The following is a 144,179-nucleotide window of genomic DNA, read 5'->3' as shown; positions in this document are numbered from 1 at the left end:
GAACCAGGCTTACAACTGACTCTCTATTAAGAAATTAATTTTAAGGTATAGTTATTAATTTAGAAAATTACCAAGATTTTAAAGTTATTGTTTTATTAAAATAAAAATAATTTATTTTTATTTTAAAATACAATATTAGAAAATACAGACATTATGTGTGGTAATTTATTAGAAAATGTCACCAGTGAACCCTGCCTACATGAGTTCAAGGCCTGTGTAGTCTTCTCTCGTTGAATCTGGGTTGACTTTATGATTTGTTTGGTCTACTAGAATGTGATGACAATGGTTGTGTACGATTTACGTCTAGGCTTTAAGAAGCCTTGCAGCATTGTCTTGCTGCCCTGAAACGCCAAATAAGGAAGGATGATTCGCTTATTTGAATGAGAAGTCTTATGGAAAGAGAGGTCCTTCTTCAGAAAGACCACAAGGAGAAAAATTTGGTCTGGCCTCAGCCATTCCAGCTGTACCAGTATAGGCCCATGACATATAGATGAAACCATACTGGATCCTTCAGCCTCCATCAAGCTTTAAGCAGAGAGCAGATGCATGCATGAACCCAGTTAACACCGTACGGAACAGACATGGCTTCCCAACTGTGTCCAGTCCCTGCTGCAGAATTGTTAGCAGTTAAACAGTTGTATTGTTTTCAGCACTGAATTAGGGGGTGGTTTGTTATGCAGCAATAATTAACTGCTATATGTATAAGGAAATTATGTGCTATCCCACCACTTTGACATAGTTTAACATTCATATTATGGAGTAATTCATATTGTATTGAGAGTTTGTTCATTGTAGCTTGAATATTTTCTTATGCAATTAATTCTCAAAATATTTAGATTTATAAGAAAAAAGGTAAATAAAAAAGTAAAATCAATAATCTGAACAAAAACACCATAAACTAGACTTTAAAAAGTGAGCAATACAGTGAATTCTGTCCAGAAATATTTCTGTCCAAAAATATTCAGCCAAGTAATTGGGGAAGTTATTGAAGAAAATACAAGATACAAGAAACATTGTACATAGGGCAACGATGTCTCATTCCCCTTCAAAGTAGGCACCTTGGGACCTCACACAATTTTCGCAGTCACCATCAGCTGCCTGTCATATTTTTCTGAATCTTACTGATGGTCTGAAATCTCTTTTCTGATTTCAAAGGTGATTTTAGTTCTGGGGAAAGACAGAAGTTGCAAGGCATGAAATCTGGCCTGTAGGGGGTGTTGCTGAGTCACCTGGGTGATTTGCTGTTTCTCCAAAAAACTCTACACGAGATGTGATGCTTCCGGGGGTGTGTTGTGATGCTGCTGTCAGTCACCAGTTGCCCATAGCCACAGCCTTTCAAATTACCCTGCTAGTTTCCACGGAGGAATGTTCAAGCTTAACACAAAATTTGACACAGATTTGTTGCTTTACTCACTCAGTCATTTTGAATGTAATGGCCATACAGTACACATGCTCATTCAACGGCATCTACCACCCCCACTGACTAGTACAGTGAAGTCATCATTGTTCATGCATGTACATTCAAGTCTCATTATATTAACAATGATTGGACTTTTTCCAGACAGACCTCATATATGTTCTCAATAATAATGATGGCATAAATATATGTGGGATGTAGGCTAGGCTGTATATTAGTTATATGCTCCTATAGGACAAATCTCTCCAAAAGTTAGTAACTTACAATAATAACAAACATTTGTCTCTTAAAGTTTTTCCCAGACAAGAAGTCAATAGTGGCTTGGTTTCAGGGTTCTGGCTCTGGCTCTGTCATAAGATTGTGGTCACTATGTCAACTAGCATGCAGGCAACTGAAGCATTTATTAGGGGTGGCCTATTCACTTCCCAGGTAACTTACTCAAGAGGCTGACGTGTGTTCTAATCATCAGTAGGAGGCCTCAGTCCTTTCCTGCCTGGCCATCTCCCCTGGACTAGTTGAGTGCTCTCAGGACACAATGGCTGGCTTCCCCAATGAGTGATTGAAGAACCTATGGTGGAAGCTGCAATACTCATCTGCAATATCATGTGAGTCCCTGAGGTCAGCCTTGCTCAGTGATGTAAATATGGAACAATAGGAATGACCATTAGGAATATGGTGACAATTATGGAACGTGACAGAATATTGAACCAAAACTGTCAGAGAATGAAAATAGTTTTATTGAAATACAATCTTAGGCCTTGAGACATAAGGGTTGTATGGCCATGGAAAACAAGGTCTGCATGTTCTTTTTGGAAGAAATATATGAATTTATTACTAAAAATAATAAATGGTGAACAATAAGTTGGTAATAAATGAAAAAATCAAATTAAGTTGAATTTCAGTATGGTAGTGAAATACTACATTAAGAGAAATTCTTCCTCCTTGATTTAAAAAAATTCTTTGTTGAAGATTAATTCATGCAGAAACTTGAGTCTGAAAAGCATTTTGAAACCATTTTTAAAAGCCTTAACACTGAGTTAATGCACACTATATTAATCTATGGAAAGTGGAATTAAGGTATTTTCTGATAGATGATATGTGTTTATAATGTAGATAGTCAATCTGAAAAATGCAGAGTTTTTTGAAGTAACTGTTTTCTTTACAAAACCAATCCTGGTATATTAAAACTAAAAAATACTTTGGCAATCAATGAGGCAGTCTTCCATCCAAAACACTAATTTTTTCTGCAGTTTTCTGATAAATTGTCTATCTTTTATTTGGAGATCTCTGTTCTTGGGAAGTTCTAGTTTTTAATTATTTTATGGTGAGTCAAAATGTAACATTTTGCAATCTTCCTATTTCTGCCTTTAGCAAATAATCTACTTCTATGTGACAGTCCTCAAATATTTACTTCATCTTGCCTTCTCTGTGTCATATATCAAGATCCAGGCTACTCACAGGTAACATTCATTGACACTGTGCTATTGTAAACACAGTCTCAAAATATGACTAGGAAACATACTTTTATCTGCTAGAATTTGAATAGTTTATTATAATATAAACTGTATGAAGGCAGGGACTATATATTTTTATGTATTATTATATCCTTACAAGCTAGCAAATTGCCTAGCACGCAATAAATATTTGCTAAATGAATGAATGAATATAACTCAATTCAGCATGAGTGTCTTTTTGCTAGATCCTGGAATTATTTTTTTCTTAAAATCTCAAGGTTACAGTACTAGTGGGAAATAATATTTTGTGTTTTTAAAATTTTATTCTATTTTAAAATATTTTGTGAACAAATAAGGGAACGAACCCTATGCTATTGGACAATGTCTGTCTTTCATTGGACCATCATTAGCCTAATGTCCTAAAGATACTTTTTATAATCATAAAAAGGAAAACTATATTATGTCCAGTGAGAAAGGAAAGTAGAGAAAAATCAATTCTCTGAACTAAGCCCATATGACAAGGATAGCCTCTTTATTTTTATTCTTACAAAAGTCAAACACAGAATTTTGTAATCCCTTTTTAAAACAAACAAACAAACAAACAAACAAAAACAAAAACCAGATACTTGTTTCCTCCATCTGGGAATCATTTGATTAATGTCTGGTTCAGGATAAGACTCCTTACTGTATTGTCTACACATTTTCTGCAACTTACTAAAGACGTTTGTTGTCAGTATAGATTTAGCCTCATTTTTTTAAAGATTGTATTGACTGAAGGAATGAATGTCAAGGTAAGAGATTTACTTTACATCAATGCTATTTATTGTGATTAGCTAGAGCTGATGTTAGCTTTCATGTCAACATTAAGTGGAATCTGCTTACTTCCTGTAGTCATTCAACAATTAATGTTAAAGCTGCCAAAACACTTGCATTAGAAAGCCCTAGCTCAAGGACTTCTGCCAAGATGGAGGCATAGGTGGAAACACTGTACCTTCTCCCACAACCAATTCTATAAACAACAATGTTTTAACAACAAAAAATGCAGCCAAACCACAGAAAATTGAACAAAACAGGAGTCCAACAACAAGGAACCATTCAGCCAGACCAGTAAGAGGGGCAGAGCCAGCAACAGAGCCGGTTGGGCAAAAAAGATCCTCCGACCCAGGCGTGCAGGCAGCCAAGGGCAGATCCCAGGTGTGGGGTAGCGATGGGTGGACCCAGTGAAGGCGCAAGGCGGCTGGCTGACTGCGGTCACACATTTGCGTGCAGATAAACCAGCGAAGGAGCAAGCAGTGAGACAGACCGGGCAGGCCCCAGTGGCAGGAAGGAGCAGAGGGGACCACTATTGCACCCTCTCTGACCCTGCCCCCACATACAGCGTTACAAACCAGCGACCTGTGTGGCCCCACCCTGGTGAACACCTAAGGCTCCGCTCCTCATGTGTACCAAGCGCGAACAGATCAAAACATGGCTCCAAAAGAACTCAGAGCCCCAGAGCCCATAAATCTAAGCGAACAAGAAATTGCCATATCAGAGGCACAGTTCAAAACACCAGTGATCAGGATGCTCACAGAACTGGTTGATTTTAGCCACAAATTAGAGGAACATATGAAGGCTAAACTAATTGAAACGAAGAGAAATGTACAGGAAAGCAATAGTGATGGAAAGGAAACTGGGACTCAAATCAAGGGAGAAGACCAGAAGGAAGAAAAAATTACCAAACAGAAAAATATGAAGAAACAAGAATTTAAATGAGGAGAGGCTAAGGAACCTCCAGGACATCTTTAAATGCTCCAACATCCGAATTATAGGAGTACCAGAAGGGGAAGAGAAACAGCCACGAGTGGAAAACTTATTTGAACAAATAATAAAAGAGAACTTCCCCAATCTGGCAAAGGAAATAGACTTCCAGGAAATCCAGGAAGCTCAGAGAGTCCCAAAGAAGTTGGACCCAAGGAGGAACACACCAAGGCACATCATAATTACATTACCCAAGATTAAAATGAAGGAGAGAATCCTAGAAGCAGCAAGACAAAAGGAGAGTGTTACCTACAAAGGAGTTCCCATCAGACTGTCAGTGGATTTCTCAAAAGAGACCTTACAGGCAAGAAGGGGCTGGAAAGAAGTATTTCAAGTCATGAAATCCAAAGACCTACAACCAAGATTGCTCTATCCAGCAAAACTTTCCTTTAGAATGGAAGGACAGATAAAGTGCTTCTCAGATAAGATCAAATTCAAGGAGTTCATCATCACCAAGCCCTTATTATATGAAATGTTAAAGGGACTTATTTAAGAAAAAGAAGATAAAAAATATGAACAGTGGAAGGACAGCAACTCACAGTTATTAACAACCATACCTAAAACAAAAGCAAACTAAGAGGACAACTAGATCAGGAGTGAACCATAGAAATGAAGATCACATGGAGGGTTAGCAATAGAGGAGTGGGAGAAGGAGAATGGGGGAGAAGGTACAGATTATAAGTAGCATAGACGGTAGATAGAAAATAGATGGGGGGAGGGTAAGAATAGTAAAGGAAATATAGAATCTAAAGAACTTGAGACATGTGGTCATAAACTAAAGGGGGGAATTGTGGGGAAGGGGTGTGCAGGGTGGAGGGGAATGAAGGGGGGAAATAGAACAACTGTAATGGCATAATCAATAAAATACATTAAAAAAAGAGAAAGCCCTAGCTCAATTATTCAATTGCAACCCAACTAATCAAGGCACAGTCGGTACATTGCAGCAAAGGGAGGAGCCCCTAGAACTTGGAAATAAGGCCACTCTCTAAATGTAAAGCCAGTAAAACTTAAGTTACATGAGATTAGCCATCTGTAGAAACTGTTCATGTGTGCATGACATTGTCCATGATTTAGATAAAATATCATTCCAAACTCGATTTGCATTTCTTTCTTACAAAGCTACTTTCTAATTATGTCAGTCTTCTAGATATTTTGATTTGGAAAATTTCCTTCTCTGAATAATAGACCTGTGTCCATGAAAATACATAGTATTTCATATTGTTAATGAATGTATTGCTTCATTCATGAGTTAGCTTCTGGTGAGGTCAGCTGGCCAAAATCAGCACTCAGGAACCCATTCAACTCTGGGAGCACTGATAACAATAAACAATGACCTTGCAGGATGTGAAGATACAGATATTACATGATTAGCTCCTTTTAAATCTGTGTGGATAGCTAATACATCTCCTTTCACTTTATCCCTAATATCTCACCTAACTTTATTCTAGACATTCTAAAGCCCAGGTGGCAAACACGAGGCCCACGGGCCAAATCCGGCCCTCCACCTTATTTTATCTGTCCCGGCACCTTGTTTCTGCCTGGCAGCAGCACTGAGCTCTTGCTTAACTGTTAAGAAGTAGTTACATTTATACAGTCCTAAAATTAGATTTGGCCCTTTGAAGGCAACTGCAAGGCTGATATGACCCCCGGTAAAAATGAGTTTGATGCTCCTGTTAAAGCATTACACTGTAGTTGTCAATAGAGGGAGTAGATTTTGCCATCACTGTTATTTGATAAAATTGTAATTGAATATACCATTTTGGCAGTAGCAAAGTACTAGTTGGTTTAGCTCATTAAAGTTTTCTGAGATGTGAGCTGAATCTGACAACTAGCAAGGGGTGGCTTGTCAGATGTGTATTTGCCTAGTATTTTAGTATCATCAGCTCAAAAATAATTATGTAATACAGTAGTTTATCATAATATCCATAAAGAAAGTATTTCAGAATTGTAAAAAAATTATCTAGTTCAGAATTTGAATAGGAGATTCACTATACTATATGTAAGTGAAACATCTGCATTGTAATTGAATTAGGATTCAGATTTTGAATTGAAAAATTCTGGTGTTTTAATTAATTAACTAATTAATTAAAAGATTTTATTTATTTTAGAGAGAGGGAAAGGGAGGGAGAAAAAGAGAGAGAGAAACATCAATGAGTGGATGCCTCTCATACACCCTGCACTGGGGACCTTGACTGGCAACCCAGGCATGTGCCCTGACTGGGAATCGAATTGGCGACTCTTTGGTTCACAGGCTGGCACTCAACCCACTGAGCCACGCGAGCCAGGACAAATTCTGGTGTTTTAAGTAAGGAATCTTTGCTGTTTCAGGAGAGTTCCTGAAACTACTGTCCTCTATTTACATAATCACAAAAACTAAGAATATAAGCACTTATTCAGATAAAATAATAGGCAGAAAAATGGCATCCCCAAACGTAGATTGACTTCCAAAGGTTAATCCTCAAATATTTGAACATTATATTAATGGCAAAAGGATGTGATTAAATTAAGGGTCTTGAGTTTACCCTAAATTATCCAGTGGGCCTGACTGCAATCACGTAAGAGAGAGGTAGAAGGAGATTGGAAACAGACAGAAGTGGATATACACTCACTGAGGACAAGGCAATGAGAAGGCAGACCAGAGAGATGCCAACCACCCTGAAAGCTGAGAGAGGTAAGGAATGGATTCTTTTCAGAGCCCCCAGTGACAGTGTGGTCCTCCAACACCTCGAATTTGGACTTCCGGCCTCTGGATCTTTGAGAGAATAAATTTATGTTATTTGAAACCACCAACTTTGTGGAAATTTGCTGCAACAGCCACAGGAAACTAATACAGTAAGCATAGGTTTACAGAAGTTCTGTTTTTCTCCCCAACTTAGAAACCAGTTCTGGGGTACAGGTGGGGATGGTGCAGCTATACTTTGACGAAGTGCACTGCAGTCTTATGAGTCTGTATGATAGGTTTCCACATTAAAATGTTCTCCATTTATAATTATTAAGAGTCATATACTCTTGGAGTAAAATGTTTTTGGCTAGACTGTTAAGGTGTCGGATGATAAAACTTAAGGTTATAGATGAATTTACTTCAAATAATTTACTTCAGTACAATTTGTGTTTGTCATGATTTTTGGATATACAAATAAAAACACAAAAATAATGTATGACTCCAATTTTTCTTTCCTCTCTGACTTTCCAGGTCCAACAGTACACATCATAAAACCAAAGAAAGGAACTCATCTCAGATTATCTGCTAGAGTTTTATACTTATTGGTACTTCACATAGAGAGTCCTTTTTTTCTCTCTCCCTTCATTCCCCAAATAACTATTAAGTTGCTGTCATGGATGCAAAATGCTGAGGATGCGGCAGTGGATGAGGCAGGTATGGTCTCTGCCTCTAGAGTAAACCCTGGCCCATGAGTGCCTCTGCACGAATTGGTGGGAGGCACCTCCTCTCAGCAGTCACAACCTCCAGATGAATTCAAGTTGGTTCTAGAGCCAGCATATAGAAAGTAGGCGCCAAGCACTGCAGGCTCTGGTGGGGGGTGAAGGGGCAGCAGTGGCAGAATGTCATCTACCAGAGTATTTAGCTCAGTTGGCAAGTGAGCAATTTCCACCTTGGTGTGCATACGAGCACATGGGAGTGTTGTGAGGAGTGAGGACTTTGCTCTCCCTAGTTATGTTGATCAACGTGACTATTCCTTATCTGATTTGGCCCATGTCAAGAACCCTTTCTGCCAGCCAGAAGTCTTGGAAAGAGAAGGAGAATGAACCCCTGGAGCAGTCTATCGATTGATGGAAAGGTTAATCCTATCACATTAAATTCAAGGAGAGCTCTGCTGAAATGAACAGGAGCACGAATGAGTGACAGTTGTGGGTGCTGCCACATTTTTCATGGGCTTCAATGTTTTTATTCTGATCTTGGAAAAGCGTTATGTATATGGCCCCATCCCGTACACCTCTGAAGAGCAGTGGGTGGCCAGACAGATCAGGAGGATGCTCGATGTGAAGGTCAGCCCAATTCAGACTTTCTCAGCCAGGTGGGACTACAAGAATTAGTAGAAGAAATAAGAAACTGCCTGCTCTGGCTGGTGTAGCGCAGTGGATTGAGCACAGGTGGGGCTGGGGAACCGCGGATTGCAGTTCGATTCCTAGTCAGGGCACATGCCTGGGTTGCAGGCCAGTGCCCAGCGAGGGACACACGAGAGGCAACCATACATTGATATTTCTCTCCCTCTCTCTTTCCCTTCCCCTTTAAAGATAAATAAATAAAATCTTAAAAAAAAGAACCTGCCATTCATATACTTGAACCTCACCTTTTTCTGTCATTTTATCATAGTTCAGCATATTTACTGGAAACTGTTATGTTGTAATCTCAATGCTAATAAAGGATCAGTTTACTTGGGGAAAAAGGGATAGATTTTAGCACCACTTGCTCCCTTGGCTGGCTACTTCTGTGCACAATCTTCACAGGTTTAGGCAGAAGCCCTGCTTTGTCTCAAGATTATGTAGCAATGGCAGATGGTTTTCTTAGTACGTCCATCATTCCTCTCCACTTTGAAAAAGGGTCAAAACACTGTTTCTGGATTACCGAACAGAGCAGGTTCCATTTCCAAAGAAAGTTGCATACAACCGAGAAGGGAGAAGCTAAGGTGAATGTTGATATTTTCCACTACTGCATGCCTCCTCCCATAGAACCTTGTGAATTTATTTTAACAGGTTTTCATGAACCTTATTCTTTCCCACAGGTCAGGGAAATTGTTCTCTTATGTTTTTTTCCAGGTGGTGAAATGCTAGCAAATAACCCTTGTATACACTGGGTAAGAAACCAACTGCTGAAATGCTTAAAAATATTTTGTGGGCTCTTGGCTTGCTAAAATTTGTGGAGAGGTGCTAATTGGAAAAATAATATAGCAAATGAAAAACTATCACGAGATCACATGTAGCCAGAGTTACATCATAGATGTGTTTGGTGGAAACACCTCTTTTTTGGGACTACTTGGAATTATTACATGACAAGGGTAGAAAATGTGAATTCTCAGTATGCTTTATCTTCTTTTATCAGCAGCAAAGATACAGTATGTGGATAAATTGTTCCCATCTCTTTCCAAAATGAAGATTTATTTGTATTGTTTCGAAAAAGAAATTATCCCATTGGAAACTTGAAAAGATGGGAATTTAGGGTGTGTGTGTGTGCATGATAGTTAGACATATTTTGCTTTTAAGAAAAATAATGGGAGAATAAACTTTCACTATGTTTCCCTATCACGGCACAGGGAATTAGGGACAGAAAAACTGAGAAATTATTTTTTTAAGTCAGGAAAGGAAGCCTGAATCAGTAGTCTAGCTTGCCAGATGGAGTCTGATATAGAAGAAAGATTTGCATTTTAGGGGTTGAGGTTGAGTGGGAGTGGGGGAAAGGCAACCAACAAGAGGCTGCAAGTAGTTACAAGGGAGCCAACAAAGAAAGGCAGGGCCAAGATCTGGAAGACTCATTGCATTCTAAAATAAGTATCTCCACTGCTTAGTTAAATTGAGAAAATGGTTTATATTAAAATTGCCTATATGTGGGAAAGCTCACGCTAAACTTTCTATTGAGATAACTGAACCACTCATTCAGTTATAATTATGTTGGTCAAAATAGATACCATTCTTTATATGAGTTACAACTATTCAGACAGATTGTTATTACGATTTGTGACAACTGAGTGTGAATAAAATTGCACTTGAAGAGAAGGTGAGCTGTATTTTTCACTTTTTAAATCTATAATGAATAGAAAAATCCCTGTAAAGAGTCATTTTTCTTTAAGTTCCATAACTGTGTTGAATGTGAAAGGCAGAATTTATCTTCTTATATTTTGTCCTCGCAGTTTAGATAAGAAAGGCCGTGAGGTTAAACGTGTCTAGTTTATATAACTATGCTAGCTCCAGTTGTGGGCTTGGAACTTGGCTCCAGAACTTCAGTGGGCTCTACTCCAAGAAAAACTGGCTTTTTGCATTTTCAGATCCAGGACAACAAGTCTGCAAAACAGACCTAATCTCCTGAGTAGAACTGACAGCAAATAGACCTGAAAAGATACTGATTGAACCAAATACAGATATAGCTGACCAATGGGGTCTTCATTTCAGAGCACAGGTGTGTGTGGCAGCGGTGGCCACAGTAGCACATATCATAACCTCCACCTTCACTACCTCCACAAGCAGTGGCATCTCTCTTCGTTCACTTCTCATGAAGGCCTGATTCATACTGAGTCTTCTGTTGGTCAGCTGACGTTCCTTATTTCTGACTACTGAGTCAAAGTCTCCTTGCTCCCAGCTCACCTCATGGCTACCCTTGTAAGCACAATACAAAGATGTGGTAATTCACAAAAGAGAAAGTGGTATGGCCCAGGAAAAGCACTTGGCTGCACCAGATAACTCTTTTCTCTGACAAATTGCTGAAATATGCCAAGCTATAGGAAACAATGCCCAGACACAAGCCTAGGAAGGGTTCAGTATCTACTAGAAAGCAGCATAACATAGTGATTAAAAGTTCTAAGCCTAGCTTTCTTGGATTTGTCGTCCATCTCCTACAGAACTACATAGGATTTGGGACAAGTTAGCCAACTTTCTTCTGTGCCACAGTTTCTACATTATTAAAATGGTGATAATAACCATACCTATATTATAGGATTATTGCCAGAATTAAGAGAGTTAATATAAGTGAAGTGCTTGGCTCACTCTTCTTTGTTTCTCTTTGTTTGTTTGATTTTTTTTTAGATTTTCTTTTATTTATTTTTAGAGAGGGTACAGGTGGGGGAGAAACATCAATGTGTGGTTGCCTCTCATGACCCAGCCTGCAATCCAGGAATGTGCCTTAGAATGGGAATCCAACCGCAACCCTTTGGCTTGTAGGCCAGTACTCAATCCACTGAGCCACACCAGCCAAGGCTCACTATCTAATAACGTTAATAAATGTTAATTATTTGTACCTTCAGTTCTAATTCTTTTAAAATACAGTGAGTAATGCCAGCAAGAGACTACTTAAAGGGTATAAGAATGATACGTTAAATTATTTTTTTGAGCATTTGCTAACACCTTACATTTCTTATTAGAGGTCACTCAAAGATTCAGAGTGGAACAAAATTAAGATGGGATTTGTCATAAGACCAGAGTCATAAACTGGAAAAAGGCCAGCATTAGGGATAATTGGCTTTAATGAAGGGTAAGGGCTGTAGCATTCTCTATGGTTCTCCTGGTTAGAAGGCAGTTTTGTCTCAGAATGTAGCTCAAAACTGTTTTCAAGAGAAGACTAAGTTGGTTAGCCCAGCTTTGGTGATAAATCTAACTGCAGTGACACCAAACCAGATTAGTTAGTGCAAATGACATCATGGTGGCAGTGTTAAAAGATCTGAAGAGTTGTCACTTGGAAGAAATATTGGACTTATTTATTTTCATAAAAGGGCACCAAGATGAATGACTGGAGGTTTCACAAAACCAGTTGGGCTCCATATGAGGTAAAAGTCTTCAATCACAAGTGTTTTAAAATAGAAAAGGCTGCCGTATCAGGTTCTAATACTAAAAATGCTCTAGCAGAAGCTCGCCCACAGCCGATCAGAAATGTACCTGTACGTCCATCTGTAGTGGGGATAAGAACCTTACTGTTGTGAGGATTAGATGCAAAAAGATGCTTATGGTAGTCAGCAGAGTGCCTGGCACTCTGTAAATGTTTGATGAATGGTAATTGTTGATACTACGAAGACAACTACTGTCTCCACCACTGTCATTATTATGATTAATGGAGGTTTTAAATTTAGCTAAGAGACTAGACTATATGATCTCTCTAGTTTCTATGAAAATAGGTTGTTAGCTTATGTTTTTTATGGTCTCCTTTACGCAGAAAGTTTAAAAGACTTAGAAATGAGAGACATCGTACATGAGGATGTAGTGTTGCTCTTTATATGTTTATTATGCTAGCTCCTTTGACTATTCTATTATTTATTATTCTCTACTTTATTTAGAATGGTTTAACCTGTATATAGTTCAGCTGTATTCTTTGTTAGTATAGTAATTATAGACTTCTGTTTATAAAGATGAAAAAGTGATGGGATAAAGAAATGAAAAAGTTTCAAGTTTAAATACCAAGCTCTTTTATTTCTCAGCTGGTAAACAGGTTAGATGAGAATTATTTTAGGGGAAAAAAAGACACCGTGTTTATTTTCTCCCGAAGGATTCAGTATGTTCTATATTCAGACTTTGAAAGTTTTAATACTTTTTTTGTGTGTGACTAAATCTTTTCTTGCAAAAAGAAATTGAGTTAGGAATAAAATTGAGTTAGGAATAAAATAAAAATCAGCATATTCCTCCAAGGCAAAAGAAAAGAACTTGCAGAAGCAAGATAGGAACAAACAAACCTGAATGTGGGACATGTCTACATGAAGGAAAAAAATGAAAGCTATGATTTCTCCTATTGTTGTAAGTATATGCTCTTGGTCTAAGGTATTTTATACTACTGGAGACACATTTATTGTAATCACTCTGTGCATTTGTTGACAGTGAGGTAAGGCAAATTAAAATTTCAGCTTTGTTAACATCTATGAGAACATAGGTACAATAAAAAGGAGTTACAGAAATTACATTAAAAAGAATGCAGAATCATAAATGCTTTTTACTCTGTAATCCCTGATCACTTAGCAGATGATAAATGGAAGCCCTGTTGGAGTTTGGCTTCATTTTTATTTTTTCCTCTATGTGTGCAGTTTACTTAGACTCCCATATCCTTCAAGGATTTTTTTCCCCTCGCCTGTAGGCCTGCAGAGGCAATCAAGGCTGAACAATAGGTGCCTTCTTATTTCAAGTGGGCAATTTGCATTTCTGAGGAGCTCCTGACTGGATTAAACACATTTCACAGTGGCTTCTGCAGCTCACGGGAATGTTCTTTCTAGAAATTTACCTCATCTTTAGCAGGGTAGGATGTCGCTCAGCTTTCATGCTTTTGAAATACAAGACACCTGAATTTGCACAAAGTAATTGTTTTTATTTTCTCTTAGATTGTTATACATCAAGAACTATTAAGTCCATATAGTTTGCTAATTTTCATAAAGTTTGTTTGAATGTTTTACAAAATGCAGTGGGAAGCTGCAATAGAGCAGGAAACTGGAATTTTGAAAACCTGTCCTTGATGAGCTCTGTGATTTTAGGTAAACTACTTTACCATTCTGAGACTCAGTTTCCTCTTTTGTAATATGAGGGATTCCACCCTCTAGTCCTCTGACAGATGAGTAAAAAGTATCTGAATAATCCGCCTTTCCTTCCTGCAAGGAGGAAAGATTGTGTATGCACCAAGTGGCAGACACTGTAGATACAAACTGAGTAACATATGGCCTTTGCCCTCAAAAGACTCATTGTTTACAGGGAGAGGCTGACATCTCATAAATGTGTTATGTGTAATCATTGTAAACAAAGTAGTTCAGGAGCAGGCATGAGAGTGGTGGTTGTATTTTGGTGGAATCTTACAGAATGGAAAGGAACTCAGTAATGAACAAGATTGTATTAGGGAGGGAAGAGGTAGGAGCATGGGGGGATTCAACATTTAAGGTTTATGTAGAGGAAGCAGAGCTTATGATGGAGATTCAGGGAGGTCAGAGAGGTAAAGGGGAAAGAAAGCAAGAGAGACCAGAGTCCTGGCAGTTGAGGAAGAAGGCTTCAAATGGGGTGCACATCAGTCGAGTCAGATGTCACTTAGGGCCGATTTAGGCTTATGTCTGTTGAAATAGGTAAGAGTTAATTTCTCATGAAGGTGGGTGAAGCAGTGGGACAGAAGGCACATTGCAGGAGGTTTAACAGTAAATGTGGAAATGGAAAGTATAGATTGTTACTTTCAGAAACTTATCTAGTGCAAATTGTTATTTTCAGAAGCTCGTCTAGTGTAGATTTTTATTTTCAGAAGCTTGTCTACTTGTTTGGGAAGAGAAGGAAAGATAAAGGAAAAGATATAGAAATGTAGAATCAATAGATATTTTCTTTTTCAAGGAGGAGAGACATGAATGTGTTTATATATTGAGGGAATAGTAGAGAAGGACATTTTAATGATGTAAATTCTTCCAATCCATAAATATAGTATAGTCTTCTATTTATTTGTATCTTCCTCAGTTTCTTTCTTCAGTGTTGTATAGTTTTCCAAGTGTAAGTCTTTTACCTCCTTGCTTAAATTTATTCCTAGATACTTTATTTTTCTTGCTATCATAGTAAATGAGATTTCTTTCCTAGTTTCTTTTTTCTGATAGTTTATTGTTGGTGCACAGAAATGCCATTGATTTCAGCCCTGGCTCTTGTGGCTCACTGGATTAAGCACTGGACTGTGAACCAAAGGGTCACTAGTTCAATTCCCAGTCAGGGCACATGCCTGGGTTGTGGGCCAGGTCCCCAGGAGGGGGTATTCCAGAGGAAATCACACATTGATGTTTCTCTTCCTCTCTTTCTCTTTCTCTTCCCCTCTCTAAAAATAAATGTCTTTTAAAAAGTATATGATTTATTTTAAGATTTTAAAATATTGACTTTGTAGCAGGCTATTTTGCAAAATTCACTGACTAGGTTGAGTAGTTTTTTGGTGGAGACTACAGTGTTTTCTATGTACACTATCATGTCATCTATGAATAATGTCAGTTTTACTTCCTCCTTTCCAGTCTGGATGCCTTTTATTTTCCTTGTCTGATCACTGTGGCTAGAACTTCCAATACTATGTTGAATGAGAGTAGTAAAAAGGGGACACCTTTGTCCTGTTCCTGATCTTAAGGGGAAAGCTTTTATTTTGCCCAGTGAGTATGATATTGGCTGTAGGCCTCCAATATATGGCCTTTATTATGTTGAGGAATGCTCCCTCTATTCACACTTTGCTGAGTGTTTTTATCATAAATGGGTCCTGGATTTTATCAAATGCTTTTTAAGCATCTATTGATATAAACATGTGATTTTTGCCCATTTTGTGTGGTGTAACATTTATTGATTTGTGAATATTGTACAATCCTTGCATCCCTGGGATGAATCCCACTTGATCATGGTGTCTGATCTTTTTAACGTATTGCTGTATCCAGATTGCTAATATTTTGTTGAGGAATTTAGCATCCATGTGCATCAGAGATATTAGCCTACAGTTTTCTTTTTTTGTTGTGTCTTTCCCTGGTTTTGGAATTAGGATAATACTGGCCTCATAAAGTGTTTGGGAGTCTTCCCTCTTTTTGAATTTTTTGGAATATTTTGAGAAGGATAGAAGTTAGTTCTTGAATGTTCAGTAAAATTTTCCTGTGAAGCCATCCAGTCCAGGGTTTTTCTATGCCTGGAGTTATTTGAGTACTGCTTCAATTTCACTAGTTGTCATTGTTCTATTCAGGCCTTCTGCTTCTTCTTGATTCAATTTTGGAAGATGGCATGTTTCTAGAAATTTATCCCTTTTGTCCAGGTTGTTCAATTTCTTGGCATATAGTTGTTCATAGTAATTTTTTTTTACAATTCTTTGCATTTCTGTGGTATCAGTTGTAATTTTTCCTCTTTCATTTCTGACTTTATTTATTTGGGTTCTTTTTTTCTCGATGAGTTTTGTTAAGAGTTTATTCATTTTGTTTATCTTTTCAAGGAATCAGATTCTGCACTCATTGATCCTTTGAGATTTAAAAAAATTCTCTGTCATTTAATTCTGCTCTGATCTTGATTATTTCCATCCTTCTACTATCTTACATCATTAAAATGTTCATGCTGCCCAAAGCAATCTATAGATTCAGTGCAATTCTTATTAAAATACCAGTAGCATATTTCACAGATCTAGAACAAATATTTCAAAAATTTACATGGAACCAAAAAAGACCCCCAAAACCCTCAGCAATCTTGAGAAAAAATAACAAAGTGTGAGGGACCTCAATACCTGATATCAAATTATAACTACAAGGCCACTGTAATCAAAACAGTCTGGTACTGGCATGAGAACAGATGCATAGATCAATGGAACAGAACAGAGAGCCCAGAAATAAACCCATGTTGCTCTGGTCAATATTTGACAAAGGGGCCATGAGCACACAATGGAGTAACAATAGCCTCTTCAATAAATTGTGTTAGTAGAACTGGACTGGTACATGCAAAAAAAAGAAAAGAAAGAAAAAAGAAAAGGAAAGAAAGAAAGAGAAAGAAAGAAACTAGACCACTAACTTATACCTTACACCAGAATAAAGTAAAAATGGATAAAAGACTTAAATATAAATTATGATACCATAAAAGTCCTAGAGGAAAACATAGGCAGCAAAATTTCAGATATGCCATGTAGCAATATTTTTGCCAATGTATCTACTGGGGCAAGGGAAATCAGGGAAAAAATAAACAAATGGGAGTAGCATCTAATTAAAATGGGATGTGAGGTGGGGAAAAATAAATAAAAAGCTTTTGTACAGCTAAAGAAACCATTATCAAAATGAAAATGTAATTGACCATATGGGAGAACTATTGCCAATGATACCTTGGACAAGGGTTTAATCTCCAAAATATATAAAGACTCATATGACAACACCAGGAAGACAATTCAATTGAAAAAATGGGCAAAGGACCTGAACAGATGCTTCTCCAAGGACATACAGAGGGCCAAGAAACATATGAAAGGATGCTCAGCATCACTAGCTATGAGAGAGATGCAAATTAAAATCACAAGGAGATACCACAGCACACTGGTCAGAGTGACCATTATGAATAAATCAACAAAGAAAAACAAGTGCTGGTGAAGATGTGGAGAAAACAAGTGCTGGTGAAGATGTGCCACTGTTAGTGGCAATGTAGACTGGTGCAGCCATTTTGGAAAATTGTATGGAATTTCCTCAAAAAATTAAAAATGGAAATGCCTTTTGAGCCAGCAATTCCACTGCTGGAAATATACTCTAAGAATCCCAAAACACCAATTCAAAAGAACTTATGCACCCATATGTTCATAGCAGTACTATTTACAGTAGCCAAGATTTGGAAACAGACTAAGTGCCCATCAGTGGATCAAAATGGATCAAAGAGTGTGGTACATTTACACAATGGAATACTATGCAACGGAAAGAAAAAAGGAACTCCTACCCTTCGCAACAGAATGGATAGAACTGGAGAGTATTTTGCTAAGTGAAATAAGCCAGGAGGTAAAAGACAAATACCATATGATCTCATCTATAAAAGGAATCTAATGAACAAAATAGACTAATGAGAAAAATACAACCAGAGGCATGGAAACAAGGAACAGACAGACAACAGACAGAGGGGACAGAAGAGGGGGATGATGGTGGAAAGAAAAGGAAAGGGCCAGTTAAAGACATGTATGAGTGACCTGTTCCTTTGACACTCCTTCGACATGGACAGTAGTGTGGGGACTGACTGTGGGAGCAGAGGTGGGGGGGTGGAGGAGGGCAAACGGGGAAACACTGGGACAACTGTAATAGCATAACAATATAAAAATTAAGAAAAAATATTATTACACATGCCAAAAAGGAAAAAAGTAAAAAAAAAAAAGTAAAGGAACAGATAGTACATGCACTTCAAGAAAGAGATACAAGTCAAGTTACTATCCTGCTTAAAATTCTCCGGTCTCCGGATTGACACAGAAAGTCCTTTGAATTCTCACTGTTCTTTACTTCTCTAGCCTTATCTCTAATCATTCTCCACATGCCCTTGAACTAAGCAGTACAAACTGACCTAAAGACATTTCATTGAACATAATCGCATATGCTGCCCAAATTCCTTTGCTCCTCCTCCCCCTCCTCATCTTCCTTCTTCTCCCTCCTTATCCCCTTTTTCTCCTTCCTCCTTTCTACTTCTTTTCAGGCAAGGCTACATTTTAACTTATCCTGAAAGCCTTGTTGAGATGGTCTCTTTCTCTAGAAAACATTTCCTGACATCCCTCTCCTCACCCTCACCTTAGCCAGGATTAGTCATTTCAATTTGAACTCCTTTGACGTTATTTGTAGACTTTTATGTTATTAATCACCTTCTATTAAAATTTCCTATTTATTTGTCTTTACTCCTGCAAGCGGCATTAGTTCCTTGAAGACAGAGAATATTATGTGATAGGTAAGTGCTCAATAAATGTTTATTAAACAGGGCAAAAAATGCCACATGTGAGTATAATTGTATTTAAATGAACTTTTGCTTTCCTTCAAAGATTATTGATTGAACATCTCTCTGTTCTCCAGTTCTCCCCTAAAATAACGACAACCTTCTTGATTATTGGGAAGAGCTGCTGAGGTGGCAGAGAGTACTCTTATTGTCACTGGTTCCTAGGCTAAGGCAGACATCATTAATTAATGCTGCACTGGATCCCACAACCTGGACAATACCTTTTTACATGTTAGCTATTATTAATGGATTAGAGTTTACACCTGTGACAAGAACTATTTGCTATTTTTTTACACCACACAGAATCTTGTTTTTCTATTTTAAATCTTTCCTAGAAATGCAATACAAAACCTCCCAAAACAGTGTTTCCTGGGTTTTCTAGAAATCCACCTGACCACCTTTATGGGTGTATGATCTTCAGGCAATGAAACTTAGATGGTTTTGACTTTTCTTTAGTAATTTATAAAAATAATTATACTCCTATATATAAAGAAAGAAATAAGCCCCCTTACTGTTTAGAGGAGGGGGCTGGGAATCACTAATTTTTTAGAAGAATCATAGCAGGGGGTAAAGATGATATTGCACCTCCATAGGAAGATTACATTATACTTACAAAGGAAAATATATATAAAAAAGTGAGGAATTCGTTGTGATCATTACCTTTTTCTTACTCTCTTGTTCTCCATTCCTCACTCCACACTGTTTAATACAGTTTAACCAAAACGTATTGAGTGCTTGTGCCAAGTACTTATTGTACTAGGAACAGGAGATACAAAAATGGGTGAGATAAACGGCTCTCAAGGAATTTACAGTAAAGGGATGTGTGGGATGATAGTGGAAAACATGCTAATTTAACTCGGTCTGAATTGTCCCATTTATCCTCATGTGTTGCTAGAATTCATGACATTATTGCTAACCCTTTAATGTTAGTGATCAAAGTCACTTAGAATTTTTCTTCTTCATCTTGATTTGTATTTGTATATAGGACATTTCACTTAATTCATGGAAACTATATGTGGGTAAGAAGAGCTTGTACATATAATGTGCTCTTATGGATAAAAATATTATAAGCAGGATATATACTTATTTTCTGGGTCAAAGTCAGAATTCAGAATTCAATACAATGTGAGATTATATCAATTTAGAAAGTATTACTAAGTCTTTTTAAAAACCATCAAGACTTTGTTGAGTCTGTAGAATTGCTTTGTTATAAGAGGCAAAAGACAAACTTTATTTAGAAAATTAAACACAAAAAAGACATCTCCCCACCCTGTTTACTCTTGACTCAAATTGCAGTACAAGCATTAAAGAAAGCCTTGCTAAACTCATTGTGCTTTCCAGTGAACATTAAAATTAACACCCACATGAATATTATAAAAATAAGGAACAGAATGTTCATAATAAACTTCAGGAAGATCCTGATGATGATAAGGCCAGTTTTGTTTTTTAATGTAATGCTGTTACAACTTACTTGCAACATTATTCCCTGCATGGAGGGCCCTCTAATTATTTCATCATGCAGCAGGAAATCCTGGTAGGCCATATATAAACAGCCTGAGGCAGGAACCTCTTCACTGATAGAGTAGGACATCTGACATCTGTGCAGCCTGCTGCTCGCCTGCCATAATTAACCAGGAAGCTCAGGCATTAACTAATGCAAAGGCAACTGGGAGCTTAGGATAATGTCGAGTAGCAAAGGTCTTTCCTAATCCAATAAATTCCTAGGAAGATGAAAAAGTGACAGCAAATAGGTGATGATTTTCTCAGGAACTAAACCTTTGTGGTCTTTTTTCCTGTTTTCTAAGAAGTAGCAAGCCATCGTTCTTACCTCTGCTTCCTCTCTACTTCTCATGTATGCATAATTTCCCTCGACTTTCAATGAGACTTGAGTGCACTTAGAGGTTGCAGGATTTAGCTCTTGGTATTGTTTATGCTTATTGCTGGAGTTGGGGTGGGAATCCATTTCTGGGCTTCACAAACTAAATGAAGTCCAGAATGGAACTATAGAATGTGTTCGGGGACTGAGTCAGCACCTGCTTGATAGGCTAGTTGTTTCTACCGGAGAGTTATTGTTTATTATTCTGTTTGGAGGCAAAGGCTAAGGACAGTGAGTGATTCAAAATGCCAGGAGTTTCACTGTATTATCTGCTAAGGATATATAATTTTCATGTTTTATTTCAGTGTTTTTATTAAACAAATATTTACTGAGTACTTACTATGTGTTACACACTATGCTCGACCCAGGGCTGAATAAGATCATCTCTGTTCAGGGCTGAAGAAGACCATCTTTGTCTATGAACTTGGTCTCTTGAAGGAGATGACCACATAAAAAATAACATAAAATTGTGGTATCTTATAATATAGACTGAGACTTGATAAGGAGGAAGCAACTAACCTAGGAGGAGAGTCAGGCATGATAACCAGCATGGATAGCATAGACATTTGTTCCTCATCTGAGTGCTGAATAAGTCTTTGAGGTTCACAAAAAGAGGAAGAGTATTTTAGAGTGAGCGACATACAAAGACACTGAGATGTTGAAGAGCCAGGGATGCTTGAAGGGAGTTCAGGGAGGATTAATATTGTGGGCAGAACACAATAAAAGAAGACAAACTAGAAATGTGGTCCTTGGATTTTAGGGGCCATGCTAAGGAATTATTGTATAGGCTGTGACTAGCTTGATTTTCTCTTAAAATTAATGAAAAATTATTGCTGAAACTGTGCTTTTGGAAGGTTGTTCTGTCAGAAGTGTGTTGGATAGATTGGAGAGAAAAAAGATCTGAGTCAGGAAGACAGCGAGAAAGATGCTTCAGGAAATACCATCCACATGCATTTGTTGATTCCTTCAACAAATAAATGCCTAAGAAGGTAAAAAAATATACCTTTCCATTTTGAGTTCTTGGTATTTTAAATGACACTGGTGTGGCTTCAGAATTAATTTCTTTATCCTCTCTATTTACTCCCCTACACCATATTCTTTTCTCCATTCCTGAGCCATCTGAAACCTGAAAGCACACCCCTTTGAGGTTAAAGCTCTTGACCAACATTCTAATGATCTCAACACTATTTGCGTTCACCTCTTTGAAGTCCATGACTTGCTAGTAGTGATATAGCAGATATTTGTTTGAAATAATCTCTAGTGGGGACATCCAGTGAAGAGAGGGGCATAGAGAGACACACTTTGTCTCCTTGAGCAACCACAAAAAGAATTACAACTCTCAAAACAAATAACACCCCGAACTGTCAGAAAATTGAACTGTGTGGAAGTCTGACAGCCAAGGGTTTAAGGAAGCCACATTCATCCAGATTAGTAGGAAGGGCAGAGAAATGGAGCTGGAGGGGTGGAGTGGCAAGGAAACATGATACGGCTTGGAGAAGCTGCAGTGGTCACAGAATGGGCCCAAATTCACATGCGCTGGATAAAAGTCAGGAGAGATGTCTTGGGAGTGAGAGATCCCAGCCCCGGGCCAGATGGCACAGCCCTGGGTTGCAGCACTAGGAAGGTAAATCCCCATAACTTCTGGCTGTAAAAACCAGTGGTGGTTAGGGTGGCAGAAGACACTCCCAAATTTTCAGGAAACTCCACTTAAAGGGCCCATATGGTCTTAAAATGTATACAAACGAACCCACTCTGGAATTTCACATCAGGGGAATAGCTGGAAGGGCTCCAGTCACATATGGGAAGTGGGTGAAGTGACTGGAAACAGGGTGAGGGGCAAACCGCCAGAAGTCAGGCAACAGCAGTGTCCTTTCTCTGATCCCTCTGTTCACACAGAGCCAGAGAGCAAAGAATCCAGTTGACCCTTCCTGGTGATTATCTAAGGCTCCGCCCCACACAATTTACAGGTACCTTTTCTACAACAGGCCACACTACTAAGACAGGGAGTCAAAGCAGCTCTACCTAGTACACAGAAATAAACGCAGAGAGGCTGCCAGGCAAAGAAATATGTCCCAAATGAAAGAACAGAACAAAACCCAGAAAAAGAACTAAACAAATGGAGATAGCCAACTTATTAGGTGCGGAGTTCAAAACACTGGTGATTAGATTCCAACCTTGGGCGACGGAATAGGAGGGAGCAGATTCCACTTCCCCCTACACGTGGGAGGAAAAACCTGGCGGATCTATGGAGGAACAGAGCAAACAGCCAACAGTACCCCAGCGTGTATGAAAATAAGAGACACTGAAACTGTAGCGGACACTGAAAATCCAGACGGTAAGGAGAGGGCTTCAGGACAATAAGGTCCCAGGGACCAGTGTGAGGACCAGGGCAGCTGTATCTCCAGATACAGCCTGGTGCCTTGTCTACCACAGACTCCTTGGGAGCGATGGGCCTGCCACAGAGTCTTTGGGAGAGACCCGGGTCAACTGCTCCCTCCCTCCCTGGCCAAACAAGGTTTAAGCAGCACCAGGAGAAACCTGGTTGCTTGAGGTCGCAGAGAGGGGAATAAGGACAAAGTGGCAAACACACGGGGGCTGTGATCACCCACTGAGTCTGTGGTCGCGGGCTTGGGAGAGCTGAAAGTCGCACAGTGAATTGCACTGACCCTGATAGTCACCGGTCTGGCTGGAGAATTGGGCTGTACTGATTGGCAGGCTTGAATAGGAGGAATTCCTCCTCAAACAGTAAAACTGTTTGGCCCACTCCCGTCCCATGGGGGGCAGTGATCCCAAGGTTGCTCGGGAGGTTGCTCGTGGAAGACCCTGTGCAGAAGGCCGTAGGGAAGACCCCGCATACCTCCATAGCACTGGGAAGGGACCGAGGTAGCCTGGCTGAATATGGACCCGTACCCCAGCCCACAGTGGTAACCCAGGGAAAGAGCCTTTGAGGAAGACCTGGACCCCACACCAAAGGAGCCAGGGAGAGGTACTAGACTAGCTCTAGAGACAGTGCACGCAAGACTGGCTGAGTACACATAGGCAAGGGAGAAAAGCCACACCAATCACCCCTCAGCCTGCTGCAGCCAGTGAGACCAGAAAAACCAGTTTGGCCCGTTTGAAGCCAACAACAGGGTTTTTTTGTTTTGTTTTGTTTTTAGTAATCTTATTTTTCTTTAGTTTTTATTATTGTTTTATCTTTCAATACCTTTTTCCTCTCTTTCCTTTTTTCTTGTTTTATTCCTTCTTCCTTTCTTCACAACGTTACCTCTTTTTCCTCCCTTCTCCTGCTTTTTTTCTTTAAAAAAGTGAGACAAAAATATCTGGAACTGTGAAAGGACCATAGTTGGACCCAAACAGGGGGCATCCCAATGCTTGAGACAGTGAGACAAATTTCACTTTGCTATTGCAGAGAAACTGCAAGTTACTGCATATTTGTATTATTATTTTTACATCTTTTATTTTAATAGTATTTTTGTATTCCTCTTCTTTCTGTATAGACTTCTTTGCTTGGCTGGTTATATTGTATCATTTGACAGGTTTCCCCTGTTCTCTCTTCCACAGGGTATTGCTAATTTACTGTCTTTCACGTCACTTGTGTTCCTTTAGCACACTACTCAAAGTCCTATACCCCCTATTCATGTTTTTCGAATCACATAGATTCTGTCATGATTGTTGCTCTTATATTATTATAAATACTAGCTGTTCCATACAACTGTAAATACTTCACAACACCCCTCCCGGATCTTAGCCCACTTCACAGTTTCCTGAACTCTATTACTATAGTGGGTAACTCTATTCTCTCACACACTACACCTATTTACTATCCTTTACTCTCACCTTAGCTCAGAATCTGACTTCCCATAACCTCACTACTTTCTAGATCCAACTCACAATCCTTCCCTCCCTAATAAGAGTCCTATCTTTTTAGCATCCATTTTTAAAAGTGGCTAGTTGGGTTGAAGATCATGGTTAACACTACACATAGCCAAAGGATCTCCTATCTCTTCTCTACTGGCTGCTACTGTAAATATCATAGAATACTCTCTTGCTGTCTTAAACCATTTTGCCTTTACCTCCAACTGATCACACAAAAAGAGTAGGTAGAAGCAGAGAACACCAGGATACCCACTGAAAGATGAAACCCAACAATGAAGAAACCACGGACAGATTAACAGCAGAAGGTGAAGGAGGGAATGGAAACCACGCAGACCTCAATCCAGAACCTATCTGGAAATACAACTAAATAGTGGAGAAACTACCCAGTACAAACAACCGAACAAGAGCAAAAGAGAATCCTCAAAACCTTGTACATACAGAAAAACTACCTTCAACACAACCTGCTCTCACCAGCACAACACAATATAAGGGGTGGTGGACAGAGTGACCCTCAGTTAACCAGCTGGTGAGAAGGACCCACTAAGGAAACACCTCAAAACAATAAAAACCCAAAGACAAACACAGAGCCAACTTAAAGAACAGCCCAAGACCAGTGAGCTCAGGAGATCAAGGAGACTACACCACTGAATCTCACAGGTATGCTACCACAAAAGTTCACACCATAAACCCAGGGAGCCAGAACAGATCAATTTAAGAAGCTGAAGCTAACCAGAAGAGTCTCACAAACAATGAGAAGACAAAGAAACAATCCCCAAACAAAAGGAAAGGAGGAAGCTTCAGAAAGAATGCTAGATGAAATAGAGGCGAGTCAGCTATCAGATACTGAATTCAAAGCACTGTTTATCAAGAAGTTCAATGAGCTCACAATGAGCTACCAAAAACTACAGGGAAATTACAATGAACTCACTGAAAACTATATCAGTGTGAAAAAAGAAATAGAAACTATCAACAAGGGACAAAAGGCAATGAAGAATACAATTTCTGAATTGAAGAACACAGTGGAAGGAATCAAAAGCAGGATCAATGAAGCAGAAAATCAGATTAGTGAGTTGGAGGACAAAGTAGAAAAAAACACCCAGAAAGAGCAAGAAAAGGACAAGAGGCTCAGAAATAATGAAGAGGGATTGAGAGAAATGCAAGACAATATGAAACGTAATAATATCCATATAATAGGTATACCAGAAGGAGAAGAAGAGCAAGGGATAGAAAACTTATTTGAAAAAGTAATGATGGAAAACTTTCCTAATTTGATGAGAGAAAACGTCACACAAATCCAGGAAACACAGAAAATCCCAATCAAGAGGAACCCAAATTGGCCCACTTCAAGATACACTGCCCTTAAAATTTCAAAATTCCAAGACAAAGAGAGAATCTTAAAGGCAGCAAGGGAGAAAAAGAAAGTAACATACAAGGGAGCCCCAATAAGTTTAGCTGCTGACTTCTCAATGGAAAAGCTCTAAGCAAGAATAGAATGGCGAGAAATATTCCAAGTATTAAGAACTAGAGGCCTGCAACCAAGGCTCGCAATCAAGATAGAAGGCCAAATAAAGAGCTTCCAAGACAAAAGAAGTCTAAAAGGATACACCTCCACCAAACCAGCTCTGCAAGTGATGCTAAAAGGACTGCTTTAAGCAAAGGAAGGAAAAGAGAGAGACAGAGAGGAACACAGGTACAAAAATGGCAATGAATAAGTAACTTTCAATAATAACCTTAAATGTAAATGGATTAAATGCTCCAATCAAAAAACATAGAATAGCTGAATGTATAAGAAAGCATGACCCACACATATGCTGCCTACAAGAGACCCACCTCAGGACAAAAGACCGACACAGACTAAAACTGAAGGCCTGGAAAAAAATTTTCCAAGCAAACAGACCAGGAAAAAAAAAAGCTAGGGTAGCAATACTCATATCAGACAAAATAGACTTAAAAAAAGGGACCCAGAAGGTCACTTCATAATACTCAAGGGAAGAATCCACCAAGAAGACATAAACATTGTAAATAAATATGCACCCAACATAGAAGCACCCAAATATATAAAGAAAATCTGAGAGGACTACAAGAAAGATATTGACAGCAACACAATTATACTAGGGGATTTTAACACCCCACTGTCAAAAATGAACAGATCTTCCAAACAAAATATCAACAAAGATATTGTGGCATTGAACAAAGCCCTAGATGAAATGGACTTGATTATATATATATATATACACACACACACACACACATACACACACACACACACACACACACATATAGCCATATATAGCCCTTCATTCCAAAGAAGCAAATACATATTGTTTTCAAATGCACATGGAACACTTTCACCATATGGTAAGACACAAAACAATCCTCAAGAAATTCAAGAAAATTGAAATCATACCAGGCATTTTCTCTGACCACAAGAAACTGAAACTAGAAACCAGCCCCAAGGGAAAAACCCAAAACACTCAAAATCATGGAGATTGAATAGCATGCAATCAAACAATAAATGGGTCAAGAATGAAATTAGGGAAGAAATCAAAGTTTCTGGAAACAAATAAAAATAAACTCATAACAACCCAAAACTTATAGGATACTGCAAAGGCAGTCCTGAGAGGGAAGTTCATAGCAATACAGATCTACCCAAAAAAGATAGAAACATTTGAAACAAACAACCTAACCCTATACCTACAAGAATTTGAGGAACAACAACAAAGACAGCCCAGAGCAAGTAGATGGAAGGAAATAACCAAGATCAGAACAGAATTAAATGACATAGAGACAAAAAGCACAATTCTAAGGATAGTTGAATCCAGGAGCTGGTTTTTTTTAAAAAGATAAACAAAATTGACAAGCCTTTAAGCAGTCTCATCAAGAAAAGAAGAGAGAGGACCCAAATAAACACAATTAGAAATGAAAGAGGTGAGATCAAAACTGACACCACAGAAATACAAAGGATTGTAAGAAATTACTATGAAGAACTGTATGCCAAGAAATTTGAAAACCTAGATGAAATGGACAAATTTCTAGAAAAGTATAATCTTCCAAAATTCAGTGAAGAAGCAGAAAGCCTGAACAGACCAATAACAGCAGATGAAATTGAAGCAGTAATCAAAAAACTCCCAACACATAAAAGCCCTGGACCAGATGGTTTCACAGGAGAATTCTACAAAGCATTTAAGGAAGAGCTACTCTATTCTTCACAGACTATTTCAAAAAATCCAACATGATGGAAGACTCCCAAACTCTTTTTATGAAGCCGGCATCATCCTAATTCCAAAACCAGATAAAGACACAACAAAGAAAGAAAACTTCAGGCCAATATCGCTGATGAACATAGATGCTAAAATCCTCAACAAAATATTGGCAAACCACATCCAACAAAACATTAAAGAGATCATACACCATGACCAAGTGGGATTCATCCCAGGGATGCAAGGATGGTTTAATATTCACAAATCAGTAAATGTAATACATCACATAAACAAAAGCAATGACAAAAATCACATGATCATATCAATAGACTCAGAAAAAGCTTTTGATAAGGTACAGCATCCGTTTATGATAAAAACACTCAGCAAAGTGGGAATAGAGAGAGCATTCCTCAATATAATACAGGCCCTATTTGAGAGACCTACAGCCAACATCACACTCAATGGGAAAAAACTAAAATCTTTTTCACTAAGATCAGGAACAAGACAAGGTTGTCCACTTTCGCCACTTCTATTCAATATAGAATTGGAAGTTTTAGCCAAAGCGATCAGACAAGAAAAGGAAATAAAAGGCATCCAAATCGGAAAGGAGGAAACAAAACTGTCACTGTTTGCAGATGACACAATACTGTACATGGAAAATCCTATAGATTCTACCAAAAAACTGCTCAACCTAATAAATGAATTTGGCAAAACAGCAGGATATGAAGTCAACATCCAGAAATCAAAGGCATTTTTGTATACTGGCAATGAATCAGCAGAAGCAGAAATCAAGAAAAAAATCCCATTCTATATAACAAAAAGAAAAATAAAATACCTAGGAATAAACCTAACCAAGGAGGTAAAAGACCTGTATGCAGAAAACTATACAGCACTGAAAAAAGAAATCAAGGAAGACACAAACAAATGGAAACATATGCCGTGTTCATGGATTGGAAGAATTAACATCATCAAAGTGCCCATACTACCAAAAGCAATTTACAGATTCAGTGCAATAGCTATTAAAGTACCAATGGCATACTTCACAGATATAAAACAAACACTTAAAAATTTATATGGAACCATAAGTGACACCTAATAGCTGCAGCAATTTTGAGAAAGAAGAGCAAAGTAGGAGGGATCCAAATACCTGATACCAAACTGTATTACAAGGCCACTGTAACCAAGACAGCCTGGTACTGGCATAAGAACAGAAACATAGACCAGTGTAACAGAATAGAAAGCCCAGAAATAAACCCAAGTCTCTATGGTCAATTAATACTCAAGAAAGAGGGCAGCAACATAAAATGGAGTAAAAATAGCCTCTTCAACAAGTGGTGCTGAAAGAACTGGACAGCTACATGCAAAAAAATGAAACTTGAGCATGAACTTACACCATACGCAAAAAAAAAAATTCAAAGTGGATAGAAGATTTAAATATAAGCTGTGATACCATTAAAGTCCTAGGGGAGAACATAGGCAGAAAAATCTCAGATATTTCATGCAGCAACATTTTTACTGATACGTCCCCTAGAAAAAGGAACGAAAAGAAAAGAATACACAAATGGGATCTTGTTGGGAACTGCTCTGCCTGTTTTCAGGAGTTGTAACTACCCCTCATGGCTAAGGATGAGTGAGCAACCTTCAGAATGTGAGCCACAAGGAAACAAAGCTTGTCTCTGGTAGCAAACGCAGCCTCTGCTTCCTCACCTGCCCCCAAAGCATGGTTGGTTAGTCCATGACGGGTAAGACTCCTCAGAGAGAGGGGCTACCTAAGCCAGACACCATCACTTGAGAGGCCATCATGGAAGGACTTGGGGGGCTGCAACAAAGAGGGAGTGATGGACACTTGCCCCCTGGCTATTCTGACATAGCCTGAGTCCCCATGTCCTCTGGGAGAAGCACTTCCAGGCTCTAATCCACTTAAGGCTGAAAACCTGTGATGGGGAGAGATGCAGCTCCTTGCCTCAGCTAGAGTGGTATCCAGGGTAATCAGGCATAAGAAAGAATTCCTAAAATTCCTGTGAAACCTTCTTTGCTAAGACTGCTTTCATTCATATGTTAAGGGTCTGAACAGGAAATAAGTGTTTAACCCAAAGTTTCTGCAACCCCCTTTTTTTGACAGACACTAACTCAGACTAATCCCTCAGGTTTCTTTGAATGTTATCTACTGTTTGGTCCTTGCTGCCCTGTGGTGGCTTGTGTATTACAACTGAATAAAAGCCCCTGGAGAAAGGGGCTCTTGGCCTTTTTCCTCTGAGAAATTGGCTACCTCTCTTTCCCAAGCAGATCATGTCTTGGTAGTGTTACTTTCATTCATTGGGGTGGGGAGACTTTCGGGCAAAGTCCCTCCCACAGGATCTTATCAAAATAAAAAGCTTCTGCATGGTAAAAGAAAACAGTGTTAAAATAAAAGAGAACCAACTGTATGGGAAAACATATTTGCCAATGATACCTCAGACAAGGGTTTAATCTCCAAAATATACAAAGAACTTACATGACTCCACTCTAAGAAGACAAGCAACCCAATGAAAAAGTGGGCAATGGACTTGACCAGACATTTCTCCAAGGAGGACATACAGAAGATCCAGAGACACATGAAAATATGCTCAATATCGCTAACTATCAGAGAGATGCAAATTAAAACCACAATGAGATACCACTTGACACCAGTCAGAATGGTCATTATAAACAAAGCAACAAACAAAAAGTGTTGGAGAGGTTGTGGAGAAAAGGGGACCCTAGTTCCCTGTTGGTGGGATTGCAGACTGCTACAGCCACTATGGAAAACAGTATGGAATTTTCTCATAAAATTAAAAATGGATCTGCCTTTTGACCCAGCAATTCCACTGCTAGGATTATATCCTAAGAACCCTCAAACACCAATCCAAAAGAACCTATACACCCCAATGTTCATAGCAGCACAATTTACAATAGCCAAGTGCTGGAAGCAAGATAGGTGCCCATCAGTAAATGAATGGATCCAAAAACTATGGTACATTTACAGAATAGAATTCTATGCAGCAGAAAGAAAGAAGGAGCTGCTACCCTTTGTGACAGCATGGATGGAACTGGAAAGCATTATGCTGAGTAAAATAAGCCAGGTGTTTAAAGACAAATACCATATAATTTCACCTTTAACAGGAACCTAAACAATAAAACAAACAAGCAAGTAAAATATAACCAAAGAGACTGAAATAGGGAACAAGCTGACAGGGACCAGAAGGGAGAGGGGAGGAAATTTCAGGGGAAAAGGAGAAGGGTTTACAGGAACAAGTATAAAGGACACATGGACAAAAACTAAAGGGGGTGGAAATAGGAGGGAGGTGGGGAGCACTGGCGGTGGTGGGCTCGGATGGGAGTAAAACACAGAAAACTGTACTTGAACAGCAACTAAAAAACACTGGTGATTAGGATGCTCAAAGAACTCACTGAGTATGGCAACAATGTAAATGAAGAAATGAAGGTTATGCTAGGTGAAATAAAGAAAAATGTACAGAAAACCAACAATGAAGGGAAGGAAGCTGGGATTCAAATAAATGATTTGCAACATAAGGAAGAAATAAACATTCAACCAGAAGAGAAAGAAGAAACAAGAATTGAAAAACAGGAGGATAGTATAAGAAAACTCTCGGACATCTCCAAATTTGCCAACATCCAAATCATAGGGATGCCAGAAGGAGAAGAGGAAGAGCAAGAAATTGAAAACTTAATTGCAAAAATATTGAAAGAAAACTTCCCTAATTTGGTGAAGGAAATAGACATACAAGTCCAGAAAGCACAGAGAGTAGCAAACAAGTTGAACACAAAGAGGACTACACTAGGACACATCATAATGAAAATGCCAAAGGTTAAAGATCAAGAGAGAACCTTAAAAGCAACAAGAGAAAAGTATAGAGTTACCTACAAAGGAGTTCCCATAAGACTCTCAGGTCATTTCTCAAAAGAAACTTTGCAGGCAAGATGGGACTTGCAAGAAGTAATTCAAAGTGATGAAAAGCAAGGACCTACAGCCTAGGTTACTCTATCCAGCAAAGCTCTCATTTAGAATGGAAGGGCAGATATAGTGCTTCCCAGACAAGGTAATGCTAAAGGAGTTCATCATCACCAAGCCATTATTACATGAAATGTTAAAGGGACTTATTTAAGAAAAAAAAGATTAAAACTATTAATGTTAAAAAGTCAACAAATTCACAACTATCAATAAGTAAATCTAAAAAAAAAAACCACAAATAAAAACAAACAACCAAACAAAAAACAAACTAAGTAAACAATCAGAACAGAAACAGAATCATAAATGTGGAGTTCATTTGGAGGGTTTTCAGCTGGGAGAGGGAAGGGGGAGATTGGTGGAAAAGGTATAGGGATTAATAAGTATAATTTTTAAGTATAAAATACATAGGGGATGTTAAGAATAGTATAGGAAATGGAGAAGCCAAAGAACTTACATGCATGACCCGTAGACATGAACTAAGGGAGGAATTGCTGGAGGAATGGAAGGTACTATGCAGAGGGGGCAAAGGGAGAAAAATTGGGACAACTGTAATAGCATAATCAATAACATATACTTGTAAAAGAGAAATAATCACTAGTTGGTTTATAAGAGACAAAGAAACCTAACAAGCAATGACTGGGAAATACATATGGTCAATTAGGATTTGACCTTTTCAAAAAGTAGGCTCCAGAAATCTGATAAGCAGAAGTCTGTGGGATTCAGAACAAACATACTGTATTAATTATTATTATTCACTTTATATTGCCACGATTGTACACAATGCTACATAAATGGTTGACAGTACTGGTGAAAGAATAATATCCCAGCCCTTGAGTGCTTATAATTTATGTAAACACATCATTTTATTTTGTTTTTCTAAGCCATATCTGTGACTTGTGATTCTGTTTCTTTTGCTCACAGTCATATTTCATCTCTGATTTTTGTATAAATGAAAAAACTGAGTTGTTTTGGAAATAGCACATGTTATTCCAAAATAATGTTTCTCCTCTGTAATACCAGGATTGTCACATTGGGGATTCTGACTAGAGATCTGCTCTCTGGTTGGGGTCCTCCTGTGCATGTGAAGGGAGAAAAGGGGAATATATTTAAGGCTCTCTGGAGATGAACAGGGCTGGAAGAGTGTCATATTATTAAGAACTTTTCTCAGTGGGGTATTAAAATTCTTTGCCTCTAGAAGTGTTTCTGCTACAAAAAAACACAGAGGAAGCCATGTAGAGAAGATTGGTAGCAACATTCATTATTACCTTAAATTCCTTGCAAGTTCTGAACTATTAATTCATCAGTTCATCAATCTCCCCAGTATACATTCATGCTATATTACTGCTTTATTTTGCCTTCCCATGAAAGTCTTTAATTGGCCTATTTTAGAAGCAGATGGATTGACTTATATAGCCTCTCAGGCTTTTGTTAAATATCAGTAAGCACCACACAGACTGTCAAATTTCATACCTGTCTGAATGGGGCATGAGAGACACTTCTATTTTATTGCAACTACAGGTGTCGTTTTATTATCTTTTACTTTAGTATGTCAAAACATTTGAAATACACAATTGGATGTTGACACCACCTATATTAGTCTCTAAAAAGCTTTTTATTAAAATCAGAAACAAAATGTGTGACCAAATTTGGTACTTCTGACTTGAAGATCCTGTAAAATATGATTGATAATCATATCTATTTTCCGATAGGAAATATCTTCCATTTTTAAGTAATAAATATGAAACTCAAAAAAAGAAGTTTATTTTAATTCTGTAATATGAATTGGGTCCTTAGTTGTGAGTCATTATACTAGGCACTATTGATACCATGGCAAATAAAACAAATAGATTCTCTGAATTGACAGTTGTACATAACATAAACTGTCAATCATAGTACATTAAAGAACCATTTTGATAGAAGTACAGAATAAACCATGGGAGCTCTTTTAAGACTCCAACCTCATACCTGATTTTCAGGGAGAACTGCCCAGAGGAAATGATGTGATCTAAAGTACTGAACTAAATAATGAGTGGGAGTTAGATACAAGTGAGGGTTGGGGGTTGGAGAGGATTCCAGGTAGAGGAAAGAAAAACATTTAGAGGCAAGTGAAATCTTGGGACAAGTGGAACTGAGAGTAGTTTAGCGTGGCTTGAGTTTAGATTGCAAAGATATGGAAGAGGGGGAGGGAGAACTAAACAAAAATCAAATTACTCAGCATCATGTAAGCCAAGCTAATACGTTGGGACAGTATACTAAAACAGGAGGTGTAGGGGGAGTCATGGATGGGCTTCTGAGAATTGCTTGTGAAAATGTGTGCATGACCAGATTCTCAAAAGTTTCCAACAAACAATTCTCCTTTTTAAGAACAAAAATCGCTCTCTTGATATTTATCCTCCAGCAACATTAACTATTTGTGAAATGTTACCAGCGAAGCCTTGGCAATTTCAGTCATTCCTTCACCCATTCACATATTCAACAGATATTAACTGAAAATTTCATAACAAAGGGATACAGAAGGGAATAAGAGAAGACAGGCTTCTAAAAGGTAAGGACAGAAAATAAATGAGCACAAAAAATGTGAGAGGGATTTCATAAAACCTATAAAGAAACCCAAAACGAGGACTCTTGTTAAAGATTCTGCTGAGAAAGTCTCAGGAGCTATCACTTAAGTTGGTGAGAAACTGAAACAGCTAGTGCAAAGGCCCTGAGACAGAATTGACTTGATGTTGCTGAATAAAAAGAGGCCAGTGTGGCTGCAGTACATGTAGCTGGTGGGACAGTAATACAAAGTAGGATGTGACATTGGAAAAATGGGGCAGGAATCAGGTCATGAAGGTCATGGTCAGAAATTTGAATTTTATTCTCAGTGCTATGGAAAATTATTGAAAGAACTCTACACTAGCATTGTATGATCTGATTTATGTTAAGGAGAATATACTGTAAGGAAGGGAAGAGTAGAAATAGGGGGACTAGTTAGAAATCTATTGTAGTAGTTCATTTAAGAGAGGATTTTGTCTCGAGCTGGAGTGATCGTTTTGGAAATGGAGATTATTAGTACATACGTTTGAGATGTTTATTGGGGCAATATGCAACTGCCTATGTGGTAGGCATGGTAAAGTGCTAACTGCCCTGGGTAACATTCTCTAAATATAAATACTGCTGAAAGGAAAATACTAAAGATATGCCAACAAAATTTCTTTCGGGATCTCTCTAACAGACAAAACCAAATAGGGTATTTGAGTTCAAACCTTAATTCTGTCATTTGTGACTGTAGGCCAACCACTAACTTACCTTCTCTGGGTGAGTTTTCCTATCCAAAACATGAGACGAACAACATGTGAAAGCACCCAACACTCCTGGTATAAAGTAAATGTGCTTAGTTTAAAAAAGAGCAATTATTAATTTCAGCAATTACTAAATGATCTTTGAGAATAGGTAGCTGAATGGCAAAATAAGAAGAGAATCTAGAGGTAAAAATATTTTTTACCAAAAGCTGATTTGCCACTTTCTTATCATGGTTGCTCCACCTTGAAAATTTGCTTTTAGGAACAAATTAAGCATGGTCTTAACTATTCCTTTTGTTTCCGGATTCAGAACTGCACTGGGGGGTGGGCAGGGATGGGAGTAAAAGACAGAAAACTGTACTTGAACAATAATTAAATAAAAAAATTTATATACAAAAAAAAATCTGCATTCATACAAGCTAGGCAGTCTGGAGATTTCCTGTGTTGTGTGAGCAATGTAGTCTGGCTTTTAAACATTCATTCTGCATATATTACGTGCATTGATATTCAAATGTTTTCCTGAACTTCCCAGCAAGGGCATAATGTTTATGACCTCCACAGTCACCTTAACCGGCCCAGGCCCTCCCTGAGGCTGTGCCCAAGGGTCACTGAGGATGAGTCAGACATTGGTGGCTGTGCATTTACAAATCTCCTCTTTCCTTTCTCTTTTCTATTTGCTGGGAAAGCCTTGCTGTTAAACGTAATTCTGGGAAACTGGCTTGGAGTGGAGGTGTAGAACAGAGTCTCAAAAAGCTTTAATTAGAAACCTACTTTGTGAAAACTAAGGATTAGCATGGTAGATGTATTTCTTTTAAAAAATATTTGAAGTGTTTTAGCTTGCTTATCTTAACTAGCTAGGTCAATTCGAGTTGAGTAAAACTGTGGCTTAGTTAATGTGGTTTATAGAAACTGAGTTTGTCATATGCCATCCAAACTGCTATAAAACTAAAGGCAAACCACATGTCTTTGTATTCCCTTGATTTTGAAACAAGGCATTTGAATTGCATGGGGGATGACCTGAGTGGGTAGTGTGGGGGATGGCACTTGATGGCAAGCATAAACTTCCCCAGTTGGAGAGTCTGGTAGTCTCAGGCTAACCCCAGAATACTGTGAATGGTCTTGAAGCTATATGGCCAAAGCTGATTTGGAAAGAACCTGCTAGAAATAAGCTAATATTTCAAAAATCTTGTAAGAAAACAAATGCATTTAGGTTGTGCCTGTGAATATGATATAGTATTTGGATAAACTGGGCAATGCCCCTATAAGGGAAAAATTTTTGAATTTTAATTTTGATTATTCCCCAGACTGATGTTCACGTAATCCTCCTTCATCCATGTTGATATATTCTGTATATTAAAAATGCCCTTGAATTTAGATGCCTGAACTTTCTTTTTTTAGCTTTTTAAAAAATTAATTAATTTTATTTTATTATGCCATTACAGTTGTTTTATTCCCCCCTTCATTCCCCTCCACCCTGTACACCCCCTCCATCATCCCCCCTTTAGTTTATGACCACGTGTCTCAAGTTCTTTAGATTCTATATTGCCCTTACTATTCTTACCCTCCCCCTATCTGTTTTCTATCTACGGTCTATGCTACTTATTTTCTGTACCTTCTCCCCCCTTCTCCTCCTCCCACTCCTCTGTTGCTAATCCTCATTTCTGTGATCCTCATTATGTGATCTTCATTTCTATGGTTCACTCCTGATCTAGTTGTCCTCTTAGTTTGCTTTTGTTTTAGGTGTGGTTGTTGATAACTGTGAGTTTGCTGTCCTTTCACTGTTCATCTTTTTATCTTCTTTTTCTTAGGTAAGTCCCTTTAACATTTCATATAATAAGGGCTTGGTGATGATGAACTCCTTGAACTTGATCTTATCTGAGAAGCACTTTATCTGCCCTTCCATTCTAAATGAAAGCTTTGCTGGATAGAGCAATCTTGGTTGTAGGTCTTTGGTTTTCATGACTTGGAATACTTCTTTCCAGCCCCTTCTTGCCTGTAAGGTCTCTTTTGAGAAATCAGCTGACAGTCTGATGGGAACTCCTTTGTAGGTGACTGTCCCCTTATCTCTTGCTGCTTCTAGGATTCTCTCCTTCATTTTCATCTTGGCTAATGTAATGATGATGTGCCTTGGTGTGTTCCTTCTTGGGTCCAACTTCTTTGGGACTCTCTGAGCTTCCTGGACTTACTGGAAGTCTAGTTCCTTTGCCAGATTGGGGAAGTTCTTCTTTATTATTAGTTCAAATAAGGTTTTCTTTTGTGGCTGTTCCTCTTCCCCTTCTGGTACCCCTATAATTCTAATGTTAAAACGTTTAAAGATGTCCTGGAGGTTCCTAAGCCTCTCCTCATTTTTTTGAATTCTTGTTTCTTCATTCTTTTCTGTTTGGTTATTTTTTCTTCTTTCTGGTCCATTCCCTTGATTTGAGTCCCAGTTTCCTTTCCATCACTATTGCTTTCCTGTGCATTTCCCTTCATTTCAATTAGTTTAGCCTTCATATGTTCTTCTAATTTGTGGCTAAAATCAACCAGTTCTGTGAGCATCCTGATCACTAGTGTTTTGAACTGTGCCTCTGATAGATTGGCAATTCTTGTTCGCTTAGATTTATGGGCTCTGGGGCTCTGAGTTCTTTTGGAGCCATGTTTTGATCTGTTCATGTCTGTTACGTATGAGGAGCGGAGCCTTAGTTGTTACCAGGGCAGGGACACCCAGCTCACTGGTTTGTGATGCTGTATGTGGGGGCAGGGTCAGAGAGGGAGCAATAGTGGTCCCCTCTGCTCCTTCCTGCCACTGGGGCCTGCATGGTCTGTCTCACTGCTTGCTCCTTCGCTGGTTTATCTGCGTGCAGATGTGTGACCTTGGTCAGCCATCCGCCTTGCGCCTTCACTGGGTCCACCTGTCGCTAACCCACACCTGGGATTCGCCCCCGGCTGCCTGGGTCAGGGGATCCTCCTTGCCCAACCCACTCCACTGCTGGCTCTGCCCCTCTTACCGGTCCAGTGGAGTGGCTCGTTCCTGTCGGACTCCGTACTTTTCAATCTTCTGTGGTTTGGTTGTGTTTATTGTTGTTAAAACTTTATTATTTTTAGATTTGATTGTGCGAGAAGGTAAAGTGTCTCCACCTACGCCTCCATCTTGGCTGAAGTCCTCTAGATGACTGAACTTTCTACACTGCTAGAGTGTTTCTTTGTGTAGCAGACAGGAAATCTTTTAATAAAGGAAAATATTGCAGTAAATGAAGTTTGCCTTAAAAAAAGATGTCTGTCCAAGTCTTTTGCCTTTTCATTCTTTTACCCTAAAGTGTGATAAAGGATAATGTTTAAAAAATTAAGATAGTGACTCTTATTCAGATACAAATCAATTTGTTAAAGATTTCATTTAACCCATTCACTGAGGCAACTGGCACATGTGAAAGAAAATCTGTAAAACTGCTGGATTTATAGATTAGGAATATTAAAAAAAACATGCAAATGAAGGCAAAACTGGTTTTACCAGAGTTGGAGAAGAAAGTCCATTAAATCACTATCTGATGGGATCTAATTTGCATCTTTATTAGTTACTTACATTTTACAGAGTAGTGAAATAGCTCAGAAACAATGAAAGACTAAAATCAGGTAACTGCATAGTTTTCTGTTGAAGATCAAAATTTCTGCCACATATTTTCTTTCATTTTTGCCCATGATTTTTTTATAGCATAGAGAAAGTAAGTATCAAGTAGGCAAGTATGGTCTCAAGCACCATCTCTGATCAATTGACAGTGTCTGCTGCCTGCAGCATCTGTCAGGGAATTTTTAGGTTCAGCAGGAGGGAGTACCACACAGATTAGCAACGTCTGTCAAGGGCGATGGGGTGGTATCTGTGGTATGTACCTGCCACTCTGTTATAGAATGATGTCATCCATAAACTACCCCAAAATATTATAGACTCATTATGTTACTCTTCCCAGAGCATTTACATTTAAAAAGTAGAAGACACTATGGAAGAAAATATTTAATTCCTTTTTTTCTTTTGTGTATATGAAATTGCATACTTTGGAAAGTTTCCAAAGTATTTGCAAAATTCAAGCATTACAAAATTAAGCAGAGTAACACGTTGTCTCCCACTTTTACCTACTGGTTCCTCTATTTCTTTTAACAAAAAAACTTCTGGTTGCTAGTTTTGGATGTACCCTTCACGAAACACACATACAATGATGGATCGTAAAGTCCATTGTGTGTTAGTGGACACACAATGCTTTATTCTTTCCAGTTTTTGTATAGATTTTAATTTTCCTCCATGTCTGTTTAACAAGTGTTTCCATGCTGATTTAATTTGTAAGTAATTAAAATAATCCCTTTGTTGTTTTTAAGGTTTTCAACTATTGAGCAGAGTCCTTGTGTATGAGACCATGAAAGAAATTTTTGTGTGCCTTTATTTCTCCTTAAAATGTATTGTTTTGAATTACAAAATGTTGTAAGCATACAGAAGTTCAGAAGATAACTGATATCCATGTACCCATCACGGATTACAGATTGAGAAATTTTAGCAGGTTCCCTTTAAAAATAAATAAATGTTATTGAAATAGCTAAAGTGCACCTCTCCAAGCACTTTTCCTTCTTACATCAAAGGAAACTATATTATTATTCTGAGGTTAGAATTTATCATTTCTACAGCTATATTTTTACTACATGTGTATATATTCAGAATATATATGTATATGTGCATATGTTATACATATGTATGCATGCTATTGGTGTGTGTTCAGAATTTTACGTGATCATACTCCTCTATGTATACTTTTGAAACTGTATGCATTAATATTATTTTTGAAATTTATCCATAATAATGCAGTTAATTTATTGTAATTGCTATATAGTACTAAAAGTTAAACTGAAGAATATTTAAAAATTTAAGAGTTTATTTGAGCAAAAACTAATTTGAATCAATTAGCACTAAACCAGAGTAGTTTAGGAGCACTCTGCAACAGAAGGTAAGGGCCAGACTTTTATAGAGAATAGGTAGGAGCAAAGCAAGAAATCTGCTTAAGTGGTTGCCTTATTCAAGAAAGCCTAGTTGGTTGTTTTTGATTGGTTGTTCTTAGATTTTGTTTCTTTTTTTTAGGAATTACTATTTTTAACGTTTTTCATGTACAGTTGTCTCCATTTTCCCCCATCCCCTCCTGCCCCAACCCCCTTCGGCTTTGTCCATGGGTCCTTTTTTAAAAAAAATTTATTTAGTTATTTTTCAAGTACAGTTTTTTGTCTATTTCTCCCATCCCAGCACCCCCCCCCGTGCTCCCCACCTCCCTCCCATTTCCACCCCCTTTACATGTTTCTTAACAACCCTTCCCTTTCTTTCCCTTTTTATCCCCCTCCCATCTCCTTTCTGGTTACCATCTATGTTTTCTTGCTTGTTTGTTTTGTGATCAGATTCAACTTATAGGTGAGATCATATGGTATTTGTCTTTCACCGCCTGGCTTAGTTCAGTTAGCATAATGCTCTCTAGTTTCATCCATGCTTTTGCAAAGGGTAGGAGCTCCTTCTTTCTTTCTGCTGTGTAGTATTCCATTGTGTAAATGTATTATAGTTTTTTTTTTATCCAATCACTTACAGATGGGCATTTAGGTTGCTTCCAACACTTGACTATTATAAATTATGTTGCTATGAACTTTGGGGTACATACATTCTTTTGAATTGGTGTTTCAGAGTTCTTAGGGTATAATCCTAGCAGAGGAATTGCCAGGTCAAAAGGCAGTTCCATTTTTAGTTTTCTGAGGAAATTCCATACTGTTTTCCACAGTGGCTACCCCAACCTGCATTCCTACCAACAGTGTAGTAGAGTTTGCTTTTCCCCACAACCTCACCACACTTGTTGTTTGTTGTTTTGGCCATTCTGACTGTTGTGAAGTAAAACAAATGCTTCAGAAATTTATATGGAACCATAAGCAACCCAAATATCTGCAGCAGTTTTGAGAAAGAAGAACAGAGTAAGAGGGATCACAATATCTGATATTAAACTATATTGCAAGGCCACAATAATCAAAACAGTCTGGTACTGGCATAAGAACAGACACATAGATCAATGGAACAGGATAGACAGCCCAGAAATAAACCCAAGTCTCTATGGTCAATTAATATTCAACAAAAGGAACAGAAGATTTTGTTTCTTAACCTTGAGGAATTTCAGGCTTAGGTTTTGGTTTGCTTTTGTAGGCTGCTAGGGCATTATAGCCAACCTCAGTCTAATGGCCTCCTCGCTTAATTAATTTAACAATATATTCCATTGTATAAATGTGTGAATGTTTCAATTCCTTTTACCAGTATGAGGATCATCTTTTAAATTTGTTTATTTAGTTTTTTTTACTTAGAACTTTAATGTTGATCTATCTTTTCTTCTGTGATTTGTACTCTTTTTGGGTGGACCTAAGAAATTTTTTTTTCTAATCGTAGTGGCTTTGTAATGTGTCAGTTTTGCTAGGCTGAACTACATTTCCCAGAATCTCCTGCATATTCCTACCTATGTAAGCCAAAAGATGATTGTGTGAAAACTGGAGGGCTGAAATTAAGAAGAATGACTTTCATAGCTCATACACTTTTATTGGGCATCTGATAGATACTTCATAGGCAGGTAGCAGCAGTCAGGCTGTCATTACTCTACCTTCTCCTGGATCCTCTTTTAGTTTCTCTAACAAGAACTGACAGAGACTTTAGCCTGTACTTGTTGGTTCCAGGTTATACTTATGGGTTCCAGGTTGTTCTTACTCTTCCCCATTTCACATTTATCTTGCTCTCCGGATTTTCTTCTGTGGAGACTTAAAGCTCTGGCATCACATGGGAAGATGACAGGCTTACAGAAGAAACTGGTTACCCAGCTTGCATGTCACCTAAGGCCCAATTTCCATAATAAATCTTTGAGTGTGTATGCATGTGTCTCCTAATGCAGTCTTCTGTGATTGAAACCCTGACTGGTAGTTTTTTAATATCTTACAGAAAGTTGTGCCTTATGCAAATCCCTGACTCTGAATCATGAGGAATAATAGGGTGTATATATACCTATCTTCTACAGATACTTCAAATACCAATAGATTATTTCATATTTGATGACTGGGTTAGAAAATTACAACCAAATGTGGCAATATTTAAAGCCCAAGGACCTTTAAAGCCCAAGGACACCCACCAAATGTCAATCCTCTTCTTCTCTGTGAACAGCATAAGCTTAAAAAATTGTTCCATTTTTGTGGCTTTATCTCCTAGATCAATTATTTTTTTAGTTTTATATCAAGCAGTATCGAATCAGGAGATCAAAACCATATGGTAATTTTAATCAAGTTTAATATAAAGAATTTATAACTCTAATAAGCAACTGGATTAATGACTAGAATTGGTTTAAGAAACTTCTAAAGAATACTGGAATAGCAGGCATAGAAAGCAGCTGCAGTCTCTAAGGCTGAAGTAGAGCATCCAAGGAAGAGCTCCTCTACCACTCTGGGCTGAGATTCAGATCTTGTTGGAGAAGTTACAGTTCAGTAAATGGTGGAAGAGTTTGCTGAGGTGTTCTGCCAACAGGACTCACTGAGAATGTGCTTTCCAGGTGTGGAGAAAGCCATCTGTGGAGAGGTGGGACATCTTAGAACCTACTTTAAAGCTTCCCAAGGGCCATCCCAGGAAGGGCTGCAGAGGGAGGAGCCATGCTTCAGAAACTATTGCAAAGCCATCCAAGGAGGTCCTTTGGGCTATCCATTCACTGATGGTGCCAGATGCTGTTGGCTCCTGGTACTGCTGAGCCTCATGTCCTTCAGCAGCTGAGTACTGCAGAGATCACCTTAGAGAGCACTGAAGGAAGTCATTCACAGTTTTCGTCACACATTACTAGTCCCTGGGTACTATAGTAGATGTTCACACTGCAGGAGTCTTCCAAGAGGAGCACACTGGAACGAGGTACAGAAACCCCTTTCTCCTCCAGTGCCTTCTGCCTACAAAGTTTAACATGGTGCCAGCTGGCAAAGGAGACATACAGGTTGTAGAACAGTCAGTGAAGTGTAAACTTGGAGCTGAGAAGCAATAAATTGCTACCTGTAGCACTAAGCATATATATATTCTATTAATACTTTATCAAGGAAGCAACCTAAATTAGGAATTTTGTGGGTATCTTGTTTTACATCTATACCCTGATTACAGTATGTATTTTCATTTTTTGTATCATTTTTTAGAATAACTCAGAGGTATAGAAATTAAGCTTCTATATGACTATTGGCAAGAGATGGCTAACAGTCAATGTGAGTAATGGCACACATGGGTATTTTGAAAAATATTGGTTGGATAAATGGTTAAGTGAATGGATAACTATGAGAATATTATCATTTAACAAGATTTCAAAAGACTCAAGGCAACTACTGACATTTTAATATGTGTTCAAAATTAATTTTAAGTAACAAGATGAATGAGTATGGTTGGTCTCTATTGCGTGGCAGTTTCTATTTTTTTCTCTTTGCAAGTGACATCATTCTTTGTATAGAAAATAAAAAAGACCCTACCAAAACACTGTTAGGAGCAAACAAATATGGTAAAGTTGCAGGATACAAAACCAACAAACAAAAATCCATTATATCTCTATATCCTAACAATGAAATTTCAGAAAAAGAAATAGAAAAAAATCCCTTTTACAAATGTAACAAAAATAATAAAATATCTAGGTATAAACTTAACAAAGGTTGTAAAGGACCTATACACTGAAACTACAATGCATGATTAAAAGAGATTGAAAAAAACACAGTGAGATGGAAAGATATTCTGTGTTCATCATAGATTGGAAGAATCATCATAGTTAAAATTTCCATATTCCCCAAAGCAATATATAGAACCAAGATAATCTCCATCAAAATCCTGATGGCAATTTATAAAGAAAGAGAACAAAAAAATATTCAAATTTGTATGGAACCACAAAAGACCCTCCCCCTCAAAAACCACACCAATACTAAGGAAAAAAAGAATGAAGTTAGACCCATCATACTCTCTGATTTCAAACTACATTACTGAATGACAATTATCAAAATAGGATAGTATTGGCAGAAAAACAGACACACAGACCAATGGAACAGAATTGAAAACCAAGAAATAAACCCATATGGGTAAATAATTTCTTTCAAAGGAGCCAAAATATACAACAGAGAAAGAAAGCCTGTTCGATAAATGGTGCTGGAAAAATTGGAAAGCCAGAAGCAAAAGCATGAAACCTAGGAACACCTTTTAAATGTTGGTGTTCAATAGGATCTGTGTCATCCATCTGTCTCACTCATGGTTCAATTATCACATATGTTTTAATGATTGCTAAGTCTGTATCTCTAGCTAAGCTTTCTCTCCTGAATTTCACATAAATATATACAAATATCCACTAAACTTCTCTACTCAGAAGTCCTAAAGATACCTCAAATCAGCATATTAAAACTAAACTCCAATCCTGCCTCAACTTCTACCTATTACCCTTTCTGTATTTTCCATCTCAATGAATATCATCATTCATTTGTCCAAATGAGAAACCTGGGTATCAATCTTGAAACTATTATCTATCTTTCATGCCCTAAGTCCAGCTAAACAAGATCATTTTGGCTCCACCTTTTTTTTTTTACTTCCTAATCCCTTCACCATTTTCACCCATGCTCCCAACCCTCTTCCCATCTGGTTACTGTCAAAACATTCTATGTGTCTATGTGTCTGTTTCTTTTCTGCTTGCTCATTTATTTTTTATTTAATTTTTGATAAATATGGATTTATTGCCATTTTATTGTTTATATTTTGATCTTTTCTTCTTCTTAAAGAAGAACCTTTTTAACATTTCATATAATACTGGTTTAGTGGGGATGAACTCCTTTAGTTCTTTGCTGTCTAGGAAGCTCTTTATCTACCCTTCTACTCTAAATATTAGTTTTGCTGGGTAGAGCAATCTTAGTTGTAGATATTTGTTTTTGATCACTTTGAAATTTTTACCAATCCTTTCTGCCCTGCAAAGTTTCTGTTGAGAAATCAGATGATAGTCTTATAGAAGCTACCTTGTACTCAAGCAATTACTTTTGTTTTGGTGCTTTAGATTCTCTCTTTGTCTTTGTCTCTTTTGCATTTTGGTTATGATGTGTCTTGGTGGGGTCTAACTTGGATTCATCTTGTTGGGACTCTCTTTATTTCCTGGGACTTGTTTATGTATTTTTTTTTGACTAGGTTGGGAAAGTTTTCTATCATTATTTTTTCAAATAGGTTTCCAATTATTTTGCTCTCTCTTTTCTCTTTCTGGCATCCTCATATGTGAATGTCGGTGCAATTGAAGTTGTCCCAGAGGCTCTTAACACTGTCATCAGTTTTTGAATTCTTTTTTCGTCTTGCTGTTCTGATAGGGTTGCTTTTGCTTCCTTATATTCCAAATCACTGATTTGATTCTCAGTTTCATCTACTCTACTGTTGATTTCCTATAAAGTATTTTTTATTTCAGTGAGTGTATTATTTATTTGTTTTTTTATGGTTTTCACATCCATTTTCATGCTGTTGAAGTTCTCACTAAATTCATCTGCTCTTTCCCTAAGTTCATTGAACACCCTTAAAACCAATATTTTGAACTCTGTATATAGTAGACTGCTTGTCTTCATTTTGTTTCGTTCTGGAGTTTTGTTCTGTTGTTTCATTTAGAACATGATTTTTTGTCTCCTCATTTTGGCACCTCCCTGTGCTTGTTCCTATGTATTATATAGAATTGCTACATCTGCTGGGCTTGGTAGAGTGACCTTATGTACTGTAGGAGAGCATTCTGCATGGTGTGGGCCCAGCCCCCAGTGGCAAACATTTACTGCAAAGTAGCTTCCTAAAATCTATGCTAAACCTTCCTAGCGTCACAGGTAGGCACAGGTAACCAGGCTCTTGGTGATTGGGACAAAGAATTGAACTGAACACCCAGATCTGATAGCAGAGAACGTGGGAGTAGGCCAACTCCAAGCAGAGATTGACCTCATGGGCTGGAGGGACTCTATTCTTACAGGGTGGATCCTTCCTGGCTAGTTTTGGCAGGCTTTTACTGTGCACGTACAAGTGGTTGTGTAACTTTAAACCTACTGCACCTGTGGTCTCCCGTGGTTTTCCCAGATTGGCCTCCAGGGAAGGGGGTCCCACAATGTTACCTAGTTGACCCCCCTTCTTCTGGGGTCCCCCTGTACTAGGTTCGCCTTTCCCTTTGCCAGAGAATTATAGCTCTCCATGTTAGAGGTTGGTGAAAAGGAAAGGAATTATTTATTCAAGTTATACAGACTTAAGTCTAATGACCTAAGGTCCTCATCAAAATCCTAAAGTCCCTGGAAACACACACAAACACACACAGTCCTACTTTCCCCCTTTGCCCAGTCCAAGGCACTGTATCTCAGGAAAAGAAATAGAAAGACACGTGGTGATTCTTTGCTAAAGCTGAGTGTGGTTCTCTGCTAAAGCCACATGGTGGTTCTCTCTCACATGGTTGTGGGAGTCTCCATTCTGGCCAAAAGCCCATAATTCTCTCCACAGTGGCTGCTAGTCTGTGTTTAAATCCTGGAGCCAGTCTTCCTCTGCAGCCCCATTTCTGACTCCTCCCACAATTGGCTACACTTGCCGGGACTCCCATATCCTTCCAGATTTACTGGGCTGCCTTAGTAAGTCTGGGCATGTGTGGTCCCCCGGCGTGGAGCCAATCATCTCCAAGCTCTCACTCAGGCACAGTGGTGGGGGGTGGATCTGGGGAGTTGCCTCCCAGTTTCATCTTGGGTGGAAGTCACTTTCATCCTCCCTGGCTCAAAGCATGGCCACAGCTATTTAACATATCTATGAAACCAGTTAAAGGTTATAGATATGTAAAATGACCATGCTAGAGGTTATCTGTGAAATCTATGCAAAAAACTCAATGGCCCTGCTCCAGGTATCCCACTCCTCAGCTCAGATTTGTGGGGGTGAGGACAGCCCCTATTGTTTTAAAACAATTTTTATTGTTGTTCAAGTACAGTTTTCTGCCTTTTCTCCCTCTCCCTCCCCCAAACCACAGCCCTCCCCACTGCCCTCTGCAGCCCATATTTTTAACACTTCCTGGACACCTTGAGTTCTGGACCCCATCACAAATCCTTTTGATGGTCCCTGGCTGCACCCTCCTACACTAGGACTAGTGTAACTGGTTCAATCACTTTTGCTCTTTTCATTTGCAAATATTCCTCTTCTGTGAGGTGATTAGTGGCATTGGCTCCTTTGTTTTCTGTAAAAGGTAATCACCTAAAGCAAACCTGTGCATAGTAAATGAGGACCATCCTGTAATGTGCCCAGAAGCCCAATAAAAGCTGGTCATGGCAAGGGCCGTGGCTTTTGCTCCCCTTGAGAGAAAAGCCTTGCTGTCCCTTTTCCTCCACCAGAATCAGTAGTCCATGTGAATGTCTCATTTCATCGATAATGACTCAGACACTGCAGGCCAGTGTCCTAATCAGCTGGTACCCACGAACAGGGACCCTGAGGCCACAAGCCATTGCCATTGTGTTGACACACCCACTTGGTTGGAATACATGCTCATTAGCCCAGGTAAGGGCCGGTGACCCCAGTGATGTTTGGTAATTTCATAGGGTATGTTGGATTTCAGAGGATAAGGGTTTTTTTCCTACGTCACCCTCTCTTGGAACAACTTTGCAACTTACCTTCTTTAGTAAGCAGGAGACTTGCTCCATCTCCCAAGCTTTTGCCAGAAGGCAACCCCAAACTAGGTCTGCGCCTAGGAGAAAGAGCAAAGATTTTCCCTCTAGTTGGCTTTAAAAACATCGACTAGTTACAGGACAGTTTACAGGCATCTCAGCAAATTCTTTTAAGCTGCCTCTTTCAACCCCCTCAGTTTTGCCTTTTCCCTCCATCCGCCTACATAAAGATTTCAAGGTGCAAGTAGAGAAAAGGCAAAATTGGGACTGATTTTGTAATCACTGTGCTTGTGGTGGGAGGGATTTCAGAAAAGGTTCTTTTATTTGTTAAAAAATTTATCTGAAGATTTCTATGAATCCTCAACCATGGGCAAGGGGCTCTCTAAAGAACAAGAGCAATGTTTTAGGTTCAGCAGCATTTGGGAGCTGCTGAATGTCTCCTAGATAAGGGATCTTTACATTTTGGAAGTATGGAACAGAAGGGACCGAAGTGCACTAGCTGGGCCCTTCTCTTGGTTCCCACCAGGGGCCCCGAGTCTAATGGCCCGCGGGGTGGGCTGGGCAGAGGTGCAGGTGTGCATGAGAGTTCGTAGTACCGGCGTGGATGCTCACAGTGAGTCAAGTTGGGGCTGGGTCTTTCTGCCCAGTTCAGGCAGCAGTGCGGAGGGCAGATTGGTTTCCCTCACCTTCCTTTTCCCCAGTGCAGTGTGTGCTGAGGGTGACCTTCCTCGCACCAGGACAGGCCAGCGCAGTTGCAAACAGCAGGGTGCGGTGGCACCTGCCTGTAGTCCCAGCTACTCAGGAGGCTGAGGCAGGAGGATCATTTGAGCTCAGGAATTCTGGGCTGCACTGCGCTATGCAGATCCGACGTCCGCACTAAGTTTGGCATCAACATGGTGACTTCCCAAGAGCGGGGAGCCACCAGGTTGCCGAAGGAGGGGTGAAGCAGCCCAGGTCACAAACGAAGCAGGTCAAAACTCCAATTAAAAAAGTAAATGTATTTGCCAGTAGAGAAAAAACTGTTTCTGAAAGTTGTGAATGTGTTAATAAATTCGTTGATATAAAGCATGCTATAAGTGGGATGGGTGTGTGACATGTTGAAGAAATATTAAGAATCCTCCTTGTTTATGCCAGAGCCATGACCTTTATGGTAAAACTGAAATATAGGTGTCCTGTCTCCCGGGGAGAACTAGCCCTTCTCCACGGAAGACTAAGTACCGCTTTTTAACTCAGTACCTGTAAACACTGATTGTTTTCTTGGGGAAGAACTGGCGATTCTCCCAAAACGAATGGTTAGTCAGTCTGATACAGAGTGCAGCCAGTGGGAGGGGGGGCAAAAAAAGATTTGGAATGGTGTCCAGAATTCAAAGTGTATAGGAATATTGGAGAGACATATAAGATGTCCTCACCACCCCACCCCCAGGGGAAAGAGACAAATGGACCAGAACCATTGAAAGCTGTTTTGCATAGCAATAGTTTTGCAGCTAACCTCTAGAATAATTATTTAACATATCTATAACCTTTACCTGGTTTCATAGATATGTTAAATAGCTGTGGCCAAGTTTGGAGCCAGGGACAAGGGAGTGGCTTCTACCCGGGATGGAACTAGGGGCTGAGTCCCTGAGTGAGAGCACCTGCATGAGAGCTTGGAAAAGATGGGCTCCAGGACATGAGGGGATAACTGCCCAGGTGAAAGGGAAAAGCACGCAGCTTTGCCAGAATGGAGATCCCTGCAGCCAGGTGAAGAAGAAAGCTGTTGAGATCTGGGAAATTGAGAACATAGCCTGACCACAGCAAAACAGGCTGATTGTAATCTGTTTAGTTTTGAATTTTGAAACCCCACCCTGTTCCCTAGAGAGGTCTCTGTCAGCAAATAGCTAACTGCCATGTCTGCTTCTGTTCAACGCTAACGCTTGCTTGCTCGTCTCTATATAAGGACTTAGCTGTAAGCACTCGGCGTGTCTTTCATCTGCAGCCCTTTTGGGCACCGTGTCTCCGGACACCCCAAGAGTTTGCCCCTGCTCAGATTAAGCTTGGCCAATAAAATAAGATCAAAACCCTGAAAGGTCTTAGAAAATTATTCTCAAATCCGGTGGATATAACAAAAGCCACATGCTTTTGGTAGAGCATGAACCCCTGCAGCTTTGGTAGAAGAGGCCCACACGGCTTTGGGGTGCCCCCTCTGGCCGCGTGGCCTGGAAAGCAGGAGAGACTTTGACTGGAACTGGGTACAAAGAACTCTTGCCAGTGGACAATGAGAGGGTACCACAGTACTTTGGATTAACTAGAGAAAGATCCTGCCTGCATGGTGACACAGCTGATGGTGCCAGTGGCCTGCAACACAGACCTGTGCTCTTTTCCTGATTTATGGTACCCGGAGTTGGGACAGTGGGAGAAGGGAGCGTGTGTGGGTGTAGGTGTATACCCTAAAGGACTTTGCTATTTTAGTGGAGGCGTTAGGCCTGAATAGCATTAAATAAACATTTTGTTTCCTTTTCACAAATCTCTGGCATTGAGAGATGCCTTTCCAATTGGTGGCGGACAGAAGAGCCCAGTAGATTTTAGTATTTTGTTTTGGGGAGGGGCCCCTGTTGTATAGCAGTTTCTGGCATCCCTAGGTGGCCCAAATATTGTATTTCCCCTCCCTTGGACCTCTTGTTTGGTAACATGAACCTGGGAGCTACCAGGTCCTGAGAACAACAGGGCCATTAACTTGCTGCTTAAACTCATTGCACCTTGCAGAAAGAGCAGGGGGCCTGTCTTTCCAAGCCCTTAGCAAAGCACCCCCATTTACAGGAGTTAATACTGAAGGACTAAGTTCTCAAATAATTTGGCAAACAGATGTCGCTCATTACTCTCCCCTTAGAAAATTCAAATACATTCATATTTCTATTGATACTTACTCTGGTGCCCTACATGCATCTGCTTTAACAGGAGGATCTGCTAGAAATACACAAGCCCATTGGCTTGAGGCCTTTAGTCATTTAGGACAGTCTCAGCAAATTAAAACTGATACTGGTCCAGGATATCTTGCCCATTCTACTCAAACATTCCTTCAGCATTGGAATATTCAGCATCAAACAGGAATACCTTATGATCCAACCAGTCAGACAATTGTAGAATGGGCTCATCATACTTTTATAAATATTCTTAAAAAACATAAAAAGGGGGAGTCATGAGTCCTTCCCCCCAAAATTTGATCATGCTAGCCCTGTTTACCTATAATTTTCTAAATTGTGATGAATCACTTTGTACTTCAATTAAGGAACATTTTCAGAAGAAAAAGCCAAAGTCATCTTATCCTCAAGTTTTATAGAGATTGCTTTGAGATAGCTCTTGGCAAAGCCCTGTAAACCTCTTAACCCAGGGGATAAAGGTATGCTTGTGTTTCCATCCATACAGGTACACTTTCCATCTGGCTACCAGCCAAAAGAGTTAAGCCTTATCACGAGCGGGACAGATACCAAGCTCTTCTACCTGGAGCCGAGAACCCATTGACTGACAGACCAGAGGGCCCAGCTGACCCTGGACAACCAGAAGGAAAATGGACACTCACACCATCACTCATGGGCCTGGGTCCACCAATGGGGAAGGATGGGGCCTGCCCCCCAGTGACAGAGGCCGAGGCTCAAGAGCCTCCTGCAGAGGGCAACAACCCCTCGGTGCCCCATAACGTTCAATGGTGAACCCTCAAAACTGTTTCAATGGACTGAATTTACAAATTTGGGTCCTAGTAGCCCTTGAATTCCCCTTTGTTTTAACCCTTATTTGTGCTTTATGATACATATAGAGGTTGTTTTCTTGAGAGCATATTTGGGAACAGCAAATAGTAGGTTTCACAGGCTTAAAAGCTACAATTGCATTTACAATAAAAAAGGGGGAGATTAGATGTTGGGAACTGCCCTGCCTGGTTTCGGAAGCTGTAACCCCCTGTGGCTAAGGCTGAGTAAGAGCCCAAGGAACCTGTTTCATCTGGGTCTGTTCTGCCATGAGGGCCTGAGCCACTGAGGAGGCAAAGCTTATCTCTGCCCACTTTACTTGACCCTGCCTGGCCCCCAATGCTTGGCCGGTTAGCCTATGATGGGTAAGATCCCTCAAGGGAGGGGCGACTTAAGACAGTCATGATCACATGGAGACCCTCAGGGAAAGACTTGGGGGGTTATAGCAAAAGGGGTGATGGACCCTCACCCCTCGACTTTAATATAGCCAGAGTCCTCCTTCTGTCTGAGAGAAGTCTCCTAATCTCTTGGCTGCCTTACTTTCCCTGCTCCACCTAAGCCTGACACCATGCCAGAGGTGGGTGTGGCCCTGTGCTGGAAAGTGCAGGTTCCCTGGGGCAATCAGGCCTAAGAAAGAAAGCATAAAATCCTATGAAACCTGCTTTGCTAATACACTCAATTTAAATGATAAGGGTCCAAGCCTGAAATGAGTTTGTTTCCCCAAAATTTTGCGGCACTTTAGCTATTTGACACTAACTCAAAATAGTCCCTCAGAGTTCTTTAAATGTTATCTATTTGATCATTACTGCCCGATAGTGATTGATGGGCTTAATCTGAGAGTGGGTTTTTGGAACCACTGGTTGCTTACAGATTATAATGATGCTCTGTGTACTGTGATATACTTGCGAATTATTTTCCCAGCGTTGTGTGAGAGACCAGCAAGTAACAAGCTTTGTGGGATCTATAGTGGTCCTAACTAAAAACAAGGGGGGATATATAGGAGACCATTCTGTGTGGGTGGGCTCAGCCCCCAGTGGCAAACATTTACTGCAAAGTAACTACCTAAAATCCATGCTAAACCTTCCTAGGACCAGTGTAACTGGTTCAACCACTTTTGCCTTTTCATTTGCAAATATCCTTCTTCTGTGATGTGACTACCATCATCCTCTCCTTTGTTTTCTGTAAAAGGTAACCACCTAAAGCAACCTATGCATAGTAAATGAGGACCACCATGTAACATGCTGAGAAACCCAATAAAGACTGGTCATGGCAAGGGCTGCGGCTTTTGCTTCCCTTGAGAGCAAAGCCATACTGTCCCCTTTCTTCCACTGGACTTGGTAGTCCATGTGAATGTCTCATTTTACCCATAATGATGTGGACACTGCAGGCTGATGTCCGCATCAATGTACTAGATGTCTTGTAGAGTCCAGTAGCACAGTCTCACCATTCACCAAGCTGGGTACTTCAGGTGGATGCCCCCACCCGCACCTTGTGTGGGCTGTGTACACCCTTTTGTTGTAGTTCAGCCTTGATCCCTATTGGCATGTTAATGGAAGAGATTTACCTCCCAGGTCTGTTGGGAACCTTACACCTGGCTTCTAGCTAAAAACATTGCATTGATTACAGGAACCTGTGCGCTCCACAAGCCAATCGGCTACAGGTACATGAGGTGTCCACGAGTACCAGTTGCACCCAAGTAATCAATAAGCGGGCCCTTCTTTGTCTCGAGCTAGCCAATAGCAAGCAACCTAATCTCCCTGGCCCCCTATATATATACCCAGTTCGGAAAAATAAAGTTTGCAGCTTGATCAGAATCTTTTGTCTTGCTGCCATTCTTCGCGCCTCTTGTCCCCCCAACTCATTTGTTCTAGGTAGGTGGTCGAGCCCCAGTTGATTGTTCTGCGGGCCGGAGCACAGGTCTATTGGCTGCAAGGACTGACTGCAACTTTCATGAGAGATCAGCTGCGTAGGCACTCACCCCACAGAGTTGGACTTTCTTCAGTGAGGCCCTGGTACCCACTTAGTCTACTCCTTTAGTGGGTTGCTTGTGGAGGTGGTTGGAAGCTGCTTCAATGTGGTCTGAAGTTGTCCACCGGGTGTACTGGTTCTGGGGCCTCTTGGGAGATGCAGGCCAATGTCAGCAATCCCCTGTGTTCTGCTTGGGGCCACCCAGCATAAGCTACAAAGTGATCTCCAGATGGCTGCTACTTGTGCTGGACTTAGAGGTGCCCAGGAGAGGCCAGGATGTGAACCAACACTGGCTGCTGCTAGTGCTGGGCCTGGGGCCACTTAGTGAGAGATACAGGACATGCCGAGGCCAAATGCTGCTTGTCAGAGATTTTAGGCAAGTCTAAGGCACGAGCCAGGCCATTTGTATGGAAAAGCCACTGGAAATCCTTGGGTGGGCCTGCAGTGGGTGGGTTGGGGTCTCAGGGAATCTCCAGGGCAGGGGGAACAGTGTGAGATAGGTTGGTAGAGTCTCAGATATGTTGCCTGTCCTGTGGCTCTGTGTGGGAAGGGCTTGGAACAGTAGTCTCTGCTGGCACATTTGCCTGGTAGAAATCTGCTCTACCCCTTAGCTGTCACCCTGATACCAGACAATCCAATTCCTCCCTGTATGTCCCTGGTGCCTTCTGAGCTGCTGCTCCAGTGCTAGAGCTCAGGGCAAGCGAGTCTAAGTTGGTACAGGCCCTTTAAGAGGAAAGCTTGGGCCTCCAGAAGCCTTCAGTCTCCAGAAGCATTCAGCCACAGTCCCTGCTGGTTTTTTCAGCCAGAAGTTATGGGGGTTTCTCTTCCTGGCACTAGAATCCTAGGCTGGCAGTGGGGCCTGAGGTGGGGCTGGGACCCCTTGCTCCTCAGGTGACACCTCACAGCTGAGATATCTTTCTGGATTTTTCTGCCACAGGTGGATGTGGGACCAGGCTGTTCCAAGTCCCTACCTTTCCTACAGTCTCAATGTGGATTCTTCTTTATATCCTTAGTTGTAGGACTTCTGTTCACCTAGATTTCAGGTGGTTGTGAAGAAGGTTTTTCCGTACTTTAGTTGTAATTTTCATATGGCTATAAAGGAGGCAAGTACCACATTTACCGACGCCATTATCTTGACTGAAGGCATGACCATTCTTTAAAAAGACAGAAAAGTTATAGGTGAGCTAAATGAACTAAATGAGCTAAACAAAAGGGGGAAATCTACATGGATCCTAGATACAGATTTCAAGGCAGTTTCATCTTTATAAATTCCTCTGGTAGTATTTCCTCTGGTAAAATGGTAGTATTTTCCTAGTGTTATCTTTTTACTATATTTTATTGTTTATATTGTTACAGTTGTCCCAGATTTTCCCCCTTTGTTTCCCTCCACCAGTCCCCACACTCAGGCAATCCTTGCATTTTTGTCCATTTCCATGAGCCCTGCATATATGTTCTTTGGCCACTCTATTCTCTATGCTGTACCCCCATGGCTATTCTGCAACAAATTGTACTTCTTAATCTCTTCACCTTTTCACCCATCTCCCCAACCCCCCACATCTGGCAATCATCAAAATATTCAATGTCTATGATTCTGTTTCTGTTCTGCTTATTTGGTTATTTTGTTTTTTAGATTCAGTTGTTGATAGATATGTATTTTTTTGCCACTTTATTATTCATAATTTTGATCTTCTTCTTAAAGAACACCCTTTAACATTTCAGACAATACTGGTTTGGTGAGGATGAACTCATTTAGCTTTTTCTTTATGGGAAATTCTTTATCTGTCCTTTGATTCTAAATGATAGATAGCTTTGTGGGTAGAGTAATCTTGGTTGTAGGTTCTTGGTTTTTATCCCTTTGACCATTTTTTGCCAGTTCCTTTCAGCCTGCAAAGTTTCTTTTGAGGAATCAGCTGACAGTCTTATGGGGTATCCCTTGTAGGTAACTGCTTTATTTCTTGGTACTTTTAAGAATCTCTCTTTGTATTTAACCATTGGCATTTTAATTATGGTGTGTCCTGCAGTGGGCCTCTTTTCATTCATCTTGTTTGGGATTCTCTGTGCTTCCTGGACTTGCATGTCTATTTTCTTCACTAAGTTAGGGCATTTTTTATTATTATTTTTTCTAACAGTTTTCCAATTTCTTGCTCTTTCTCTTCTTCTTCTGACACCCCTATGATTTGAATGTTGGTTTGCTTGAAGTTATCCCAGAGGCTCCTTAAACTACTCTTCATTTATTGGATTCTTTCTATTCTGATTGGTTGTTTTTGCTTTCTTGTGTTCTGAATTACTAATTTCATTTTCAGCTTCATCCACTCTACTGTGATTTCCTATAATTTGTTCTTTATGTCAAAGTATATCCTTTATTTTTGACTGAACATTTTTTATGCTATTGAGGTACTCACTAAGTCCCTTGAGAATCCTTTTAACCAATTGGAACTCTGCATTTAGTAGCTCAATTGCCTACATTTTCTTCAGTTCTTTTTCTGGAGTTTTGTTCTGTTCTTTCATTTGGGTTTTGTTTCTTTGTCTCCTCATTTTGGCAGCCTCCTCGTGTTTGTTTTTGTATTAGGTAAAGCTACTACATCTCCCAGGCTTGATAGAGTGACTTAATGTTGTAGGTGTCCTGTTGGGTCCAGTGGCACAGTCTCCCCTATTATCCAAGTTGGGTATTAAAGGTGTGCCCACTGTGGGCTGTGTGCACCCTCCTCTTGAGCTGAGACTTGATTACTGTTGGCACATCCAAGATCAGCTACCACCTGTGTTCTGTCCAGGGTTACACAGCATTAGCTACAAAGTGACCTGTAGATGGTTGCGACTTGTGCTGAGGTTGGCAGTGACCACGAGAGTTTTGATGGTAGTGGTGAGCTTTCTCTTGGAATAATGCACATAGCATATATATGTAAAATTGTATGCAATTGCAAGGGGTTCATGGAATCTAGAGTAAGAATTCTTGGGAAATATATCTTAAATAAAATAATAGGGGCTCATTTAGTGAACAGTTATATTGGCCCGAGCTCTACTAGACAATTTCATATATAGGCAGTTCCATGTTGTTTAAGATGCAACAACAATCTTGCAAAATGGGTAGTATTACTTACATTTTGCAATAGAGGTAGATGAGGGTGAGAGACATTTTGTAATTTGCTTAAAGTAACACAATAGTACCTTTGGGATTGCAACTCAGGTACCTTTCCCTTAAGAATCATTATTACCATTTTATATAAATGAACACATTTTGCATATAACGCTTAGTAAATATTTGCACAGTGAATACATGAAAGGCTGCCAGGTGGGAGATATTTTTTATTGCTCTGCAAGGAATGCTTGGGTAACTTATGTGGAGTGATGCTTAATATCTAAAATTTAATTAATTAATTCACCCTACATTACTAGTCCTTTTCATTTTTCTTATGGTTTGTCTCTTCAAAAGAACTTATCATCACATGTGATCTCCCATAACTTTCATCCTTACTCTATGAGGCAGATAAGGCAATATAATTACTATCATTTTAGAAACTAGGGCACTCAAACAAAGGGATTAAGTGATTTGCCCATGGGCAGACAGTAAATTGTGAACAGAGCTCCGGGTCTCCTCTAGTCATTTAGTCCAACTGAGTTCCTTCATCCATGGTATTCTTAAAACATCTCATTATAAAATGAGACATAGGACAATAAAAGGTGCATGGTATATTTAAGAGTGTAAAAGACTATATAGCCCACTTTGGCCGGCCAGGTAAAGGCAAACATGTATTTGGGAAGTCTAAATGAAAGAATTATTGATAATATGGATTCAGATCCTAATGTAAAGGAGTTCAGAGAAGTATAAGTAAACATTCTGATTCTTGCAAGTGAAAAATATGACTTTCAAAGCTTTGTGGGAAATTCTTCACACTAGGGCTCAGTGGTAACAAAGTGTTCCATAGAAGCATCCATACTATCTTTTCCTCTCTGCTCTACTACAGTTCCTTCCAGGATTAGCAAATATTCCTTTCTTTTCTTCCCTTTATTTATAAAAGCAATGTACAGGGTTTAACAGGATACCTTAGTCCCATTGTTCACATTAATCACTCTCGTTCATGTAGAATTAAAAAATTTACAGAGTTCTTTCACATACATTGTCTTTTATTTTATTCCTTCCATTCTTTTCTTTTTTTCTCAACTTTATTAATTAAGTAGCCCCAAACAAGCCATAGGGTCTGTTGCTTTCCAGATCTGGGTGAGTGGTGTTATAAGCACATATTTTTTTAAAAGTTGTGTTATAAATAATAGTCCATTTCATTCTTTGGCTTGTCACATGGCTATGTTTTTCTTTGAGAAAGGTATCTCATTACAGCTCTCCACTTTACCCCTACTTCTTTTTTTCTTTTTTTTTAACATTTTTTGTTGATTATGCCATTACATTTGTTCTATTCCCCCCCCCTGTTCCCCTCCACCCTGCACACCCTTCCCCCACAATTCCCCCCCTTTAGTTCATGAACACGTGTCTCAAGTTCTTTAGATTCTATATTTCCCCTACTATTCTTACCCTCCCCCTATCTATTTTCTATCTACTGTCTATGCTACTTATTTTTTGTAGCTTCTCCCCCCTTCTCCTTCTCCCACTCCCCTGTTGCTAATCCTCCATGTGCTCTTCATTTCTATGGTTCTGCTCCTGATCTAGCTGTCCTCTTAGTTTGCTTCTGTTTTAGGTGTGGTTGTTGATAACTGTGAGTTTGCTGTCCCTTCCACTGTTCATATTTTTTATCTTCTTTTTATTAGGTAAGTCCCTTTAACATTTCATATAATAATGGCATGGTGATGATGAACTCCTTGAATTTGGTCTTATCTGAGAAGCACTTTATCTGTCCTTTCATTCTAAATGAAAGTTTTGCTGGATAGAGCAATCTTGGTTGTAGGTCTTTGGTTTTCATGACTTGGAATACTTCTTTCCAGCCCCTTCTTGCCTGTAAGGTCTCTTTTGAGAAATTAGCTGATCGTCTGATGGGAACTCCATTGTAGGTGACAGTCCCCTTATCTCTTGCTGCTTCTAGGATTCTCTCCTTCATTTTCATCTTGGCTAATGTAATGATGATGTGCCTTGGCATATTCCTTCTTGGGTCCAACTTCTTTGGGACTCTCTGAGCTTCCTGGACTTACTGGAAGTCTATTTCCTTTGCCAGATTGGGGAAGTTCTTCTTTATTATTTGTTGAAATAAGTTTTCCACTTGTGGCTGTTCCTCTTCCCCTTATGGTACCCCTATAATTCCAATGTTGGAATGTTTAAAGATGTCCTGGAGGTTCCTAAGCCTCTCCTCATTTTTTTGAATTCTTGTTTCTTCATTCTTTTTTGTTTGGTCATTTTTTCCTTCCTTCTGGTCTACTCCCTTGATTTGAGTCCCAGTCTCCTTTCCATTACTATTGGTTTCCTGTGCATTACCATTCATTTCAATTAGTTTAGCTTTCATATGTTTCTCTAATTTGTGACTAAAATCAACCAGTTCTGTGAGGATCCTGATCACCAGTGTTTAGAATTGTGCATCTGAAAGTTTGGCTATTTCTTCATAACTTAGGTTTATCGGTTCTGGGGCTCTGAGTTGTTCTTGAGCCATTTTTGGTCTGTTCATGCTCATTAAGTATGAGGAGCGGAGCCTTAGTTGTTTACCAGGGCAGGGTCACCCAGGTTGCTGGTTTGTGATGCTGTATGTAGGGGCGGGGTCAGAGAGGGAGCAATGACGGCGGTCCTCTCCACTCACCCAGTCCGTCCCACCACTTGCCCCCCGCTTGTTTATCTGAGCAGAAATGTGGGAGCCCGCTGCCCTGCGCCGTGAGGTCTCAAAGCTCGCCTCTTCACTGGTTTATCTGCACGCAATGGCTCGACCGACTGCAGATAACCAGCCGCGCCTCTTCCCTGTGTTTGCCCATAGCTAGCCCACACCTGGGATCTGCGCCTTCTCCCCAGTCTTTTTGGCCAACCCACTCCGCTGCTGGCTTCGCCCCTCTTATGGGTTTAGCTGAGCATTTTGTCATTTTTGGACTCCGTATTGTCGATTTTCTGTGTGGTTCGGTTGCGTTTATTGTTGTTAAAACTTTGTTGTTTTTAGATTTGGTTGTGCGTGGATGCAAGGTGTTTCCACCTACGCCTCCATCTTGGCAGAAGTCTTACCCCTACTTCTATTATTCTCTCTCTCTTTTTAAAACTTTAATCTTTATTGTATTTTTTATATTACCCTTTAATCCCCTTTATATCCTCCTGCTCCCAGCAATCACCACACTGTTTTCCATGTCTTTGATTTTCAAACCACCCTGTTTGGTAGGCAGAACAGACCTCATTTATCCTTATTCAGGAATGAAGAAATTGAGGTCCAGAGAGACTGAAAAAATTCTCTTAGCCACACAGCTCATGTGGCAGATTCAGCGTTTAAAGCCAGGGGTGTCAAACTCATTTTCACTGGGAGCCACATCAACCTCGCAGTTGTCTTCAAGGGCTGAAAGAATTTTAGCATCGTATAAATGTAAGTACTCCTTAACTGTTAAGGAGTTGAAATTACTGTATTTTTTGGACCATAACATGCATCCATGTTTTAGAGGAGGAGAAGACAAAAGAAAATTTTGAAGCAAAAAATGTGGTAAAATATTTAACAACATAACATAGTATTTCATCCATGTAAATGTAAACAGAACTCAACAGCAGCATTAACAACCAGTATTCCTCCCAAATGTGGTGGGGGGGGTGCATCTTATAGTTCAAAAAATACGGTACACTTGGCCCTTTGAAGGCAATCGTGAAGCTGATGTGGCCCCAGGTGAAAATGAGTTTGACACCCCAGGTTTAAGCCCTCCAGTTTTTCTGCCTCTTCCCATTCACAGAGCTGAGACAAGAGAGTCCAATAACTACAAATTGGAAAATAGTTGCTAAGGTGGTTTTTGTAGTTAGGAAACCTTTCAGGACATCTTAAATCTGTTTTTAGAGCTACCTTCAAATCTTGTTTCCTAGTACAGTGTGTTTACCTCTTCTGGTTGGGAACACTCTGGTTTTCTTGTGTTCAGAACTTCTCCTAGAGGAGGTAAAGGGGAGAAATTGTTCGCATGACTGTTCCAGGTGTTTTGGATGGATCCAGAAATTGTTTTCTGAGTGCTCCCAGTGATTGAGATTTTGGCTGAAAATGCTTTTGGCTGTTCATTCAAGTGCAACTCTCCTACTTTTCCTCGCTCAGCTTGTTTTTGTCAAGTGAGGGCCTAATGCATATGGGTCTGACTGTTTGCTAAAATGGGCCAGGAATGAAAGCAAAAAGTGACTACTCTTCACGCTTTCAGAGGTAAACCACCTCTGAAACACCCTATTCACTTTTTTCTTTTAAAGATTTTATTTATTTATCTTTAGAGGGAAAGGGAAGGAGAGAAGGGGAAAAATATCAATGTACGGTTGCACATCCCCCACTGGGAACTAGCCTATAACCCAGGCATGTGCCCTGACTTAGAATCGAACTGTGGTTGTTTGGTCTGCAGGCTGGTGCTCAATCCACTGAGCTACACCAACCAGGGACCCACTTACTTTTTAAAGAAATTATTATAACAGCTCTATTTCTTTGTTGTATTATTATTTTTATAATAGCTTTATTAAGATATAATTCACATAGTATAAAATTGACCCTCTTCAAGTGTACAATTCAGGTGTTTTAGTATGTTTGCAGAGTTGTATAACCATGATCACCATCTAATTTTAGAATATTTTTCATCAGTCCAAAAATGAAACCATTAACACTCATATCTCATACCTCTCCTTTAGCCCCTGGCAACAACTACTCTACTTCTGTTTTTATGGATTTACCTATTATGGACATTTCATATAAAAGGATTATACAACATGTGGTCTCTGGTGACTGGCATCTTTTATATGGCATGTTTTCAAAGTTCATCAATGTTATAGCATGCATGATTCATGTTTTAACATGTATGTTGTAGCATGTATCACATCACATACTAATTTGCTTTTATTCCATTGTATTGATATACCAAATTTTGTCTATTTGTTTATCAGCTGATGACCCTTTGTGTTAATTTTATTTTTGGTTATTTTGAATGCAGAATGGGGCAAAAGTAGGTTTACCACTGTGAGTATGCAAAACAGTTTAATCTTATATTAATATTTATAAGTTATTATTTTCCCATACAAAAAACTATAAACCTACTTTTGCCCCATCCAGTGCTGGTACCACGAACATTTGTGTACAAGTTTTTGTGTGCATCTATGCTTTTATTTCTCTTGGGTCATATGGTGACTCTATCACTGACACAGAGCTTTGAGGAACTGTCAAACTAGTGTCAACACACTGGACCCTTTTATAATTCCACCAGCAGTGTACAAGGGTTTTAATTTTTGGGATGTAATTCTAAGCATTTGTTTTCTTTCTCTTTTTAATTTTTAATTTTTGCTCTCTTAGTTGATGTGAAATACTTTCTCACTGTAGTTTTGACTTTTATTTCCCTCCTGACTAATGATGTTGAGCATTCTTTCATGTGCTTTTGACAATTTGCCTGTCTTCTTTAGAAATATGTCTATTGAAATTCTTAGTTCACTTTTTGCTTTGGTTGTTTACTTTTGTATTATTGATTTGTAAAAGTTCTTTACATGCCCTGGCTGGTGTGGCTTGGTGGATTGGGTGCGGGCCTGCAAACCAAAGGGTTGCTGGTTCGATTCCCAGTCAGGGCACGTGCCTGGGTTGCAGTCCAGGTCCCCAGTATGGGGTGAGCTGGAGGCAGCAGCACATTGATGTTTCTCTCCCTCTCTTTCTCCCTCCCTTCCCCATTTCTCTAAAATAAATAAATAAAATCTTTTTAAAAAGATTCTTTATATGTTCTCTAAACACTATGATTTGCAAATATTTTCTCTCAGTCCATGGGTGGTCTTTTTGTTTTCATTGTAGTGTCCTTTGAAACAAAGTGTTTGATATTTAATGAGTCTAATTTATCTATCTTTTCCTTTAAGAAAACATTGCCTAACTCAAAGTCATGAGGAAATACTTCTGCATTTTTCTCTAAGAGTTATAGCTCTTATTTTTAGGTCTATGATCCATCTTGAGTTAATTTTTATATATGGTATGTGGTAGGAGTTCAGCTTCATTCTTTTGTGTGGATAACAAATTTCTCCAGCACCATTTGTTGAAAAGATTATTCTTCCCCTATTGCATAGTCTTGGTTGGCACCTTTGTCAAAAATTGATCATAAAGTTTGGGTTAATTTCTAAACTCTTAATTTTATTTCACTGGCCTGTTGTCTATATTTTTGTCAGTACTACACCATCTTGATTTCTGTAGGTTTATAGTAAGTTTTGAAGTTAAGAACTATAAATTTTCAAACTTGATTCTTTTTCAAGATCATTTTGGCTATTTTGGGTCTCTTACATTTCCATATAAATGTTAGAGTCAGTTTGTTAATTTCTTTAAAAGTAAACTGGAATTTCTATAGGGATTGCTTTGAATTAGTAGATATATTTAGTGAGTATTGGCATCATAACAAAATTATATCTTCAAATACATAAAGATGAATGACTGTGCATCTATTTAGATTTTTAAAATTTCTTTAACAAAGTTTGATAGTTTTTGGAATACAAGTCTTGCACTTATTTTTGTTAAATCTATTCCTAAGTGTTTTTGACACTATTGTAAATGAAATTTTCTTAATTTTATTTTTGGGTTCTTCATTTCTAATGTTTAAAATGCAATTAATTTTTATATATTGGTCTTATACCTAGTACCTTACTGACATAATTTATTCTAATAGGCTTTTTTTTTTCAGTGCATCATGGAGATTTTCCATATTAAACATCTCCAAAAAAAGTAAGTTTAAATTCTTCCTTTTCAATATACATCCCCTTTATTTCTTTCTTTTTTTTTTTTTTGCCTAAATGGCCTGCCTAGAACATTAAGTACTATGTTAAGTAGAGGTGGCAATAGTAGACATTCTTGTCTTATTCCTGATCTTATATGAAAATTATTGTTTTGCATCATTAAGTGTGATGTTAGTTGTGGGTTTTTTATGGATGCCCTTTATCACACTGATGAAGTTTCCATCTATTTCTAGTTTGTCCAATATTTTTACAGTGAAAAGCATTGGATTTTGTTCATTTATTCTGCATATATTAAGATGATCATACAGTTTTTGTCCTTTATTATATTAGTATGGCACATTACCTTGATTGATTTTTAGAAGTTAAACCAACATGCATTTCTAAAATAAATCTCACTTGGTGTATAATCCTTTTATATGTAGCTGGATTTGGTTTGCTACTGTTTTGTTGAGGAGTTTTATCACTTTATTCATAAAATACATTGGACAATTGTTTAGTAGAATTTACCAGTAAAGTCACTTGGGCCTGGAGTTTTCATTTACAGGGAGTGGAGGGGAATATTTTAAGTTATGAATTTACTCAGATTTTCTGTTCATTCTTAAGCAGTTTGTATTTTTCTAGAAAATCTTCCATTTTATCCAGGTTATCTAAGTTTTTTGGTGTATGGTCTTTTCTGGTGTTCTCTTCTAATCATTTATTATTTAAGGTTGGTAGTTTCCCACTTTCACTTTTTATTTCTGTAATTTGAGTCTTTTGTTCTTGGTTAGTCTAGCCAAGGGTTGTCAATTTTGATAACCTTTCAAAAAACTAACTTTTGTTTTTATTGATTTTTAAAATTGCTTTTCTATTCTCTATTTCATTTCTTTTGCTCTAATCTTTAGCATTATTTTTTTCCTCTGGTTTTGGGTGTAATTTGCTCTTATTTTTCTAGTTACTTAAAGAGGAATAGCATGTTCCATATATATCCTTTAGGTCTTGTTTGTTTATAGTATTATTCAAGTCTTCTATTTCTTTGCTCATCTTCTAATTGTTTTATCAATTATTGACAGTGAAATATTGAAGTTCCTTATTCTTCTTGGTGTGTCTCTTTCTCTTATCACTTTTGTGAGTTTTTTGCTTCATGTATTTTAAGGTTTTGTTGTTAAGTACATATGCGTTTATTATTATTATATCTTACTGTTTGATCAGTCCTTTTATTATTATAAAATGTCCTTTCATATACCTGCAATCATTTTTATCTTAATGTATATTTTATCTGACATTAGTTTAGTCACTGTAGTCCTCTTTTGGCTACTATTTGCATGATATATAATTTTCATATGCAACTTATTTGTGTCTGTGAATTTAAAGAGTGTCTTCTAAACAGCATAGATTGAGATAATTTTCTAAAAACCATTATGTCAATCTCTGCCTTTTGATTAGAGTGTTTAATTCAATTATATTTAATGTAAATTATGATAGGTAAAAAATAATTGTGGCTGATATTTTTCTATTTGTGTTCTATATATGTTGTGTTCTCTCTATTCCTTTTTTCCTACTTGTTTAATCTTTTATGTTAAATAGATGTTTTCTAGCATTACAATTTAATTTACTTTTTTTCACTATATATATGTTTGTATATAGAAAGTCATTTTGTAAGTTGCTTTGGAGATTGAGATTCTCATTTTATCTTGAAACAATACAGTTGATTCTAATACCAACTTACTTTAACAGTATACAAAAACATTGCTGTAATAATCCTATATTCTCTCCTCCTTTATGCTAATTTGTGTCATACAAATTACATCTTTACATATAAACCTATCAACACACACATATTGCTTTATGCCATTGTCTTTTAAATAAAAAAAAGAGTTACACACAAAAATACATGTACATATTCTTATTTTTAATCCTCACCTAAGGACATGTTTATTGATTTTTAGAGAGGGGAAGGGAGCAGGGAGAAAGAGAGAAATATCTTATGTGAGAAACATCAATTGGTTGGCTTCTCTTTTGCATGCATCCCAACTGGAAATTGAACCTGCAACAATTAAGCATGTACCCTAGCAGGAATAGAATCTGCAACCTTTCAGTTTACAAGACGATGGTCCTACCAGCCAAGGCACACTGGCCAGAGCACAAATGTATAGACTTTTATATTTACTAATGTAGTTATCTTTACTGTTGCTCTTTATCTCTCTGTGTGGGTCTGAGTTACTATCCAGTGTCAATTTATTTTGGACTGAAGGGCTTCTTTTACTATTTCTTGTGTGGCTAGTTAAAAATATCTGTGTTTGTCTTTTAAAATATGCAGTTTCTTAATTTTCCTTCATTTTTGAATGATAATTCTGGTGATTTTAGAAATTTGGGTTGACATATCCTCTCTTTCAATACTTTGAATATGTCCTCAACCTATTGAGCTCCATGGTTATTGTTGAGAAATCAGCTGTTAATTTTAGTGAGGATCCCTTGAATGTGATGTTATTTTTCTCTTGCTATATGAATAGTCTGTCTTTGTCTCTGGTTTTTGATATTTTTACTATGAGGTGTTTAAGTGAGAATCTCTTTGAGTTTATGTAATTGGAGCTTATTGGGCTTCTTGGTTAATGTTAATGCTTTTCATCAAATTGAGAAGTTTTGGGAATTTTTTCCCAATATCTTTCTATAACTTTTTTGCCTCCCATTTTTCATATTTTGGTATGCTTGATGACATCCTTCTTATATTTCACTAAGGCTCTGTTTATTTTTCCTCATTCTTTTTTTCTGTTCTTCAGACTGAATAATCTCAATTAACTTACCTTTATGTTTGCTGATTCTTTTTCTAGTCTGTTCAGTCTTCTATTGAATCCCTCCAGTGGATTTTCATTTCAGTTATTACACTTCTCCAGAATTTCTGTTAGCTTCTTTTAAATAATTTCTATAACTTTACTAATATTTTATTTTGGTGAGGAATTGTTTTAATATTTTTTGCAACCTTTAAAAAAGATTTTATTTATTTATCCTTAGAGGGGAAGGAAAGGAGAGAGGGAGAGAAACATCAATGTATGGTTGCCTTTTGTGCGTCCCCTGCTGGGAACTGGCCTGCAGGGAACCCACCTGCATGTGCCCTAGGCATGTGCCCTGACTGGGAATCGAACCGCGATCGTGTGGTTCGCAGGCCCATGCTTAATCCACTGAGCTACACCAGCCAGGGCTGTTTTAATATTTTAATTTAGTTCTTTAGACATTCTTTAGTTCTTATAAACATAATTATGGTAGTTTATTTAAAGTCTTTGTTCAGTGAGTCCAACATCTGGACTTCCTGAGGCATAATTTATATCACTGACTATTCCCTATGTGTGTGGTTCATACTTTCCTATTTCTTTGCATATCTCATAGTTTTTTGTTCAAAGCTATATGTTTATTTATTACTATTTTTAATTTTTTATTTTTAACTACAGTTTATATTTGATATACTTCTGTATTATGTCAGGTGTACAGTGTGGATAGTCATATACTTTACAAAGTGTTCCCTCTGATGTTTCTAGTAGGCACCTGGCATCATACACAGTTATTATAATATTATTGACTCTCTTCCTTATGCTTTACTTTATATCCCATGACTATTTGTGACTACAAAAAAAGCCCTAGAATTTAAAACATTACGTGAAAACTCTTGAAATCAGATCTTGTCTTCTCCAGAGTTTCTTGTTGTTGCTATTGATTGTTGTTGTTTCCATTTGTTTATTAAGCAACTTTCTGGGATTAATTCTGTAAAATCTGTATTTATTGTATATGACCACTCAAGCAAGTGTCTGCTCAATTGACTTAGGAGTCAATAAAGTTCTGTTTTTTAAAAATAAACTCTCCTTGGATTGTTAAAATTAACTAATTTCAGTTACTTTTGAGTTCTGAAAAAGTTGGTTTTGGCAGGTGTGTCTGCTGTTTGCATTGCTTTTATAAAGGAGTGGATTTTCTCAGGTCTTTACATCACCATTCCAGAACTACTTCCTTTTGCATTATTCTCTATTGTCCTTTATCAAAGCTAATGGAAAAATATACTCCCTGAGGGTGCCTAGGATACCCTCCTCACATCAATTTCTCCAGCAATGCTGTTGAAATCTGTGGTGCTGAACATCAGATTGCTTTCTTATTAATGGAGATTTTATTTTGAATTAAGTTTTGAATGACATTATTGAAGTGTACTTTCTCTATTCCATTAGAAACATTAAACCTAAATATTCTTCCATTTTGTTGTACTTCTAATGTAAATATGTCTTCCTCAACCCCCCTTGATTGTCTTATAGAGATAATAACAAAGTCTAAATGTAGTCACTATTTACTACTTGTCAGTAAGTTAATTAAGTGCTTTAATTGCATAATTTCATTTGATGTTCACAATAACTTTATGTGGTTGTTACTTTTTTTTTTAGTTTCATTTTACAGAAGAGGAAACTGGAAGTTGGAAAGTCAAGCAATTTCTCCAAGGTCAACCAGCAAAGAAGTAGAAAAGCTGGTGGTATTCAAACCAAGAAGTTTCACTGCAGAGACAAGTGCAGCGGCTGCATTTGGCTGATCTGTGCCTCACAGAGACATGAAGAAATAGGAGAATCTGGAATGTGGAAGCAGACTCAATCTCTAAGGACATTCCTGGTAGAAACATTTTTTGCCCTGCAAGTGTATCTTCTTCATTTTTGCAGATCTTTCCTTCGGTATGGTTATAAGGAATCTTTGGAGCTGCTTTGTTGAAGATGACTAGTAACAGAGGGAAATCTTAGACATCTAGACACCTGGGCTCAAATATAATAATTAAATTAGCTTTGAGATTTAAATGTAAAGATGGAAGTAAGAAGGATTTGTAATTTTAGAGTATTTCTGTTGGGTAGAATAATTATAATGATTTTTGGGAAAGAGAATTAAAATGTCAAGTATATACCTTTCACATAATAGATATAATATACTAGATGAATAAATAAGAAATGTTTAATGAGGTGTTTATAGGGAATATTTAAAAATCATTTAAAATCAAGGTATATATGTTTCTTGATTTTCTGATGTAATGGTTATTAAAGAAGTATATTTTTTCTGGAAAAATGATGATTTTCTTAGTGATGTTTATAATTGCAAATTTATCTACTTAGAATTACAGTGTTACATATAACCCTATTTAGATTTTGACATAAAAATGCTGCAATCTGTAAACCATATAAAATAGTCATGTACATATGATATTATTTTTATCCACTTTAAGAAAATAAAGCTAATTTATATAGCTTGGAGAAGCCATTAATTGAAACCTATTTACCAAGCTCAAGAAAGTAAAAGATACCTATGCAAATTTTATTTCTAACTAAAGATATGTGTTCATTGATATTTATTTATTTACTTTTTATTTATTTTCATCTTTTCTCATGACCCCCGACACTTTACTGTAACAACACCATGGCTTCATCTTTTTTTCATTTTTATTTATCTTTATTTTTGTTTATATTTATTTATTTATTTAATTGCTGTTCAAGTACAGTTTTCTGTCTTTTACTCCCATCTCAGCTCCATCCCCCATGCTCCCTACTTCCTCCCATTTCCACCCCCTTAGTTCTTGTCCATGTGTCCTTTATACTAGTTCCTGTAAACCCTTCCCCTTTTCCCCCCCCGAAATTCCCTCCCCTCTCCCCTCCGGTCACTGTCAGCCTGTTCTTAATTTCAGTGTCATTATATTTATTTTGCTTGCTTGTTTGTTTTATTGTTTAGCTTCCTGTTAAAGGTGAGATCATATGGTATTTAAACAAACGTCTTTTCATTAGCCAGTGCATTGATGTCATGTAGTAGTATTTAATATTTTAAAGAGTGGCATTCCAAATTGAATTTTCTCTCCTATTGATGTTTTTGTTTTTCCTTACACTTGAAGGAAAAACCACATTCATTTTAAAGAGATTTCAAATTTCAGTTTACAGATGAAGATATTAATACAATTTTTAAGGTATTTATTGGGGTTTAGCTAAGAAGCTCTTAAATAACTAATGGAAAAAAACCAAAGAGTGAAAGAAGTGTTCTGAAATGTTTCTTCAGATTACAGTTGCTGGACATTCCAGCGGTGGTAGCTGGTTTGTTGCTGGCAATCATATTCTTCAGCTTGGCTGACATGCAAAGCAGAGGAAAGCAAACCTCGTAGTATGGCTGTGTGCTAGCACATCTGTTTTGTAAGTCTGGTGGATGTGCATTCCTGCAGGCAATGCACTCCAGTTCTTATGCTAATGCTCAAGTGGCTTAGTTTGCTCTCTTAGTCATGTGTCCCCAGACAGCTGGCCTGGCAGTGACTAGAAAGGCCTGTGAGGACTGCTGCTGACCTTAGAACATAGGGTAGTTTACAGCGTCCCTTCATAAAAGGACGATAATAGAAATCTGGCTGCGCAAAAGCAACCTTGCACAGCTGCCTCCCATCAGGGCTGCAGTCAGTTCATCTTGCTGGAAGATTAGCTGCTATAGATAGGCAGGTTATTGGATCACACTTTTTGGCTTGCCCCTCTGCCAGGTGCTTCAGGTTTGCCTCATTTAGCCAGATTTAACCAGAGATTTTTCCTTTGGTTGCTCCACCAACCTTTGAACGCAGGGGACATGGGTTTTGGGACAATAAAGCTTACTCCCTCAGCATTATGTCAAGTGCAGGTGTTTTTCTGTTAATCGTTTCATGCCATGATAATTGGTATTCAGAGACATGAGTCTATAAAGGGAGGAAGTTACAGTGTAATAGTTCGAAGTATTAGCTGTGGAGTTAGGCCAATCTGGATTCGAATCCTGTTTCAACACTTATAAGCCCTGTGACTAGTTTTCTCATCTATAAAGTGGGATAATATTATCTTCCTCGAAGGTTGTAAAAAGTTTTAAGCTAGTCAATACAAATAAAGGGCTTAACAGTGTCCGGCAAATGCAAATCCAGTTTATTTTGGAAAGTTCTAATAATTTAACTAATGGCATTAACTGTTTGGGATGCATGGCCCTTTCTATCCAAACATTTGATTAATCAGAATACTCCATTCCAGATGACATTAATTATAATCTATGTAAATTCAGGTTTCTGAGATATTGGTTATGGTGTCCTTTATTTCATCAGTAATTGTCTTTGTTTATTTGGGCTGCTATAACAAAATATCACACACTGAGTAGCTTATAAACAATAAAAAAATTTATCTCTTACTGTTCTAGAGGCTTGAAGTCTGCAGGCTGGGTAGCAGCATGACTGAATGAGGGTTCCTCCGCGGGGCTGCAGACTTCTCCTTGTATTCTCACGTGGTAGGAGGGGCTAGAGAGCTCTACGCGGTCTTTTTTATAAGAACACTAATGCCATTTACAAGGGTTCCACCCACATGACCTAATCACCTACAAAATGCCCCACCCCTAACACTATCGCATTGGGTATTGAGATTCCAACATACACAGTTTTCAGGGGGTGAGGGGACTCAAATATTCAGACCACAGCAATAACCATTTAGTCAGTTCATAGTATACTTCCAGTTAGGTGCTAGGAGACCTACACAAGAAACAAAGAACTGTTGGTTCTTGTCTCACGTTGCAATCTCCTTTTAGCTTTGCATGAAAAGCCAGTTCGCTTACTTCTAGCATTCTTTTGGTCTTGGAATTAGGACAATACTATGATCTTTTTTTAAAGATTTTATTTATTTTTAGAGAAAGGGGGAGGGAAGGAGAATGAGAAGGAGAGAAATGTCAATGTGGGGGTATTTTTCCAGTGCCGCCTACTGGGGGGCTTAGCCTGCAGCCGAGGCATGTGCCCTGATTGGGAATTGAACCAGTGACCTTTTGGTTCACAGGCTGCGCTCAATTCACTGAGCCCTACCAGCCAGGGCCAGTATTATGATCTTACACTGGACTTGAGGTGTTCAGCTTCTCTTGGGAGCTTTTAATCATATAGTATAGAGCTTCACTAAAGATTTACCAGTAATTTTATATGTATATACCTAATGATATGGGACTATCACTGTGGTTTATTCTGTAGTGAAGAGCACTAAAGTAACTTGTGGTGTATCAGAAAGTTTTCTGTTTCTAATAAGATATTCTGGCTAGTGACAATTTCTTAATTTTCCTTAATATTAAATTTCATCTTTTAATTTTTTAAAAAGATTTTATTTATTTTTAGAGACAGGGGAAGGGAAGGAGAAAGAGAGGGAGAGAAACATCAATGTGCGGTTGCCTCTCACACACCTTCTACTGGGAACTGGCCTGCAACCCAGGCATGTGCCCTGACTGGGAATCAAACTGGTGACCCTTTGGTTCACAGGCCCATGCTCTGTCCACTGAGCTACACCAGCCAGGGCCATGTTGCATTTCTAAAGTCACAGCAGGTATTTATTCTGCTGAGTAGGTCGAATAACGAAATATAACCAGACACGGTTTTTAAAAAATTGACCAGCACATGGTATTATCAATAGGAAGAAGAGGGGACAATATCTTCAGATATGTATTTTGTTCTGAGACATTACTAAGTTTTTATAATTTCTGGCATTCAATTATTTTTCTTTTTGTTATGACTACAGTTTAGTTGGAAGGTGCTATGGTCTAAATGTTCATGACCTTTCACCAGCAAAAAATTCTTATGTTGAAATTCTAAGGCCTCCCGTGACGGTGTTAGGAGATGAGGCATTTGGGCAGGTTGTTAGGGTAAAGCCCTCAGGAACTGAAATGGTGTTCTTATTAAAGAGACTCCACAGAGCTCCCTTGCCTATTCTATCACGCAGAGACTGCAGCCTGGAAGAGGGCTTTCACCAGAACTTGACCATATTGTCACTCCGATCTTGGCCTTTCAGTCTCCAGAAATGTGAGACATAAATAAATTCTGTTGTTTGTAAGTCCCCCAGTCTGTGGTATTTTGTTCTATCAAGCTCAGATAGGCTGAGACAACAGCCAAGTTTTTCAATAGTGAATGAATCAGGGTAAGAATTTCCAGAACAGTGATGAGTAGTTTTCCTAAACTAATGGGAAATTTGAAGCAATGACCAAGAAACTCTAGATTGTAGAGATGTTGTTAATTGAAAGTGAGGTTTTTTAGCTTGGCTTGAGTTTAGAGATATCCACATGTACATATGCTACCATGTTTTGTGCTGTATAGGTTTGTGTTGGAAGGGGCAAGTTCTGCAATTCTCCATATGGTTCTAAACCCCAAGCCACAGACTGAGCAAATCCTTGAATTGTCTGTGACTGTGTATAAAGCTGATATCTATAACACAACCCAAGAATCTTTTTCTTGAAACACCTGGATAATAACAATAGCAATTATCTGTTGGCCATAATGGAGTTCCCAAATGCTCTCCACCTACCTTACATTATTTTAAAATCAAGTTCATATGACAGTGAAAATAAACCAGATTGGAAATTTAGATATGGAGAAATTAAGTGACTTGGATTAGGTCACACAGCATCTTAGTGGAGGACTCAAATTAACTGTGTTTGCTGTAGATTCATCTCTCTTTGCATTATGTAAACCAGCCCAATAACATCTAATTGACATATCCCTTTCTGTGAGCTATGCTTCATTTAGAATATTACTGATAATCACATGTGTTTGTAGTAGACTTGGAAATGAACTATTCTCTCAATCTTTTTCTTGGCTATGCACAATTCATAATGGAGTCAGCTTGTGTGCCATGTGGAATATAATGGTGACAAATCAAATTCCATATTGGTAGGTTTTTTTATAGTTTACTTAAACTTCGTTGGCTATATATCTTTGAGAAATGGGGATTTTGACAATACACTGGCAAAACACAAAACATCTGTTAGATGTTCTGGTTCCTACATAAGTGATGCTTAGCAAGAATTTTAAGGTAAGAAATAACATGCTAGTAACAAGTTATGGAAGCTAGAAAAGTACAGTAATAATTGTATAAGTTTGCTTTTGAGGGATGGTTGTTTTTGTATATGTAAACTTCTAGATGACCCTTGCATAAAATATATCCCACTTTGATATAACTTGACTGTGGCTTTTAATACCATGTACAAAGATAAGTTTAGGCTAAAAGTGAATGATTGTAACTTACAAAGGGTATAATGGGGAAGCACACAGAGTCAACATACTGAAGTGTTTTCTGTTATTTATACCAAACAGTTATAGAAATTATATAGATGTAGTATATAATGACTTTAAATTATATACCTTCAATAATAGTCTTATTTAGTAACATTTATCCTCCACTAGGAATAGATCGTTTTCCAGAAGCGAGATGCAAAAAGAAAAAAGAACCAAAAAGTTCTCATAGCTGTGAATTAGACAGTACTTGGTGTAGCTGACATTCCCCTTATTTTGAGGAAATATGCATTGTTTTTTCCTTTGTACTAATAGAGGATTTTTTTGCATGCCTTATATTCTTAGGCATCTTTCATCATTCATGATAATGTGGCTTGTATTTTAAATAATAAAATACCAGATATTTTACCCCTTCAAGTCCTTTTTATGAATGATTGCATAGCAAACTAGTAGGTGCTTGGAGACAGCTGGGAAATGGTAAATAGCTATCATTTCCTATAAAACAGACGAGGAGCACTTCATTATAATGCTTGAATACTGCTCTACATGGGCACTTGTGAAAGAACATTTACAAACATGCAAGAGGAAAACAAAAATATTTTCTGTTCCTTTGCATTCCTTTTGAAAATGTTCGAATTTCTGTAGTCTTGCACTTAGGAATCTTTAGTTATTCTAAAATAACTCTTGAGATAAGTAAAGAGAGGATGTTCACATTTTCAGGCCCCCCGATAGAAAGATGGAAGGAAAGCCGTTGACCAATTTGAGCACGTGTTTTCCTTTTTTTTTAATCACGAATCTACACTGTGCATGAGTACATTTATCATATGAATTCAGAAGGCTCATGTGAATGTTTTCAGCTAAATATTTATGACATAGTGAATTGTAGAGTTAACAAATATCTAGTAAATTTGGGTTTTGCAGACAACCAAAGTCAGTGTCAACCAAGATCAAAAACAAAACCCCAAAACTCCCAGCTATTTAAATACGACACAGAGCACACTTGATTTAGCCTTAACTAACTTAAAATTCTAGACTCTTTTACCTGGTTTTCTTAGTTCTCTTTGCAGAATCAAAATAAGCCTTCTCCTATTTTCATGACAGGCTGTGCTTAAAGAAAATTACAAATGTAAGATTTAAAAAAAAATATTTTGCACGTGAGAAAGGAAAGTTTAAAGACAAAATAAAAATTTCTGCTCATAATAATTCCCTAAGAGTATCATGGATACGTTCCCACTCAGCGAGTATCATTATCAGAGAAGCCTGGATCTCAGTGAGAGGTGTCTCAGGTACAAATAGCTGACAGAAATAGTAGTCTCTTTTCCTCACGTCTCAGGCCTCAAAATCCAAGTGGCTCCTCCGCTTCTCTGTATTAAAAAATATACTAACATCGCATGGAAAATACTTCCATTGCCCAGAGTGTGTCATGTCCGGTACACATCAGAGCTTTATCTGTGCCATTTGGTATACTTCCTAGAATCCACCGAGCATCTATAAAAAAGGGAAAATAACCTGAAGACAGTAGTAGTCATCGGCATTGACAAAGACAGACATTTTATCGTTTCCTATTAGTGTTATTGAATGTCATTTCTCAGGAAATTGAGGGTTAAGCGATGGAGGAAAGAAAGAGTTCCCAGTAGATGAGCGATGGCCTCCGGTAACACAGTGGCGGGAGGAAGGCCTGGCTCACCCTCAGAGGGGCAGCAGTGCTCTCGCTGCTCCTAAGATAATCGTAATTCTCTGCTTTCTGAGCTTTGACTTTCTCCCCTATAAAGTTAAAGATTTCGGTGAGGATCTCTGTGGTTCTTTCCAGCTTTAAAATTCTAGGATTCTAGAAGAGAATACAGAGGATGAAAGCACATGGAGATTATAATCAGGTTTTTAGGCAACTCTTTTTTTTAATCTTCCTGAAATAATCTTTTGAATGTAGCGGTCTTTTCAAATACCATATGATTTCACTCATATGTGGAATCTAATGAACAAACTAAACTAACAAGCAAAACAAAGAAAGACTCGTAGATGGAGAGCAGATGACAGTTAGTGGTGGGGTAAGGGGGTGGGGTGGAGGGACTGGCGAAAAGGAAAAAGGACTCCTGGACAAAAAGGACAGCGTGGTGACTGCTGAGGGGAGGGATGTATCAGGGGACTAAATGGTACAGGAAAAAATGCAATAAACATTAAATTAAAAAAGAAAATAGTGGTCTTTTGTTTTTCAAGGTCCTATCTATAAATACGTGTATTGGGAGGAGAGAACATCTGTTGAGCATTTGGGAATGGTAGATGTTACTCCAGGAAGTTTTCCCTGAACACCTACCCTCCTGCACACCTTTAAAAACAGACATTCATTCCCACCTCTATATTTCTTCTGCACCTTCTGCTTGCTTCTATTGTTATTGCCATCTACGTATTTCAGTACATACTTGTTATCTCTACTAGACTGTTCTTTGAGTATAGAACTCTATTTTAGTATCTTATTCATTTTTAATCCCAGTTTTCACATAAACTGTGGTATATTAAAGGCACATAATAAATATTATTAGAATAAATATTTGTTGGTTGACAATGCTACTTTGCTAAACCCTCATAACAATCCTGTCTCTAAGAAAATAAACTCAGAGTAGAAACTATTCTACTCTGAGAAATTCCTCATACCATGCTGCTAATAAACGATAAAGCAAAGATTCTTCTTCCGGATCTCTCTGACTCCAAAGTTAAGTTCTTTTTACCCAGCCACACAAAATAATCAGAAGGCCAGTCAGAAATATATAAAGTCAGAATTTGGTTCACAGCTTAGTAATTATGGGGGGAAATTCGGCTAAATTCAACATCGTTGAAAAATGTACATATTTAATTTCCTTTGGTATGGCTGATGTACCTGTGTTCCCTGGGGAGACAAAATTGGTTTGGATGCTTATTTTGAACTTTGCATTGCAAAAATAATTTCAGCCACAATTGGGATTGTCAGAGACTATGAGGAAATGCAGAATTCACTTGCATCTCCTCTCGGTCTGGGCTCCATATGGGTTCCACAACCCTCCATTCTCATTTCCTCTTCACTTCTTATTATTTCACTACCTGTTTTGTTATGTTCATAGGCTCTGTGTCCCTAGAGAAAGTAACAATGTATTCTCTGACTCCCCTGTAAATTCTTGCTTTGACCTCATTGCTGCTTTTGCCGTTACTGTCATTCTCGTCAGATTGACTCCCTGTTGCATTGCTCACCCTTTCCAAATCTTCTGCACTTTTCTTGAGCCCCTTACTTCACTCTCATCTTTCTCCATTCTCTTCATTTTCATCTCCAACTTTGTAGATAGATTTGTGATTATGCTGGGAACTGCCTAAATGCCCATTAGTAAATTAATCAATCAAAAAATGTAGGAGACCATTCTGTGTGGCGTGGGCCAAGTCCCAGTGGAAAGCAAGGTCCGATGCATAAGGCACATGCCCACAGATAGCTTCTCCCATGGGGAGTCAGGCCTGCACTGTACCTAGACCACTATGAGACTTGCTTTTGCTAAAACTTCCTCACCCTGAATTGAGACAGCATATGCTTACTGTAACTTCCTAAAATCCATGCTAATCCTTCTAAGGATAAGTGTAACCAGTGCAGACACTTTTCCCTTTTCATTTGCAAATATTCTTTTGTGATGTGATTAGCAGCAATGGCTTCCTGTGTTCTGTAAAAGGTGACCACCTAAAGTGAACCCGTGCATAGAAAATGAGGACCATCATGTAATGTGCGCAGAGAAGAAATAAAAGCCTGTCATGGCTGAGGCCTCACCTTTTTCTCCCCTTGAGAGAAAAACCATGCCATCCATTTTCCTCCACAGGACTTGGTATTCCATGTGAATTTATCATATTTCATCCACAATGTGGTGGACCTGACAAGCCAGGGTCCACATCAGCTGACACAGATTCCGGCCCACGGTGTCCAAGGTGTTATGGGTGAAATGAGACATTCACACGGACTACCAAGTCCAATGAAGGAAAAGGGGCAGCATGGCTTTTCTCTCAAGGGGAAGAAAGACCACAGCCTCTGCCCTGACAGGGCTTTATTGCTTTTCTGGGCTCATTACCTGATGGTCCTTATTTTCTATGCACAGGATCATTTTAAGAGGTTACCTTTTATAGACAACAAAGGAGCCAGTGCCGCTAATCACATTGTTACAGAACAGCTGGGGAAGGGGCACAATTATTGGCCCACCCAGGGACACCAAAAACTTACAGAACACAGACACACACAAGGCCAAGGTGGGGTACAATATACTATTACCAAAAGGACCCCCCACTAGTTCAATTGTCCACCACCTTAGGAAAGATGTCTTTCAATGCCAGAGATTTGTGAAAAGGAAAGGAAATGTTTATTTAAAGCTATACAGATTTTAAATAGTGACCTAATGTCTTCATTAAAATATCAAAAGGTCCTTTTTAGATACCCATAGACGCCCACAGTGCTTCCTTATGCCTCCTGCCCTAATTTGGGGTACCGTATCTCAGGAAAAGAAGCATAAGTCCATGTTTTAGGCCGCTGGCACTGTCAACTATGTCACCATTCAGGCAGGATCTCTAATTACTCCAAAGCCATGTGGCACCTTCTCATGGTCCACTGGCAAGAGTTCTTTCACCCTTCTCCCAGGCAAAGTCTCTCCTGCTTCCCAGACCACGTGGCCTAAGGGAGCAGCCCAAAGCTGCGTGGTCCTCTTCTACCAAAGCTGCAGGGCAGGGGGAGCTGCCCCTCCGGCCAAAACCACATGGCTCTTCTTGGCAAAGCTGCAGGGAGAGGGGGTTACCACTCTGCCAAAGCTGAGTGGTAGTTCTCTGCTAAAGCTGCAGAGTGATTCTTTACCCAAGCTGTGGGGGTCCCCACTCTGCCAGAAGCATGTGGCTCTCCCCACTGCCACAGCTTTACTGAGCTGCCATCATGGATCTGGGTAGGCATGGCTCCATGTCATGGAGCCAATCATCTCCAAGCTCTCACACAGGTGCTGTCACCCAGGGAAGTTGCCTCCCCGTTACGTCTTGGGTGGAAGTCACTTCCATCCCCCTGGCTCAAAGCATGGCCACAGCTATTTAACATATTCATTAAACCAGATAAAGGTTACAAATATGTTAAATGACTATGCCAGAGATTAGCTGCAAAGCTGTTGCTATACAAAACAGCTCTCAATGGCTCTGCTCCATTTGTCCCTTCCCCCAACTCACACCTGTGGGGGGAAGGGGTGAGGACATCTTATATGTCTTTCTAATATTTCCTAGATACCCTGAGTTCTGGACCCCATTCCAAATCCCTATTTGGGGCCCCCCTCTTGGCTGCACCTTGTTACAACATCACAGAAAAAGGATATTTGCAAATGAAAAGGGAAAAGTGGTTGAACCAGTTACACTCATCCATGGAAGATTTAGCATGGATTTTAGGAAGTTACAGTAAGCATGTGCTGTCTCAATTCAGGGTGAGGGAGTTTTAGCAAAAGCATGTCTCATAGCAGTCTAGATACAGTGCAAGCTTGATTCCCCATGGGAGAACCTATCTGTGGGCGTGGGTCCTGTGCATCTGACCTTGCTTTCCACTGGGAGCTGGGCCCATGCCACACAGAATAGTCTCCTACAAAAAAACTGTGGTACATTTACACAATGGAGTACTGTGCAGCAGATAGAAAGAAGGAGCTCCTACCCTTTGCAACAGCATGGATGGAACTAGAGAGCATTATGCTAAGTGAAATAAGCCAGGTAGTGAAAGACAAATACCATATGCAGTCTCTTACAAGTGGAATCTAATCAACAAAACAAACAAGCAAAATAGAAACAGAAACATGGAAATAAAGGACAAACTGACAGTGACTGGAGAGTGGTGAGGGGATAACAAGGGAAAAGGAAGGGTCAAGTCAATGAACATGTATATAAAGGACCCATAGACAAGGACAAAGGGGAGGGGGAGAAGGATTAAATGTAGGGGGATGGGTGGGAAAGGCAGGGGACAGCAATGGGGGAAAATGGGAACAAATGTAATTGAACAATAAAAAATTTTAAATGATTTGTGATTACTATAATATATAATGAGAATTTAAGGTTTGCAATTCTCTACCTTAATATTTATTTTACTTTCCCATTAAGAAATGGGAAAGTAACTGGCATACTTCCTTCTTCTTGCCTTCTAAATGGTGATGCTTCCCAAAATTGTGTCTTCCACTGTCTTCTATTAATTTGCTTTTTTGTAATCCTGTGTTTTCCATGACTTTATCTTCTCCATAGTTATGACTTTCCAATCTACATCTGGCTCTGAATTCTCAAATCAATTCCATCTTTACCTTTAAAATTATGATTTGGAAATCTCTGCTGAGTTGTTCTTTACTCACTGCAAACTCAGCCCATTATCTTCTCTTCACTATCTTGTTTCTGATAGCAAATGAGAGTTTTTGCTACATGGTTGCTAGACTTACTCCTAGAGCTCAGTTCTGTTCATGTCCTTTTCATTGCTGATTCTGCATTTACACTTTTTCAGCCTCAGTTTCCTCATGTTAGTGTGCAGTAAATGTTTGGACTGTGATGATTAAAGTATAAACTCACATTTAATGGGCCAATTTTGGCTCCTGGTCTACGGGCATTCACTGAGAGCCTTTCCTTTAGTTAAGCACCTCTGCTCACTCTGTGTTGTTTACAAAGCAGAGCCAGTGCTTCTAAGCCTGACATGCCAACTCTTATAAAATTGTCCCCTTAAAATGCTTCGTTTTTTTAATTTTTAATCTTTTTAATTTCTTTATCTGAAAGTTGGTTTTTTGTTATATATATCAGTTGAAATCCTAATTAACTTTAGAGACTTAAGTACTTTTTCTTCCATGAAAATCTCCTTAATGCTCACACTTAGATTTCTCTTTTCCCTTCCTTCTCGAGCCATTTTCCATAATTTATAAATTGTGTCTTAAATTATAGATGTAGGTAAAGATGACATCTTTCTGTTAGAGTTTTACAAATTTATTCTGAGGGGTAGCCTTATTCTTAACTATTTTTATAGCCCTCTCAGTGCTAATAGAGGGCCTTCTTCATAACAGACCCTCAAAAATATTTATTAAATAACTTTTAATCGATAATCAGTGTGTCTCATTTATACTTTCAGATTCTCAAATTCTTCAGTGGGAAGAAGTGATGGTGAAATATGATAGCATCATGGGTCATGACATTGTACAAATATGCTAAAACGACATTTGATTAGATCGTGTAATAGTCTGTTAGAAAAGGCATATATGGTTTGTTCACTTTATGTGGCATTCGGAGAATGGGACCAGGCCTAGACTAAACATTCTCATAATCTCTCATTGACCTTCCTGGAGATAGACTGCTCAGACTTTGCCACCTCTAATTATTGTAATTTTGTACTTAGAATGCATGTGCTGCATGGAAACCTGCCTTGTCTGCACTATGTCCCCCTGCCCTGCTGGCAGGCACTGTAGGTAGTTGTTGAGGTTCCATTTTGCAAAGGCTGCAGTTAAACTCAAAGCCCTTTTGAAGAGAATTCTTGAGCCTACCCAGTTAAAGTGAAGCAATTAAAATAATTGATTCATGAAAACAGATTTTTACAAAGACCCATAATATAACACCATCATTTTGGAGGACAAGAGGACAGGGGCTATGGTGGTAGGGATGGGGAACCTATGGAGAAATGAAGAACTCTCTACTCTTAAGCTACTTTTTTTCTGTGTATCTATGGCGTTATAATTTCCAAAGCCCTTTAAACATTACCATATTCTTGGTTGGGAGAAAACTTTGATATGATGGAAAAAATGTTGGCTTTGGCATCAGAAGAGCTAGGTGCAAATTCTGACTCTTGTATTTTGTGTGACCTTAGACTAGTCACTTAACATCTCTGGTGGCATCTCTGGTGCCTTAGTTTCTGTCTTTAACATGAAGCTACTAGAATCTGCCTCCTGTGGTTGTTATGATTAATATGGAATAATGTCACAAAACACTTCCCAAATTATAAAGTGTCTTGTAAGTAATAACTCAAAGAAGGGGCGATGGTGACTCATGAAACCAGAAGGGTGTTTGAAGTTTTTAATCCTCACCTGCAACCTTCTGCCCTTTTTCTTCTGTCCAGAACTCTTCATTTACTTTTTCATTGCTTGAGTCCTAATTTTGAGAATCTCATGCTCTACCAACTGAACTAGCCAGGTTTTGAGTCCTAATCTTAACCATCTGGACTTCACAGTGAGGCCTCTTGGGTAATGGTATTAGTTTTCTAGAGTTGCTATAACAAGTGCCCCAGACTGAGTGGCTTAAACAACAGAAATTTATTTTCTTACAGCTCTAGAGGCTAGGAGTCTAAGATCAAAGTGTTGGCAGAGTTGATTTCTTTGGAAGTCCTGTCTCCTGGGCTTGTAGATGGCTGTCTTCTTCAGAAGTCTTTACATCCACTTCTCTTTGTGTCTGATTTTGTCCTAATCTCTCTTCTTGTAAGGAAATCCCCACCCATATGGCCTTATTTTACAATCACATTTGAATCAACATATGAATTGGGGAGGGACATAACTTAGACCATAAGAAATACCTTACCAAAAGAAGTCCTTACATTTCCTATTCATTTTATAGTGTTTATTTGAAATTATTTATTTGTTTACTGTTTTTGTCTGCTTTTGTCACTTAATGTAAACTTAGTGAAGGCAAAGACTAGATGTTACTACTTTTGTATCCTCAGCCTCCAGCAAAGTGACTTGCACATGGTAAGTATCCAGTTTGTTTACTTACTAACCATGTGACTTTGGAGAAATTATTTAACCTCTCTGTGCCTCAGTTTACTTAGGAAGGTGGAGATCTTGAGATCATCAACTTCCATTATGAGTATAATTTTTTAGTACTTAGAACAGTACTTGGCACACAGAAAGTGCTCAATAAATGTTAGTCATTATTCTTATTTTTACACACATTTGTTGAAAAGTGAATGAATGAATCAAGTACCTTTTAAAACATTTTAGGACTTTTAAAAATATTTTCTTTTCTTTTCTTTTTTTATTTTTAGAGAGAGGGGAAGGAACGGAGAAAGAGAGGGAGAGAAACATCGATGTGTGGTTGCCTCTCAGATGGGCCCCACTGGGGACCTGGCCTGCAACCCAGGTATATGCCCTGACTGGGAATCAAACTGCAACTCTGGTTCGCAGCCTGCACTCAATCCACTGAGCTACATCAGCCAGGGCATTTTAGGACTTTTGTATTTTTAACTGATTTTCGTGTGGAAATCTACTCAAAAAAAGATTTTTTTCATTATGTTATATCCTTCACTGAACACAGAAACAACCATAAAACCCCTTCGGTGCTGGCAGGGCTGCAATTCTAACTGCATCTCCAGTGAATTCTTTGCAGTTGCTTTGACTGCATGCATTGGGTCTCTTTGGAGGGTGTGTCTTTGTATACTTGCATTGAATGACAGTTTTTGTGTGTCTGTGTCTTTTATTCAGAGTTAACTGGGAGTGGGAAAATGAGAATGTCTACGGGATAAAATGACCCTGAATTCCAGGGGAACTGGAGTTCAGAAGTGTAGCTCCAGCAGAAGGAGGCATGATTCATGGAAGTTGGGGTCCAGAGAGCTGTTGAGCAAAGAGCCAAAGAACTGGCTCAAGAGAATGGATCAGCTGAGGCCCAGAGCCTGATAACAGCTTTTTTTCCTTTAGATGTCTTTTCTATTTTAGGGGAAGACACAGCTGAAAGCTCGGAGAATTTCTGGGCTTCTTACTAGGACTTGGATCAGGTATGTGTGTATGCATACATGCCAGGATGGATGTATCCAGACTGAGAGATCTGAAAGTGATCTAATCAGTTCAGAGGTACTTCTTACTAATATAGAGTCCCATGTCAATCTTCATTCTTATAGGAAAATGAACTTATTTCACAGAAGATTTTCCTGAAAGTGCTAGAATATTTTATTTATACAGGCATTGAAAAAGTAATGAATTACTAATAATGGCTAATACAGAGAGCATTTACAATGTGTCAGGCTGGCGTCTGACACTTTAGCTGGTAAAAACTTGAACTGTATTATCACTTATCACATGTCTATGAGGTAGATAATATATCATTCCAAGTTAAACAGAAAGGAACTGAGCTTAGAGAAATTAACTTTGACCAGGCTTACAAGGTTTATAAGGGGTAGAGGAGGGTAGATATTAGGATAGTTTACAAACCTCTGCACTTGATTTATCTTCCTGTTACCATTTAGTGCTTATGTTTCTGATGCAGTATGTGTTAAATGGTATATGAAAGTTACAGCTTTAAATATTGGAAACTTTTTCTTGATTTCTTATTTTTCGTCTCAAGCTTCGAGAGGTTTCTTTGGGGAGATAGAATCATAATAAGCAAGAGTTCCAAACCTTTGAGTAAAAGCAGCAATGGCAAGGAGTTTGTCTTATTGTCACAACCCTACTTATAACTGATGTAATTTTAATATTTGTAGTCCAGATGTAGTTAAAAAAAACACAGTGCAGTTACCATAAATAGAAGGAGGAGGGTCTGTGGATTCCGTGGTGGTAAATATCATACAGTTTTATTCAGTGGGAAGCACGGAGGCCTCCACTCAGGAATGCTCCCAGCGCTAACACAGATCTGTGCCTCTGAAGCCAGTCCTTTCTTACACTGAACAGTTGCTTTTTTGGACAGTGCTGGTACCAAACACCAGGACAGGAATGACTCTTGGCAGCACCTTTTTTTTTTTAAGGAATAGGGTGGTAAAAAAAATACATATGTAAAACAGAAATCTGGCAAATGGACTATCCAATTCTTAACATCACTACAAATTCACCCTTGTTAAAATAAAAGTTAAGATATACAGCTTTCCCCTTCATGTCTCCTTGGATAATCTCTGAATTCCCATGTGCAGTAGAAAATGGTAAAATATTAACATCCCCACGAATCACTCCCCTACCCCAGTAAACCCTGAAACTCAACCTCAGAATTCTGCAGTTTCAGGCATGCCACAAGTGTGTGTTTTTTAACACATGACGGCATCCATGAACACTAGTGCTGCGTGTTCCTTCTCTCCAGAGGTTGTAAATAATCCCACACAATATACGTGGCTTAAAAAAAAACCCTGCTGAAGTAGACAAAAAGCTTTGGAGGAAAAAAAAATATCTGCCTCCCACAACTCCCTTCATAAACTCTTTAGTCTGATTATTGGACCTGAGATAAGTAAAATCCAAGCATATTCGTTCTTAATTAATGCTCTTTTTGTAATGTGCCCGAGCCGCCACTTCGGAGTGTGCACACCAGATGAGATGAATAGTAAGCATTCTGGTTGACTCTCTCAGGGATTATCTATGCATTTTTGTTTTTGAGAAGTTGATGTTAAGAACTTAAGCAAGAATCCTTAACACTTAGGAGGAAAGTATGTGCGTTTGTTAATTATTCTCATGTATTTGTGTTTGTGTAGCAAGGGCTTCACGAAGAAACTGCCACACGGGTTGGGAGTGAGGGAGGGGATAAGAGTGTGTCCTCACCGACAAAATATAAATGAGTGGCTCTCACCCCTGAGTGTTCCTAGCACTCTCTCAGTTTTTCTAATTTTGTTATCAAAATACATGGGTTATGTTCCCAAGTAGAGTATACATTCCTAGTCATATGTGTGTTGTGTGAATAAATAAAAACAAAAAATGATAGTATTCATTCCAGAAAACAGGAAACCTTGACAGGATCTCATAAAACTTAAATACTTCATTCCGCTTTTTAGATATGGGAACAAATGAAGGAAAAAACAACACTGCTTGTCTAGATTTAGTTTCAAAAACAATCAGTCGAACACAAATGAGTGAATCACGTAGCATTGGAGCTTTGATTCTAGCCTACCTTCTATTATCTAGCCTACTTTCTATTTTTATAATCTGTTGGTTTCACTTTGCATTTTTATCCTTTCTGATTGTTAGTTTTCCTATCTGTTCTTTTCTCTTTCTTAAAAAAACATTTTATTATTTATGCTATGTTACAGTTGTCACAATTTTTCCCCTTCACTCCCCTTCACCCAGCCCATTCCCTACTTCCATAGTCAGTCCCCACAACACTGTTCATGTCTTTGGGTCCTTCATATATGTTCTAATATAGGACTAATCCCTTCCCTTTCAATCAGTCCCTACCTTCCCCCTCCCCTCTTACAGCTGTCAGTCTGTTCCTTGTTTCCATGCCTCTGGTTGTATTTTGCTCATTAGTTTATTTTGTTCATTACATTCCACTTATAAGTGAGATCACATGGTATTTGTCCCTCACCACCTGGCTTATTTCACTTAGCATAATAGTCTCCAGTTCCATCCATGCTGTCACCAAAGGTAGGAATTCCTTCTTTGTTACTCCTGCATAATATTTCATTATGTGAATGTGTCACAGTTTTTTTATCCACTCATCTACTGATGGTTACTTAGGTTGTTTCAAAATCTAGGCCTATAGACATATGCAAAAATGCTCATCAACACTAGCCATCAGAGAGATGCAAGTGAAAACAACAATGAGATTTCACTTCATACCTGCCAGAATGGCGATCATTAACAAATCAACAAACAAGTGTTGGTGAGGTTGTGGTGAAAAGGGAACCCTGGTGCACCATTGGTGTGAATGCAGACTGGTGTAGCCACTGTGGAAAACAGTATGGAATTTCCTGAACAAATTAAAAATGGAACTTCCTTTTGACCCAGTGATTCCACTGCTGGGAATATACCCTGAGAATCCTGAAACACCAATTCAAACAAATTTATTCAGTCCTATGTTCATAGCAGTGCTGTTTACAGTTTCCTTATCTGTGTTAATGCTAAGCAACTTTTAGGCATTGTGCAAAACTCTTCATTCATTATCCCTATTAATCTTTACAACAATACCATGAAATAGATATTATTTCCTCTATACAGACAAGGAAAGTGGGGTTTAGAGAGGCTAAGTAACTTGGCCAGCTTGATACAACTAGCAGAAGAGTTAGACTCATGACATTCTGACTCCCGTGCCCATGTGGTTAGCCCCAGACACCCAGAAGGATTGACTAAGGAAATGGTTACATGGTAGGGACTTAAAAATGACTTAAATTCAACAAACATTTATGAATGCTTTTACTATGTGCCATGTAATATTTTATGCTTCTAGGCTGTAGCAATTAATAATAAAGATAAATTTCGTGGCCTTATGAAACTTAGAATGAGGAAGACATATTAAAAATTTTAATATTCCATGTAGTGATGACTACTATGAAAATAAAATGAGGCAAAGTAAGAAACAGAAAGGGATGGAGATGGGGCACCTTCTAAGACTTCTCTGATAAAGCATCATTGGAGTAGATACTGGAACAAAGTTAAGCGGAAGGTGTATAGAAATAAGTAAGAAGAATGCTCCGAACAGAGAGACAAGTAAGTGCAAAGGGTGGACGTAGTCAAGCAACACTTCTTCGTTTCTTTTCTATTTTAATTGCTGTTCGAGTACAGTTTTCTGCCTTTTACTGCTATCCCACCCCCCATCCCTGCCCACCTCCCTCTCGTTTCCACCCCCCTCCTTGTTTTTGTCCATGTGTCCTTTATACTTGTTCTCAAGGAGCACTTCTGTCTGGCGAGAGTGGAATGAGCTGGCGGCGAGTACTGGGAGATGAAATCAAAAAAATAGGGGCAACATCATGAAGGGCCTTGCAGACCATAGCAAGAGCTCAGTATTTTATTCTGAGTGAGACGGGAGATATTATAGGATGTTTTTAAGCAGAGGAATGACACTATGTGGTGTAAATTGTCAAATGAGGAATACTCTGGCTGCTTATTTGATTGGAGAGTAAATTATTAAACTGGAGGCAGGATGAAAGGAGAGCTGATAGGACTTGTTTACAGGTTGGATGAGGCCAAGTGTGGTGGAGGAAGGTATCAAAGAAGGTTTTGGCTTGAGCAACTGAAAAAAATGAAGTTGCCATTTATAGAGGTAAGGAAGGGTGGAGGTAGGGGCTAGAAATAGAAAAGCCGAATTTCAGGTTGGGAGATGTATATGAGATACCTACTCAGCATCCAAATAAGGAAATCTGGTGGGCAGTCGGATATACAAATCTAGAATTCAAGAAAGAGACTGGAGTTAGAAATGTATATTTAGAAGCTGTTAGTCCATATATGGTATTTAAAGCATGGAACAGGATAAGATCACTAGAAAGTGGGGTTAGCTAAAGGACGGAGAGAGCTGAGAGACCTGGGCATTCTAGTAAAAGTTCTGCAAGATGAGAAAAAAGCAGGAGAGAAGATGGAAAAAACTGAGGAGAAGAAAAGAACAAGGAAGAGTAGAGGGAAGACTGAGAGAGTGCTGTTAAGATTGCTACGTGAGGAAAATAAGTCAAAAAGGAAAAGGTAATCAACTGTGTCAAATGCTGCTCACAGGACCAAAAAGATAAGGATTGGACTTGGCAATGAGGAGGCCACTGGTGATCTTGACAAAAGCAATTTTCAACAATCTGTTGAGAAGAAAACCTTGTTCGTGTGGTTCCAAGAGAGATTGGAAGAAATACAGATAGTGAGTATAAACAGGATTCTGAAGATTTTTGATTGAACGGGAACACAAGAATTGGGTAAAAATTAGAGGAAAATGCCTCACACAAGAGAGTTGCTTTTTAAGATAAATCATATTATAGTGGATTTGATGCTATGGGATTGTCTCTGCAGAGGGAACAATAAATGATCAGGAGAGAGGGAACAGTTCATGTCATTTTACTGATTTATTATCATTGCTACTAATTATTTCTGCTACTGTACAATCTTTAAAATTCATATCCAAAAGCTTTATAAGTCCCTCAATTATACTGAGAGCCAATGTTTATTGTTTACTGTATGACTGGGATTGTTTCAAACACTTTCAGTTGTCATTGTCTCCCGTAATCCTCTCAATGTCTCTATTATCACCCCCATTTAACATATGAGAGCACATGATTTAGCAAGCAGAGTTGAGAATTTGCCAAGGATCACACACGCAGCTGGGTTTAAGCCCAAAGCCAGGTTGACTGCCCTCAGAGTTGGCTGTTAATCTTCGTTAAACTGCCTCTAGTCAACTGCTTATTTGCTTTACTCAGGAAGCATATTGGAGTTTTTCATACTAGACTTATAGAGGTTTCAACAAATAACTTCCTAGTCATTCCAGAGTCAACAAGAAATTTTATATCTTAGTGAAGGTGTGGTCTTTACTCAGATTTTCCAGTTCCCGCATTTCACTTTTCACTGAAACACAACTATGAATCTGAAATCTCTGTGAATGGCACTGGACATTATATAAGCAAAGGGATCATTTTTAGGACAGCAAGACAAATGGTCCCTTATTCTCATAGGTGTCTTTAAGACAAGGATATAGGGAAATATTAAAAGATCTCTCACCAAATCTTGTGGCCTTGGTCGAATTTTAAATATTTATTAGTTTCAGTTTTCCTGTCAATAAAATGGAGACACTGTGTAGCTTGTGGGACTGTAGCAGGAACTGCTACACCTGAGGGATAACATGTTCGATTGCTTTGCACAGAGCCTACCATGGAGTAAGTAAGCACTTAATAATGCTGACTATTGTTTTTCTTCTCTCAGTAAGCTTGGAAAAGCAGTTCTTCATTCCCAGCTGAATTCCAAGGAGCTTTGTGAAAATTCCAGGGCCAAAGAAATTGCTTAATTGGAAGAAAATATCTGGAGACTGACAGGAAACTGTATTCAGAATGCTGAGTTGTGAAGAAACCGCCTCATGCTCCAGTTCTCAGCCCACGTTCAGCTGGGCACCACGTGAAGTGCACCTTCCTGTTGGGGTAGCTCACCTAGACAGCTGGTTCAGTTTATCTCATAAAGTCAACATCTTCATGAAACAAGCATTTGGAAATTGTGCTGTATTGTCAATGACCTAATCCCAGTGTTATTTAAACTTCCTACAGCAGTAGGATCGCTTCTTATGAATAACATGGTAGACGGAATATGAAAATGTGAAATAGATAAAGGCTCAGTGCTTTGATCGAAGCTGGTAGGAGTTGGAGCCCCACTCAGCATTTAGCCCCCTCCTTCCCAGTCCCCCCACCACCACCTCAGGTGGTACCTGGGGCACAGCAACAGCACTTTAGCATTCTGTGGCATCTAGTTTGAAAATCACTGGCCTAAACTAGCTGGGCACTAAGAACATCAGAAAATACATCTTTCAGTAGAATATATAAATCCTATACTATATTTAGGCATTGTGCTGAGTGGTGATAGGGAGACTATGGTGAATAAATCAAGCCCAGCCTCAAATTACGTTGGCTTTAACCACAACGTGGAAATGTATTGTATCAAATGACTGTAAGTCCAGAACTAGAGTGGCTGTGGAAGGCAGTAGATTGGCTCCCCAAAGGTGCCATGTCCTAATTCCTTAAACCTGTGAATATGTTGTATTAAATGGCAAAGGGAAATTACAGTCACTAATAAAGTGACCTTAAAATAGGGAGATTATCCTGCGTTATCTGGGAGGGGCCAATGTAACCACAAGAGCCTTTAAAAGTGGAAGAGGGAGGCAAAAGAGGGTGGAACAGGAGTAAGAGTGATTCCGTGCAAGAAGAACTGGATGTACCACTGCCTGCTTTGGAGATGGAAGAAGGTCATGAGCCAAGGAATGTGTGTGGTTTCCAGAATCTGGAAAAGATAAGGAAATGGATTCTTTCCTAGAATCATCAGAAAGAAATTCAGGCCATCTGACACCTTGGTTTTATTTCTGTGAAACCCATTTGGGATCTCTGTCCTCTAGAACTATAAGATAGAGATTTGTTTTTGTTTAAGCCACCAATTTTGTAGTAATTTGTTATAGTAGTAAAATATAGTAGCCTTCAGGGTTTTTTAATTTAGTAACTCAAAAACTCATGAAGGGCACAAAGTTAGACATGCAGACCAATAAAATGGAATTGAGATTCTCGAGGTAAACTCATATATTTAAGGCCAATTGATTTTTGACATGGATACAAAACCCATTCAATGGGGAAAGAATATTCTCTTTGACCGAGGTGCTGGGACAAACCGAATTTCCACGTGCAAATGAATGAAGTTGAACTTCTACCTTATGCCATAGACAAAAATTAACTTAAATTGGAACAGCAACCTACATATAACAGCTAAAGCAAAAAAACTCTTAGAAGTAAACATAGGGGTAATCTTGACGACCTGGGAATTGGCAATATATTCTTAGATGTGATACCAAAAGCAAGAGGAACAAAAGAAGAAATAGCTAAATTCGATCTCATAAAAATTAAAGACATCTGAGCATCAAAGAACATTGCTAGGAAAGTGAAAAGAAATAATTGGAAAGCATGTCTGTGATAAGAATCTATATCCAGAATAAATAAAGAACTACTATAACTCAACAACAAAAAAAGACAACCAAGTTAAAATATAAGTAAGGGCTTGAAAAGACATTTCTCTAAAGAAGAGGTATGAATGGCTAGTGAGTGCATGAAAACATGCTCAGCATCCTTAGACACTAGGGAAATACAAACCAAAATACCTACTGGCATCACTAAAATAATGATTTTTAAAAATGAAATAATGAATATTGTCAAGGAGAAATTGGAACCCTCATATGTTGCTTGTGGGAATGTAAAACGCAGCTGCTCTGGAAAGTGGTTTGCCAGTTCCTCGAAAAGCCAGACGTAGAACTACATCGAGTGAGCAATTGCATTCTTAGGTTATAAGCGGAAGAATGGGAAGCAGGGACTCAGACACTTGAACATTCAGACACTTGAACACTTGAACTATTCACAACATATTATTCAGCGATAAAAAAGGAATAAAGTTCTGATACAATGAAGTGCTAAAAAACTTTTTTACAATAAACATTAATTAAGTGGTGATTTCTAATATTTATTTTGAATTTTTAATTTTCTTCTGAAATCAATTTACAAATATTGCTATATAACACCAGTGCCAATGATTTAATAAATAAGAGGAATGTATGTGTTGGTTTGTAAATGAAATAAACCTTATACATTTATGTCTATATGTGATATTTGTAAAATCAGTTTTACAAGGCTCATAAAACTAATGTGAGCACATAACATACACAACCACATTCAAATCTGATGTATTTTATTAAATTTCAAGTTAAATGCTATGTAAAATGTATAACCTGATACACAAGATATGAACCAAGTCATGAATACACTGTTGAAAATGAGTACCATACATTACAGACCTTCAATCTTGAAAACTTTCAATCTGTGCTAAGTAAAATAATCCACATGTAAAAGGACAAATATTGTATGATTCCACTTACACGGAATATCTAAAATAGGCAAATTTATAGAAGCAAGGCAGATCAGAGGTTGCCAGGGGCTGGGGAGTAGAGGAAATGGGCGGCGATGCTAAATGGTTACAAAGTTTCTGTTTGGGGTGAGGCAAAGGTTTTGGAAATAGGTACTGCTTGTTGATAGTGGCGCAACATTGTGAATGTAGTTAATGCAAGTGAAGAGTCCACTTAAAATGGTTAAAATGAAAAATTTTGTGTTATATTTATTTCTCATCATCTCCTGAGCATTTGTTTATTGATTTTAGAGAGAGAGGGAGAAGGGGAGGAAGGAGAGAGAGGGGGAGACAGAGAGAGACATTGGTTTGAGAGAAAAACATTGATCAATTGCCTCCCATAGACACCTGACCAGGATCCAACCTGCAACCTTTTGGTGAATGAGATGACACACCCACCAACTGAGCCACCTGGTCAGGGCATGTGTTATATGTATTTTACCACAATAATAAACATCATCAAGGACCCAGGGTTTTTTTCCCTTTTCTTTTTGTTGTTCACAGCATCAGCTTGGTCTTCAGTCAGTTCTTCCTGCTCATCCTCCTTCCTCAGACAACAAAAACTATAACTGAGTTATGAGATCATTAGAACCATAGCAGGGCAAGATAAATGATATTTTAACATGCAGATCACCGGGATGACACAGCCAAAAATAGTGATGTCAAGAAAAGTTGGATTTTAATCTTCGAATACACATTGGTGTCAGCATAGGTCCACCTGAAAGACAGCGGGGCAGGAAACCCTGGGTCTTCCCAGGCCCCACCTTAGTTGTGCAACTGTAGTTGTACTATGAGTTTAGTGAGTGTTAGGCACTATCTCTGGAAAACTCTTCATTTGTTAAATGATCCTGGAAAAGATTATAGAGATTTTTATAGCTTTACCCTGAATAAAATATGGAATTATTCTAGGATTTAAGGAAGAGAGCCATGGTTAAAAGGGCCCATTTAAAGGTGGGCATAGAAACCAAGCGGGCATTCAGAAGAGAATTCGGAGCAATGCTGTGGGTGAGACAGACCTGCGGCCAGCGAAGGGGGAAGGGGTTGAAGGAGCCTACTAAGGCAAGAAGCGTGGTCACGTACCAGGCCCAGCCTTAGGAGAAACTGACAGCTAGGGGATCAGTCTGCTGTCTTCCTCCATCAGGTACCTTGGAGCCTAGGTCTGCTTTCTCGGTCTTGCTTCCTGCCTCCGGTCCCTCTGGCATCCTGTTTACAACCAAAACCTCCCAGGAGTGACAGCTGTTCTGAGACATGATGCAGTATTTATGGGGCAGTGTCCAAGGGGAGGGCCTGGGCTTCACAAACTTTGTTCTCTGGAACTTAGCACTGTGGTCTTGACCAGAGTGGATCTTTGTTATTTTTACTGTTGCTAAGAGAGATAAGGATATGAGGAGCCCTTTCAGTCTCACTGAATAAGATATTTTTTATGACAAATAATTAAGGAAGACAATGAAGTTATGTGTAAAAAGAAAAACATCTTTTGTGAAGTTTGGAATTTTGAAGCCCACAGAATATACTGTATTCTCAGCCTGATTACTTGGGCTGAATGTGGGGACTGGGGTCACATTCATCGCTAGTGGTCAGTCTCAGGGGGGTGTAAGATTAGAAAGGTTGGGGCGGGAGACCGGAGCCAATTCAGGGAGTCAGTCAAAAGAAGGTTGGTACCTGGGCCGGCCAAGTCTCAGGAAATACTGGGTTCCCAGAGAGTCGAGATATTATATGCTACCAACAAAGACGCTAGCATGCTCAAAGAACTTGGATTTAAGCAAGTCTGAAATATAAACAGAAGGCTGCATTTTGCTTCCTCTCTAGCCTCAAGCTGACTTTTATAGCCTTTGTTGTTTTTCCTCATGGTTTCAAATTCTGGCAGTTTCCACTGTAAGCAAAGGTTCTGATGGGCAGGGTTGGAATGGATTCATTTAATGGTTCAGACACAAAGTCACGATGATTAGAGGCCAGAATGGTATATCCTCAGATTGATGAGGGCCTTCGGGACCTCTGGAACATATAATTCAGAAGTTTGATCATCTAGTGTTACTTGAGAGCTATGATAATGTCTGAGTCTTAATCCTTTCAAGCAGGATCCCTATTACCCACATGGTACCTTTGACTGGATTAGAAAAAGGTGTCCTGTCCACTGGTGATGCAAGCCTCGAGCTAGGGCATAGAGCTTCGCTGTGCAGAGTTCAGGCTGGATGTCAGCCTACAGGCACTGTTTTGGGCAGACATCTTTAAGCGGTGAGCAAACTGCGCAGTCACACAGGGTAGCTGCCTGTCCTTATAGAAAGTATGGGACGTTGACCAGGACCAGCAGGTTTTGCTTACCTCAGTGCATGACACAATATCAAGAACATCAACAGGAAGTGTTTTGATTAGCTCATTAATGAAAACAGAATTAGAAAACCTTACTTTCTGACCAGTCTCAGGTGCAACACTACGGTACTTACTCTTTTCTCATATTATCACATAAAATCACTGTTTTATTTCAACTTGTTCTTGTTTTGTTTTAATTTGTTCAGCTTTTTATATAAAAGGGCTGCATAAGAGAGGCATGCTTTCATTTTAGGAAATTAACATCTTTCTACTTGTTATCAAGGTCCAGCCTTGGTTCTTCTTGTGCCTGGGATAGCCTTTATTTGGGATAGGTAAGATTTGTATAAGGGGGGTGGGAGGCAAGGAGAACTTATGATTGGCTTGAAGCAATATTGGTCTAGACCCAGTGTTAGAAGGAATAACAAAAAAATTTTCCTGAAAAATAGAAATTCCCAAGAGAAGTATCTCAACAGATTATAGCATATAATGTTCAGTTTCTTTTTTTAAACCAGGTTTATTTATTTGTTTAAAAATTATTTTATTGTTGTTCAGTTACAGTTGCCTGCGTTTATCCCTCACTACTCCCCCCTACCCGAGGCAACCCCCTCCCTCCCTTGTTTTCACCCTCTTTTGGTTTTGTCCATGTGTCTTTTATAGTCGTGAGGAGGTATTCTTATTTCTGCCTGGTGTTTTGTTTTTAAATTTTTTTTAGCTTTTCATTCTTCAGTTATTCACCATTGGGTAACTGAAATACCCATCTAGCTGTCTACCAAACCTGATAGAAAGTCTCTCTCTTTCTTGGGTGTAGACACGATCCTTAGATTCAGAATCTGGAGGCATAGCCACAATTCCTGGATTCTAGTATTACCGCTAAATCTTTAAAAAAATCTAAATTCCCCCCAGTTTTATTGAAACATAAACATTGACATATAACATTGACATATAACATTGTATAACTTTAAGGCATACAACATGATGATTTGATACACAGATATATAAAGAAATGATTACCAGAATAAGGTTAGTTAACTCATTCATCACCCCCATAATTATCATTTTCTGTGTGTGTGTGGTGAGAACTTTTCAGATCTACTCTCTTAGCAACTTTCAAGTATACAAGACTGTGTTGCTAACTGTCATCACCATGACGCACATCAGATCCCCAGCACTTGTTCTCTTCTAACTGGAAGTGTGCCCCCTCTGACCAACACCCCCTGTTTCGCCCAACCTCTAGCCCTTGGCTACCGCCATCTACTCTCTGCTTCTGTGAGCTGGGCTTTCTAAGATTTCCCTTACAAGTGATATTATATCATGTTTATCTTTCTCTGTTTGACTTTTTAAAATTTACACTAATGCATAAAAAGGGCCATCCACTTTGTCATAAAAGATAGGACTTCCTTCTTTTTTATGGCTGAATGATATTTCATTTTATCTATGCCACATTTTCTTTATCTGTTCATCTGCTGATGGACACCTAGGTTGTTTCCACACCTTGTAAAGGTTGGAAGAAATTGATATCTCTTCCACATAGTGATTTCATTTCCTTTAGATAAATACTCAGAAGTGGGGCTTAGATATTAGTTCTATTTTAATTTTTTTGTATAATTCTTTAAAAAGATACTTAGATTCACAATGTAATATGTCAGGAATATAGCCCCAAGTCACAGAATTCAGTTTACTAAGTAAATATTCACTGATTACATTCCATGTTCTAGGCAGTGTGCTCAGAGCTGGGAGTACAAAGTTGATCAAAAGGACAAAAGCAAGGAAAGAGGCAGCTGCAATATAATATTCATGGTCCATATCACAGGCTGCTATGGTGGCACAAGACTAGGACATTGAGGCCAGTTTGGGGGGAATTGGGAAGCTCTCTTTGAGGAAGCGAAGGTGGGAGCCTTAGCTAAGTGAAGATGTGCAAACCCGGAAACAAGAGGGAATAAGGCACATGCAGGAACTTCAGTAATTAGAGAGGGTAGAGAGCATGCATTCAGGAACATAGAGGTAAGAAACAGAGAATGGCAGGAAGGCAGAAAGAACAATTAGAAGGTAATTTAGTAATGTGGGTATAACGATGATGGTGTCCCGAACTAAGGTAATGACCATGGGGATGGCGAGAAGGTACGAATTCAAAACACATTAAGGATGTAAAACAAAGGGATCAGTGTTTGATTTGAAGATGAGAGGGCAGAGGAGGGAAGTATCTGGTGGATGCCTAGGTTTCTGATTTGGGCATTTGAATGGGATGAGGGGGAAATACGGAAAAGAGAGGGGCGTGGACTCTACTTCCCACTTGGTAGCCTACTTGGTTACCTTCCTTGTGTTCCAGTCTCTACTTGAGAACTAGCATCTCCCCTGAACTCAGGCTATTGCCAGGTCCTGAAATTCTCACTTGTCTTCTTGAAGGCTAGAGCTGTGCTCCTAGAACTAAGCACACAGTCACCAGCTCCTTTGACTGGAGACCTCTCAGATAGAGACAGAATTCCTTGAATCACAGTTGCAACACTCCAGGACACTAGTGTAAATTCGTGCCAAGCCCCCTCGGCCATGTGGAGTCTGACAGATGTGCCTTTTCTACTGACAGTCTTATGCCTGAGGTTGCTCTGATCTTTGGCTCGACCAGTCACCTTCTACAGCAAGCCAGCAGTTCCAATAGTGACTTTTTCTCCTTCCATGGTAACTCAATATTTCCAACAATTCTGTAGCCTTGTCCCATACTGGCCTAAATGATAATTCTGTGGATAATGGAGCTCCCCAAATTCTGCTTTGCCAGCTAACCCTGCTTTAAAGTATGAATTACAGTTGAATATCACTGGAGCTGCCAAAAGGCATACTTTTTCATTATTTTTCTTCTTCCTTCTTCCAGAGAGCACATAGTCGAAGGATGGACCCTCTGTTAATAACCAGTCACTTTCAACTTCTTAGCTATGATTCAAAACTAGGTCTTGCATCTGACAACATAAAACAAAGAGCAGCCCAACCAAAGAAAGACCTGATAAGAATTAGAAGGTTCTCAAGACATTAGGTTGCCCCTTAGGACTCTTACCTGTGGTGAGTGCACACATTCAACGCCTTCGGTCCATGTACAAATTCTCACACAGCATTTATAACCTTATATACGGATTCGTCAGGGTACTATACTTAACACAGCTCATTAAAACCTCATGGGGTTAAGTAACTCACAGATTCCCAGTGGTCAGAACACCTCTTCTGGTCAGGTTTTCACTGCTGTCACGCAACGGAAAGTTGACTAACCAGCAAATTTGACAAGGTTTGATATTATGCAAAAGTTTAAAACCTGCACAGGAACTTTACGAAACCTTATGGGCAGCCATGCTGGGGAAGTAGACCTTTTCCTAAGGAGGGTGAGGGCAAGCAGGGAGGCATTAGAGGTAGGGGAGAAGTCAAAGAAACATATTCTGTGGTCATCCTTCTTTTTAAAAAGATTTTCATTGATTTTAGAGAGAGAGAGAGAGAAGAAGGGATAGGGAGAAAGAGAGGAATCAATTTGCTGTTCCACTTATGTATGCCTTCATTCTACGTGCTCTAACCAGAGATCGAACCTGCAACCTTGCAGTATCGGGATAATTCTCTAACCAGCTGAGCTATCCGGTCAGGGCTTGCGGTCATTTTTATGTATGGAATTGTGGTATGGTTCTGGAACTGTCTCTAGCCAACCCATTTCCATCTCCTTCCTTGAGCAAAAGTTGAAGTTCATAGAGAGGCAGAAGCATGGTCCCAGATAGGAAAGCAAGAGTGGTAGGTGGAGAGGGGGCTGTCGACAACTCTTCTTGTTTCTCAGAGATAGCAGATTTGAGCATTGGAGCTTCCCTAAATATGCCTGCATTGGGCTATGCCAACTCCTCCAGTCATGGCAGAGTGGATGAATAGAGTCCTGGAGCTAAGGGTACTTGAGAAACAGCAGCAATTTCTTCAAGGCCAGTAAAGTCTCTACACTGGTGATAGCAAGAGCCAGCTGGAATTTTATGGGAAAAGGGGGGGTCCTGTAACAGTAGTTCTACACCTCAGTTTGATGACTGGAGCTGGGTCATGGCAGGTCCCGCTGCTTGGCACAGGTAACTTCTGACTTTACACGTGCTGGGATAGCCTTAATCTTCTAGGAGCCAGCATGACTTTCCACAGAGCTCACACCATGAGGTGGAGAGTTGTAACTTGTAATGGATGTAGTCCCAAGCCTGTTCAAGATGTCCGGGGACCATTTATTATCTACTGTGTGCTTGGTGAAGTGTTCATCTTGAAGAGTCTGGAGAGACATCAGAGGGATTCATTCGGGGAAGGATTATAGGCAGTGACACCATCTGGATCTGATTGGTTGTTGGAGAAAGTAAATATTGAGCACATCAATATACACATATTGCTTATGTAATAGCCATTTATTAAACACTTACTCTCAGGCACATTACATACAACTTCCCACTCTATATTCACAATGGCCTTATAAGGTATTACTCGCCCAGCTATACAGCAGAGGTACCAGAGACTGAAGCACAAAAAGGCAAAGTCATGTGCTATCCAAAAACATGTGTTCTTAATAAGTTTTTTATGCTGTCTCCCAGTTCTATGTATCAATAGTTATACTAATAGCTAAGAACTTCAATACTTAATATCGCCACCCTAATGTGTTGAGGAAATGTAAAAATGTTTTTTAGTTGACCTTTTAGACTCAGGTTGTTTATTTTAAGTAGGCTGACAGGTCAAGGTGAAGAGAATAAAATTGAGTAAAATACAAATGCCTTGTCTCCTCTGTGAATAATGGGGACCAAAGGCTGGGTTTTGGTGTAATTGATTAAAGAAATAATGTATGTGAAAATGCTAAGCATACTGCCTGTCACATAATGGAAGCTCAAAAAATGTTAGTTTATTTTACACCCTAGAATTATATAAATTGAATCTTGAATTAGAAAGAGACTCACAAGAAAATTGCATAAAGAGTCTAAAGAATGTTTTAGATTTTCTTTAAAACTTTCTTTTAAACACAGGCTTTAAAAAGATTTTAAAAACTTACTCCTCTCTCTTTTTTTTCAACCACCTCAAATTTAGGTCTAGACATTTTACCTGTAAGTTATTTGTGTACTTACACACTTTCTTATATTAAGACCAGAAGTACAGGATAGGGATGAATTAGAGAGGGGTGAATCCAGCTGTATCTTGAGTTCACTGAACATTGCAGATGATTTTTCAAATGTTTTGGGCTTTCTGAAATCCAAAACAGGTTTCACCCATGCTTGTATGCTTCAGTTTGGAGTATGTGCAATTTAAGGGAAATTTAATCCATATGTTTCTGATTCGTTTACACTTAAATAGTCAAAATATTATTTTTAATAGCTATTTGATGCCCAAGTAGCCTTTTAAACCTTTTAAATATACTTTTAGAAGACTGCATTCTCTTGAAAACAGGAAATCATGTCTTTACAAGGACAGAAACAAATTTATACATCTGAAAATTCAGGTTCAGATGAAAACACCTAAGGGTACAGGTTTTTAGTGACCTATCTGCATGGCAAATGAACACTCAGTGTTAGACTAAATGCTATTTCGATGCACCTATTTCTTGCTGTATATTTGGAGTGGATATACATTTTGGTTGGTGTTGGGCTATTTTGAGTAGTGGATTTAGGTCCTGAAGCTTGAAATTTACTTGGTTTTTATTTTAGTACAATGTTTTCTGTCTTAATTCATTGAATCATTCTTAGTTGTCTAACATGGCTACTTATTTTTGCAAATATTTCATGTGTGATGAAACTAATTTTGTGTTTTTTTCTTTCTGTTCTTCACCAGCTATTTTTGAAAAATAAATGAATGTATTTGATTTCCAATAAAACTATGCAGGGCTTCAGTTGAGATATGAGCACTGTGTTTTACCTGCATGCCTAGAAGCTGAGTAAAATCATGGTCACCCAAAAGAAATTAGGCAACATACCTTTGCAAAAGAAAAGATCATGAGGGTTAGTAGGAAAAAGGGGGGGAGAATTATTTTTACTTATTTTGTGAATTTTTTTTAAAAGGCCAAGACACTTGCTGAGAGAAACTAAAGTATAGTTGTAGGATTCACAGGTTCTACCCCTCTCTCCTTAAGAAATATGTGTTGACTGAATGAATAAGGATAGCTTTTTCTTACATGTATATTTTCTCATGGAGCCATTTCTACTTCAAAGCATTTACAGATGTTTATCAGTAGAGATGTGGATTCCTGATAGGTGCTTAGTCACTAGCTGTGTGAACATGGGTAGGTCACTAAGCCTCTCTATGTACACTTTTCTTATTTATAAAATGGACTTCAGTAATAGTACCAAGTTCATAGGGTTTGGTGAGGATTTAAAAATTGGACATAAGGTCATTATTACAGAGCCTGGCAAATAATAAGTCCACAGTAAGTGTGGCAAAGAAAAATATTAAACAGACTTTGAAGAAGGGGTACTTTCTATGTATGATGCACAGAGTTTTCCTGGGGACACATAGTTGTACTTTGTTCTGCTGTTGAGTTAATCGCTCACTATTACTATATCGTCCTAGAAATTCTTCAACCAGAAATTTAGGTATAGCGATACTGAAATCCAATTGAGGCGAACTTATACTGGAGGTCTAATGACTGCGGGTTGGAGAAGGCTTGAACTGCATCAGTAAAGAGGAAAAGGAGGAACAAAATGGTCTGCCAAGCAGGGGCTACAGATGCAAATGCACGGCAGTGTTTTGGAGTGCGACCTGGGTGCTTGGGCCCAGTAAACTCTGGGTGGTTTTCTGTAGCCTGATCGTAGGGCTTGCCTAAGATGTTTACATTTTTCTAGCTGGTGATACACAATCATTGAAAAAGTTTAAGAAGAAGAATGGTATTATCAGATTTGGGTGTATTTCAGCAGGCGGTGAGGTACAAGAGCATTTGAGAGTGAAAAGAAATCAGCTTGAAGTTCAAACCACAAATGGCAATAGTACTATGTCCCTCCCCATCTCTCTAGGAATTTGACTGAAAAATCAGGGAACAGCAGGGGGATTGTTGGATTACCTAGGGCCTCTGGCCCAAAGTTTCTGTTTTTGCTGAATTAGTTCAATACACTGATTCTCGTCTTATCCTGCACATATCCTTAATCTTCACCTTATCCAACCAGATGTAGAATTTAGTCCCTTTCTTCCTCTTTGTTTCTCTCCTAATCCTTTAGGGAACAACCACTTCATATTTGTTCTGTTTTACTATGTAGACTGCTCATGGGAGGAGAATTTTTGTGTTGTTGTTTCCTGCCCAAGCAAAGCCCCTACAGTGGAAGTGTGGCTAAGTAATGAGTCGCAGAGGCTCAAACTAGAAAGCAAGTAAACCAGGTGGGAGGCTATTATCAAAGACCAGGTATGGAGGACCTGAAGTAAAGCAGTGGCATTGGCAGGAGGAAGAATGAGGGGAGGATGCATTTGAGATTTGAGATAAATGTGAGATGGGACTCAGAGGGCTGGACACAGTGACAATCAACCTGGGGCAGTGGTACAAGCGCACGTGACAGAAGCGAGTTGTGGAGGGGACTGGCTGCGGGTGCATGCTTCTGCTTTAAATGAGGGCTTTGTGTGGCACATGTGAACAGTCAGAAGCAACACTTATTGCTGTCCGAGATACAAAAGGAAGTACACATTTTGGGAGGAATTTATGAGTCCAGTTTGGGGCAAGTTGGGTTTGAGGTGCTAAATGGAGGTGTTTCCAAGGTACTTAGAGGTGTGTATTAGAATTTGGAAGTGTAATCCTGACTGAAGAAGCTAGGTTTGGGAGCGGATCATTTAAGGACTGTGCTCAAGTACAAGCCTAGGAAACCCCACTACAAGAACTTAACCAAATACTAAGCTATTTGTTTTATATTCCAAGAAGGCCAGAGTTAAAATCCAGGATTAGTTTGGTGGTTCCAAGATTACACCAGTGTTTCAGGGTTATTTTTATCTTTTTGCTTATTATCCTTAGTGTCTTGGTCAGATGAGAATTTAGGTCATGAGAGTTATTCAGGGAAAGCTCTTTAGGAAGAACTCATAAGGGAAAGTATGAGGAAGGATGGAGAAGGAGAGAGAAGAGGTAGTTTGACTAAATAAATAATTAAAAGTGGGCCATACATGAGGCAATGGTGAGTGTCATAAACCAAGGGTTATGATTAATCCCATTCTGTGAACATGTGGTCCAAGGAAAAATCAAAGGAATGAATGAAGAGAGGAAATAATTAAAGGAATTTAAGGCTATTCTTTTATGTAGCTTGATATTGAAAAAAAGAAGTATAGGGAGTTTGTTGTGAGGAGAACCTGGGTTAAAAGAAAAATTTAAATAGTGTTTTAAGAAATGTGTTAAAGTGAAAGAGACAGTACACAAAGGAATATTGAAAATTTAGAAATAAGAGAAATTGGTCAGTGGAGTGATATCATAGAATTGGGATGGAGTCCAGAGTACAGATGAAAAGATTAATTTGGGGGCACAGGGAAGGAAAATCTTTTACTGATCCAGGAGGGAAAGACATTAAAAATAGAGAGGTTTACAGATAAATTCCTGATGGTGGCAAGTGAGGAGCTGCAAAATTTCTGCATGAATATATTCAAATTTACTTTCTCAGCAAAATATAGAAAAAAGTCATCCGTTGAACATGCATGAGTGGAGTAGGAGTCGTTGGTGATGGTAGGATGGGGAAGAGGTGTCGAAGGCTGAGGAGCGGTGAGAGTTTGAAACAGCCACTGAGTGGGACAGGAGAGATACTTAGTGAGAGCTGCCCGGCGGCGTCAGAGGCCTTGCTGAGGTTGCAGATCATTAATCCGTCGTACTGTGGTCCCCCCTTATCCACGGTTTCCCTTTCCGTGGTTTCAGTTACTCACAGTCAACCACAGTTCGCAAATATTGCATGGAAAATTCTGGACATAAACAGTCCAAAAGTTTTCCATTGTATTTGTTTTGAGTGAGAGGATGAAATTTCATGCTGTCCTGCTCTGTCCTGTCCAGAACAGGAATACTCCCTTTGTCCTTTGCATGCATGCTGTGTACACCACCTGCCAATCAGTCACGTAGTAGCTTTCTACACTCTCAGATGGACTGTTGTGGTATCACAGTGCTTCTGTTCCAGTAACCCTCATTTTACTTAATAATGGATCCAAAGTGCAAAAGTAGTGATGCTGGCAATTCGAATATGTCAAAAAGAAGCTATAAAATCCTTCTTTTCAGTGAAAAGGTAAGTGTAGTATAATAAGATATTTTGAGAAACAATATTCACATAAATTTTATTACAGTATATTGTTACAATTGTTCTGTTGTACTATTACTTATTGTTGTTAATCTTTTACTGCATCTAAGTTGTAAATTAAACTTTATCATAGTTATGTAGGTTTAGGAAAAAACATGCTATTTATAGGACTCAGTACTATCTGAAATTTCAGGCATCCACTGGGGATATTGGAACATATCCCCCTTAGATAAGAAGGTAGTTATTGTAGCAGCAGCTCTGGTTGTGTGTCTTCAGTTGGGGACAGCATCTGGGGGGATCAGCTGGGCTATTAAATCAAGAAGCATTATACATGTGATTCATTTTCTAGTTGTTAAAAGCCTCTCAGTTGTAGATCACAAAGGGACTACGGATATACATGCATGTTTGCACCTATGCTTAGGCAGTGGAATATAACACCAATGTTTGGTTAGGGTGACTTTAGGAGTCAGGTAGTAGAAGCCTCAACTTTCGTTTTGGTTTCTAGTGCTGAAGCTATTATTGATTATGGTTTAGAGACCAATGGAGTTACATAGGTGGGTGGATCTTTATGGCTAAGTTTTCTAGGACAAAAAAAAGTTGGCCTGCTTTCTGCAAGATCACCTGGGATATGTTTTTGTCTACTTGATACTCCTGTGGCCCAGAGATTTCTAATCTATCTGAAATTCTGTGGGTGAATACAACTTTCTAAAACACATCACTACCCAGAAACTTTCAGTGGCTTCTCACTGTTTATAGTATAGGGGAGACCCCCCAAAACTTGGAATTTATTTATGAAAAATTGTATATTTACTTTTACTTGTTTAAACTTCTGTCACCTTTAAAGTACTCTCCATTTGATGCAATACATCTATCAAGATGTTTTTTCCACTGCTCAAAATAATTTTTGAACTCATCAGTTTTGAAGTCTTTTAGTGCTTCTGCCATTTTTTGTTTCACCTCTTTCATATCAGCAAAACATTTCCCTTTCAGGACTTTTTCACCTGGGGAAACAAACAAACAAAAAAGTCACTCAGAGCAAGATCAGTTGAATAGGGTGGGTGGGACATGGAGGTCACACCGGTTTTGGTCAAAAACTGATGAACACTCAGTGTTGTGTGGGCAGGTGCACTTGTAAATCACCCATCGTGAAATGGGCAAACACATTAAAAGAGTCTTCAAAAAATTTCACTAAATCTGAACTCAGCCTCTCACAACAACCCCAGCTGGTACACTCATACAGATGGGTCCCTAGAACACTCACCTAGCAGGGGAAGCCTATACTACAAGGGGCCTGCCCTCCAGAAGATAATTCTGTTTGGGGGGATTTTAATTCTGTTTATCTGCCCTTGTATATTATTGTTATTTTAGCCTGATGATTTTAAGACCTTCTATAATTTGGCCTCAGCCTACTTTTCTTTATTTCCCCTCTGCCTCCTGCGCTCAGAAAGAATAGCTTCATGGGGAAGAGCACAGGCTTTGCATTTGTATTTGCAGCCTAGCTTTTGAAATTAGCAGCTGTGTGACCTTGTAAAATTTAACTCTCCCAGTTTTGGTCTTCTCAGTAGTAATAGGGAGATAATAATACATGTCTTATAGAAGGATGAGGATTAAATGAAACAATATAAGGTGCTTCATACAGAGCCTGGAGCACAGTATATCTATAATACTTATAGTACTTTATTTAGTTGACTCAATGTACATAGTGTTTGGACACTGTTCTAAATATTTTGTAAACTCATTTAATTCTTATAACAATCCTCTGAAATGGGTAATATAATTATCCTAATTTTACAGATGAGAAGCAAAGGTAAGAGAAAATTGATGAACTTACCATGTTACCAGCTAATGAGTAGGAGAATCATGTCTCAAACCCTGGGAGTCTGTCCTCAGAGGCCATGATCTTAACCACTGAGCCATGCTGCTTTCCAATAAATGGCAACTATTAAATTAATACTCTACTAACTTTCCCTTAAACTCATCGCGCACATTTTTACCTCCTTGTTACTATTTATTTATTTACTTACTTACTTACTTATACAGAGAGGGGAAGGGAAGGAGAAAGAAAAAAGGAAACAGTGTGAGAGAGAGAAACCTTGATCGGTTGCCTCTCATACATGCCCTAACTGGGAACTGAACCAGCGGCAACCCAGGCATGTACCCTGACTGGGAATTGAACTGACAACCTTTCACTTTGCAAGGTGGCACCCAACCAATTGAGCCACACCAGGCGGGGGTTCCTTGTTACCACTTATATAATTTAGTATGCTAGGAACGCTTCCTTTCCTGTCCAAATTCTCTTAATCTTTTACAGCCATTTCGATGACTGTCTCTTCCATGAAGCTTTCCATGGTTTCTCAGTAGCCAGTAACCTGAATCTTTGGTGCTTATTGCCTGCATGATTTAGTTAGCATTTTAAAATACTGTTTTGCAGTGCCTATGTTGCTATATTTTGTTATTTAATCTGTCTTCATTTTTTAAAAAGATTTTTTTGTTTATTTTTAGACAGACAGGAAGGGAAGGAGAGAGGGAGAGAAACATCAAATGTGTGGTTGCCTCTCATGCGCCCCCTACTGGGGGCCTGGCCCACAGCCCAGGCATGTGCTCTGGCTGGCAATCAAACCAGTGACTTTGGTTTGCAGGCCAGCACTCAATCTGCTGACCCACATCAGCTAGTGCTTAATTTGTCTTTGGTTTTAAACAGACAAAATTTGTGATGGTGGGAACAATATGTTATCATTTTTGTGTCTTTAGCACTGTTGAATGGGAAACTCACTGGACTTTGTATCAGAGACTGAAATTCAAGTCACAGTACTGAACGAAGACATATTACTTGACTTCTTTGAAACTTAACTGTGTCATCTGAAAATATGGGCTAATAATTTATTTGTCTAAGAAGGTTATTGTGGAGATTAAATGAAATGTATACACGAAAAAGTTGAGGCTCTATGTATACCTCTACTGAATTCAATTTAGACTCAAGTATGAAGGGACTGGGTCTCCAGGTTAGAGAATAAAGGTAATGGGAGTAAGGATACAAACATACATAACATGAGAGATTATAAAACACAAAACATTACCTTTTTGCTTAAGGTAACCTCTGTCTATGCCTTTAGTATATGAAGATAGGCTAAAATTCCTTAGCTTCATATTTCTCACAAACATATCACTGACTAGCATATCTGAAATTCCTCTCTTGGCTCCAGGGTAAAGAGTTCTGGCCAATTTTTTCTCATAAGTTAAACTTGAACTTAAATTTCCTACCCACAGAAAATATCTATCCAAAACTTCACATGACTGACATGTAGCAATTTAAGATTTCTCTAACCACATAATCATGCATTCCTAAATAGTATGTGAGAGTTCTTGATTCTTATTAGGCTTTTTGTTGTAAATCCAGCTAACTTTCACATCTTTTTTCTTGATAACTCTACCCAAATAAAGTTACTAAATTCTCCTTAGAGCTTATGATATACACTTACACCTCAGGTATCTGTCACCTTTCTGTATCATGAGTCCCATAATTTAATCCTCCTGTGGCCACTTGCTATTTTTCTTTCCATCTTATTCTGATGGCAAATTTCTCTGTTTCTCTCTGGACTCTATATTCTTATCCATCTCTCAGTCTTAACCCAAACAAATTCTGCAGCCTACATGTCATGGGAATGAAGTGGTAAAAGAGCAAAGGACTCAGCTTCCAGTGGGAGCGTGGGGGATGAGCTGGTTAAGAAAAACTTTCAAAAGTAACAGATATAAAACAACGTTGGAAGACAAGAATTTGAGTTGTAGGTAGTGTGTCTTTTAGGTAGCACTTAGCTTAGAAGAAATACTACTTTTGTTAGAACCTGCCTATCTTAATTCCTCTCATGGCCTATAATTATGTATGTCATTTTCAGGCTTATCAGTCCAGTGAGATTTAGAGTCAGTTTCTCCTTCTCCCCCTTCAACCTCCAGATCCCTCATAGGACCTGAAAAATGCCCTCCTACAATTGTCTAAGGACCTAGAGAGTGATTAATGTGTTAGAGGCCACTTTCTTATGCTGTAGAACCCTCCATCACCTTTACCACACGTGACCAGTCTGCTTAACTGACCCTACTCAGGCTCTGGTACTTAGTTACTTTCTGTTCACTTCTTCTTTCATGAAATATGAAGTCTGGCCTTGAATTCTATACCAAAGGCTGGAGATCCTAACCTCCTCATTGTATTTCAGCTAGCCAATTTCTTTATTTTTAAAAATATTTTATTTATTTATTCTTAGAGAGTAAGGAAGAGAGGGAGAAAAACATTGATGTATGAGCGAAACACTGATCAGTTGCCTTGACAGAGGACAAGGCCCATAACCCAGGCATGTGTCCTGACTAGGGATTGAACCAGCAACCTTTTGCTTTGTGGGATGATGCCCAACCAACCAAGCTACACCAAATAGGGCTAGCCAATTTCTCTAGAACTGAGTCTTAGTTCTCCTCAAACTATTTAATACCTGAAAGTGATGTCAGCAATATGGTGGTATGGGAGTTTCTAGCCCATATGCTGTTCCAGGAACACAGATTTGAACAATGATTTCTGACAAAAATACTTTAACAACAGCTAAGGACTCTTGGTGAGAGTTAATAGCACCTGAGTTGAGTAGAGAATAAGAAAAGATGCTTTGAAGAGGGTAGAAAAGACAGTTCACATTGCCCCATTATTCCTTCCCCAAGCCCGGGCAGCCCAGGGTGAAAAAAAAGATAGCCTTCTTCTGGAGAGGAAGAGTAAGGTGATCCCTAACTTCACTGTGGACTGCAGCTTTAGTCCACACCAAGACCTGGCTACCTCCGATGGCCCTAAGCAGCTCTCATAGCCCACTACAACACCAGGCCAACCCCCATGGATCTAAACGCCAAACTAAGTACTGTGGACTCCTGACCCTTCTCAACACTGGGCTGGTTACTGCAGTCCTAGGCTCCTGGCAAGACCCAACACCAGGAGAGAGCTACTGCCCTAGACTCTGGGCCAGAAGATCATGAATAATCCAAGATACATGAAACCAGCAAAGGTAATTAATAAAGCTTCAATGACAGACACTAAAGAAATAGAGATCTGTGAACTATCTGTTAAGTAATTCAGAATATTTTTCTGTAAGAAACTCAGAAAACACAGGTAGACAAGTAAATTAAATTAGAAAAGCAATGCATGAACAAAATGAGTTAAATAGGAAATGGAAGCCATTATGAATTCCAAACAGAGATTCTAGTGTTGAAAAATGCAATTACTGAACTCAAGAATTCAATAGAGCTTCAATAACAGATTTTACCAAACAGAAGAAATAATAGTGATCTTAAAGACTAGTTATTTGAAATCAGTCAGAGCTGATTTAATAAATTCACAAAAATAAAAAAAATCATTAAAAATAATGAAAATGAGTGGAAAAAGCATGTGTGAATTTTATAATACCAATGAAAAAAATAATTGAGGTGTTATTGGCATCCCGGAAAAAGAAAAGTGGGAGGAAGGGGAAGAAAGAATATTTAAAGAAATAATGGCTGAGACTTTACACATTGAAAAGACTACAATTGTGACTTCAATGACTACAATTGTGTCATTGAAGTTCATGAAGCTCACTCTAAAATTTCGACCAAAAATTATCTTCTCCAGGACACATTACAATAAAATTGTCTAAAAATCAGGGCCAAGGAGAGAATGTTAAAGGCAGCAGGAGAAGAAATTATCCTTTTAAAAAAAATATTTTATTTATTTATTTTCAGAGAGGGAAAGGGAAGGAGAGAGGGAGAGAAATATCAATGTGCTGTTGCCTCTCATGTGTCCCCCACTGGGAACTGGCCTGCAACCCAGGCATGTGCCCTGACTGGGAATTGAACCATGATCCTTTGCTTCAAAGGCCCACACTCAATCCACTGAGCTACACCAGCCAGGGCGGAAATTATCCTTTTATACAAGGGAAGCTCCATAAGGCTGTCAGTGGATTTCTCATCAGAAACCTTGGCTGATAAGAGAAAGGGAATAATATATGTATTTAAGAAGATGAAAGAAAAAAACTTCCAAACAAGAGTAGTTTATATGGCAAAATAGTTCTTCAGAAATGAAGAAATGAAAGAAGACTCTCAAGCAAACAAAAATTTGGGAAGTTTTTCAACCCTAGACATGCCTTTCAAGAAATGATGAAAGCAGCTCTTCAACTTGAAATGAAATCATGATATTGGTGACATAAAAATATTTAAAATACAGAACACACTAGTCAAGTATATAGTCAAATTCAGAATACTTTACTACTGTGGTATGTCAGTAGTAAAGTTACTACTAAAGTTATACTAGAGTTAAAATAACTGACACAGTTATTTTAACTGTAGTATAAAGGTTAAAGGGAAAAAGTATCAGATATAATTATAGCTATAATAAGTTGTTAATGGACCCACAATGTAAAGAGGTAAGTTATGATATCAAAAACATAAAATATGAGAGGAAATGCATGGAGTTTTGTATGTGATCAAAATTAAGTTATATCAGCTTAAAATAAACTGTTATTATCTATTAGATTTTTTTGCTAAGCATCATGGTAACCACAATAGAAAAACTTACAATAGATCCACAAAATTCAAAGAGAAGGGAACCAAACATCCCTTTAGAGAAAAGTCATCAATTTATAAATTAATGGAGTGAGAGAAAGAAAAAACAAGGAACTGCATTGATGATGTTTTAAAAGGTGTTTAAAGATGACATTAGTAAGTTCTTACCTACCAATAATTATCTGAACTGCAAATGGCCTATATTGTCAAATCAAAAGGTACAGAGTGGCTGAATGGATAACACAAGGCCCAGCTAGAGGATGACTACAAGAGACTCACTTCAGCTTAAGGGCACACACAGGCTCAAAGTAAAGAAAAATATCAGATGGAAACCGAAAGAGGGGAGGGGTAGTTATACAGGATATAACGTAGTTGTTCTTAAATATCACTTAGTTTTAGTCATCCAGAGAACTTTTAAAAAATGCTGAAGACTGGGTTACACCCCAGACCACTTAAATCAAAATCTCTAGGAGTGAGCCCAGTCATCATTATTTGTTTAAAAGTATCGCAGATGGCCTTGGCTGGTGTGGCTCAGTGGATTGAGTACGGGCCTGTGAACCACAGGGTCACAAGTTTGATTCCCAGTCAGGGCACATACCTGGGTTGTGGGCCAGGTCCCCAGTAGGGGGTGAACTAGAGGCAACCACACTTTCTCTCCCTCTCTTTCTCCCTCCCTTCCTCTCTGTCTAGAAATTAAATAAATGTAAAAAAAATCTTCAAAAGTATCCCAGATAGTTCTATGTACAGTTGGAATAAAAAACCTTAGTGTGACTAATGGTTATAATACTGGACCCCGAAGAATTATGTCTCCCTGTGTCCACACACATGAACAGATGAAGTCTATTTCCCATCTTGACTGTAGGCTCCTTTTGATGACTACGTGAAAGAGCATAGCATGTTGATAAGCAGAGGTAAGGTCAGGAGAAAACCACCCAGCTAAACCTGGGTGGAATAGTGAGAAGTAATAAAGTGTTTTTAAAAACCATTTAGTTTAAGGATGGTTTGTTACTCAAGCAAAGTCTAACTGAAATACACTACTATGGAGGATTTCTGTTGTAAGTTATGAGCAAAGGAGCTGCTTTTGGTTTTGTTTCTGTACCTCAATTTTTATTGCTGTTACAAGAACCACTCTAATAATTGCCTCTGAAGCACTTTCTCTTGTCCCAGGATTCTCGTTAGACTCTATTACTACTGGTGGAATAGAAGAAGAAAAATTTCATGTCATTGTACAAATGCCTTCCTGTTTTTCACTGGGTTACTTGCTCAGTCTGAATACCAAATATTTTCTTTACAACAATAAAGATCAAAGGAACCCCCTGCTCCTGAGACTGTGGCTCCGGCAGGCTTTCATAACACTACATGTGTATTGCCTCAACACATCCTGAAATTTGCTCAGACTCAGTGTCACACATGAAAGTCTAGAATTAGCAAGATGGTCACATGTAGTTTAATCCAGGAACAATTGATGCCTCCATTCAATTTGCTTGGTGTGGTACATGTAAAAGAAATGTAGTTTATATCTTTGCTATGCTATTAGTGATGAAAATTCTATAAATTTACCTTAATACTAAGGCCAACTATTTTAACAGGTCTAAATGGGATGCATTTCTCGTGAAATCTGGACTGAATGAAAACAACAGTTGTCTATATTATTGTTTGGTAGGTGACTCTGGGTTGGTGGCAGTAAATGCCATGGACCTGGAGCCCAAAGACATGAGATTGACACTCAGTTACTTTGCTTACCTTTTGTGTAAGACTGAGCAAGTCACTAAATATTTTTTGTCTTAGTTGCTTTAAAATTGAGATAAAAATAACTCTTGCCAGATTTTATCTAAAGGTAAAAAAAGATAGCATATATAATATCCCTTTGTAACCTTTAAAACTTAATTTAAATGTAAGATGTTATTGCTCTCGGTACGGCCATTGTTATAGATAGCACCAGGAAGAAATAAATATGGAAAAAGTTCTTTGACAGCAGCTGAAAAAAGCCACTCATGTTCTTACAAAACTAGGAAAGTTGATAACTTTATATGGCTTCACAGTTTTTAAAAAATCTCTGACTCTTAAAGCACCTTGAAGAATATTTTATTAATTTTTAAACCACCCATGAAATATATTTTCTCTTTAAACTTTGTTTTAAAGATAGTACCCTTATCAGGATGTATAACTTTAAGTCTAACCCACTAAGGGCTCTCAGATTTGTGCATGAATACAGAGGAGTTCTGATCCTTTTTTATGTTGTAATTTTTGTGTTTTATTTAAAATATGCAAGTCCCTTGATCTTGTCAGCCTTTCCTCAAAGCCTGTCCCTTGAGGCTTTGATGCAGTGGAAGTGCCTCAGAAGCTCAAAGCTCAGACAGGTGGCAGTCTTTTCATGCCCTACATGTTAGGGATACAGTTTGGAGATAACTTATTAATCTTTCTCCTTTAAGTGTCTGAAAGATGCCCATGAACCAGATTTCTATACTGCCATGGTCAAATTCGGCCTGGAACCAGAGCCCTTGCAGTGTGTACTTTATTCTTTGGCTCCTTTACTAGCACACAGGATTTTTGCTGTGGCTGTTGTTTTTGTCTCACAAACGGTAGTCTCCTGATATGAATGAACTACTGGGGCTTTCAGCCAAGACTCGTTTGGGTATTAGGATATGTAGCTATAATGATCTGCTGTATCTTTCTGGCTTCTTTTTCAAGGATTGTAGAGAGCTCTGTATATATTATTCAATCTTTTAAGTAAAATGAGCTAGATTATGTTTTTATATTAGAAAAATTTACTCTTAATCCCAATTTCTATCATTTAGTCCTTGAGCATCATTGTTTGTCATATTGGTAGTCAGTGACCTGATTTTTTTCCATGGATGTTCCAAATCGTTTGCTTTCCCAGGTTAAAATAAGCCTGATTTCTGTCTCAAATTCTGCTCTTAAAAGAAAAGGCATCCATGTTTATGGACAATTAATGTGTATTATGTCCTGGTCCTAGGAAGTACTATTTCATCGAATTTCTTAGTTTGAGAGAACGAGTGTGTGGGAAGCGATGATCTATTTGGGAGCTGCATGGACCTTTAGCTATGCTTCGAAATAAACCACTTAAATACTTTCCTTCGCATACAAACTGCTTTGATAATCTCTTAGAGAGGAAGCATTTGTTGCACACTCTTTGTTAAGGTAAGGAAGATGTAGGGATAGTACAGATTGGTAACATGAAAAGAAAATATAAGCTGATTTTTGGTAGATTCTGATTCTGGTGATTGCTTATGGCCTAATATCTGCTTTTTATAGGGTCTTGCCTACAGAGATACCAGTACCCATGCTGAATCTTTGGTCAGATAATCAGAATACTTTAAATTTGAGGCTGCCATAAGTTTATCGAACCGATCTTTCTTCATTAACATTGATGAATGATTTCCTAACTCAACATATTATTGTAAGGACCTTTCTATATTAGGCCAGTTGAAAAACAAGCCACAATTTTTTCTGAGGATTTTTTTCTCTACTAGAGTGACACACACTGACATACACTGACAGAAGTCCTTGTTTTTGAATTTCTGTAATTATCAATTCAGTGGGGTGTGAAATATACATGTGCAGGTGACACGAATGGTTAAAACATCAGCAATGTTTACTTCACTTACAAATGTTGGGCCTTTTGCCCTAAGACTCAAATTGACCATCAATCTACTTGCCACAGGGTTGGCACCACAGGGTTGTACACCACAGGGTTGTACAATTTCACATAGGATTATGCTTCCATGAATGTCTTCCAGAGCTTATTCACAGGAGTCTTCAGCAGAGGTCACACCGGCTTTTCTAAGAAACTTTCTGGAAGAGAAGACCATAATTGCCCCCTTTCAGGAAGCTGGTATTCACCAAGAAACATTTGCTTTTCGTGTCTTCCCTAGTGGACATCAGTGGATTTATCAGGTTGCTGTTCAGGGTCTTTCCCATTCTCTTCTGTTTTTTTTTTTTTGCTTTCCATCTGTGACTTTCTTTGCAGCATTTTTTCCTGATTGACTAGAGGTAAGGCAAACTAAAACTTAGAAGGAAATAAACATGTGTTATGAAATTACCCCTTAGAAAGAAGAATTTCTTAGCATAGTATTATAAAATAAAATGTCTAAATAAAAGATATTTTGGTGTTTGGACTTAATTGGCACTTTTCTCCTTTGCTGGAGTTGTTTATCATAGTGACAACAAACACATGCTGGACCAGGCATGCTCCAAGCTTGACAGATGGCTGCTTTTGCAGTCTAATATGTTTTCCTTTGGCAGTTTGATGTGGCAGAAAGAGAGTCCGAGCTGTGAAGTTGGAAGGGACTGGGTTTGAATCTACTTACTGGTTGTTAACCTTGGGCAAGTTAGTTAATCTCTCTAATCCTAAACTTCCTTCTCTGTTAAAAAGATATTAATAATGTCCATGTTATCAGATTGCCTTAAGAAATAAATGAGAACATGTAAATGAATATATGTGGCACATGTCAATCTTTTTGAGTTCTCAGTATATGTTATATTTTTCTTTCTATTATACATTGGCTAGAGAGTAATGTGGTATTTTTGCTTAATAAGATAAAGTAAAATAGTATATAGAAGCAAATAGTGAAACATGCAAATATAAATTTTGAGTCATTTTGCACTTCGTAGAATAACTAATTAACTCAGGGATCCCAATTGTTATATATAAAATGCTACCATATTCTTGTGAGATTGAAAAGCAATAGTAATAAATTCATTCACTTGCACTTTTTTGGTCCAATATTTATTGATGCTATTATTTGTTAAATGTTGTGCTAGGTATTAGAGATACAATAGTGAGGAATATAGGCATGGTTTCTGCAGCTGAACTGCTAGGATGTTTTCAGTTTATAAATAGAAAAAATTAAGCAGGAACACTCTTAAGGAGCACTGACTTCAGATATTAGTTAATATGTAATCCTTAGTATAACATCTCAAATGGGGCTGATCATCATCTTTTAGCCAATTAATTTTCTTTGTTCTAGTCACAATTGGACATTTTTCTTTAGGCTGTGCCTGGAAACTTCATGGACATGAGGGTGTTCTGTGTTTTTCAACCATTACAAGGAACTTTAACTGAGGTTTAGCTCAATTATAATTCTAGGACCACTTACCATACTATTAAAATAAAGGTCTATTTTTCTCTCCTAATAAAGCAATATTTACCAAAGCCAGTTAGAACTCCAGGAAGAGACTACATTTACAATTTTCTTTCTAAAAAAATCTACCTGATTCTTACCCCCCAAAGGAAAACTTTTTGCTCCCACTAGAACAGTGGGCCATTCCCTGGAATGATGAAAATGAGGTGCACGTTCAAACTGCTGCTTAATTACTTTGTTTAATACCTGCGGGTTATGGTCTTAGGCCAAAGGATGGTTGACAACAACCACAAAAGAGATCGTTTCCCTTGTGTGTTGTCTTGCCTTCTCTCTTATTTCTTTTATTTCTTTTGTTACTCTCACTCTCTTCCCGCCCCTCTCTTTTTCTGTTTACTTTCTCTTCACCTATGACGCCCAGCAACTTAGTTTGTTGGAGCTTTGCTGTTGTGTGAGTTTTAATCATGTCCCCAGGAAGAGGGATAATTATTAAACCACTGGAAACTTAATGATGGGCATTTATTCCCCAACCGTAGTCATTTTGGTGTCTGGGGTTTGGCATGCCAGTCAGTGGAAACCAAAGGGGATAAATGTCATCCAACCACACGTGATTTTCCAGTGATTTACGTGTGTTTGCTGTACTCCAGATGGGCAATTACTGATGCCCTGCTATGCCCTTTATTTGCAAGCCTTTCATGATCAAAATAACAAAGATTCGAAGCAAGTTCACCTCCCCACAGTGGTAGAAAACAGGTGTCAGTTTCCCCAATATGAAGTCACTTCTTCCTAACGCTCAGTTCTGTGATGCCATGTCTTCTCGGGGGTGCTTAAGTCATAGGTTTCCTAAGCTCCTTTAAAAAAATTTTTTTAAGTTGTCTTTCCTTTTAACTTGAGAATTCAAGTTGCTAGAAAAAGGTTAGACTTTATATATTTTTCAGTGAATTAGTATCAACCTTCTAACATATTATGTATGTGCTTATCTATTATTTTTACTGTCTGTCTCTTCCCACTAATATTGAAGTTCCTCAAGGGCAAGGGATATTTACCTGTTTGGTTCAATAATGTATCCCATGTGTTTCAAACAGTGCCTGGCGCAAATTAGGCACTCTTTTAATGTATGCTGAATAAATGCTGGATGAATGAATGAATGCTACTAAGGGCTTAGTTGAAGACATGCCTAAATTAACTGTTTTTATAAATGAGAGAGATCTGTGTTAAAATCGCCACTTTTCATTTGCAGAACCATAGCGAGTTACTTAACTTTTTCAAATATTCATTTCTTTATCTGTACTGTGGAGATTTTTTGAAGATTAAGGTTAAAAGGGGTCATTTAAATAGGATAATGTATAAAAAGTGTTTAACGTGGTTCCTGGCATGTGGTCAGTGCTCAAGAAATTTGAATTGTTATGAAGTTTTTGCTATTCAATTTAGTGTTGTGCAAATGTGAGTAATATAGGACTATATGCATGAGAAAGCAGGGTTGTTTTTTTTAAATCTTTGTTTTATTTTAGCTGAAGCTTCATTGGAATGTCAATTAAATGAAGATAGGAAGTTTTCAAGTGATTTGTTCCTTGATGTATCTTGACAACTAGAATAATGCTGGGCATAGGTGCTCAATAACTATTTGCTGAGTGAATTATCCAGTATTCAAGATGGGGTTTGGTTTCACAAGCCCAAATGTTCTGAGCCTCACTGGTATTCAGTTGAATTAATGGCAGAGATTTCAAAATGCTGTTCTAAAAATACCTCAGTGTTTTTGTTGTATGGAAGACAAAAACACAGAGGAGGTTTTTGAAAACTGTAAGTGAAGAGGAGAAGGAACTGGAAATTAGCTAGAAGGTCAGGCCATGCAGAGTTATTTTGGGCAATTCAGGATCAAATGGACTTATTTTCATATCACCCTATTTGGCTTGCTGAAAGACCTGGGTCTATAATACTTAATTTCATTTTATATTGTATAGGTTTTGTCCAAAACAGAGAATTTTCTTTAATCTTAGCCTCTTTTAGGTGAACATTGGTGGCAGGCATGTAGGTTTGAAGAGGAAAGATAGTGTACATTCACTGGTAAATATACCTTTCTGGTCCCCGTGGCAAGCCTGGACTCTGTCCACAGTCCAAGGGTGTGCTGAACTGTAGGTCTTCCATGAAGTTAAAGCAAAACAAGCAAGTTCTTGGTCTGTCTCACTCTGTCAACTGAAGTCGATCTGCTAAGTGACTACTTTGGCTGACCCTCTATTGTATTTTCAAGTGATTAGGGGGGTTTTCAATGTTCTATTTGTAAATAAATATTAACTGGCAATTCTCGATGACTACTTTAAAAAAATTGCATTTTGTTAAAACAACATTTGATAAGATCATTAACTAAAGTTCTCAAAAAGAAATCTACATCAGGCCATTCACAAATGCATGATTTTGACATTTTCATTTGTGTTATTTAGGCTCAGGCTTTGGTTTTGTTATTTTATATTCTTACCAATACAATTCCTTTGCATTAAACTTTAGCAATCAGAAGTATTGCCATTGTTATCCTTAATGATAAGTATTTTAAATGAATGCTATGATTTTACTTTTATTTCCTCTAATATTTTAAAGGATAAAAAGTTTCAAGTAGATGTTTTGACATAAAACCTTTTATGTCAGTACATTCACTGTTAAAGCTGACATGAAGTCTGAAACTTTTCCAAAAATGAAGATTCTGAATACTTTTTAAAATGTGTTCACAACTGTAATTTAAGACAATGAAAGTTGTAGATAGATTTGAAAATACCATGTCCATGTCATGTGGGTGAATTTAAATAATAGAGAGATATGTTTCCTTGGGATGACCAATTTTTAGAAAAATATCTGAAACTCTGACTCATGTTGCAGTTGTAGGGAGATCAAAGAGTTTCACCAACACCTAACTGTTCATACAGTTTGAGCCAACTTCCCAAAAATGGAGCCTGCAAATCCTTTCCTACACTTACACTTTGAGGTTTTTATTTTGTTTTCTTTTGTGTGTGTGTACTTTTTAGAATGTATTTGCTTTCAGTAAGTATAAGAAAGCAGAGAGAGTTTTCAGAAATTTTCAAGATACAGACTGGAAAGGACACAGAGGTGTGGCAGTGACATCGTTTACACTATGGACATGGGACAGCGTGTGAGGTTTTGAGGACCATTAATCCCAGGGGTGTTAGATGTAGTGCACTTGTAGTGAACGCACCAAATCCAGTCTTTATTAGGAAGGGCAGTTGTCTTGAAATCAACTTCCTTATTTTCTGCATTGATGGAAAAAGTAGACAGTCTGGTGACAAGAAAAACAGATCTGTACTTAAAAAGTTTGAAAGTTGTTTTTCAAGAAGGAGAACATATCAGCTTTGCCCCCCCTCTCCCCCCGGCTCTATAAATAGCTCCTGGCAGGCAGAAACAGCCCTGATTGCAGGAGATGAAGGGAACAAGCAGCAGGCTCTAGTGCAGAATCAATGGCACAGTGCCAAGAGCTTCATCAAATGAATAATAGCTTCCACTTGACAATCAGTAAAGTGCCTCTTCTCTTACGGATTTAGTTTTTAATGATGATTAGAGAGGATGGGCCCCTAAAATTTCTCTGGTAGAAATGACCTCCTATTAATTTCTATTCCTTGAAATGCTGAATTTCAAAGCTATTTTACAGCTGCAAAACCAAAGGCACTGACATAAAGGAACTATTATCTTTGTAATTGTAACAACAAGTACTAAATTTGTCATTGATTAACAGAGACTTTTTAACTTCGTGATCCTTTGTTGGTTGAGTTCCCTATTTGGAGCTCTGCTGATTTACTTGCTTTGAAAGTCAAATGTTACACATTTTAGATCCAACAGCTATCAGAATAATGTCTTTTGTTTTACTACAGGGGTGGGCAAAAGTAGGTTTATAGTTAATACAAATAAATAATTCAACAATTAATAAATAATACAAGAATAAACTGTTTTGCACACTCACAAATGTAAACTTACTTTTGCCCACATAAAACTTCCTTGTAAATCTTACACTGATTATTTATTATGCAATGAAAGGCGAAGATCAAGTTAGAGTTTATGAATTCTATACAGTGTTTTCTTGTCTGTGCAGTAACAGAAAATCCTAAACAGGTGTGCTTAAAGTACGTCTAGGAATGCAACTTTTATTAAGCAAAGAACCTCATCGGAATTAAAAAAAATTCCTAACCCATTTTTATCTGTGTGTGTGTATAGGAAGTATATTTTCCAAGAGGAATTAAATATAGAATTAAGAAAGGGTGGACTGCAACTTCAACCTGAGTCTCAGCTTGTCACCTTCCTCCCTGAACAACATGAGCTTCAACACATGCTCCAGCTTCTCCACGAGCTACTGGACCCTGGGGTCTGTGCAGTCACCCAGCTACTGGGTCTAAAGGCCAGGGGCGTGAGCAGAATCTGTGCAGGGGCCGAGGCCTCTGGTTCCCAGGTCTTGGTGTCCCACTCCACCAGTGTGCATGGCAGCTGGGGATCCAGGGACCTGGCTGCAGGGATAGCTGGGGTCTGGCAAACACAGGGAGCATCCAGAGTGAGAAGGAGGGTATGCAATGCATGAATGGCTGCCTGGCCTCCTACCTGGAGCAGGTGAGAAGCCTGGAGGCTGATAATTGAAGACTGGAGATCAAAACTCAGGAACATCTAGAGGAGAAGGGACCTCAGGTCAGAGACTGAGGACATTATTTTAAGACCATTGAAGACCTGAGGGCTCAAATCTTTGCAAATTCTGTGGACAATGCCTGCATTATTCAGCAGATTGCCAAGCCTGTCTTCCTGCTGATGACTTCAGAGTCGAGTATGACAGGGAGCTGGACATGTGTCAGTCATTGGAGAGTTACATGAATGGGCTCAGAAAGATGCCTGATGACACCAATATCATTTGGCTGGAACTAGAGACCGAGACCGAGGTTCTCAAGGAGGAGCTTCTCTTCCTGAAGAAGACCCATGAAGAGGAAGTAAATATCTATGATTGCCAACTTTAGGCTGACTGTAGAGTTGGATGCCCCAAATCTCAGGACTTCAGCAAGATCATGGAGGACCTCAGGGCCCAGGATGATAAGCTGGCTTGGGAGAATGGAGAGGAGCTTGACAAGTACTTATCCCAGCAGACTGAGAAGAGCACCACAGTGTCACTCCACAGACTGCTGAGATAAGCACTGCTGAGATGTATAGGACTCACGGAGCTAAGACCTATGGTCGAGCCATTGGAGACCGATGTGGGTTCAATGAGGAATCTGAAGTCAGCTTGGAGAATAGCTTGAAGGAGATGGAGATGCGCTATGCCATGCAGATGTGACAGCTCAATGGGATGCTGCTGCACCTGGAGTCAGAGTCAGTCCAGACCTGGGCAGAGGGGCAGTGCCAGGCCCAGGAGTATGAGGCCCTGCTGAACATCAAGGTCAAGCTAGAGGCTGAGATTGCCACTTACCGCAGCCTACTGGAAGAAGGGGAGGACTTCAATCATGTCAATGCCCTGGACAAGAGCCCCTCCTTACAAACCATCCAAAAGACCACGACCCGCAGGACTGTGGATGGCAGAGTGGGGTCTGAGGTCAATGACACCAAAGTTTTGAGTCGTTAAAGGCAACAGAAGTGGGGCACCCCATGGCAGGGCAGGAGGCCAATAAAAAGTTCAGAGTTCACTGGGCTTTTTTTTAAAAAAAAAAAAGAGAGTGAAGATGTTTATATTGGTATTAAGTAAAGAGACTGTAAGCCTACTTTGTCACATTAGGTTATTAATGATAAAGTCATAGGTTTTAAATATAACCCCTGGTATATCTCAGTCAGGTGGAAATGTATTGTGTTTTAAATGAAATTTTGAATATAAAGAGCAATTCAAAGAAGACACCAATACTTTAGAGTGCTTTCTGTTTAGTGTTCTTAGTATTAAAAAAAACACAATGAAATGGCAACTTTAATGGTTTGTAGATTTGGCATGGCTTTGAAAAGCCACGGATTACATACTGTTGGATTATATGAAATTCATGCATTGTAATACATAAGAGTTTATAAAACTTATGAAAATACTTAAAATAGTTTTTAAGTCTAGAAGGAAATATCTATTAAAAATTAAAAATTTGGCCAACTTTTGATTCAGGAGGTTGCCCCGTGATGATCTTTGAAGTTCTTCAGTCTTCTCCAGAGAAATGAGAATGTAATGAGTCTGTTGCTTAATGTTCATGTAAAGGACTTCTTTCTGAATTAAAATGTCCTTTCTTTCATTAAATAATATTGTTAGTTTAACTTTTAAATGTCTTCACTTGTTAAAATAAAAAATTGGCAATCATCGGAGGGTTCCACGTTCACTTAAAAAATACCATCCTGTGAAACACAAAAGCCACTGCATTTACTAACCTAACAGAAGTTAGAAATTAGCTGGCAGAGCTTTGTCTTTTGTTATATGAACTGGTACAAAGACTCTGTCATAGCCTCGGGCCAACCAATTGCATGAGGAAGGGACATGAAAAAAATAGCAAGCTATAACAAAGAAAAATAAAAGTATTAAATATTCTCATAATTAGGACATAAATTTCAGAAAAAACTATTCAAGAATTAAAACAATGGAATAAGGCCCTGGCTGGTGTAGCTGAGTGGATTGAGCGAGAGCTGAGAACTAAAGCCGCCAGTTCGAACCCCAGTCAGGGCACATGCCTGGGTTTCGGGCCAGGTCCCCAGTGGGGGCCACGTGAGAGGCAACCACACACTGATGATGCTCTCCCTCTCTTTCTCCCTTCCTTCCCCTCTCTAAAAATAAATAAATAAAATATTTAAAAATAAAATAAAATGGTTAAAGTGATAAATCTTAAAAAAATAGGATAAAACTCTTGGAAGCAGTGGAATGCCAGGGCTCTAGAGAGAAGCTTAAGCACATTACTTTGTACCACTAACATTACTTTTTTAGAGGAACCTGTAGAACACACCAGTCTTGGAATGTAGAGGATTTAAAATGAAAACAAAAAATATCCTAACATTCCCAACTTTAGGGAATGATAATCTTGCTACCATATCAGTAATTTCTCAGTGTGGAAATGCAATAATTTTGTACTTCATTAAAATACCAGATTCCTGGTATGTCTACAAAACTAAAAGTACGTTTAAAGGATTTTTTTCTTTTGAGAAGGCAGCATTTCTTAGAAGTATGACTTAGTTTCTATGTCATCCTGGGAAGAGATAGGTCTCTCTGTGGGGAAAGTAGGACTGTCTGAAACAATTAAAACTACTTAAAGGGAAGGTTCGTGAAGAGCTGGTTGGAGTAGAATGGGATGTTATACAGAGTTGTTGAGCCACGGGCTTCCTAAGAACAAGTCTGCTATCCTGGGACCACAACCTTCATTCTGCAGATGGGATATATGTATTTTACTACTTAATAAGTCCTCTCTGAAATGCCTGACTTGGCTCAGATGATCTAAGGATTACTTGAGACTCCAGAGCAGTTAAGGAAGGTGTGCCCTCAGAGGCCAGCCTGATGGTGCCACCGAGACCACGGTGAGCGACCCTCAAGGATCTAGCGAGTCAGAGGAGCAGAGTCGTATTACTTGCTAAGCTTCTTCTTCCCCCAGGAAAGTTTCCTTTCAGTGCTGACCTTGGAGCCACCTGCATGATTTGCAGAACTCAAGGCCAGTAAAAATGTGGGGTTCCTGACAGGGGAAGGGAGGTCAGTCTCTCCTGTGCACAGAACTGCTGCTGCCCAATTTACTGCAGACGGGGTCCAGCACTAGTCCCCACCTGATACTTGGCTGGGATCATCCCGGGAGGTCCTGTGCAGCCACCCACTGAAGGCGCTGCTGCTCTGCCAGCACAAGGCACAACGAGGTACACGCCTGGCCTGGATGCTCCCTGTGAGAGAGCAGAGCATGGTCGGAGAGGGCAAACATGTCCTCCTCGCGCCAACTCAAACTGGACCCTAGACCAAGGTGGTGGTGGTGGTGGGCCGGAGCCAGGAGAGTTTCAAGATGGCCACCCCAGAGCATGGCACCCTGAGCAGGGCCCTTCTGGCCGTGAGACCCTGTGAGACTGCACTGAGCATGCACCCAGGCAGTCAGCCCTGGATGCAGGGACTTTATGGCCCCACTGTGGCCTTTCCCCAAACGTTTTTTTATTGCTATGGTTGTTTGCTTTTTTATTCATTTGCTCTAGTTGATTGAAAACATCAGTGTTCATTCACCTGAAGTAAGGATGAGTTTCAGTTTTGTCTGAGTTTCAAGGTGAAGGATGGAACACGGGGCCATCTTCACTGCAGAAGAGCACAGGCCCCTGGGGAGTTTCAGGCTGTCGGCCTGGAGGGTGCGCAGTTAGCACGCCAAAGCCGTTTCTAAAGTAAGGAATCGACAGAGCTAGGATCAAATTACAAGGCTAAATCTCTGAAGATGAAACTGTAAATTCATTTCTAACAGGACATAGCTACAGGTACGGATCGTGCTGTCCAACGTGGAGAAGGTCAGCTGGTTTTGACTGGCAGCGACTGAGAACCCGCAGAGCAGAGAAAGCTGGCCGGGGAGGCGGAGCATGGACGCGTTTTAATAAACGGTTGGGAGTCTCATTGATGTGACGACTAGTTCCACACTCAGTTCTTACTTTTTATTCTCCTAATCCTAAGGACTTAAATGCCTACGTTTAAGAGAAAAGAACAGATACTTATTTTACAAGTCACATTTTTTCATTTTCTGGTTCTCTCCTGATTATCTTCTCAAACATTTTTTATTTCTTTGTTGGATTGCTAATTACCACTAGGAACATAGTTTTGTATGACGGAGTCTAGGGTGATAAAAGAAGACAGTACTATAAGCCCTGGTATTACAATATTTACATTTTATTTTAGAGATAACATGGACAACATTTGAAGTTCCTTCCTCTGTAACCTCCATAGTCCTACCACCCTGCCCTTTGGTCAGCTTTCTAGATTGCAGACCTGTGAAAATTAATTTGCGCATGATTCACAGGATTGCTTATTACATCAGGAAAATACCTCAAGGATATACAAAGGAAGCAATAACATATGTAATAAAGAAAGGGAGATATTATTTTGTAGTAATTCATTTGTGTAAGTTTGCATTGCTTTCTTGGACTTAAGGGCACAGAAGCCTGTGTTAGGTATGTTAGTGTGTGGTACACTGTCGTCACTGGTCTACCCAATGGCCCTTTCTTGTTTTATTCATTTATTTTCAATTTAATGCTTATTCCTCAACCATTCTAATGCATTTTTGTAAATATATGCTTATTATCTATTTGTTATAAATGTATATTATTTCACATGCATTATTATTTGTAAAATAACCTAGTCTGTTGCTATACATCTCATTTTGTTTTTTTTTATTCGGCACTCTGTTTTTAATATCTATGTGCCGTATCTATTAGAGATACACTGTTTCTAATGGCTACATAGTATTCTATATTTTGCCTCTCCATTCTTTCAATGATAGAGAACTGTGGTGTCTCCATTTCCTTACTACCAGAAACTGCCCTACATTAAAGTCTTATGGATCTCCTTTTGGATGTGCATAAGAATTTCTTGGGATACTTACCCAAAAGCAGAATTGCTGGGCCAAAGAGCATATACATACCTAATTTAACTAGGCTCTGTCAGTCTATTTTCTGGAATGGCTGTATCTACATTCTTACCCAAAGTGTGAGAATGTTCCTATATCCTTACATTACATCCCTATATCCTTGACCCTTGGCATTACTCAATTTTGGCCAATTTGATGGATATAGTGACATATCATCATTTTATTGTCTATACTTCTAATTCTTAATAAAACTCAACATCTCCTAATATAAGCTTTTTAGTCTTTTGGATATCCTTTTATGTGAATTGAATCTTAATAGCTTTCAATCATTTCTGATTTCTTTTTTTGTTTATTTGCTTGTATGAGATTTTTTCCCATTTTAAATATACCTTTTTGATTTCAGGCATTGCCAGTATATCCTCTCAATTTGTCATCTGTCCACTAACTTTGTCTGTGGTGTTTATATTGTTTGGGAGGTAACTTTGGCCTTTGCGGTAGAGCTCCATATTAACAGTGGCTCAGACAAGAGAAGGGCACATTTTCTCTTTAGTAGCAATCTGGAAGGAGGTGATCCTTCTGTTTTAACATTCCACCATTTCTAGGATATTGCCTTTCTCAACATGGTCAGTGTGGCTCTCACCAGCCTTAAGGAAGGGAAAAGATGGAGAAGAGGTTGGTAAGTCCCTTTGTTTTAAGGGCATAAAACAGAATCTACACAGTTTTGTTGGATTTTATATTTTATTGGCCAGAAAGTAGTCACAGCACCACAGCTACAGGGAAGGTGACCAATGTAATCTTTTATCCTGGCAGTCATGGTCCCACCTAAAATCCATGCCTTCTCTTAGGTTTAGAGACAGGGGACAATGATTCTGGAAGATAGTTAGAAGTCTATGCCACATTGTCCTTCATTGAACACGAATTCTGAAGTCTGATGTTTTCAAATTAATACTTTTGCCTTACTCATGCTTTGTAGTTTTGTTTAAGAAACCTTTACTATTGGATGACTATCTTCTTTCAACTTTGTAGTATACCTTTCTTAATTTTTATTCTATCTTGAATTTACCTGCATTATGATATGAGAGGGATGCCATTATATTTTTCTTTATATTAGGCATTTTTCTAAGATCCATTTAGCCATTTATTTTTTCATTATTTTCTGTATTTTAGTTCAAGTCTTCCTGGAAGCAGACGCAAAGTGGATTAAGAGGCACAAGAGATTAACTAGGGGAAACACCAGTGATGGACAAAAGGGCGGGAGCATTGAAAGACCACTTCTTTGAGCATCTGACACCTGTGAAGGAGAGGTGGCGGGAAGGTAGCTTGGGTAGGAAGGGTCTCAAACTACAGTACAGTTAGTTCTAAGAACCTTTACCAGGCCAATGGGGGAAGTTCTTAAACCAAAGTTGCCTTTCACAGGAGTATCGCATGTTGTGGAATGGGCTTGCATTAGTTCCCCCAGGGTGTTCCCGGAGTGGCTTTGTCATAAATTTCTATCACTACAGTTTATAGGACCAACTTTATTGTATCTAATGTTCTCGTATTTGGATGCATCTACCTTGAATTTTCTGTTATATTTCACTAATCTATTTGTTTCATACTATACTATACTATCTTTTAAGTTTACTCTTCTCTTTTTAACATCACTTTAAACTAGTTACAGATTTTTATTCCTTGAAAATGATTTAAAGATAAATTTTACCTTTAAAAAAATCTACTAAAATTTTTGACTGGAATTGCAAGTGCATAGACTATCTTACATGTGTATGGAATAGCTCTCGAGTCTTTTATGGTTTCAGGACTTAAAATCTATCTGTAGAACTTGGGATACTTTTAAATACATGGACATTTTGTACTTTTTGTTACTTTTATGAAGTGTCCTGATTTTATTATATTTTCTAGTTGTTCATTGTTCATATATATACTACTGATTTTGTTTAGGTTGAATTTGAATCTGTCAACCTTGCTGAAATGTTTTTGTAGTTAATATCATTATATGTTGATTTTGTTTTTACTGAGTAGAAAATCTTTAAATAACAAGTTTTATCTCTTCCATTTTAATGCTTCACTATGTACTACGTTAAACAATAGCAGAGAAAGTTGCAAGATTATGTGTATGTAAGCTTTACCTGGTTAAGAAAGTTTCTGCTACTTCCTATTTTAAGATGTTGATCCTTACCATTTTTCTGTATTTATTTTAAAATCTATGATGTTTGCTTTCTTCTGGTTGGGACCATGGAGGGTGCACAAGAGAAGAAGTTCTCTACTTTCTTCAGGATGACAGAAACCCTTAAGAAAAAGCAAAGGAATTTCACAGAGCTGAAGATGAAGTATCTGATGAGAAAGAAGTTTGTGCAAAAGTTACTTTGAAAGGCAAGGAGGAAGCTTATCTATGAAAAAGCTAAGCACTATCAAATGAAATGTAGGCAGATGTACAGAACTGACATTCAAATGGCTGAGATGTCAAGGAAAGCTGGCAAGTTTTTTGTACCTGCAGAACCCAAATTGGCATCTGTAATCAGGATCAGAGGCATCAGTGGTATGAGCCCAAAGGTCACTGCAGCTCCTTCTCTTTTGCCAGATCTTCAGTATTCATTAAGTTCAACAAGGCTTTGATTATTGTACTGAGGATTGTGGGACAATATATGCAAGGGGGTACCCAATCCTGATGTCAGTAAATGAAGTGATCTACAAGTATGGTTATGGCAAAATCAACAAAAAATTAATTGCTCTGATAGATAACACCTTGATTACTCAATCTCTTGGTAAATATGGCTTCATTTGCATGAAGGATCTGATCATTTCTACACTGTTAGAAAACACTTCAAAGAAGCCAACAACTTTCTGTGGCCCTTCAAAGTATCTTCTCCATGAGGTGGAGTGAAGAAAAAGACCACCCATTTTGTGGAAGGTGGAGATGCTGGTAACAGGGACACCAGAGCAATAGGCTTATTATAAGGATGAACTAAGGTTTCTACCATGGTTATATTTGTAGTTTGTTCAGTTAATAAACAGTGACTGCTTTGAGAGTGAAAAAAAATCTGTCTTTTTAGTTAGTCTATTAATGTGGTATATATCATTGAAGAATTTTTCTCATGTTAAACATAATTCCATTCCTGGAATAAACTCTATCTGATAGTGCTGATACTATATGTACTTAAAAACAAAGAGTGTTGGATTCATGCATTTATTCTTATCAGTGAAATGATAAGTTTCTTTTCTAATATTATCCTTACCTAGTTTTTGAATAAAAATTATACTAGCTATAGAAAACGAGCTGGTCAGTCTTCTTTCTCTTTCAATTTAGGAGATTAAATACTCTTTGAAAATTTGGCAGAGCTCAACTGTAAAACAATATGGGTCTGAGATTATTTTGAAAAGTCTTTACTCACCACTTAAATTTTTTTAATGTCAATCTGTCTACTTGTGTTTTATATTTCTTTTCATGTATAGTTTTGCATTTTATATTTTTTAAGTTCATCCATTTCTTTGAGATTTTCAAATGTACTTTAATATAATTTTTCATAATACTATTTCATTGTTATTAAAAGTCTATGTTGAGTTTATAGTTATTTGTCCTTTTTCTACTGTATATTGTTTATTTACATCTTTTTATCTTTTTACAATCAGTCCTGCCAGAAGTTTATTTAATATAATCTTTTAAAATAATGAACTTTTCGTGTTATGATTCTATTTTTTAAAGTTTCTATTTACTTAAATCCTGCTTATTTTCTTTTATTATTTTTTTCCTTTTCAGGATTTTATCTCTCTGAACTTTTTTCCACTTTTTTGCTTAGCTCTATTTTTCTTCAATCTTTCTTGTGCCCTAAGAAATATACCCACACTTATGTTTCTCCATAAATGTTGCTTCAGATGTGCTTCACAAATTTTGACATATACTATGCATTTCATCATTCAATTCTAAATACATTGTCAGTTCTCTTATCATTTTCAATGCTATTCATTGCTATTCAATGCTAGTCAATAGCATATTCAATTGCTATTCATAGTCTATTCAATGCTATTTAATGCTTATATTTTGTAGATATAAGATATTTGAAATTGAAAATTTTATTAACTTCTAGTTTTATTGCAATACAATTAAGAAGCTAGAAGTTAACACTATTCTCTTGATCTATCAGTTTCAGAAGGTGTGTGTTAAAGTCTCCAATTACAATTTTTGATTTACCTGTTTTTCCCTACAGAGCTATCTACCTATACCTTTAGTTACATATATGTTCATGATGACTGAATCTTGCTCTATTATTCCCTTTATCAAGGTTTCCATAATATCCCTCTTTGCTGGTCAGGATTTTTTGTCTCCATGGATATTAATCTTGTCAGATGTTAAGAGTGCAATTCCAGTTTCCTTTGGAATTTCAAGTAATTGCCAGATTACCTTTTCCTAGCATTTATATATCCTCTTGTTTTAATGATATTTCTTGTAAACAACACGCTATTAAATCTTTAAAAAATTTAAAAGAAGCATGAGAATCTCGGTTATTTAAGTAGTTCTAAATTTAAATTTATCGTAAACACTTGTACTAAGACCTAATTATATAGAGCAGCTTAGTTAACTGGAACTCCACCATGCATCTTCTTTGTATTCCTGGGCATAGGCAATCCCTTCAGGTAATAATTCACCAGCTCTGGGAGTTAATAGGGAAGAAGTAGAGGAGCGATTCATGGCACGTGTCTGGTTGGTGGGAATATAGTTTCACCCCAGAAGAACTTTTATCCTGCCCTGGTATTAACCCACAGCAGTTACCTGGACTGTTATTGTAGATTCTTTGGTGATGGGACAGATGATGAGCATTCCAAGATTAGAGGGAAATTTGGAAGCTCTCATTAAACCACTTCTTAATGCTGAGGCACAGTTGTTTTTGCCCCAGAGCGCTGCCACTGTATATCCTGGCTTTCATAGCTCTCTCTTTCCAAATGTCCTCATTGTTTTTATATTAGTTACTCAGAGCTGTGTGTTTCTCTCTGCTGTCTAGTTTCTCCAGGGTCGATTTGGGGGAAAGGAGCTCACAGTCTGTGCTGGTATACCATCCTGTTAGAAAGCTATGGATATATTTTATGATTATATTCCTAAGAGTGGTGCACAGAGATATTTCGGGGAAAAAATTGCCACTTAAAAACTACTTGAGCCCTGGCCAGATGGCTCAGTTGGTTGGAGTGTTGTCCTATACACCAACAGTTTATGGGTTTGATTCCCGGTCAGGGCACATTCTTAGGTTGTAATTTGGTCCTCAGTCAGGGTGCATATGGGAGGCAAACAATTGATGTTTCCCTCTTACCTCAATGTTTCTCTCACTCTCCCCCTTCCTTTCTCTCTAAAAAAATCAATAAACATATTGTTGGTTGACGATTAAAAAACAATAATAATAAAACCTACTTGAAACCCCAAACAAGGTGATGCTGGCAAATTATAAAATACGAGTATTTAAAAGGCCAGACTAATTCACATCTGCATTTAAGACTTTCTTTAGTACCAAATCAGCCACTCCACAGTACTTCCAAGTTTTCTAAGATGGCTAAACATGTTAATTTGGTTAATTCTCCCATCTTTTTTTTTCTTCCTTTAAAGGTATCTCTGCATGCCTTTCTTTATGATATCCTTCTGGCTCAGAATTTTTTCAAAGCTCATTCTTGATACCATGCCAGTCTCTGCTGACTGTGGGCAGTTCAGCTGCCCTGGTGGTGAGCTGTTTAACAGGCTGAGATTGCCTTCTCTTACTGTCAGCAGTCAGCAGTGTTAACAGCATTAATCCCCCACGAAGTCCATTTGCCCTAATGACACCCCCCTGCACTCAAGCACTCCTGTGTGTTAATGGGACGGCCTAAGGGGACATCTAGGCTGTCTCTACCTCCTCCATTATGTGACCCATTTAACCAAAGGCCAGAGTCGCTGTTTCTTTACTGCTTTTCAGGGGAAGGGCTCTTGCCAGTATTCCTAGAAGAAACTCCTGCACTCCCACCTCCTGTGTTTAGGGGATGGCATTGCCAGCCACAAATTAGCAGAGATTTAAACCAATTCAGTTAAATAAGTTGTGGAGTGTAAAGGATTGTTTTAGAAAGACAATTCTCAGAGGACTGCTTACATTACATCTTTAGAGTGAGTATCAGAGCCTAAATTCCCCATCTTATTTATTTGATTAAGGAATTAGAAACCCTATATCTAAATGATAATATTTCCTAGGAAGGCTGAAACATTAAGCAGTTTAGGGCCATAAATTAAAGACAATGGGTTCGGAACTAAGAAACGTAGATATTAGTCCCCACTAAGTTATTAGGTAGCTGTATGACCTTGGGGAAATTAGCTTCTCCAAGAAGCTTCCTTATCTGTAAAATAACCTTTGAGATCCTCTTCCTCAAAAATCCAAGATTATATGGTTTTAGGGTTCTGTGGTAATTTAGGCCAAGACCGTTCTTTTTGCCCCTAAACAGAAATATTGACCATGAATCTAGTAGGATCAGAAGTGAATGCAGGTACGTTTTCAGAAGAGATGGTAGAGAATGAATGTATCTGACATTGGGGGGTGGTTCCGCTGAGGAGAACAGACCCACGCTCACGGGTTAGAGCCTGAAGCCCTGAGGATCATGGGGGTGCAGGGCTTGAAAGGACCGGCATGCCTATGGCCACTGTAGACACTCTGCCTCTGACATGACTGGGGGGGCTGTTGCTGAGTCCCTGAGGCCGAGGAGGACCTTTTGCAGGCCTCTTATTTGTAAGCAGTGCATAAAACTCCCTACCGCAGACCAATGCAGGGCGTACACATGATCAACAGCGTCAGGTTTTTTAACTGTAAATCAGCTTCATTACAGATTGAAGGGTTCTTTTTAGAAAGGACTTTTCATGGAGAGTGCTCATTTGCTAACCCCATCTTACCCATTTTTCTCCACCCCATCCCCCACTTCACCTAAGAATCACATAGGAATGAAATAAAGTGGTCTAGACATATTTTAAAGATTGGAACATTTTTCCAGACTATGATAGGACAGCTCCAAATGCGATGCAGCTGGCGTTTCCTTGGGTGGCCTGTGGTGCCTCAAACCCACCCCTGGCTCTCTAAGCAAAATCAAGTTCATGTTTTTCAGGTCTTTAATTAGGAAGGAGAGAAACAATTTTATAACCTTGCTTCCATGAAGAAGTCTGACTTGTACAGGAATCCTAAAGGACTTATCAAATGCTTTTGGCTTTTTAGGGGCAAAAGTCAGCTCTCCAAGTTCTGCTATATTTTCACCTTTCTCCTTGCTCAGCTATAGTGACTCAGGGCAGAACAGGCCAGCTCTCAGCCTTCTTTGGACTGTAGCAGTTGGCTGGGTAGAGCTGTAAATGTCGTCCTGAAATAAATATATAAAAATTAACAAAAACATCAGCCACACATTATACACCAATGACTTGTACTGAACAATACTTTGGAAGGTATAGAATAACGTTAAGGAAATATATTAGAAGTGCACAAAAGGAAGATGTTTTAAGAAATAAGTATCCTCTATTGTGAAACAACAGCAGAAGTCTAGTTAGTCATATTTTAAATATCATTATTAGTTGTTTGCAAGGAAATAATATATAGACCATTGGGTACCTCGGCATCAAGCATAATTATAAACAGAAAAAACCCATCAGCAAAGGTACCAAAGTTTTTAAAATGGAATTTATTTAATTTTGATTTTCACTAAGTGAAATAATATTTTAAAATTCCAATCAGTCCCCAAAGGCAGCAGGAGATCTGTGGGCTCCCGCCTAATGATGTAATTAAGCTGAGCTCATCATCATGCAGCCAGACACCACAGGCACACACGCACACACGCACACACGCTGCTGTAAATTGTAACTGCATTTGGAAAATTAAGGGGTCAGTAAATGATTGGGAATGTGTGTGGTTTGAGGAGCAAAAGTCTTAAGGGACATTTTAGTTTTTGTATTAGATACGTGTTGAAATGTCTTCATAGTAGCTAGACTAAAAATGGGATGTTTCAGGGTGACAGGACTGGAAATCATCATGAGAGACAGTAAAATACACTTCTTGTTTGCTACAAATATACTTAACAAAAGTTTACATGCTGCCCTGGCTGGTGTAGCTCAGTGGATTGAGCTCGGGCTGGGAACCAAAGTGTCTCTGGTTTGATTCCTGGTCTGGGCATGTGCCTGGGTTGCAGGCCAGGTTCCCAGTGGGGGCCACGTAAGAGGCAACCACACATTGATGTTTCTCTAACTCTCTTTCTCCTTCCCTTGCCCTCTCTCTAAAAATAAATAAATACAATCTTTTTTTAAAAGTTTACATGCTTAAAAAGCATATATTTTATTTTTCAATTTAGTGTTTATCTCACAGATTAATGCAGAAAACACTGAGTTTCTTTCAAAAATAGAGATTTTAGTTGTCTCATAACCATTTTAAAAATCAGTGCTCGCTTCGGCAGCACATATACTAAAATTGGAACGATACAGAGAAGATTAGCCTGGCCCCTGCGCAAGGATGACATGCAAATTCATGAAGCGTCCCATATTTTTAAGTTATCTACTTTGCTATCAAAGTGTATAATAAACAATGACTTACAACGGTAAAAAAAAATCACTCTCAGCCACAATGAAATGTTTCTTTCAAACCTTGTTTTAGTTTATTTTGTAAAAAAGGCATGTCATGAGAGTGAATGTTGTAAGGGATATTGAATACCTATCCTGGGTATGTTTTGAACAAGAAGATCATTTCTCCAATATAAGTTATGCCTTCAAATAGAAGTACAATTAAAGAAATTATTTTGAAAATAAGGTTTATACTACATGAAAAACAGTGTCACAAAGAACCTGTAAACACATGCTTAAGAAATGGCCAAACGCTAGCCAATCTCTGCTCTGCACAGTTTAGTTCAGCTTCTCCCCCACCACATTTGAGATTTTTTCTCTAACAAAAGCTATAGTTACCTGCTGGAAATTTTCACAGTTGGTATTATGGGCATGGTGATCAATGTTGAAGGAGCTAGGCCATATGGAGAAGGAATTGCTTACCCATCTGTTAAAAAAATTCTCGCCTATATGAATAAAACTGTATTTTCTTATTGTTAGATGGTTTCATATCCAAAGCGCCAAAGGTGCTTATCCAAAGGTTCATATCCAAAGGAACCAATTTATTCAAAATAAATAGAAAAGGTAACCCCAAATCTATTGCTTTTAGGAGTCTGTAAATCATTCCTAAGCACTCCTGAGACATATTTTTGGCACCAGGATGACAAGTGAAATGACTTGGGGAAATCTTATGGCCTTACCAATGGCAAACAATACCTACATTGAAGTAGAAAATGATTACAACCCAGAGTTCTAACTTGCATGAAGGGTACACCTTAGAATAAACTCCAAATTCTCTGGACAATTGAGGGCAGCAGAGGGACTCTGTAGCATTTGACATAAAAACCCTGAAGGAAATGGAGTCAAACTAGGCAAAGACCTTCTCGTTGATAGGAGAAGCAGGGCCTTAAAAAACAACCAAGAACTATAGAAATATTTATTATGTGTGGCTAGAAGCTAGGATGTGACATGGAATAAAAAAGCTAGAAAACTTTATGGTGGGATAGATGGCCCAGGTCATGCTGATTATATTCTCCCACTGTTTCATTTATTCTGTTGGTAAGACTCTATTGAGTGACTGCTACCTGCCAGACGTATCAAGGATACAGCATTGCAACCAGATGACATCTTTGTCCTCCTGTATCTGTATTCTAGTGATTGAGACAGATGATAAACAAATAAATACAGAGACGAATCAATTGTGATAAGTACTGCCAGAGAAATGTCTAGGCTTTATTGAAATGTCTTAAGCGAGGAGAGAAGGAAAAGCCCTTTAAGGTAGGATGATAAGGGAAGGCCTGTTTGAGCACAAAGTATTTGGAACTCGATCCAAAGACTGAGAAAGAGGCAGCCATGACGAGAAGTGGACAAAGAGCACTCTAAGCAGAGGGACAATATATGTGAAAGCCTGGAGTGAGCATGGACATGGTGCCTTTGAGAGATCAAAAGGGGGCCTACGTAGCTACAGCATAGTACGCCAGAGACAGGTAATACCAGGAAAGGTTAGGGAGGCTGGCAGGAGCCAGATTACTCTGGGACTTTTTCATTGTAGCAAGGTTGGGATTCTCTTACAAAAGCAATGGAAGGGACTTAAGTAGGGAAATCATATGATCTGATTTACATTTAAAATATATCACTCTGTTATACTTTCGTTTGGATGATGAAAAAAATTATTCACAGCAACGGAATCATTTATACCAACACACATTATACATAAATCAGTCTACATTATTTAAATCTTCAAAGACAATTAGAAAGAGAAAATACGGCAAAATCAGACAAAAGAATTATCTTGCCATGTGGGTTTACGATCAGGAGCTTTTATAAACCTTCTTAAAATAATCTGTCAGCCAGAACACATATCTTTTAATTCTTTGGCAGGAAAATTAATGGAAATTCACAAGGTACAAATATGTCAAACATGCTGGAAGTTTTAAAAATGACTGGACCCTGTAATTGTGAATTTTCCGCAGGGCCTTCCTTGGCCAGGAAAAGCCTTCTTTTTTGTAGGAGAGCAAAATGGGGGAACAGTGGCCTGGTCCATCTTCCCATTCTCAGGAGGATGTACCTCCATACTCTGCCTGATGCCGAAGAGAACTCCTCCATCTCCATGTCTAGAGTCACCTTGAAACATTCTCTGCTCTGTGGCCACCTCTTGAGTGGAAATATTTCTTGACTTCTTGTTCATTAACATTTGCCTGGACTGAGACATTATAGTAGGACAAATGTCATTAATGGGGGTTTTTAGAATCAAAGCAACTATTTAACAATCCTTTAAGCTACGCAGTTAAAGTATTAATACATTTACTACATTATTTATGTGCAAATGTTAACTGTAGCTATTCCATATTGACAGTGTTCTGAACGAAAATCATGGGCAGGGTGAAGTGTTAGCTGACTTGTCACTTGCTAGCCTTTTCATATTAGTCATTTTACTTCTCTGTCTCTTGTTAATTATTTACAAGATGGCAATGATAAAACCTAACTCATAGCATTATTATGAAGTTTAGAGGTAGGGTATATACAGTGCTTGGCATGCAAGAGTAGCCGAACTACCAATAGATTTCATTATATTTTTGTAGTTATATTTGCCAGTTCTTCTCCACAGAGTTAAAAATCCCCTCCTGGTCTCTGCTTTTGCCTCTCTGATCTACCTACCATATTCTATTGTTCACTTTGGTCCAGTTCGATTCCCCCTTTTCATCTTCCCCAGAGCTCGAATTCTAATTTCCTTTGCACTTCAATTATCTTTGACTTTTGATTGGGAGGCAGTGAGCGGGGCTCTCAGTTCGCCTGGTGCAGGCGGTGGGAGCGGCAGTGATGAGGATGGCCCAGTGTTTGCGGGGCTGTGTTTCTGAGGCATCAGTAGCACTGGTCATGGTGGTACCAGTGGTTTCAGCAATGCCAAGTTCGTAGTGTTGGTAGAGCCTGGAGGAGAAACTGGGGGCTTTATTCTTTTACCTTGAAAATCCTTCACCTAATATCCTGTATTGAGTCCTCTTAATGTATTTGGAGTGCATTTTAGTGAATTTCGTGTTGTTTCGTGTTGTTTCACTTTGGATAAGAACTCTGTGTGAATAGGTCTGTTTCTATCCTCTTTTTAGTCCTTAGTATTTTCGCTGTCTGGTTCTTTCAATCCCCTTACCCCATACTATGTAGGGGGCTTACATGTTCCCTTCTGCATAGCCCTACAAGCCACTTTGTTGTCACAAAAGCATGTAAATGTAGAGTTTGAAATTCATTGTTTTCCCTGTTTCCAATATTTCCTCCCCTGGTGCATGGCTCCATATACCACCAGTTTTCCACACCTGAAATCTGGACAGCTTTAGACCCCTCACTGCCCTTTACACACAAATACTATTGATTCCACTGCCTAAAAGCTCCCCATGCTCATCCCTCTGCATTATTTGGGTCAGACTCTAAACACCTGTATACTATTTTTATAACCCCCTTTCCTTACCTTCTTTATCTTCACTTCTACCCGAATAACATTGCCACCACGAAAATCTGATCTTATTGCTACTCTGCTCAAATATTTTCATTGTTTTTTAACACCTATAGAACAAAATCTAAATTTCTCTGTATGGCATCTAAGTTTCTTCAAATCATAGGCCTTATGTTTCAATCTGTCTTTATCATCTACTACAACTCCCTTTAGTATCATGTTCGGGTTATTCTGTACCAATTTAAGTTCTCCAAATATGGATTAGTTTTCATATGTTTGAAATTTAGAACATATTGGTCCTTTCAGAACCCACTTCTTTATTGCCTGCTTATAAAACTCCTCATCCATCTAGCTGTAGTAAGAACACAATGTTCTCCCAGGCGGAGCAAGGTATCTTTCTCCTAATCCCCACTACACATGTTTCTCTCCACACTACACTTCTTGTAGGTGAGGGTTGTCTTTTCATCTTTGTAGACTTATCTGACACCTGATTGGTACTCAAGACATATTTCTTGAGTGAATGAATGAATAAATGAATGTTCTCTTCCCATAGGGCAACACTTCTCTGACTCCTTTCTGTTCCTACAGCTCTTGCAGTGGCTGCTCCTATTTCTAGCCTTCATTTACTATGCTTCTCTCCTTTTTGCTGTATCTACACATTTATGCATCATGTCTATAGGGTCCTTTTCATTCTCTTCCATTCTCAAGGCTGTATGTTTTTCAGATACATACCCCATAAGCATAGGTCACAGGTGACCTCTAAGGAACTTCTGCCTGGTCACAATGTCAATCACTTAACTCTGTTTCTTCTGCTGACATTGACCACTTGGGCTATGCTGGTCATATGTGTCAGTCTGATTCCAAAGCTTTGCTAGACACCCACTGACTTTCACATATTGTGGTTCTTACTAGTTTGATTCATCAGTTTTCTCTAAGTTTGATCATAAGTATTAATTTTATCCATCTACAGAAGGAAAAAGCTACTTATATACTACTCTAATTTGGGGCAGTAAAGTATTAGCTTTCTGAGAGAAAATCACAACGAATAGTACTTCCACAGGAGACAAATTAACACTGTATTTAAGAGGATTTCTGTTTCTATAGTTCATAAGTCTCTTTCAGTATAATGACATGTCAGCTAAGTCCCCACTCAGAAGGAACCACTTCCCGCTGAAAAAATATTTTAGAACTTCAAATTCTTGATCTGTTTTTCTTCCATTATACTCAGATAAACTTATAGCCAAAAAAAAGAAAAGAAAATGGTGAAAAGTCACAAAACTTATTTGAAGGCCTGGCATTCTACAATTTGTTTATAGTGAAAAGCTAGCAAGCAAAAAAACAAACAAACAAAAACCTGTTACAACAGCCAAAATGAAAAAAAATAAAGCTGTTTCTCTGGCATATTGTGAGTGATTTTTCACTCTGCCTGCTGAGATAATACACCTCTGGGAATGCAGTCCTCTAGAATGGTATCTAGTTCAGTCGTGGCTGTGACTAAAGGGGCTGTGGCTCTTTCAATTTAAAAAGGTCCACCATTGAAATTGACTTTGCCTATAGACTAGATCAAGTCACTTGGCTCAAGAATGGTTTATTTTATTTGAGGTTTTCAACCTTCACTTCCATCCTGGTTAAGAGGAATGGAAATGATGTTTTCAGAATGCTTATTTGGTTGGCTAGGCACTATAGCAACTTCTTTAAACTTCATATCTATCTAATGAAGAAGATGCTGTTACCCTAATTTTACAGATGAAGACTGAACATCACAGCAGATCATACATTTTTCAGAACAGAATAACAAGTCAACAGAAGGCCAGTGAAGAAGCCCTGTTCTGCCTGACTTTAAAGCCCATCTGGTGTCTTTTAGCAGTTATAATCAGGGGCTGAGGGTATAGTTGAGTTATTCTGGACATTTCTGTCTCCCTTGGTGACCTGTGCCAGATCAATTCTCCTTTTTTTCACCATCATTTAAAGAAACTTTATCCTTCAAGAGATTCTAGAGACCTGTATAATTTACAGTGGCCAAAAACATAAGAAAGATGTGTTCGTGGAGGCTCTTACGTATTTATTTTAACCATTCTCTTTCTGTCTTCTGAATACAGGGTAGGCTATGAGAGGCTAATTTGGAATTATTGCTGTCCAGTAGTCACTGCTGAGACACTGTGTGGATGATAAAGCTTATGTGAACTACTGAGTGCCAAAGATATCAATGTTAAATGTTGTGGTAGTTCACAGGCGAGATGGAGAATGGTTTCATGGAGGAGGTTGGAGTAAGTGTTTGTGAAACTGATAAGCCCTTGAAAGATGAGTAGGTTTTCAAAGACTGAGATAAAGAGATAAAAGTAGGCATTTCCAGATAGGAAAAGTATGAACAAAGGGACAGAAAAGTACTTATGCCTGGTGTATTGGGTCACCTGCACCAGGTGACTTAATTGTCAGAAGTTATGCACTAGAACTGTCAAAATACAACAAGTAAAAATTGAGTGTGTACTATATATCATGTACTACTTAAAACTCTTGTGTTGCATGCATTACCCCATTTAATTCTCACAATAATCTAATGTGGTAGGCACTGTCCTCATTCCCATTTCACAGGTGAGGAAACTAATGAACAAAGAAATTAAGTAATTGCCACACATCTAGGAAGTGGTAGATCTAGAGAAGTCAGCTCCTAAATACCTACTCTTAATCCCAATCCAGGAACAGGTGTGGACACATTACCTTGAGGGAAGTTGAGAATAAAAAGTGGTTGGGGAAATTCTCCTGTGACTTGTAGAATTCACTTGAATCTTTATACATTTTATGCTGTTTCCTTTCCACTTCTCTATTTTCCCAAGTTAAATAAAAACTAGTTTCTAGTTATCTGATCTTCACCTTCAGCTCTTCCCCTCCCTCCTGCTTTATCTATCAGTTATTTTTCTTTCCATTTTTATCTGCCTCTTTTTCTTCTCTCTTTTATTCTCTTCCTACCTCCCTCCTCTGGGTTATTTGATCCTGGAATATCTCTTCCCATTTGCAGGACTATGGTTTGGGAACTCCACCAGTCCCATAGGGGTCTCTAGGGCCTGGGTGGAGAAGGTTACCAAATTGAGAAGTCAGGGAAATCTGGAAGCAGAGCCCAGTCAAGGGTCTGTGAGCTGAACTCTTCTGCCTCTCCAGTCACCCCTTGCCTCATTCTGTCAGTCACCAAGACCCACGTGTCGGAACTATGAGAGCCGTGAACAGAGAGAGTCAGCCTCCAAGCCTTTGCCAGGATAGGTTTTGCTCCCCTGCAGCCAACTGTGTCACCTCCCCAAGGACAGCCCAGGATGTATCTATTTGCAAGGCCAAGAGAATCAGGGCATAGTATTCCAGCAGTTCTATCTTAGTTTTCTGGAACTTGAAACCAAGACCTGTCTAGAATTTTTATTAGGTATTGGAATGGGTGTCTTTGGTTCTAAAAAAAGAAGAAAAGCAACAAACAAAAAAGCAATTTCTGATGGAATTGGAACCAGTAATTTCAATCCAGGGACTCTGAGGTGGTTGGAATTGCCCAGATGGTTCTTATTACGTCTCAGTCTGATCGCTGGTTGCCTCCTGCACAAGAGAAGAGCAGAAGTTTCAATGTTACAGACATTGTTGAGTGTTCATCACGTGTCTTCATTTTACGTAGCACTGAGGAGACATGTAAGAGGAAGATATGAGACTAAAAGCAAACAAACAGTCTGAAAATAATATATAAAATAAGTAAAATCTACAACAATGTCAAAACAATAGAAGGCTAAAAGTTACTGCATTAAAAATATTTAAGAGCTCCTATTTCAGGAACTATATTCAGGACTATTTGAGCTATGAAACAGTCTGAACACTGCCCTGCTCATTTACCTTCAGGCTACACCTGGTGACAAATAACTACTGATTGTCTTGCAAAATAAATTTCATCTCCAAAGAAAAAAATCACTGTTGCCCAGCTCTGTAGAAGAATGGATCATACTGCAGTCTTAAGAGTGCTTCATACAGCAGCAGTGGTGAACAGGGACTGAGCTCTGAAGGGCTTACGCTGGAGAAATAACTTTTATCTTAGTGTATTATGTTTCTGAATGCTTGTTTAAAAATAAAGTTGTGTTATATTGTGGTTATATTGTAAACACAAGGTCACAGACATTAGATAGATTAGTATTTTGTGAGACTTACACATATAAGACTTTTAAAGACTAATTGAAGGCAGAATACAAACAATTGTTAGTGTGAACTCATAGAAAGTAGAATGGCAGTTGCCAGTGTCTGGGTAGGTTTGGGTGGGAAAATGGGGAGGTGTTGGTAAAAGGGCACAAATTCTTAGTTATGAAATGAATAAGTTCAGACAGTTCAATGTATAACATACTGATTATAGTTAAATACTGTCTTGTGTGATTGAAATCTGCTAAAAGAGTAGATCTTATATACATATATAAAATCACATTGTACACTAAATACATTACACAAATTTTGTCAATTATGCCTTGATAAAGCTGGACTAATTTATAAAAGAATTATATAAAAATGACCCAAAAGCCTCCCTGGCTGGTGTAACTCAGTAGATTGAGCATGGGCCTGCGAACCAAAAGATCACAGTTCGATTCCCATGCAGGGCACATGCCTGGGTTGCAGGCCAGTTACCAGCAGGGGATGCACAAGAGGCAACCATACATTGATATTTCTCTCCCTCTCTCCTTCCCTTCCCCTCTAAAGATAAATAAATAAAATCTTTAAAAAATGTTTTAAAAAAATGACCCAAAACCCAATTGTCAAATGGTAGTCGAATTCGAGGAAGGAAATCATATAGACTGGAATTCTTACAAAAGACCACAGGGAAATGTGAGACTTCAAGTGTGTAAAATTTGGAAAATGGGAACATAAAGAATTAACATGTGGAATTTAAAACACAGTGGCTGCCTGGTTAAACACTATCTTTAAATGAAGCAATTTATGGAAATAACCATAAGCATATTGGGCAATGGTATACAAGTCTTCTAATTAATGTTTCAAAAATGGCCTCATCCTTTTGTGACCTATAAATCCATCATCCTTATTTGACCTGTAAGGGAGAGCTAAGCTCTTGAGAGAAGCCTTATGAAAGAATGTTGGCAGCGTTCCATAGCCCATTTAGATGCATTTTCTTGAGACTGTTCACATGTCCAACGAACCCACAGACTACAGATCCCTCACGGTGCTGTATTCCCAGAATCCCGTAGAGTGTAGTGACTAAGAAAGTCTTGCAGTCCAGCTCAGAGTCAGCCAAGCTTCCACAATAGCTAGCAATCTCTGCTCACACATGATTGTTTGTCCAGAAAGTCCTCCCAGGTAGTAAGTGAAGGTTAATAGGTAAATATACAGAGAAAAATAAGATCTGAAGACAAGTCACATATTTATTTCTCTAATTATAATCTGAAGAGTCAATACATATCCAAATGAACTAAACAGCTAAAGTTTTATTGGCCCTTTGCTTTGTAATCAAAACTTCCAAATTTGGCCTTTTCTTCAAACAGTCATGCAGAGAGCCCATTCAACATGTTCTGTAGATTTAAGCAAAAGGAGTGGAACTTTAAACTTGTCACTAATTTCCAATTATAACATTAAAGGCTGCATGAAAATCCACAATGAGGAAATGGATTCATTCTGAATCGCATAAAATGTCATGGGTATTTAATAGAATAATACACTATATTTATTGAGCATACTTATTGAGTTGAGTGCAAAACACTGTGAAAAGTAATCTATTCAATCCTTGTAACAAACCGAGGAGGTGGAAACCGTTGTAATTCTTCTATTGTGGATGTGAAAAAAGAGGAGCCATGCAGAGGTTTGGGAACTGGCCCCCAAATCACAATAGGACACAAACCTAGTTAATTCAACTCTAGAGCTTTCCTTTTTTTAAAAAAAAGCAACACTTTTATTTATTTTTTATTTTTAACAGTTACAAATATGCATAGTTCAGTAGTAAAATAATGACAAATTTGTAATTAGGTTCAACATTTAATTTGCTGTCTTTCTACTGAGAACGAAAGAGGGTGGTAGCCCTGGCTGGTGTGGCTCAGCAGATTAAACTCCTGCCTGTGAACCAAAGGGTCACCTGTTTGACTCCCGGTCAGGGCACAGGCCTGGGTTTCAGGTCAGGTCCTGAACAAGGGGCGCAGGAGAGGCAACCACACACTGATGTCTCTCCTTCTCCCTCCCTTCCCCTCTCTCTATAAATAAATAAATAAAATGTTTTAAAAATGTGCTTAAAAAAGAGGAAGAAGGTTGCTAACTGAATAGAACACTGGGAAAATAGGCTTAAAACAGAACACGTCTGAGAAAAGTGGGATTGATGGTCACCTAATTTACGATGAAAATTAATAGTCCCTGTCTAGACTACTCCTTTCCCCCAGTTCCTACTTTTCAGAGGGAATCATTTTAAAACTGTTTTTGCTGCCTTTTTTTGGTATTGTAATTAGGGAACCCTTTTTTCCGGGAACTGTATTGAGAATTATTTATCCAAATAACTTACTATTGTAAATTCTTGATTTTTCAATTTAAGATATTATATTGATTTCTACTATAGAACACAAGGTTTAGCTTTCTTATATTTTCTGACTAAACAAACTTTACCTACCTTCTCCCAATTTTTTTGTTAAATAATTTTGTGTTTATATTATTATAACTATATAAATTTGGTCATGGGTGATCTGTATGTAATAATCTATTATATTTAAAAAATCTACTGATTGTTTTTCCTGAAGTTAATTATGTTGTGGGTTTATTTTTGCTTGGTTTTCTCTCTATGTTCCTGTTCCCCCTTCAGCTCCAAGCTTTCTTTCTAAGGGTCTCTTATAACTGTCATACCTCATAGATGATAGATAATTCCACTTTTTTCCCTCAGAAACAGCCCTGGGGAATTCTCTATCTTTCTGATCCAGTGTACACCTGTGCTTTCTAAATCTACCATAGGTTTCTTGGGAGCATCCTCATCATTATCCTGGAGATAATTTCTTCCATTTTAGATTTTTTTGTGCTCTGGATGGCATGTCTTCATGTTAGTGTTCCCAGAAATGGGCTAGACCCTCTCTGAGTCCATTTCTACCGGAGTAAGGTTCTGCTTTCTCCAGGTGGTGTAGGCGGGTGGAGGAGGCATCTAAACTCACAATTCTCCTGTTACAGACTCAGGAATCAATCTTTGGCCCAGCCTAGCTTACCCCTTACTCTTCAAAGTCACTGGTAACAACAGTTCCTTTCTACAGTTTAGCTGCACAGAAATGCTTGTTTCTTTTTTGGCATCTCTTTTCCAAGCAGTTAGATTTCAACTTTCTTTTATTTTCTTTCTTTATTTTTTTTATTATTGATTTACTGAGTTAGTTGCTATTTATTTCATCTTTTTCCATCTTCCAGAACTTTTCCCATTCTCTTTGTCCTTGGGAGTTCATACACTTAACAAAGAGAGACTAGTTTTTAGAGCAGTTTTCGGTTCACAGCAAAACTGAGCAAAAACATGCAGGGTTCTCTTGTACCTTCCTTTCCTCTTTCCTCGCACACTCACAGCTTCCCCACACTCAACATCCCACACCAGAGTGGTGCATTTGCTTTAACTGCTGAACCCAAACTAACACACCAAAGTCCATAGTTTATAGTAGGGTTCACTACTGAGTTGCGCATTTTCAAGTTTGACAAGTGTCGTGTGACACGTCTTTATCACTGTAGAATAATATAGAACAGCTTCACCGCTCTAAAGATCCTCTGTGCTCTGCTTCTTCGACCCATCCTTCCCTTTGACCCCTGGCAAACACTGATCTTTGTAACCTCCATATTTCTGCCTTTTCCTGAACTATATAGTTAGAAAATCATACAGTGTGTAGTGGATTGACTTCTTTCAGGAAATATGGATTTAAGATTCTTTAGATTTTTTAAAAAGATCTTACTTATCTATAGAGAGAGGGGAAGGGAGGGAGGAAGAGAGGGAAAGAAGCACAGATGTGAGAGAGAAGCATCAATGGGTTGCCTCCTGTACACACTCCAACTGGGGACCCAACTCTCAACCCAGGCATGCGCCCTGAGCTGCAATCGAACCGGTGACAA

The 144,179-nt window shown here is 38.6% G+C and overlaps 1 non-coding gene and 3 pseudogenes across 1 annotated transcript; all 4 read left to right on the top strand.

Annotated features, from left to right (window-relative positions):
- The first annotated feature begins 8,232 nt into the window (after nucleotides 1-8,232).
- On the top strand, nucleotides 8,233-8,724 carry LOC119040007 (cytochrome c oxidase subunit 4 isoform 1, mitochondrial-like; annotated as a pseudogene).
- A 38,689-nt stretch (nucleotides 8,725-47,413) lies between these two features.
- LOC119040015 (keratin, type I cytoskeletal 18-like) lies at nucleotides 47,414-120,176 on the top strand (annotated as a pseudogene).
- A 6,157-nt stretch (nucleotides 120,177-126,333) lies between these two features.
- Nucleotides 126,334-127,067, top strand: LOC119040027 (60S ribosomal protein L7-like; annotated as a pseudogene).
- Nucleotides 127,068-132,509: 5,442 nt separating this feature from the next.
- Nucleotides 132,510-132,616, top strand: LOC119040034 (U6 spliceosomal RNA). Its single transcript, XR_005080776.2, has one exon. It is a non-coding gene; the product is annotated as a U6 spliceosomal RNA (small nuclear RNA).
- The last annotated feature ends 11,563 nt before the right edge of the window (nucleotides 132,617-144,179 follow it).

The sequence above is a fragment of the Artibeus jamaicensis genome, unplaced genomic scaffold (assembly GCF_021234435.1).
Source record: "Artibeus jamaicensis isolate MK-2021 breed Jamaican fruit bat unplaced genomic scaffold, CSHL_Jam_final scaffold_1019, whole genome shotgun sequence".
Classification (NCBI taxonomy): domain Eukaryota; kingdom Metazoa; phylum Chordata; class Mammalia; order Chiroptera; family Phyllostomidae; genus Artibeus; species Artibeus jamaicensis.
The sequence above is the reverse complement of the archived record's forward strand: the minus strand, read 5'-3'. Positions and strand labels throughout refer to the sequence as shown.